General features: G+C 45.5%; 3 protein-coding genes across 6 annotated transcripts; 2 read left to right on the forward strand and 1 right to left on the reverse strand.

Annotated features, from left to right (window-relative positions):
• Window positions 1–15,559: 15,559 nt before the first annotated feature.
• On the forward strand, window positions 15,560–47,449 carry RHOQ (ras homolog family member Q). Its single transcript, XM_080914335.1, has 5 exons — window positions 15,560–16,131; window positions 16,685–16,743; window positions 44,941–45,105; window positions 45,372–45,467; window positions 47,285–47,449. The coding sequence occupies exons 1-5, from the start codon at window positions 15,990–15,992 to the stop codon at window positions 47,438–47,440; spliced, it is 618 nt and encodes a 205-aa protein (XP_080770461.1). The 5' UTR covers window positions 15,560–15,989; the 3' UTR covers window positions 47,441–47,449.
• On the reverse strand, window positions 34,506–71,990 carry PIGF (phosphatidylinositol glycan anchor biosynthesis class F). Of its 4 annotated transcripts, XR_013974968.1 has the most exons (7): window positions 71,490–71,622; window positions 70,190–70,438; window positions 68,278–68,369; window positions 66,605–66,721; window positions 55,993–56,101; window positions 53,235–53,339; window positions 47,817–47,947 (listed from the first exon to the last, which is right to left on the reverse strand). XR_013974968.1 is itself a non-coding variant. In XM_080914333.1 (6 exons), exons 1-6 carry the CDS (start codon window positions 71,541–71,543, stop codon window positions 34,551–34,553), a joined length of 675 nt encoding a protein of 224 aa, XP_080770459.1. In that variant the 5' UTR covers window positions 71,544–71,622; the 3' UTR covers window positions 34,506–34,550. The 4 variants fall into 4 exon arrangements, 3 of the variants coding, with proteins under 3 accessions (XP_080770459.1, XP_080770460.1, XP_080770458.1); XM_080914333.1 differs by lacking the exons at window positions 47,817–47,947; window positions 53,235–53,339 and adding an exon at window positions 34,506–34,604; XM_080914334.1 differs by lacking the exons at window positions 53,235–53,339; window positions 71,490–71,622 and adding an exon at window positions 71,870–71,990 and having other exon boundaries at window positions 47,791–47,947.
• A 122-nt stretch (window positions 71,991–72,112) lies between these two features.
• CRIPT (CXXC repeat containing interactor of PDZ3 domain) lies at window positions 72,113–78,944 on the forward strand. Its single transcript, XM_080914330.1, has 5 exons — window positions 72,113–72,224; window positions 74,495–74,560; window positions 75,310–75,364; window positions 77,438–77,541; window positions 78,146–78,944. Exons 1-5 carry the CDS (start codon window positions 72,209–72,211, stop codon window positions 78,208–78,210), a joined length of 306 nt encoding a protein of 101 aa, XP_080770456.1. The 5' UTR covers window positions 72,113–72,208; the 3' UTR covers window positions 78,211–78,944.
• The last annotated feature ends 29,733 nt before the right edge of the window (window positions 78,945–108,677 follow it).

The following is a 108,677-nucleotide window of genomic DNA, read 5'->3' on the forward strand; positions in this document are numbered from 1 at the left end:
TGCAAAGGGTCTAGATCAGACCGGACTCTCCTTGTTAAACTTACTAGCCCTGTCTGGAGTTCACGAACTCTTCTAACACATCTCATCCCCGGTCCAGATACAGCCAGACCCTCAGACATCGTGGGTAAAGTTCTGAATTCTAGGACCCTGGTCTGGGGGTGACGGTGGGTCATCTCATAGCTCATTGCAACCCCCCTGCTAGATGCTGCAGCCCACAGGCCTTGTGGCTCTCTCCCTGTGCACCAGTTGGTACTGAACTTGGAAGCAGCTGCGGGGTGGGCTGGGCTGAAATTCAGGGCTGGAGGGGCTGGGCTGGAATTTGAGGCTGGAGCAACTGTGTCTGCAGGAACTCGGCATCCATGTCATGTGTCTGGCAGATGTAACTTTCTGCCTGTCTGGGATAGAGATTATGAGCTCACACGGGCCTGTGGTTTAGGCAAAACAGCAAACCAAACTGAGAAAACCTTGTGATCGCTTTTGTACGGGGCTTGAAAGTGGCATTTGCCCACATTTAGGGCTGGGACAGTAAGTCAGGCCTCTAAGGCAAACATACCCCCAGCATCTACCTCCCCACACAGTGTCAGGGTGTCCTTAATGCTTCAGACCCAAACACACAGTTCTATATCGCAATGTTTGTTCCCACTGTTCCCTCAAGTAAAATGTCCACTTGGCTAAATCCCTCTTTTACCCTGAGACCCAGTTTGAGTCATAGTGCTTTTTGGGCCTCTGGGCTCCTTCTCAACATGACACCCACAAATACAAGATCACCAGTTCTGAGATGTGCCCTCCTTACAGTAGAAACGACTGCAGGGCCGTCAACATTCCTTGTCTTAAAAATCAATAAACTTATTTTGTGTGGAAGTGTTTGTGTTTCGGGGTTGGGACAGTGACAATTCAGAGCTGGGCCTAGCGCCCCAGTGCCGATGGACGCTACCTCTCTGTGATTGATGGGACTTGGAGTGAGGAAAAAATGTTTTTTTTTTCTCTCTCTCTTGTCTTCTTACATTGCAAAATACAACATACATTCAGAAAAGGTTCAGAGAAAGCAAATGTGCAGTTTAATGAATTATCAGGCACGTACCTGGTAACTATGGCCCAGGTGAGGAAAGAAAAAGCCTCAACGATATCTCAGCAGGTGTTTGCTACCAAACCTGACCGGAGTTCAGACCCTAAGATCCACATGATGAAAGCAGAGGACAGACTCCCACAGTTGTCCCCTGACCTTCAGACATGTGCATGGCATGTTCACACCAATAAACAAAACACTACTTTTTAAAAAAGATTTATTTATTTATTTTATGTATATGAGTACACCGTCGCTGTCTTCAGACACACCAGAAGAGGGCATCAGATCCCATTACAGATGGTTGTGAGTCACCATGTGGTTGCTGGGAATTGAACTCAGGACTCTGGAAGAGGAGTCCATGCTCTTAACCGCTGAGCCATCTCTCCAGCCCCAAAAGTAATTTTTTAGCAAGGAATGCTGACAGCCCTCCTGTGACTGTGGAGGGGGCATTACAGAACCCATGATTTTGTATTTGTGGGTATGGGAAAGGTCCTAGGAGGAAGTCTGAGCTTGGAAGTCTCTGCTTCTTCAGACCCTCACCCATGTGAAGCCGTGTCCATTCTAGAAAATGTGAGGATCTCTGCAGAAACCTCGCCCAGGTCCTGAAGCAACACTAATTCCAGCCATGTCTGTAAGCATGCCTGAGGTCAGATGTATGGTCTCTTTACCCCTTCAAAAGGGAAGCAGGGCCAGACTCCAGCCTTTAGACACTTAGGAATTGCTGAGTAACAAGAGGAAGGGGGTTTCCCAGGGACAACACGTAGGGCCCAGGAAGTAGGTGAAGAAATTTGGGAAATCCTTGGGGGGGGGGGGTTCAGAATTAAATACATGGGAGGCAGCACCCTCTTCTCTGTCTCTGAGCAGATACTGCTGAGCAGTGTGTGAGGCACTGTGCAGGCAGAGGCAAAGAGCGAACAACAAGGCAGATGCTGGCTACGGCTCCAAGAGCCTGGAGACTCGGTCTGTGAGCTGGAAATCGCAGAGCAGAGGGTTGGGCATCAGTGATGTCAATAGAGCTACAGGACTGAAGGGACCCAGCCCCAGTCCCTCCCGAGTCCGTCACAGGGGGCTCAGCGTCCTGCCCAGCAGACAGCTCAGGCTTGCAAGGGCGTGGTTTCAAATGTCTGGGTGTTGGCAGTAAGATACAAATGGGGGAGCAAGAGGATGAAAGTAAATGGAAGGACACACAGACATTTAGAGACACTCGGACACCCATGGGTAGAATTCACAATTGAGAATGTATCCGATTGGTAGGAATAGTCAAGACTTCATAGAGACACCATATTCTCATTCTCTCTCTCTCTCTCTCTCTCTCTCTCTCTCTCTTAACTTTTTATTGATTCTTTGTGATTTTACATCATGCACCCCAATGCTACTCACCTTTCTGTCCCTTCATGTCTGCTCTCTGCCTTTGCAACCTCCCCTGCCCCTCAAAGAAATGTAAATAAAAATAATAATAGAAACAAAAAAATCTCTCCTGGAATCTCTCATGGTGTGCCCCATTATACAGCCTTTTGCTCCTCTTGGATATTCTGTTGTTTCCCTGTGTCATGAAGGTCCTGCAGCTTTGGATCTGCAGAACCAGCCTCTTCACAAGCTCCAGCAGTTCAAAGATGGAGTAGAGGTTGAGGTGGGTGGTAGCTAAGTTCGTCAGCCCATAATTCTCCTGTACCGTGGCACCAGGGCCAGATCTTCTGCACTGCCAGACGAGGGGCAGGGCCAGCTCTGTGTAGCCCTGGGACATCAACATGGCCCAGACAGTAGTCCAGACCAGGGATGTCCACATGGCCTTTGGTGGGTGGGCCAAGGGCCATGAATCCAGACACAACTCTAGGAAGCATCATGGGCTGGGACGTCACAGCCGCAGGTGACAGTGTAGGCTACTCACATCAGGCTACTCTTCACCATCCTCTTGGGAGACTCAGTTCTTAGGAGTCACTAGGGTAAGGCCTCCAGCTAAGATGTGTGGAAAGGTGCCTACCACTCAAGGTGAGAAAGGGAAAAAGGAAAGGCGAGGCCCAGATAACTTAATTATGGCTTTCAAACAGGGTTGTAATTTGCCCTAACGTTGGTCTAGGAAGATTCACCAGGTAGTGGCAGAAGGCGACAAAGCAGTTAAGCCATGTGCTCAGGTGAGGCCTGGGATGAGAAACAAGCTATCAGTAATGAACAGGGAAGACAGAAAACTATCAGATTTGACACCTGGGCTAGGGCTGAGGCTGTGGAATAGCAGGAACCAAATGCCACCATGTTCTCTCTCAAGAGCAAGCTGAAAGGAAGGAAAGTAAGAGAGAACATTCATTATATTCGGAAGTGAAAGTCCGGCTCCCAGAGAGAAAAGTGGCTGAAAAGCAAAGATTTCCTCAGCGCTGACAGTGAGGACATTAGTCTTGAAGACTCCATCCCCGGCTTCAGAGTGGGAAATGCCTGCAGGAGTCAGGCAGAAAAAGGAAGAATGGGCCAACCAAAGACAGAAAACATCTCTTCTAAAATAATTTACATTAAGAACCCACAACTTAGCTTCCTCTAAGAAACATCTGGAGATCGGGCATTTCAAAGCAGCACTCCAGAGGACCAGGGTTTTCCCCAACAGCAGTTTGCTTCGGATTAGCACAGCTTGGTTTCCAGGGACAGTGTCCTCCACAAGAAAAGCCCTTCAATTCCATCTGAGCTCTGGATGACACAGCACAAACCACCTTGACAGAATGAGGCATCTCCAAGATAGTGAGTTCCTAGTTGAGCTCCAGCTACACTAGGACTGTGCCTTCAACCACACTAGGACTGTGCCTTCAGCTACACCAGGACTGTGCCTTCAACGGTGGTCCCACTTAGCTTCTTCAGGGACTCCAACTCTGCCACGTGGTGCCAAGCCTAGGCTTCTCTTTCTAACTCTTCAATACTGGGGTTCCCACTGCAGCTGAAGCTGCCCCTTCACCAGCGATCTCTCCTGATAGCTCACAATACCATGCCTCAGCCTCACCCTTATGACCTCTTCAGTCTTGCAACTTCCATAGCAACAATACCGATACTACATGAGATACTTTTATTTAAGTTTCCAAGCTCATTTGCCAGTTCAGAGCTCGGGCCTTGGAGCCTCTGGGTCATAACCCTGTGTCCTGACCCCGAGGAAATGCTTTCTGGGTTTCACCTCAGTGATTCTGGTCTCTTAATCACTCATGGCTTCTCGGCACTAACCAACCAGCGTGGATTGTGCCCGAAAATCCGAGAATTCACTTTCTTCGTGTTGGTCTCTTCTTAATCACAGCTGATTCTTCCATGAGATTGACCAAGGCCCACAGATTATCAGTTCAAAATATCAACAGCCCTAATAGTCTTTGCTTCCCTCTGAGGTTTCACAAGCCAGGCTTCCATCATCTGCTCAGCATTGTCTTCTATCCCCCCACAGGCAAATTCAAAGCACTTGAGTGCACTTCCAGACAAAACCTACCAATACGTCAAGAATCCTCCCCTAAACAGCGTGGCCTGGTCTGTCACCATAACAACCCATTCTCTACCAGCTCCTGTCCTAACTTACTTCCTGTTGATAAAACACTGACCTAAAACCCCTTGGGAAGGTTTACTTCCTCCTGCAGCTCACAGGCCATCATGAGGGAAGTCAAGGCAGGAACCTGGAGGCCGGGGCTGAAGCAAAGACACAGAGAAATGCTGTTCCATGGCTTGCTCAGCCTGCTTCCTTAAGCAACCCTGGACCACCTGCCTTGGGATGGCATCACCCATAGTGGGCTGGGCCCGCCCACATCAATTATTAAACAAGAAAATGCTCAACAAAGCCAGGCGGTGGTGGTGCATACCTTTAATCCTAACAGTTGGGAGACAGAGGCAGGCAGATCTCTGTGAGTTTAAGGTCAGCCTGGTTGGCAGAGTGAGTTCCAGGACAGCCAGGGCTACGCAGATACACCCTGTCCTGAAAACAACCAACCAACAAAAGAAAGACATACACACACACACACACACACACACACACACACACACACACACGGGGGGGGGGGCAGATAGAGAAGGAAAGAAATTTCAACAGATGTGCCCTTAGGCCATCTGTGGATCCATAATTGAGACCACCTCTTTCTAGGTGACTCTAGTCTGTGTCATGGTGACAGCACAGGGTCAGGTGGCTTTGACACAGAGAAGCTCCATCTGTAAAAGAGATGTTGATGAGTGGCCTGCCACCCTCACAATGGAACTGAAAAGGACAAGAAAGCAAAGGTTGAACAAGCTTTGGAGAGTGCCGTGTGGGTTTAATATTACAAAGCGTAGCTTCCCTGGCCTCAGCTCCAAGGTCCCTCCCCTCTGACCTCCTTAGAACCAGACTCCTCTAACCACCTGTGGGGAAGTGGACCTAGGTCACGAGGAAGTCTCCAGGGCATGTCGGAGATCTAGCCTGCAAGCTGAGAAAGGCCCCAGAAAGGAAAACAAATGTTCAGCCTCAGAGATGCATGGCAGCCATGTCTGTTATTGGCCCACAGCTTTATGTGACATGTCCAGAGCAAGCACTACTGTCACCAAATTCACTCTGCTCATGTGGCTCTGCAGAGACACAGCTCAACCTGTGGCACAGGGAAAGTTCCAGTTTGCAAGGAAGAGAATATAAATGTCTATTCCACATTGTCCCAAGCATGTCCAGGGTCTCTTCAGGAAGTTCTCTGGGAAGAGAACTATTTTCCCTTTTCCTTCCTTTCCTTTTTTGAATTTATTTATTTATTTGTTTGTTTATTTATTTATTTATTTGACATATATGTGAGTATACTAGACACATCAGAAGAGGTCATCAGATTCCATTACAGATGGTTGTGAGCCACCATGTGGTTGCTGGGAATTGAACTCGGGACCTCTGGAAGAGCAGTCTCAACCGCTGAGCCATCTCTCCAGCCCCTTCCCCTTTTCTTTATTCACCTCTTTGCTTCCCATGGAGGCCAGCATGATGCAGCCATCCCATCATGGCAATTCACAGAGCCCACACATGACTCACTGGCTGGTGAAGACATAGTGCCCCCTATAAATTGCCAACAGCCTTGGGGGGGGTGGTTTCGGCCCTTAGAATGAGAGAGGACCAACGCAAGGGGGCAGTGACGCGAGGGGCAGTGGCCTGCTCATGTGGGGCTCCTCTTACACAGCCCAGATTGCCGGAGCACAGAGCTCCAAGAGGATTTGTAGAGTGTGGAGAAGTTATATGGATTTGTCTGGAGGCCTCTGAGACTCTTCTGCTCAAAGTGGTGACTATAAGGCTGTCATGATTCTAACCTATACGCAAGGATAAGGCCAACCAGAGTGTTCCTGCTGAAACTGTCTCAAAGCCCCCAGCATAAGCCCTCCAGATACTAAATCAGGAGGTCAGAGGGAGCCAAGGTCAGGCTTGGGATAACTTCCCTAAGGAAGCTCAAGGTGCAGAGTTTTTTCCAAGCAAGGCAAAGTGATTTTAGTACTTTCACAACCTGTTTAGCCATGGCAAAGAATGTGTGGCTGCAGCAGGTGCTCTTGCAAGAAGGTCTGTGGTTTTGTATACACCCCACCTTTTCCCATTCTCTTTTTCCCTCTGTTCCCCTGGAGTAAATGCAGTAACACCATCTTGGTAGCAGAGACTGGCCCTTTTTAGATGTAGTAAAGTCTGCCACATTTTGATCCTGAGCTTCCCAAGATGTCCATTATTTATAAACCAGCCAATCTAGCACCTTTCCTTTTAAAATCAGGGATAGATGGAGGGACACAACACTCAAACCACACTGTACCGTCTTGGTTACTTTTCTATGATGTGATAAGACACCATGACCTAGGCAGCTTGTAGACAAGAGTGTATTTGGGGATTATGGTTCCAGAGGGTTAGGATTCATGACGGCAGAGTGGAGGAACAGAAGCTCAGAGATGAGCTGGATAGGAGACAGAGCAAACTGCGGGTGAAGTCACTGCGGGTGAAGTCACTGCGGGTGAAGTCACTGCAGGTGAAGTCACTGCAGATGAAGTCACTGCGGATGAAGTCACTGAGGGTGAAGTCACTTCAGGTGAAGTCACTGAGGGTGAAGTCACTGCGGGTGAAGTCACTGAGGGTGAAGTCACTGAGGGTGAAGTCACTGAGGATGAAGTCACTGCGGGTGAAGTCACTGCGGGTGAAGTCACTGCAGGTGAAGTCACTGCAGATGAAGTCACTGCAGATGAAGTCACTGCGGGTGAAGTCACTGAGGGTGAAGTCACTGAGGGTGAAGTCACTGAGGATGAAGTCACTGCGGGTGAAGTCACTGCGGGTGAAGTCACTGCAGGTGAAGTCACTGCAGATGAAGTCACTGCAGATGAAGTCACTGCGGGTGAAGTCACTGAGGGTGAAGTCACTGAGGGTGAAGTCACTGAGGATGAAGTCACTGCAGGTGAAGTCACTTCAGGTGAAGTCACTGAGGATGAAGTCACTGAGGGTGAAGTCACTGAGGATGAAGTCACTGCAGGTGAAGTCACTAAGGGTGAAGTCACTGCAGGTGAAGTCACTGCAGATTAAGTCACTGTGAGTGAAACAGAGGCTCTTGTGGCCTCAAAGCCCACCCAGGTTACAGACCACCTTCAACAAGGCCTCACCTCCTAATCCTTCTCAAACAGCTCTACGAACTGGGAACCAACTATTTAAACATGTGTGCCAGTGGGGGCCATTCTCAACAAACCACCATAATATTACTTAATGTGCGATATAGGATATTTTACAAAAATGTACTTCTGTTTCTGTTGGTGTAGTTTTTTTTAATTATAGTTTTATTTTTGTAGATGTTATAAATGCAAAATTTTAAAATTTTTCTCCAGATCTTCTATTATCTTCTAAAATTGCTTTAATGACAAAGAAAAATGTCACATATTTGTCTACACATTTTAACACCTTTGGGCTCTTAATTTTATTGTGGCGGTCTGACTTTTCCTCTGGTCTCAATACCTGGAGAACTTTCTTAACATTTCTTGGAGTAAAGATCTTATGGTTAAAAAAGTCTTTTAAGAGCTCAGAGAGATGGCTCAGGAGTTTAGAAATTGGCTACTCTTCCAGAGGATCCAAGTTCAATACCCAGGGGATCTGATGTCTGCTTCTGGCCTCCTTGGCAGCAGACATGTAAGTGGTACACAGACACACGCATAGGCAGAACACCCACACACATAAAAAGAAATAACGGAGAAACATTTCATTAGAAACATTTAAGCCTTTTGATATCTGAAAAAAAAAAAAAAAAACCAGTTACTTTTGCCTTCCATTTTGGAAGATAGCTTTTGCTGACTATAGAATCTAATTTATGATGCTTTCTTTTTCTTTTTTTCCACACTATATAAAGATTCTCTTACATTGAACTCCGACTCGGATTACCACAGATGAGAACTTGGTTCTTCTACCTTTGTTCCTTGGTACATAATCTCTTTTTGCTTTTACAATTTTTTCTTTTTATTACTGATTTTTAGTGATTCTATCATGAAGTGCTTTTATGATGTGGTTTACTTTGTGGTTTCCCTTGCTTTGCATATGTTGAAATTCTTGATTAATAATTTTCATAAAACTGGTATGACTTGAAAGCATTATTAACCCCCTCAGTCCATTTTGAGTCCAAATTTATGTACACATAAAATCATTCGATGTTGCTGTTTGTGAGGTGTGTGTGCATTCGTGTGTGTATGCATGTGTGCACATGCACCTGTGTGCACATGTATGCCTGTGCATGCACTCATGTGTGTTTCTCTATACATGTGTTCTTTAGTTCGGATGGCCTCTGTGGCTAAATCTCCAGTGTCAACTGTTGTTTCCTTTTTATTTACTTAATTAAGTATTTATTTATTTATTATTTATAAGCACACTGTAGCTGTCTTCAGACACACCAGAAGAGGGCATCAGATCCCATTACAGATGGTTGTGAGCCACCATGTGGCTGCTGGGAATTGAACTCAGGACCTCTGGAAGAGCAGCCAGTGCTCTAACCACTGAGCCATCTCTCCAGCCCCGATGTTTCCTCATCAAAGTTCAGTGAATTACTCCCTTCAGGTAGTGAACATTTCAACTCTAAAACTTCCATGTAGTTCTAAAAACAACCTTTCTATTTCCCTCCTCATTACGTTCATGCTTTCCTTTAAATCTTCGTGCACATTGTAAACTTCTTGGTAGGTACCTGTGTGCTAGTTGCCTGTTGTCATTTCTGGTTGTTTTTGTTGACTGCATTTCCTGTGATTGCTGCGGTGTCCCGCCTACCTGTATGTGCCCTGCTTTAACTCTCTGAAAGTGGTTGCTTTGTTTTTGTTTGTTTGTTTGTTTTGCTGTACACCTGTATTTTGTTATTTAAAAAATGCAGATTCCTTTTACTCATCAGTGTTTATAGTAAACTTGCTACTTCTGAGGCTTGTTTCTAAACCTTCTTGAGGAAATGTCTGAAGCCAGCTTGTCGCTAGAGCTATATATAACCCTTCTACTGGAGCTGCCGTTGTCCCTGGACTACTGAATTCACTAAGGTCCCTTCACGCTGGCTAGTTGACACCCCAACATATTCTGGAGCATTGAAAGCCTTTGCCCTCTGCTGAGCCTCTAGAAGTTTACCCTACAGGTGTGCAACTTGACAGTCAACAACAGACCAGGGGCCCAGGGGTCGTTTGCATCCATACCTTCTCCTCTCTCATACCTGGCTTTGGAAAGTCTCCCCATTGCCCCCCCAAGTCTTTTGCTTAGTGCTTCCATTAATAAAATGCTCCTCTAGAAGCTGGGGAGTCTGCAAGGTTTGCACCACTCAGAATCTGGCCCTGGACTGCACGAAGCATGGGTGCTGTTTCTTGCTATGGCAGACGGGTTGCATTGCTTACACGAAGTGCATTCACTGTGGTTACCTGCTTATCCGCCCCTTCTCAGGGGGCTGGTTGCCAGCCACAGAAATCATGGCTGATGAAACAGAAAGGCACAGAGACTCCTGAGAGAGTCACAGAAAGCACACGGGGTTGCAGAAGGGCTGGAGGAACTGCTGAAGATCAGTGTGATGTCCAGCCCACACCTCAGAGCTTTGCTGGCAAGAAAACCGCTTCCAGCACCATCACTGTCTGCCAGCTGCCCACAGTCCGTGTGTGTATCTGCCAGTTCTGAGCCAGGAATCTAATCACTCACCATCTACAACCACTGCCTGCTCTGAGGTGCCCCTTCCCGTGTGAGGAACTGACTGACTTACATCCCCACCACTGAAGCTGAGCCTCCAGAGAGGGTGTGGCTTAAGCTCATGAACTTGCCAAGGATAGAAAGTCTGTAATGTCTAGCTTTACTTTAAGGTTAATTCTTCTCTTCCCACTGAGACTGAGATTTGCAAACTAGACTGGTGGTTCCCAACCTTCCTAATGGCGCAACCCTCTTCTACAGTGCCTCCCATTGTGGTGACTCCCAACGATAAAATGTCTTTGCTTAAAAAAAATTATTTATTTATATGAGTATACCATAGCTGTTTTCAGACACACCAGAAGAGGGCATCAGACCCCACTACAGATGGCTGTGAGCCACCATATGGTTGCTGGGAATTGTACTCAGGACCTCTAAAAGAGCAGTCAGTGCTCTTAACCACGGAGCCATCTTTCCAGCCCATAACATTTCTTTCATTGCTACTTTATACCTGAAATTTCTACTACTGTTATGAATCATAATATAAATATCTGATATGCAGGGCATCTGAAATTCAACCCCCAAAAGTGTTGCAGCCCACAGGTTGAGATTCACTAAAGTAGAAGATATTTAACATTCAAAATGTGCATTTGATGTTCACTGACCAAAACATCCACCGTGACAGAATAGGGACAAATGAATTTGGCTGGCAGATGTCATTGTCACCACCTAGATTGAAATACCTCAAGTATCTGTCACTTCTGAGCCAGAAGCTCAATTATAGCTCTTAGTACTGAAGCATGGGATAAAATACTTATTCCATTTCTCAGGAAAGTCTGTGACCCGTCTTTCTTTGAAGTTTATGGAAAGGGACAATTTCCAAATTATATTTCCAGCAGTTTCCAAGGAAGTGCCCTCTCCTACCGTTGAGCAGTGGGTGGTTGATAACATGGGTCCCAGTAGACAGCGTTTCTAAACGTAGGGCCTAGTGGAAGGCAGAAGACTGAAAAACGTCACTAAGGATACTTGAGCTTGCATCCTCAGTGTATGGGGGTATGGCCTGAACTTCTAGGAGGCCCTGAACTGGAAAGGAGGAGGTGTTTGGTTATGTTCATTTGTCAATGAAAGCCAAGTATGGTAATTTTATTAGACTTGCTCATTAAGGTCCAATGACTTTTAAGACCTTGCCATTAGCACCTCAGCTCAAAATACGGTGCAATGTGTGTTACCAAAAAGGGGATGCAAACAGGAAGGGAGGGGTGTGTGGGAAAGGGAAGCATAGGTCTGTTCATGGCCAGATGCCATGAAGTCAGTGGAGTGGGGGTGGGAGGAGGGTGATTGGCAGTCAGGGGTCTCCATCTAAAGACAGGGACGACGTTATTGATAATGCCTGAGAATGAGTTTCAGAGAGGGAGACACAGTGAGACTTGGAGTGAGCGTGGGCTCCTGTATTGTCAGAGCCACAGACTGGAATCAGCAACCAACCATGGATTCTCGATGGATCCATCTTCCCCTCCTCCACACTGCGCCTGACGCACACCTCACGTCTCCCATTGAAAACGTCATGTCCACTGTAGCGTTGGGAACTCTGCTGAGCAGCAAGATACGATGGATGTCACCGGCTGCCTTTCCAGCAGATATTGTCCATCCTAATTGCTGCCTAGCACATCAGAAGCACAGAATCTTGTCAGAATGAAGCCCATGCCCCGGTAGTAAAGCCTCAATAGATCGAATGGTCCCAACCCCTTCTCATGATGATGGTTTTATAAACAGTGTTAGGCAAAAGCCGCCCAGCATTTCACTGCCTGCCCTGACTGGCTAAGGATGAAGTGAATGCAGCTAGTTAGAGGAAGTCTAAGGGTTTGGTTTAATTAGGGAATCAAGGAAGACCTGCTGGTCAGAGCGGCAAACGGAAGATACCAACCCTCCCCAGACTGTTACCAAACCCCACAGATCTGACCCTCACTCTCCATGTATGCCATCCATCTTACACAAGCTCCTCCCTCCCCCATCTGACCTTATCTCTTGTCTCCAAACCCATGTTCTAGCCCCAGAGCGGTCTCAAAAGACAGGCCTAGATTTGTCATTTTCCTTATCTGCAATCTCTGATGCTTTGTCATGGAACATACGTCGGGTAGGATGACCTTGAGGGACCACATTTCAAACCCTAGCCCCGCTACTTGGCTGTGTGACTGAGCAAGGTTCTTGGTGTCTTTGTATATTTCTTTCCTTGGCTATCAAGGGAACACTATAGCGAGTCAGAATTCCTTTGGTTATCAGAGGCTAAAAACGAACTTCAACTCATTAGTCAAAGAGGAGAGCTGAGTTAGCTCAATTTGTCAGTCTGAAGGAGTCAGCAGGACCTCAGGAACAGTAGAGGCATAAACTTAAAATTGTTTACATGCTCGTGGCATGCATGTGCACGTGTGGGAATGTGTGCACATGAACCTTGAGGGCAGCCTCTCTGCTTCCCTCTGCTCTCTGGTTTCAGACTCTTGTACTCAGACCCACACAAACCAGCTGTGCAGCAAAGGAGCGGAAAATCCTACTGTGAACCCCAAATTCAAAAATTCCAGGACAGCGAGCATTTCGCTTGTCTTTCTTGCCCTGGATTCAGTACCTGGGGCAGGGGTTTCGGGGTCGGGGCTCAGGCAGGAAGTGTAAAGTGAAGTCAAACCTCCCGATGCCATACACGGAGCAATTGGTGCACAGACCCAGACAGACTGACTAACAGCTGCTGTCTACAAGTCTCACGCTGCAGTCATTTGAGAGATAAAATAAGGTTATCTACGTCACTGACCACCAAGCACTCAGGGCCACGTAGGTAACACACACAGCAGCATGCTGCCAATCTTTCCCTTCTTCACCATGCCCTGGCTGTTACACCCCTGCTCACCTAAATGGTGCCCTTCTCTCTGGCTATGGAGATAAAGACATACCTCTCTGAATGTCTGCACCCCAGTAAGGATAAGGTTTGACAAACAACCTGTCCACCTCAGATGCTCACCATTCCCAATAAGCTCTGTGCCGCGCTCCTTTGGCCAGTGCTCTGTCTGCTTTTCCTAGGCCTTTCCCTGTTAGCCTCAGAGCCCCGGGGCCAATAATACCACTTTGCAGATCCCCCCACAGCACCCACAGCTATGCACCGCTGCCTCCTCGTCTCTTCCAGAGCCTGTTCTTTATTCCCTCCCACAGTACTGATTGCATTATATAGCAACTGTCTGCCCATCAGCTCCTTTCCGCTCCCTCTCCAGCGAGTGTGGCGTGCCAGCTCGAAGTCCCCTGCCCAGGAAGAAAGCCTCTAGTCGACCTCAATTCATGCTTGTTAAATGGGATACTGAATGAGAAGGAAGGAAGGAATAGAGGAAAAAGAGAAGGCTGCCTAGACAAGTTCACTGTTCTCACACAGACCTGTGTCTGTCCCAGTGTTCCCAGTTCAAACAAAAGGAAAAGAGCAGAGGCCTCTGGGATGCTTAGAAACAAAGTTGTTTCCTGGTCCTTGACATTTGAGAACTGTTTTTGGTTTTGTTCTGTTTTACTTGGGCATTCTCTCCTTTGCCCATGGGAAAGCGAGGGTCTTGCAGAGGTCTAATTATTCCAATTGAAGGGTGCATGGAGCGTTTTGGCAGTGTTCTGGGTGGCCGTTTCCCCCACCCCCATCCACCAGGTGTGACTGTCCCCAGAGCTCTAATATTCTTGGCAGTCTGTCTGGCATTACTGTGGGCCAAGGGAATGAGGTCACTGTCGCCAATGAAGTCACCACCGCATGATTCATCCCACATCAGTCCCCAACTTGGAGTGTGCTCTGAGATCCTCAGGGCTTCCCACATGCCATCCAGAGCCCGGGGTCCCTGTGCGATGAGCTCACATTTTTCAAAGCCCGAGGCCTAAAGAAGGCAGCCAGCCACAGTGCTAACTTGTGGTACTTGGACCAAATTCAGCTTTCCGGAGGGGCCGGCATGCACCGCTCTCTAACCTTTTCTTCAGTTCCTCCTTTCAGAATACTAGTCTTTGCAAACACAGCCAGAGCTGATGGTCATGCGAGTGGCAAGCCTTCCTCTCTTCCCTCCACAGGAAAGTGCCAAGACCTGACTTCAAGACAGTGTCCTGCCTCTCTTAACCTTTCGGAATTTAACGAAGTAACTTCCAGATTTACTAACGCAGTCGATGCAAACACCTCCGTCCAAATGCAATGGGCGAGGGATGGAGAGATGTTTCCCTACTCTCACTCACAAGGAACTTTAAATAATACTTCACATCTTCCTGGTAGAATTGAAATCAGGATTGTGATTTGAAAATTGAAAGTGAAAGGAGGGCATCAGAGTAAGCATCTCCCCCGGTGGTCCCTAAGTCATTGACCCCCTGGAGTAACGGGGGAGCCTTTTGGTTCCGTCCCAGGTCCCAGTTTCCTACCTAAATTCCGGGGGCGAGGGTTTGAATGAGCCATGTACGCAGCATTTTCTACCACTCTGAACTGGTGAGAGGTAGCGATTTCCATAGCAGTAAGCTGGGGGTAGGGTGCTGTGTGGGGTCAGCACACAGTGGGACTTCGCCCCGGGCCTTACGTTTTAATCAGCACTCAGCCACACAAGTGGCCCTGGCCAGACAAGTGTTTCCGGACTTGCCAGACAGGCGCAGGGCTGGTCCTGGATCACTGGCCAAATCTCAGAGCACAAGGATACATCATATCTCAAGGATCACAACTGAATACTTTTGGAGAGACACTTGGAACCTAAAGGAAGCCTCAGACAATGTCGCCTCCAGGGGGAGCACAAATAACATTTGCGGTCTCCCGACAAGGGCTCGCCCCTTTGTGGTTGGTTGGGGGTGCAATATGCTGCATCTCTTAGTCACCAATTTCATAGAAAATGACTCAAGCTCGTGCTGCGAAAGGCGTGGGGTGGTGGTGCTGAAGAGCAAGCAATAAGCCAGGAGTCCCAGCTTTCCTGCTTAGGGACCCACCATCCTCCCAGCCTCCGCGCCTTTCTAATTATTGTTATTAATTATTTTTATAACCCTCTTGGCCGCTGTTCCTGATTTCTAGTTGCGTGGAGCCTTCCAGGCAGAATTTAAATATACACATCTGTAGAATTTTGCACAATTGCGTCACCGTTGAAGTCGTCGTGGTTCCCCGAAAGGCCTCCAAGTCTCCTCCCGGCACCGGGGCCTGAGGACGCTTCCGGGCTCTGGCCGCACTTTCGCGAGGAGCCCTGGACACCATCTGAGCGGCTGCCCGAGAGCCCCTCCCCCAGCCCTAGTCTCCCCCCACCCCCCACCCCCGCTCCCCGGCGCCTCCTCCTCGGCCTCCGCGCCCGCCTCGCGGGGAGTCAAGCTAGGGTGAGCGGCAGGAGCGCACGGCGGGCGCGGGCGCGGTGCGCGCGGCTTTCGGGAGCCGCCGGGACCGCCCTCCCCGGTGCAGGCGGGCGGGGGCCGGGGCGGCGCGGGGCGGGCTGAGCCGCCTGGCCCCTCCCCTCCGCCGCCCTCCCCAAAGTTGCCGACTCCCCTGGGGCCGGACGGTCTTATGATCCGGCGGATCCTCCTGGGGAGGCCGGGCCGGGGAGCGGGTTCGGGCGCCGAGCGGCGGGGCCAGCAGGCGGGCGCGGCGAGCGGGGCCGGGGCGGGGAGCCAGGCAGAGATCGAAGCTGCGGCGGCTGCGCCCCGGGCCCGCCGCACCTTCCCCTCCGGTCAGGGGAACCGCTGCATGGGGCCGGGGGGGCGGCCCTGCTGCGCCGAGCGGCGGCGACGGCGGACCCCCCAGGCGGGCTGGGGCTGAGCCCGGGGCCGGGGCGGGGGCTCCGGGGGGACCATGCCCCGAGGCCGGCCGGCCGCAGCATGGCTCACGGGCCCGGCGCGTTGATGCTCAAGTGCGTGGTGGTCGGCGACGGGGCGGTGGGCAAGACGTGCCTGCTCATGAGCTATGCCAACGACGCCTTCCCCGAGGAGTACGTGCCCACTGTCTTCGACCACTACGCAGGTAAGCTTCTGTCCTGCTGACTAAGGGGCTGATCCCGGGCTGGGAACTTTGGAGCAACTTTGGCTGAGCCCCCTGGCTTGCCTCCCCTGAGCGTGCTCCCCTCCCCCGCCGTGCCCTCTCCTGGCGGCTCCACCCCCCCCCCCAGCTGTGCCTCTGGTCACCCCTCGCAGTAACTCCCACCCCATTCCTACCTCCCTTCGCCCCTCTCCCACACTTCTTGGTCCCCTGAGCGCCCTTCTTGACCTTCCTGCGGTTTCTTCTCTTACTGCCCGAAACCCCTGTTAAGGGGAAACATCTGGGAACACTAGGGTAGACGTGGCTCTAGGGTTTGGGAGGGGGTGGGGTGAGGTGGATGACAGGGGGCCACATTACACCTATATCTCATGCCACTTGGCAATCAACTGTACTCAAAGAAAAAAAGGGGTTGTTCTTTCCTGGGAAGCACCCACATGCTTCCCAGTGATTTGGGAAAGGAGGGTACCGTGGGGAACGAAATTGCTAGACCTCAGGTCATTGTGAGCTTTTCTCCCCACCCCCACTTCTGTCCTTGTAGTCAGCGTCACCGTGGGAGGCAAGCAGTACCTCTTGGGACTCTATGACACAGCTGGACAGGTGAGTGTTTTGGCCTCTGGCCAGTTCTGTGTGGCTGTGCAGGGCCTTTGGAAACTGAGGTGTCTAGGTGGGAGGGTGTGTCTTCCAGGGGCTGCCTCGGGATCAGGTTTTTTTCTTAAGTAAGCAAATTAAGGAAACAAACCCAAAAGAAAACGCAGACCAGCGTGAACCCCGCGATGTGAAAGTTTTTGACTGTACGGGTCGTTACGTATGCCGCCTAGTGAGCGGGTCCCAACTCCTGTTGCAAAGTGGCAGCGGCCAGTGGTAAAGCGTTCTTATTTTTAGTTGCTGATGACTAGGTCTCCCCTCCACAGCCTCTGTCTGGTCCCTCATTGGTGAGTGGTCGGCCTGCCCGAGGAGCCTGATTGGTGGGAAATGGCATCATCTAAGATGATGGGAAGGCATTTGGTCCTGGTTATGTTTATTACAACATCTTTGCACTCTGGGACTCCAGTCTCTGAAAACGTAATTTGTGGTGTTACCAGAGGAGCACAGGGAAAAAGACAAGAAACAACAACCATCAGCCACTCCCTGGGGTTTGGGGCGATTAGGGTTAAGAGTTCAGCAGGAGTCTTTCCCCCTGGAGGGCCAGGTGACTGACTGTGTTTTCTTTGGAGAGATTATGTGCAGAAAGGAAAGGAACACTTCTCTCTGCAGCCTCTGGCTAGTGTTTGCAACCCAGAAGAGCCAGGCTGTCCTGTAGGGTTAAGGACATTTCTGATTTTCTGTCTCTCTAACCCAGCTCTACTGCCTTGCCAGACCCACTTTCTTTCTTCTGGGGCTAAGGTGATAAAGTTTTGCAGAATTCAGCTCTACAATTTGCTCTGAAGTCTCTGAACTTCAAAAGTTTCAGTGTATTATGCAGACTTGAGAACCCTGAGAATGTGTGAACCATTGAACGTTTAAGATTGAACCCCAATCTTTGAGCATCTTTATTTGTAAACAGGGGACTAAACAGGGGTGGGATAGGGTGGGAGGGTTGGGGAGGGGGGAAAAATACCATCACAGATATTGTATGTTAAATATGTGTTTGGTTAGATTTGCCTTTTAGCATTGTAGGCTCTCAGATTCTATACTGAAGTCTAGAAATATTTTGTGGGTTTTTTTGGGAGGGGGAGGGGCTTGATTTGTCGCTGATTTCTAAACTGTTAGAGTAGTGGTTCTCAGCCTGTGGGGAAAGAAAGGGCCACATATCACTTATCCTTCACATCAGATACTTACATTAAGATCCGTAACAGTAGCAAAGTTCCAGTTATGAAATAGCAACAAAATAACTCTGTGGTTGGGGGGTCTCTGATACAGGAGGGGTTGTGTTAAAGGAGAATGGGAAGGTTGAGGAGCACTTCCCCAGAGGAACAGCTGAGGATGGAGACCTGCTGGTAGTGCAAAGGGCCAGAGGACCCCACCCCCGCCTTCACTGCAGTTGCCAGGGCTGATCCTCAGCTTCTGGGCCTGTTTGGTTATTTTTTAACCCCACCAGTGCCCCTTTGGTCAGTTTTGGAGGGCAACAGGAGGAACACAGTCAAGTGCCTCCAACTTTCAAGTAGTCCTGTTGATAGAGAAGGAGTTGACAATAGTTGAAAATAGAATTGTTGGAGAAGCAAGTTCCCAGCTTTAATTTCTTATCCTACCCCATCTTACTGTTGCAGTCAATGGTTGTATTTTAAACATGCCCTTTATTCAGTGTGCCCAGTTGTCCAGAGCAACCATGTGCACGTGTGTGTACATCTAAGCTCACACAGCGTACAAAAGCTTGCTGATGAGATAAAGGACCCCAGACCACTCCAGTGGGGTCCTGGGAAGTACGGAGATACCCCCAGGTTGGTCAAATTGTTTGCATGCATATAGTATTTGAAGTCTTACAGCTGTTCTCTTGGTGGCAGTAGTCCTGGTGAGGGTGGAGTTGTTGTGATCAGAAGTCTCATGTCACCTGATTAGGTACCACAGACTAATACTTAAGGTTTTGGACTAAAGTGATTGATACTTAATTTCATTTGCAATAAGCACTTATATACTTATATTATATACTAATAAGCCATTATTAGACAAAGTGGTAGGGCTGTTGTGTCATGCTAAGTAAACATCTGGAGTGTGCGAGAGAAAAGCATTTAAGTGATGGGGTTACCACTGCCTGTAGGAGTGTATGTAGGAGTCCGGATCACATGATTGTTTATGTGTCTTATGGAGGTTTCTATGCTGATTGTTAAGACCCTATTTCTCTATAAATAGGTACCAGCTTCCTTTTATAATAAGTGGTAAATACTTAGGCACACATGCATATACTCAGATGCCAGGAATTTTTAGCCAGATAAGCAAAAGAGGAATATCTATTAGATATTAGAGGGACTAAAACATCTTGGGGTCACATCTTTACCTACACTAGGCATGTAATTCTAACTGAATGTATTTACTTTCTCTGTAATAGTAAAATGTGGATAATTAGAATCTACACTGCAGAGATGTAGGCTGCCTTAAATTCATTAACCTTTGCAAAAACAGTTGGCATGAACAGTTCTTTGTGTATGGTAGGCGTGAAAATGATATCACAAGAAATTACTGTGTTCTGCTATGGACGGGGTAATTTTGGGGGTTGGGGGTGATCCCAAGTGGAGGAGGACAATGTATCACGCCTGAAGTTGATAGAGTCTGCTAACGGTGCCAGATCCTAGAATCGTTGGCAGAGGTGTGGAGCCAGAGAAATCGTTTCAGGTTCCGTGTAGAAGTTGAGAAGCAAGGGGCATATGTAGGTTTCGGTTGGTTCTTTTTCCAGAGACAGTGGGATGAGAAGGAGGATTACGGTGGTGGAAAGCACTGGCCTTCTCTCCAAACTGTTTGCTCATGTGTGTGGGTGTTTGGCATAGCGACTTAAATAAATGCATCAGTGCCTCCCTCAGGTTGGCAACTCTAGTCCACGTTTTTACTCTTGGCCTTCTTGCTGACTCCAGTGAAGCCCATAGGCACAACATTTACCCAGTTGACCTACTAGAAATCTACCAGTCAAGGGAGGATGGTTGGGAGACGACCTTTGGTCTTCTTGAGCAGACTCATGCCTATCAGCAGAGAGACAGAGAAAGGGACTACAAGAGTGTGTTGCACAGCAATCCCCTGTCTAGACGGTATGTGCCTTATCTGGGGACATCTCTCAATGCTTCACTCACTCACAAGAATGGCCGCTGAAGGGAATCCCCCTCCCCTTCTTGGCTGAACTGGAGATTGGTCCAAGGACAGCATACCATTTTGGCTGCCAAGTGTTTTGGAGTGGAAGTCAACACAGGCACCTTTACTATGGGGCCTTGCAGGGAGGTCTGGCTTTCTGCCTAGGTCTCTGTGGAACTTCTTTTGTGCCCGCGTCTGGGTCTTCAGTGTAGGCTCTGCACTAGCCCATTGCCCACTCTGGGAGGGAATTAGGAAGGTAGGACTGTCCCCATGGCCTCTACTCTTGGGAATGAAAGGATGTAGGGCAAATTTTCCCTGTATCCAAACAAGCCTGCAGGGATCTGCTTGGCAGGCTGCTCTGTGCCTGCGGGCTCCGGGCCTGATCTCTTAATCCTTGGCAGGAAGGCAGAACCTGATGCTCTGAAGAGGGACGCAGCAAAGCCCAGTTGATCCCAGGTCTCAGAATACCGACACTCAGGAGGGTGTGTCGGGGACTGAGTTTGGGATCCCTAAACTTCTAGATTTAGCCACTGTATCCCCGTCCAAGTTCACATGTATGCTTGAGGCACGTTGTTGCTATATCTGGCAACTTAAGCATCCAAGTTCAGGGTTGCATACATGAGAGCTATAAATATCCTTGCTCCAGTATCCCCTGGGGGTAGCTTTTCAGTGACAAATGAGATTTACTTCACACTTGCCAGAACACAGCAGCTGTAGCTGCCCCCTTCCCCCCACAGCCCTCTGGGTACCCAGGAAGGCACTTCCTCCAACAAACAGAACCCCAACTGGAGGCAGCAGGCAGGAGGTCTCTCCCCTCTTCTACAATTCATGGAACAGCACCCAAGAACCTAGCATAGAGTGTGTGTGTGTGGGGGGCAGTGGTACCGCCACCTCATCAAATCCCTTTTATCTTTAGGTAAGGTTTGTTCATAATACCTTTCCAGGTTGAGTGTTCCCAGAGAAGAAAGTACAAGTGAATGAGCTAGTGCGAAAGAGCCATGTGAGTCAGGAGAAAGGCTGTCCACTTGAGTGTAGGTGTGCAGCACACAGACCTGGTCACTGGCCTCCCACCTGCTCAGGTTCCCTCAGTCTCTTTCGGACGTGAGCTGCAGCACGGAGCATCCGGTCTCCCCTGGTAACACCGTAGATTTCTTGTCTGCATTTTGCTAACCTCTGTAGAGGCTATTTATACCCCAGGCTGCTCTGTATCACACAGGCTTAGCTTCCTCTCTGGACTGAGAAGGTGGGTGGCCTGTCCATTCATAAGCTGTTGCTCCTCAAAATACACCCTCCTCCGGGTGGGGAGGCTTCTGGTGGTCTCTTCCAGGTCAGGCAGGAACCTTAGGGTGGGGGGAGTGTCCACTTGAGCCTTGTGCTGTCTCAACCTTTCTGAGCACTTTGATCAGCTTCCAACATGATTCTCCTGAGGTCTGACCTTTCTAGTCTTTAAACTAATGTTTCCTGACTGGTACACCAAGGGTGAAGACTGCAGACATAACAAGATGCAGGTCTGTCAGCCTTGGGGGCGGAGCACGATTGCTGTGTATGCCACGGTACAGCCACAGAGCTAACTTGTTTTTTTTTTTTAATTTATGTGTGAGTATGCTGTCACTGTCTTCAGACACACCAGAAGAGGGATCCCATTACAGATAATTGTGAGCCATCGTGTAGGAGCTGGGATTTGAACTCAGGACCTCTGGAAGAGCAGTCAGTGCTCTTAACCACCGAGCCATCTCTCCGACCACTCCCCCTTTTAAGTAATAGGGTTTGAACTTGTGGCCTCATGCCCAGGTCAGGGTCTTTTGGAGAACTGGATGGACTTTTGTGGTTTTGTGGTGGAGTTTGGGGTTTCAGCCTAGAATCTCTCCAGGAGAGTGTCAGTCTCTAGTGAGGACGTGTGTTAGCAGCAGCAGGTACCCCAGAGGCCTCAGACACAGCAGTTGTGCTTCAGAGAGGAAAAGGCAGCAGCAGAGAAACCAGGCAAAAACCCCCTACAAATGTAGCTAAAAAAAAAAAAAAAAAAAAAAAAAAAACTGAACTATTTAAGATGGGCTGGATTTCCTTTCACACCCCAAGGGGTTGATTTTGCCCTAATTTGGCCCGTTTGGGTCGGGGAGTGGCTTTCTTTGCCCTCAGCACTTCGGCCGGCTGTTCCTCTTTCAGTGCCTGTCAGAGCAGCCCCAGCCCTTCATGTGCCCCAGTGAGTGGTGTGGGACCACTGCCTGCCATTGTCTCTGGACGCTCTGTGCCTTCGATGAGCTCCACACATCCCAGACCCTAGCGCAGTGCCTCATGAGGCACAGACATCTTAAAATGAGATATTCTTCATTTGGCGCTCCACTTGCTCAGCTCAAAGCCAAGCAGTGGCTGAAAGCACCAGGTACAGCTTTTTCTCTGGCTTTTCCGCTGCCATCTGTAAGAGGAGTGTGAGGCAGGCACGTGGATGGTGCATCAAACCACCAAGTTTGCCTGTGACCTGGCTCGCTAGGCTTGACGGTTACCAGGCTCAGGCCCAAGGTCCCCTGACCACAGGTAGTTTGGCAGCAGGGTGATGTGCTTTGGATTTTGCTGGTGAACACCAGACTTTGCATCTTTTGTGTGGCTAGGCTCAGTGCACCAGCCAACTCCTCCCACAGCCTCTTTCCGTCCATATGTGATGGGAGACAGTTTCTACCTTGCAGGTTGGCTGCAAGGGTTAGGAATTACATATTACTTACTTCACTCTAAGGAGTGCCAAACCTAGATTCTGGTGACGTCGATTTAGTGCCTGCTCTGTGTTCCCGCCTTCTATGGGGGAAAGGAAGGAGATGAGACCCTAGGAAGGGTATTGTACAACTGGGGGGCTAAAGGTCAGCGATGCGTCAGGATCCCCCCCCAGACCTCCCCCCCCGAAGGTGGGGATTGCTACTTTTGAGGATATAGGGAAAGGCAGGAGGCGGGGAGGGGGGGAACACTGCCGGCCAGGGAAGCCGTCTCACTGCGGAGTACTGGCCAGGCCTGTTGCTTCCCACCAAGAAGCCCCACCTCTCCCAAACTGATGCCCACATTCCTATAATGGGGTTATGATTGTACTTTCTCATAGGTTTGGGGGCCAAGTCAGAGCTTCCTGTCTCCCAACAGAGGACTTTCCTCCTGTCTCAGGGTGGCCAGGAGGGGCTTGGGACATGCTGGTGTTCAGCTTTCCCTTCCAGTCGCTCACCCGTGCTCCATGTCCCCACCTAGCTTGTGCTGGGCACAGCAGGTCCTTTCTGTCTGTGCCACCAAGTGCAAGTCTGAGGAGCACAGCACTCTAAGAGGTCATGCGACAGAGAGCGTGTGACAAAGCTCACTCCCTGGCAGGGGTGCTGGGAGGTGATGTGGAGAGAGCGGGCACAGGAGGGTCCCACGTGGTCTTTGTGGGCCTGGGGTACCTGCTCTCCGCCAGCTTGATAGCTAAGCTACAGACTTGACCCTCCAAGTACCTGGAAGCCTGGAGAGGGGGGTATGTGGAGCCTCAGGGTAGACTTGGGGAACCCCAGGCTCAAATGGTGATTTCCCCCAGTGCTACACTCGACACCTCTTTGCTTTCTCACCCTGTGAAGTCACAGAGGCTGTGACATTTGCTCCATTTTGCGGAGTCAGGGAGGTTAAGTGCTTTGCTCCAGGACGTGGAGTTGGTGAAAGTTTAAAGACATGTTTCTAGGATAGGCCTTGGAATTCCAAGTCCTGGATCTTTGTGTCAGCTGACGCTAATCAGCCTGCCCATAAGCAAATGCCTCGTCCCCTGACACACTCCAGTGTTGACTGTTTCGTGCAAAAACTGCCATCACTTTTCTAGACAGAACAGTTGGTGGAGGGGTGTCTGGAGGTAGGATGGCAGGGGCTGGGGCTGGAACTCTTCCAGCAAAAGTTGTTCCTGTGAACTTGAGACTGTTTTGTCTTGCTGCCCATATACCACTGTACTTCCTTAAAAGGGGCACGCCTGGGGGGTGCTTCTGCCACACTGCTGATGGGTAAGCGGACAAAGTGGACGAGCCATTTGCCTTGTGTTGAACTGGACATCCCTCAAGTCTAAGAGATAATATCCCTCCCTTCACACCCCTTTCTGCTCCCATGCCATTGTGCCCACCTGACCGGCTGTCAGTCTCCCACTAGGGAACTGCCCTGCTGTGACCACTTAGATGCCTCTTTTATCCTTCTCAGGGTTTTCTTATTTAGGGGAAGTTGCCTCTTCACAAATGTATATGTCTGAGACTTGGGCTATACACAGTAAGAAAGAGCTTGCTTGTTATGTACTCAGAGGAGAAATAGTCTCTTTCATCCCAGAGTCTAGCTTCTAGCTTTCTGTGGTAGCTGTCCATCTAGATGAGAACATCCCTCTAGCCAGCCAGTAAGCGGTTCCAGAGAACCAAGTCTGGGCTCTGAGAACCATGTCTGGGCCCAGAGAACCAAGTCTGGGCCCTGAGAACCAAGTCTGGGCCCTGAGAACCAAGTCTGGGCCCTGAGAACCAAGTCTGGGGCCTGCCATGGAAGCACAGTGGGGTCCATTTCTGGGCTGCTCTTCTGTAGTGAGTTCCTATGGATAGCTAAGTCAGAGCATGGCTTTCCAGGGGACAGTGCCAGACTGTATCGCCACATGCACTGGCTTCTTAGAACGTGTTCCTTGATGCCACATCCTGCCTGGGAACTTGTTAGGCATCTCAAATCTTAGGATCTACCCCATCTCCTAAATCACAAACTTGGGGGATCACTTGTTGGTCCAGACTGGATGAGCTATATTCTGTCAGAGGTCAAAAAGTCAGAGCTGCACAGATGCTGTTTGTGAGACCTGGTGCCTCTCAGCAAGCTGCCTTCGTCACCCACCTTATATACTGTCCCAGCAGTCTAGGGAACATGACTGAACTTCATGTTTAATCTTCTCTCTCAAACATTCTCGTCACTTCCTTCCTCATTCTGAACATGTGTTTGGACTCTCCACATTTGCTTAATCAATGGACTCCTCCCAGCCCGCCTGTGGACAGACACAGGAGAAAAAAGGAGGTGAGATACCACGTGCAAACCTTGGTTCCACGATTGTGATGTCTGCCCTAAAGGGGCACAAATAGTAAACTCCACGACTATTCCTTGATAGGGTTTGCAGGCCATTGCCATGCCCTCCCCTGCCCTTGACAGACAGGCTCTCCTTAGCCGAGGTTTGTTGGTGCTATCAAACCCAGTGTCCAGCCACAATGGTGGCTTGGCTCCGCGTTGTTGCCTTAGCTACAGCGTAGTGGATGGGCGGTGGCACCCTTCTGGTATTTAACCCCAGGCAGGTCACTCACAGTGACTGGAGGTAGAGGAAATGCTGTGTTGGCAGTAATCACTCTTTCCATGGCTGACCTCAGTGCTTGGTGGAGTGACCTCTGCTCTTCCCTTTCAGATGTTATCATTTTGTTTCCCTAATTTTTTTTTTTTTTTTTTTTTTTTTTTTTTGGTTTGGTTGGTTCCAGTCCAGAGGCAGCATCCTTTGGATGGTATAAAGATCAGTAGTGTGAGTGACTTGGCCTGCAGAGGCCCCTTGTTCGAGCTGCCACCAAGAGCGCTTAGTTCTGACTTACCAGTTTAATTAAAGCTCCGTTTGTTTGCTCAGCTTAATTGCAAAAGGCTGTCCTCCCTGGTCAGCTGGGTCAGGGTTCACTCAACTCTTATTACCTGAAGGTGTTTCTAGAAGCTTCATTGGCCATGAGAACCTGGGGATGGTGCTACATGTCAGGAGAAGACAAAGGAGAGGCAGAAGAGGGATGGAGATTTCTGTTTCCACATTAGCAACTCGGTCCAACAGGCGGAGCCGTCACCCAAGCCTCACCCCGAAATCAAGAAAGTCATTCTGAGGTGGCGCGCTCAGCAGCCCCCTCCCATTTGAGGTTGACGTATTTTGAATTTTAACCAAGTAACTGACTGAGCCAGCTTGACACTTGGCTTTGTTCCTGGGTGGATCTTTACTACCATGAAGATTGCTGAAGCCCCTAAGGGGCACTGTATGTGACATAGCATTTTACACAAGGTTTGGCAGTCGCCATAGGAACCAGGTGAGTATTGGATTTCGGAGAGTCTGTTAGTCAGATTATTATGGAAAAACCTGACTTTCATAAATGGCTCTGTTATTTGGAAGAGCATTCTGACCTGTCTAGACATTATCGAAGGCTTTCGAAGAGCTTGTAAGTGGTGGTTTTAATGCATTGCCCTCGGAGGTACAATGACACTCACTGCAGAGCCCGGAGCAGACGGACTGCCAGTGAGCCTAGACCTACAAAACTCTGTTACGTCAGGTGTGCCTCCAGACAGGCCTGTGCAGACCAGGGGAAGGGAGTGGGAAGGATGTGTTGTTCAGGTGGGCCCAGTCAGGCAGGGACACCTGTGTGTTTCATGTGGCCACTTGGGTAACAGAGGAATCGGTAACCAGGAGAGTGGGCATCCACGGTGGATCCAGCCGGTGATGTACATATTTACTCTTACTTTGGTATTTAAAGGTGAGATATTATAAATTGCAGAACATTTTTATCACCCCCACCCCAAAAAATTTCACAGCCATTATTGATCACCCTCCATACCCCCTTCCTCCCTAGCAACTCCCTAGCAACCATTGGTCCACTTCTGTTCTGTAGAATTGCCTATTCTTGATGTTTTGTGTTGAGATTTGCTCTTGTATCGTTAGCGCTTTCATTTGATATATGTTTTCAAGGTTTGCCTGTATTGCCAATATCACATTTCTTTTTGGCTGGATTTTTCCCTCTTTCTGTCTTTCTTTCCCTGGGGATCATACTTAGTATAAATGCAGAATGCAACATTCTGCTGGCCTTTGACTCTTAAAGGAATGGGGCCACTCTCCCCCTTCTTCAGGCAGAGTCTTTGGAGTGGCTTTATTGGAAACAGTCGTGGATGGTCAGATCCATGGGTTTGATCGTGTTGTTCTGTAAGAGTTGAGTCCCGATGGGGTTGCTAACAGGCATGTAGGAAAAAGACAAAGCTACAAGAAGAAAAGCAAGTAGCCAATCAAAACTCACTGTGCAAAGATATGCAATAAAAAGATTTGTAATCTATTGGACTAGACAAAATAGGAAAAGGTGATATCCAAGAGACAGGAGAGTCTACCAGACGTAACTACCCTATGGCCTGAGGGCTACCTGTACCTCAAGATAGCTATAAATGTGGACCCGGAAAAAAATATAAAACATATTTAAAACATTCTGAGATCTTTGTTTGCATGAGAGATTTTTGTTAACTCAATTACAAGTTCTTGAGTATGGACTTCGTAGATGATAATGTAGTGCAGACACAGGGGAGGGACAGTTTTCGGGATGTAAAGTAAATGAATGAATGAATGAATAAATAAATAAATAAAAAGGTCGGACACACCATGTTGGGAGTAAAAACTGTCTCGCCTAGTTTGAAGATACTTGACAAAGCCCCTGAATCAGCAGCGATCTTTTTCTCCAAATTTATAACCAGAAAACAATCAGAGTACACAGAGGTTTACACTCAAATGGTATTCCTCACAGCGTAACGTGTGGCACTGACCACTTATGAACACACTGAGGACCAGTAAAAAAGACAATCATTAAGCATGGACATGTGTTAGGATAATAACAGCCAGTAGAAACCACTTTCACAAACTTTTAAAGAAAAGTAGAAAGCGAATGATGTGCAAGTCGTGAACAGCAGGAATTAAAACTATAAACAGTGATGACCACGGTGGTGGATGTGTGTACAATAAACAGGGAGGATGGAACAGCAGAGTCAAAGTGATCACCTCTAAGCAGAAACACTGAATGATTTTAGACATTTCTTCTGTTCTCCCCCAGGATTTTTAAAGTCATTTTATTTGTGTCAAAGTGTTGACGTAGATGCTTTAAGAGCTGGCCATCCTGAGAGGGCCGGTGAGGAGACCCAGCAGCTCCTCTGCAGCAGTTAGGAGCAAACATTCTGTCTATTTTATAGTTTCAGGCGGACAGGTGGTGTGCGTTTCCGCTAGTGACTAGGTGGCCACAGGTGAACCAGGTAGGGTGCCACACCCACTTCCCCAGACTCCTCAGGTGTTTATGCAAAGTTAGGGATTGTCTTCTTTTGTTTAGCATTCACAGCAGGCCTCACTACCCCCCCCACCTGAGCCCACCCTCCACACAGTCACCTACATCCAACATCCTGTCAGCCTCTCCTTGGGAGCATCCCTCCCAAGCCTTTCAGCTGGACTTTTGTGAGTTTCCTGATCACAACCCCCATGTTCAGGACTTCATGGCTTCTCCTTCAGTTCTTCATTCTGATGGAGGACGTGTTTTCATCGGTTTCCTGAGTGAAGGTTTATCATGGGCAAGGTTTTTTTTTGTTTGTTTGTTTGTTTTTATGCCCCCCCAACCCTTCCTCCCCAAGACAGGGTTTCTCTGTGTAGCCTGGCTGCCCTGGAACTCACCATGTAAGACCAGGCTGACCCCAAATCAAGTGTTCGCCATCATCGCTAGAACTAATAGCTTGTTTGTTTGTTTCAGACTTGGTTGACTTTTTCTTTCTTCTTCAGAATTTCAAAGGCATAGCTTTACTCTCTAATAGTTTCTGTTCTTTGAATCTCAAGCCAACTGGGTCTTGATCTGTCTTCAGGAACCTGGCTCTGGAAATAGTCAGGACTTTGATTTCACCCCCTGAAAGGCGGCAGGCCTTCGCTGCTGGTTAGGGTCTGACTGGCTACTGCGTCTAGAAATTTGTAATGTGCTGCTGGGAAATGCTTTGGTTCATTTCCCTAATTTCCTCTCTTCTGCATCTTTTACCTAGATGTAAAGGCCAGGCTTCCTGGGACGGCTTCTTAATTTCCTTACGTTTTATTTTCCTTGTTCATTTTCTCTATTTTAGGGTTATTTCCTCAAGTTTATTATTTTCGTATATCCCTATTTTGTTTTCTGGATGCGCCCTTTCCCTGCCTCTGTTGCTCAGCTAGGGGTTCTTGTTATTTGAAACAGAGTCTCAGGCTGGCCCTGGCTAGCCTGAACTCACTATGTAGATCAGGCTGGCTTAGACTCAGAGATCTACATGTCTCTGTCTCCTAAATGCTGGGATTAAAAGTGTGCACCACCACACTGGGTGTGTGGTGCATGCCCAGTTTTCATAACACACCTAGTGGTTTGTTTTTTTGATGAAATATTTTTTGCAGTTTCTCTAAGGATGTTAATGGTAGTTCCTTTGAAGTCTGATTAACTGCAGTATAGTGATCTAGCTTATTACTTGTTCTTGATGTTTTTATTACATCTAACTTATAAATTGAATTTATCATAGGTGTGTGTACATAGGAAAAATACAGTAATATTAGGTTTGGAGACCATCCACAATTCTCTGTGTCTGAGAGTCTTAGACTGTATGTCCTGCAGACCCAGGAGGATTATGCTATGGAGTGACTGAGTTTAGTGACTATGGTATGTATGCCTTTGGGAGTGACTGAGTCTAGTAAAGGGAACTTTTTTCTTCCATCAAGTTCAATGTCTGGGTTTCTTTGGGGTGCCTGCTGTAGATACAGCTTAGTCCTTCAAATGGACCGTGCTCTCTTGTGCCTTTGTTCTTTAGAAGTTCTTGTATAGCCTCTCCTCTCAACCTCTAACGCTCAAGAAGGCTAACTTGGAATTTCCAAAGGTTCTATTGGTACTTAACACATGGGAGAAGGGTATGTGAGGGGGTTGTTTAACTCGGGTCTCCTTGTAGGTCAGGATTTCTCAACAAATACTGTTAGTATAGGCTGGACTATTGTTCTGTATTGGGAGGAGGCTGTCTTGTACACTATAGTAGAACAATACTGATGTCTTCCCCATATATGCTGATAGTTCCTTCTCCAGTGTGACAATCATAATGTCTCCAGACATGTTCTCTTGGGGCCACAGTGCTTGTGCTCACTTCTGGTTGAAAACCATGATTATGCCATGACCTGTCTAAACCTTTGAATTTTGGAATTCTATAAAGTTAACTGGTTTTGTCTTTGCTCTAGAGCTAGGGCCATTGTCTTCGGTTTCCATTGCCATGAAAAGACACCATGTTATAAGGCAACATTATAAAGAGAAACATTGAATTAGGGCTGGCTTACAGTTTCAGAGGTTCAGTCCATTATCAACATAACAGGAAGCATGGCAGGCTGCAGGCAGATGTGGTGCTGGGGAAGGAGCTGAGAGTTCTGCATCTTGATTCAAAGGCAAGCAGAGACTGGCATCCTCAGGAAGTTAGGAGGAAATTCTACAATGGGTGAAGCCTGAGCATAGGAGGAGACCTCCATAGCCCACCCCACAGTGACACACTTCCTCCAACAAGGCCACACCTCCTAACAGTACCACTCCCTATGGGCCAAGCACATTCAAACCACCACACCCATGTTTCCAGAAAAGAATTATCTGATGACTGTATGAGTTGGACTCTTACAGAGTTGCCAGTATCCTGGAAGGCAGGTGGCAAAAGCAGCTTGGAGAGCTTGATTTTAAGCATATACTCTCCACCTTTGCAAGGTGAAAGAGTTTATCATGGTAGAGAAGGGGACTGGAAATTAAACCGTCTTCACCTTTGTCCTATAATCCAAAAGAACACACTGTTCTGGGCTCACATCTCCAGGCCCAGGAACATGGTGATGCTGCAGAAAGCGCCCCAGGGTCCCACTATGCCAACCACCTCAGGCGTTGCAGCTCTGGGTCTGCTAAGATGCTTCAGTTTGTTCTTCTTGCCTCTAGATTCTAAATTTTGTAACTGTTACCTCCTTTCTGATTGGGTTTTTCTATGTGGATTTATTCCTTAAAACAACAACAACAAACAAACAAAACAAAGACAAAAACCCCTAAACCTTGGTGCATTAGAAGAAAGATAAGAGATAAATGTGTTATGTTCAGTAGCTGGGATCTAGCTGAAGTTGTCCCCTTTATAGTTAGAAACATAAATATGTCCCAGCAGCGGCTCCCTTTTAGAGCCTGCCTCAAGGCACTGGGGAATGAATTTGTAAGAAGCTCGCTTGGCATTCAGGCTTTGGAGCAAAAGTTATTGAATGTCTCCGAGATTTTTTTCCTTTGAGTCCTGGAACTGCAGCAAGGCCTATTCCTTCCACATGGGAACCTGGCTTTCTAGTGACCAGGGTCTGTATCCACCAAGTCCAGCTTTTGGCAACTGGGATGCTAATGTGTTCCAGCTGTGACTAGACTCTTTAGGGTCTATATAGACCAGGACTTTCTAGAGGACACATTTTCCATGCAATCCCAAATACTGTCTGTAGGTTGCAACTGTCTTTGGTTGCTATGGAGTCACCTTGATAAGATTTGGTTGTTTTCACTCACACACACACACACACACACACATCTCCTTACTACTGGTGACTAGTAAACATTCAAATATCAAAATGCAGCCCAATTATCAGTGATGAAATGACCTGCTGTAACCCCTTTACATTAACTCTGCCATGTGGTTGATACTGGAAGGCTGGAAGGAACACTTCTTGCTTTGGGTCAAGTCTTAGTTAGAGTTACTATTGCTATGATAAAGCACCATGACCAAAAGCAAGTTGGGGAGAAAGGGATTTATTTGGCTAACATCTTCCACATCACTGTTCATCATTGAAGGAAGTCCGGACAGGAACCTCAAATGGCAGGAACCTGAAGGCAGAAGCTGATGCAGAGGCCATGGAGGGGTGCTTCTTACCGGCTTGCTCCTAGTGGCTTGCTCAGCCTGCTTTCTTATAGAACCCTAGACCAGCAGCCCAGGGGCAGTCCCACCCACAATGGGCTGTCCCTTTTGTTTGTTTGTGTTTTGTAATGGTGGATGATGAGGTCTGGTGAGATGGCTCAGTCAGTAAGATGCTCACTGTGACAGCATAAGGACCTGAGTTTGGACCGCTGGCACCCGTCCATAAAGCACTGAGTGGGGTGGGGCACATCTGTGAACCTGGTGCTGGGGAGGCAGAAAGGAGGTGTCCTGGGGCTAGGTAACTAAACCAGTTTAGCCAAGTTGGTGAGCCCCAGGTTCAGAGATTTCAATTTCTGGCCCACCATGTCTCAAAAACTAAGGTAAAGAGGAATGGGAAGATGCCAGATGTTGACCTGTGACCTCTGCACACACACGCACATGAGCACACACACATGTACATGCACACACACACTCTCACACAAATGATGAGGAGAGGGGCTAAAGAACACTGAATAAACAGTTACATGCGTGGTTTCTGAGACGCAGCACTTGCTCTCAGCCCGGACCCTCCACTGCAGATATGTAGCCCATGGCTTAGAATCTTCATGCCAGCACGTCACACCAGCTTCACTAATCCGTTTTCCAAGCAGCATGTGGAACTTCCACTATAGACTGTGGGCTCTGAAGGGACTCACTGTGTGGGTTTCACAAGGCTGGGTACAGAGCCAGAACCCAAAGGCTCCTATATAATTCGGCCAGGTCACAGGGTGTGGCTAGAATTTGGAGTCTACCCTGGGAACCCTTTGCTTCTGGGACAGGGTCATCGCTGAGTCACCTAAACTTGGGCTGCTGTCGTCACCACCCACACAGACCCTGCCTCTGAGGTCGTATAAGGATCTGTAGAACACTCGCCTGGTGCACGGGAAGGTCTGGGTGTTGCAAAGCTGATCCCAGCGCTCTGGGAGGTGGAGGCATGCGGGTCAACAGCTCAGAGTCAGCCTCCACCACACAGCACAGCTGAGGAGTGTGAGGACGGTCCGGCCACACAAGACTGTCTCCAAAGACTGCACAAAGAACAGATGTGAAGCCACCGCACAGACAGACGCCATTTATCCGGCGCCTTCCTAATAGCTGGTCACTTAGCCACTTGTGTTCTGTCAGTGGGAAATCCAGTTCGGACTGGCTGAATGGAGGCTGCGTGGCTGAACGATCACATTTGTGTCCAAGTGTATGGAGATACAGAGGTCTGCCTTCCTGTCACCCCTGTGGTAACATGTCTCTCACTGGCCTGGAGTTTATCAAGTACGCTAGTTTGGCTGTCCAGTGAGAGAACGGCGGGCGAGTCTCTGTCTCTCCAGTGCTGGCAACACCAGCACCACCACCACGCCCGGCTTTTTATAGTGGACAGAATGCAGGGTCCCATACTTGTAAGTGAAGACTCCACTGAGCTGCCTCCTAGCGCATTGCCGACTATGTTGGTTTGAGAGTTATGTTTTTCTCAAAGTCAGTTTCACCCACAATTCACACACACACACACACACACACACACACACACACACACACACACACACACACAACCTATTCACAGCTCCTCCTCAAATCTGGAACTGAATGGAGAAGAAACCCTGCTGGGGGTGTTACTGACAAGTAGCCACCATGTGCTAAGTGCCTTTCACACCTCCGCTCTTTACACCACCCCCCCCCCCATGAGGATCTTTAGTCTAGAGAAAGGAAACAGGAAAGGTAATCTAACAGAGACTGCACAGCCAGCATGGCCAGCCCAGGTTCAGGTCAGCCTCACCTATGATGCATTGCTGGCAAAACTTGCCATTTAGAGAACGTCGTCTGGCCTAGAGTTCTGACCAGCTGTAACACTGGCCCGTTTCCTCATCATAAAGGTGGAAGCATCCCTGTCCCTGGGGTGACGGTGAAGCCCAGTGAGATGACCGGGAGGTTATGTGAGAGCAAGATCTGGGTAGCCTTCCTGAGACCAGAGCAGGAGGGCTCCATGGAAATCCTCACAGTACAGCAAGGTCAGAGCTGAAGGAAGTTATCCAGCACAGGGGAGGAAGGGAATGTCTTACACATGCCAGGAGGGTAAGCCATGCTCCAGAGTGTGGAAGTGCGTATAGCAGTGATGCCCCTGCCTCGGTCTCCCCAGGGCTGAGTCCTGTGAATAGCTTATGTGACATTGGTGATCTGCCCCAGGGCTTCTTGGATGCTAAGCAAGCACTCTCCCAACTGAGCTGCACCCCCAGTGCCTAGCACAGTGGGGTGTTATGCTATCATGATATTAAGGGAAAATAACAAGAAAAAGTCCTGCAGGCAGGCACAGCTTCTGTGACTGAGTTGTCACATATCCAGAATTGGACTTTCCCTAAAGACTTCCCATGCCCCTTTAGAACTGGAGCTGAAGAGAGAGAGCGCATTGCTGAGCACTCCCTGGCCTGACTCCCCGTGCACTGCAGAGATGGGGAGAATGACAGGGATGTCAAGGAGCAGCAGCAGAGGCAAGAGCATTCCGGAGTGTGCAAGCATTTATTGCTTCTTCGTGATTGGATAGTGTAGGTCATGTGCCCATGCAAGAACTTAGTTCATCCCCTTCTCCAGCCCAGCATGGGGTCAGGCTCCCCGGGGCCAAGTGTTTCACTGGAAGAGAAGGACTTTGAACTGAATCAGGGGCTGAACAGTGTCCTCCTCACCTTGGTGACATCAATGTCAGGTTGATGTCAAGGCTGTGTGAGGTGCAGCAGCAAGGACTAATGTGCTGGGAGTCTCTCAGTGTGTGGCTCCTGGGCCTTGAGGTCACTGCTGAGTAATAGCCCTGCTCTCCGGGGCCAATTTGATCCCCCCTTAAAAGTGACAATAGCTATTGAACAAACCCATAACCTGGCTGCAGGCAGCTTCCTGGTGGCACCTCCCACCAGCAGAGATCTGCTCTTGGGGATACAGATAAGAAGAGACGCTGTTGTTAAAGGGCCAGAAACAGAAGCAGCCCCTGGTACCTACCGTGAAGTGCAGAGCGTGGGTGATGGGTCTGAATCAGCATCCAGCGAGATCTGTCAGAAGAAATGATTTATAGACCAAAGTGAGTGCTGCCCAGCCGGGCAAGAAGTGCGGAGAGGGAAGGGGTATGAGCCTCCCCCGAGCTGCCCGCCAGTTGGGGACCTGAGCTTGGATTCCTGTGTGCATCTGAGTTGCTACTGAGGATTTCTGGATTTCTAACTTGGGCAGCTCAAGTGTGTAGCAGTTTTACTGAGGTGGCAGATTCCTGAGCTGCAGACTTGTGAAATGAATTTAGTTCAGAGTTGTCAACTCGTGAGGTTATGATTAGTCCAGAAGGGGCTTTCGAGTACAGAAGTCTGCCTGGAGCTACCTAGTAGATGTCTCAAGTTCAGCCTGGCCAATACTGACCTCCAGTTTCCTCCTTAGCGGTTTGCTCACTCAAAAGTTCCTCTGCTCTGTAAAATCAACCACCCACCTTTCTAGAAGTGCTACTAAGAACCCCATGTCTAACCTGTCTCCCAGCCTGAGGTGCCACTTGGCTGGAATAAGAAGCTAACCGTTCTCGGGGGGGGGGGGGGCGGAAGGGGGCAGACAGCTGATTCCACTTGGTCCAGGCCACCATCTTTATCCCCCTGCATCCATTAACAGACTGTCTTGGGTCCCTGTTCACCTCCAGTTTTTAGTAAAGTCCAATTCTGTGATTTCCCCTGCCTCCAGTGATTCAAGCTGACTCCCTGCCCAGCTCTCTGTGCCTATGGCCTTTCTGGGGGCGTCCGTGACTATCAGGCCTTGGGGCTGGCCTCTAACCTGCTTTCAGACCTCAGCCTCTCCCTGTTAGCACCCCTCTTTCCACTGAAACCCTTTCCTAGTTCCTGGGCTTTTCCCTTCCCGGCCCTGAGCCCAGTGTGAGCTGGCCGTCACCCTTGGAACACCTTCTCTCAACCACGAGCTGCATCAGACTCGGCTCCTCGCCCCGTTTATAACAAATGCTCAAGTGACGTCTATAGGTGACAAAGCCCTCTAGGGCCATAATTTGAAGTCAACATTTAACCCTCTGTGAGTATGAAGGACAGCTATGGAAAAGCAACCCACTGCAAAGGGTTTCACTACTAAATTCCTAGGTTCCCAGGGTGGGAATATTACTGAAATCTTAATTTCATAACCAGGTACGTGTAATTACCATAAATGCAACAACAGTCACCGAAGTGACTGAAATAATCATGTTTTTATTGGCCATTTGGATGCCAAGAGCAAGATTGCAAGCAGCCTGTGACCTTGGGCAGTGGCAGATCACAGTGTGATGTGTCCATGCTTTGAAAAGAATTCAGTTTGCACTGAGATTACCTTCCTAGAAATTTTATTTAAATTGTGCTTTTAAAAAATGAATCATTTATACATAATCTATTCAGTCATGTCAGGTCCTAGAGTTTTGTGATTACTAAGTTGTTTTTCTATTCCTGAGTCTCAAGTATGGGACCCAGGATAGCGACTTCAGAATGCCTGTTGAGACCCCATTTTCACTTTGATAATCAAAAGCAACTCCCAGAGCATTCTCCAGACAGAGTCGCACTGCCTAGATGGCAGCCCCTCGCTAAGCCCCTCATTCTCTGCAGACGAGCGAGAAGGCACGATCCGCACCTGCCTCTCATGTACACAGCACCCAGCCCCTTGCTGCCCGGCCTATGTTGGAGTGCATGATCCCAGCAACATGAAATTCCTGCCAGCAAGTCAGGCAAGACAGGAGAGCCATTTAACTCAGTTCCCAGTGCTGGAGGCCAGCTGACCTCTGTTTTAGCAAAAGTGTCTAGTAATTATAGCTCCTGACAGTGTAGAATTTCAGCTCCAAGACCTCCCCAACCAGGGGAGTCGCCTCACCCTGCACAAGAGAGAGCACTGGCCGAGAGGCTGGGGCTTATCTTTTTTTGGAAAGTAAGGCTGCTCTGCAGGAAGAGTGTGCAGCACTTATCCAGCTCCCTTCTCTCAACACGTGTATGCTATATTTACTGTCCTTCCTCCGATGGGGAAACGAGGAGTTGCTGGGCGGAGAACCATATTCGGCTGAGTCCTGATCCTCTCTCTGCCTTGTGGGGTCAGTTTAGATAAAACAGAAGGCTGAAACTTGAGCTTTATCTAATATGTCTTTTCCTAGGGCTATTCACAGCGAAAGGCAGAGATACAGGGACTGATGGCTTGTTCAGTCCCCTCCTTTTAGAGAGGAAGTACTGTTCCATGAGGGTCCTGCTGGCTGTCATTCTGCCCCACCTAAAGTACCTTTCTTATCTTTTTGGGCTTAACTGAAGCAGAGGCAGCACTGATGGAAAAGCCCACATGGGTCTATAGGTCCAAACTAATTGTTAAATTAATGGGAGAGAGGGACTTGTTCACACACACATACACACACACACACACACACACAATGTAACACTTTAGAAGTCAGAATGAAGCTTTCAAGTTCAGTAACTCTTTGCCTTGAGCTAATCAGACCCATGACTTACAAATACTAGTCCATAACTGAAATAAAGATAGAAAAGAGTAGGAAGAGAAAGGGCCAAATATGCAAAATTATTTTGAAATAATAATATGAGACAATCATTTCTTAGGGATTTATAGCACCCTACATATTATTTCTCCTCCCAAATTTCCCTTAGTCTACAGCAGGAGGCAGTAGACTGTAGATGAGCTCAGGACACTCCTCAGTGATGAGCTTTGAGCCATATTGATCAATTAAGAGGCTAGGAGGACTCAACCCAGGCTCTCTGAGAAAACAGATGTTGTTTACAGCGCTGGGGATTGCACCTGAGGCTACACACACTCCACCACTGAGCTACACACCCAGCCCCAGTACCCCCTTATTAAAGATGAAGTCTTGTTTTTAGTGATGTGTGTGCAGTAGGGAGTGGGGTAATATGTACATATGAGTTCGTGTGTCCGTGGAGGGCAGAGGCATCACAGCCCCCTGGAGCCACTGTAAGCTGCCTGACACCCGTTCTGGGAGCCGAACTCTGGGAGCCGAAAGAGCAGTGTGTAGCTGTAGTGCTGAGCCATCTCTCCAGCAGCCCCCTAGAATTAGTGAGTTCATTTGTTTTTTTATGGTGATGGAGAATCTAACCCAGTACCAAATGTGCATGCCAAGCAAGTGTTCTACCACTAATTAAGGTGAAAAAAAAAATGCTATTTTTGTTTGACAATGTTCAATAGGAAACAAACTCAGAAGTGATCAATTTCGTACACAGTGGAAACACAGTTTCAGATGCTGTTGTTACCTCAGATCCTGAGCCAGCTTGGCCTCCACATGGCACCCTTTGAGGGCTGGGGTGTTTCCACAGGGCAGGGTGCCTATTTCGGGCTTCTCATCTGCAACAGATGTTTCAGAGAGGGATGGCTACAGAGCCCACGGAAGTGGCAGCTGCTTTCTGTGTCTAGCAGAGCCACAGTTGTCAGGGCATTCCTGGTTGTTCGATAGCTTTTCTAGCTCCAAGAATAATCAGCAGCTGTTTTGGACTTAGAAGGCTGGGGCTCAGCTGAAAGAATTTGTCCTCTGGCCCCACTGTCTCCCAGTCCAGTGTCACAGAGAGAAGCTTGTAGACCTGGTAATGGGCTCTGTTCCAGACACTGGAGAGTGTAGTTTATCACAACTGCATTTTCTGGCCTTTGAAGCATTTGTCACTGACAACTTCCCATTTCACAAACTAAGGGTTCCAGAAGTAAGAGGCTTGACCAAGGCCACATCCCCTGTGTGTCTGCTCCAGCTGTTGGGTCTGGTTCACATGCTCTGAGGAGCCTCTTCTAGGTATCTCCTCGTCACCATTTTACCATATACAGCATTCTGGCTTGTAATGACCTGTTCAGACACAGACCTTGCCCTCTCTAGGAGCTATGGCTGTTTGACATTTGAGTGTCCCCTCCCACCCATGCATTCTACCTTGGGGCTTGCTTCACATGTGTCTGTGCAGCAGCCTGTAGTTTCATACCTTTGGGGCTGTGGCTTTCTGGCTTAAAGCCCTAGTGAGTTGCAAGGTATGTATCATGGATACTTGCTCATTTAACATCATTGCCTGAGTTTTAAACATGCATCTTTCATGAGAGAACTTGGGAAAGTTTTGGACATGTTTCGTAAACTGGGTTTTGAGTCATGCCCTTTCTTCTTGTCCCTGTTTATAGGGTCACCCAAGCACTATGGGGCTGTTGAATGGTGTTGCTTGGAGTGACCATTTATCTATTTACCTGATCGAGCCTCTACTTTATCTGTCCTGTTGTATATGAGTTTCCTTTTCTATATGTGTCTTGACTGTCCAACTAAATTATAAACCCCAGAAGGTACAGTTAAGTCTTCTATCTGTGTGTTTTGTGTGTCTGTCTCTTAGGGCATCTTCATGCAGCACATAATCTCAAGTGTTTGCTGATGGCTTTGGAGTAGCCAGGGTGATGGGATGTTCACTGTGTACAGCAGAGGCAGGTTGTCTGGGATCAGTGCTTGGTGAGGAATTTGTACTTTGAATGTATATTTTAAACAGATATTCAAAGACCAGCCATGTGGGAGGTCAGGACTGCATGCAGGGAACAAGGATAATGCTGAGGACTGAAGGCCCTGGGATGCTGGCCGGGCCCTGTGTGCAGGACTAAAGGCCAGGGCCCTGCTGGCTGGGCCCTGTGTGCAGGACTGAAGGCCGGGGCCCTGCTGGCCGGGCCCTGTGTGCAGGACTGAAGGCCCTGGGATGCTGACCGGGCCCTGTGTGCAGGACTGAAGGTCCTGGGATGCTGGCCGGGCCCTGTGTGCAGGACTGAAGGCCCTGGGATGCTGGCCCGGCCCTGTGTGCAGGAGTGAAGGCCGGGGCCCTGTGTGCAGGACTGAAGGCCCTGGGATGCTGGCCGGGCCCTGTGTGCAGGAGTGAAGGCCGGGGCCCTGCTGGCCGGGCCCTGTGTGCAGGACTGAAGGCCCTGGGATGCTGGCCGGGCCCTGTGTGCAGGACTGAAGGCCCTGGGATGCTGGCCGGGCCCTGTGTGCAGGAGTGAAGGCCCTGGGATGCTGGCTGGGCCCTGTGTGCAGGAGTGACGTCTCTGATATATAGGCAGCTGGCAGGAAGCTAAAGAATCCCTTTGGCAGCCAAAAACTCCTGTTGACAAAATTCACTGTTTTGATGGTTGAAAGTTATCCCTTAATACAGATAACTGTGCTCCTGAGAATGTTCCAGTTAAATGTCTAAACACCTGTTTTAAAAATTAGAACTAAAATATATAATTGGTTTGCTAATTAGGAGGACACAGGAGACTTGGTTGAGAAAAGTTCTGACTTGGATATTGGTTGTTTAAAAGTAAGGGCTCTTTCACACAACTCTCAGTACTTCTGTTTACCATATCCAGCCTGAGTTAGGTTCTGCGCTCTGTGTCCTTACCCACAGACCCACCGGCTCACATTACATCCTGGTAACCTCGGTGAAATGGGGAGAAGCAGCTTTATGTGATGCTGGCTACAGTATGCACGGGGGATGGTTTATTTTTTAATTCGCTCTCTATTATTAGCCTTTTAATTACTCAGATCAGATGAAAGCAGGAGCGATCTCATTCTCAAAATAACCGCCCATCATTTAGACCATGATGGCGGGCAAAAGCAGTTCATTTTAGGTGGGCCAGGCTGAAGGAGGATCATTTACTCCAAGAAGTTCTGAACAAGCATTTAGTTTCGATCTGTTTTTATAGCCCTAGCTCCCCACATGTAAGTTTTCTAACAAAAGATTCCAGTTCTGTAGGTCCCTGGAATTGTCCTCCCATATGTCCACGTGTCTGACACTGGGGAAAATCAGACCTGATTAACCGTGGTTACGAAAGCAGTCAGTATCTGGATTAATGTGACAAAGCATTTTAGGGAATTTTGAATTCAACTACTTTTTCTCTTCACAGCCCCCCAAAGAAAGAGCACACAGTTCTGTCCCCCGTAAAGTAAACTTGGCTAAAACTAAGGATGTAGCTCGGCAGTCTTAAAAAACTACAGCTATTTCTTTGATGTTCTCAGTTGTCTTAAGCTGGTTGTGTTCCAAAGTGGTCCCAAACCCTTCTCCTGTCAATCAGAAAAGCATGTGCCCCAAGACTCTGGTTTGGGGGTTCTGATGAGAGTGTAGGAAATTTTATTTCTCAAAGAAACTTCTCTGTAGCTGCTGGGACACAAAGCTTTCGGGAGCTTTGGAGGGTTGCTGGGGAATCAGGGAGTTCTGTTAGAGCTCGGTGAGAATCCTGTGGTGCTCTAAGTGGGTGCTGGGCCCTTCAGCGGCACCCCTTTATTTTTACCTTGTCATTCTGGGGGATAATGCCCATAGTTTCTGTGTCTGTGAGAACTGGAAATCTAAGTGGGCGAGGAGGGATTTTTAATGAGAATACCTCACCCTCCAGACCATGCTAAGTGCAGCTTTGCCCAGAAGCTTCGAGTTGCGTTGGGGTGGTGGAAGTGTGGCTTTCTTTCTGTTGTCCTCTGTGCTGGCCACTTGAACGAGGTTGAGTGTGGACTCCATACTCAGTGCACACCGCTTAACCCTCCAGCAGGTCTTCCAGAGCAGGCTTTTGGAATATGTCTTAGAGTTATTTTACGTGTATGAATGTTTTGCCTGCATGCATGTGTGTATACCACATGTGTGCCTAGTGCCCTTAGAGGTCAGAAGAGGGTGACCAATGCCCTGGGACTGAAGTTGCTGATGGCTAGTGTGGGTGTTGGGAATCAACTCTGGGTCCTCTGCAAGAGTGACAAGTGCTTTTAACCCCTGAGCCAACTCTCTAGTCCATGCCTTATACTTTAAGTTGTGACATTTATAGTTATTTATATTTGGTTGTTTCTCTCCTCCCAACTATAATCTTTTATCCTCCTTTCTGCGTGGTCTCTTACCCCTCCCTAACAGTCCATTACTACTTTCCACAAATGAAAGGAAACACGTCTTTCTCTGGCTGGCTTATTTTGCTTAACATGGTAACTTCCATCTCTATCTGGTGTCCTGCAAACGACACGATTTTGTTGACTGAGGCACATGTATATGTATACACACATGCATACAAGCACACACACACACACACACACACAGATATCTTCTGCAGGGCATCTGGACTGCTTCTGTAACTTGGCTACCTTGGGGTGACAGTCCACAGTGACCATGAGTGGGCCCGTTTCTATTGCATGCTCACTTTGATTCTTTAGAGTGTGACTGAGGCTCAGTATAGCTGGCACATGTGGTAGTTCTATTCTTAGAGGGTTTGTTTGGGTGATTTAGAACTTACTGTTTTTCTTAGTGGCTGTACTAATTTACATTCCCATCAACCAAGCATAAAGGTTGTCCCCTATGTATCCTTGGCAGTGTGGCTCCTTTTTGTTTCCTTGGTGATGGTCATTTTCATGGGGGTGAGGTAGGTTCTCAGTGTGATTTCGACTTCCTTTCCTTGGCTGCAGAAGACGTTGAACATTGCCAGGTACTTACTGGCCGTATGTTTGCCTTCTTTTCAGATTTGTTCATGTTATAGTTGTGAATGTTTTTTTCCAGTTGGCCCAGGTATAGTGTGCTTCATACTCTTCCTGTCTTCTCACCACCAACTATTTCTCTTCTTTACCCGTTATGGCTGGACTAGGATAGGTAGTGAATGGAACCACACTGGGCAGTAACCACACTACCACTGCCTATGCCTGATTCTAAATCCATGGCACAAAGCTAGTTAAATGAAAGGAGCACCTTCCACAGTGAAAGTAAAGGCTTGGCCTGGAGAGATGGCCCAGTGGGTAAGAGCAGTGGCTGTTCTTGTAGAGCACCCACATGCTGGCACAAAACCATGTGTAACTCCAGTCCCAGAGCATCCGACACCTCTTCTGGCTTTGTGGGCACCAGGTATTTACAGGCAAACACCCATGCACATGGAAAAAGAAAAGGAAGGAAGGAAGGAAGGAAAGAAGGAAGGAAGGAAAGAAGGAAGAAAAAAGAAACTAACAAAGAAAGAAAGAAAGAATAGAATAGAAAAAGAAAGAAAGGAAGGTGGAGAAACCAAAGATTATAGAGGTAGGGGATGGCATTTTCCTATTGTCCTGTTTCATCAAAAATTTCCACTGCCTATGGCTATAGTTATATGTCCATTGATGAGCCAGCAACATGAATAAAGCTGCTTGGAGTATTTTGTCTGGAAAGACTCACAAAGACAACACACACTCTACACAATCAGCCCTTTGTGTCTACAGATTTCATAGCCAACTATGAAATTTTAACCAACTACAGATTGAAAATATTTAGGGAAAAAACATACAGAACACGTGCAGGTCTTTATCCCTGCTGTTGGTTCCTAAGTGTCCTACTTCGAGTTTCTAGTACTGCAATTAAACACTGACCAAAAGGCATGCTGGGAGGAAAGGGTTTGTTTGACTTATATTTCCTCATTCCTGCTCATCATCGAAGCAAGCCAGGCCAGGAACTCAAGCAGGGCAGGAACCTGGAGGCAAGAGCTGATGCTGCGGCCCTGAGGAGTGCTGCTTGCTGGCTTGGTCCTCATGGCTTGCTCACCAGCCCAGGGATGGTCCCATCAATCACTAATTAAGAAAATGCCCTATAGCATGAGCTTGTGGAAAGATTTTCTCGACTGACGCTCCCTCCCCTCCAATGACTCTAGTTTGGTGAAGCTGACATAAAAATAGCCAGGACACTAAAAAATATAGCAAGATGACTCTTTGAGTTTCATTAGGCACTATAAGCAATGTATCAGCGATTTAAGATGTACACAAGGGTGTATAGGTTACATATGAACAACAGCACCATTATATCGAAGGGGCGTGGAGCATCTGCAGACTTTGGTACCATGGGGATTTTGGAACTAGTCACTCACAAGTCAGGGGAGAGTTACTAGAATGGAAAGTTATAGTGAGAGAAGTGTCAGATGACACAAAAGGAAAGCACTTAGGTAGGAAAATAATTAGGCGGAAAGTAAATGGGGATCTTTTAAAATCCTCTCTTGGCTCCACATTTATACTGTTGTAGTGAAGTGGATCACTTAAGAAGGTCGTCTGCACTGAAACCAGATGAGTCCGGCCGAGGCAGACATGGAGACCTGACTCCATTCTCTTGCTAGAACATAAGTAGAATTTTGTGTCATGTAAAATAGTCCATGCACAATGAGTTAGTCACTGTATTTGTGGGATACACTAAAGCTCCTATCAGGAGGAGGGTCAGGAAGCGGCAGTTTAACACATACAATAGTCCAGAGCACAGTGTGGAGAAACTGCCGAGACAGACCAGGCACTCAGAGCAGGGTGCGTCGTTTGACCATGTGTAGCTGTATGAATGCCTGCAGTTCTGGGAGTATATACTAAACCAAGCGAGACCAAACCAAACCACACCAAAACCAAAATCAAACGCAAAACCAAACCAAACCACACCACACCACACCACACCACACCACACCACACCAAACCCAAGCCAACCCAACCAAACCACACCACACCAAACCACACCAAAACCACCACCACCAAAAAAACCCAAACAAGCAAACAAACAAACAAACAAAAAACCCCAAAAAAAACAAAAACCAAACTGGCAAATACAGAAGAAAACATTTGGAAAAGAAATGGGAAGTAGTGTGAAATATACATAGTCTTTAAATATCCATAGTTTATATACACAAAAGGGGTGTGTGTGTGTGTGTGGGGGAGAGAGAGAGAGAGAGAGAGAGAGAGAGAGAGAGAGAGAGAGAGAGAGAGAAGAGAGAGAGAGAGAGGAGAGAGAGAGAGAGAGGATCAGTCACAAATACAGATTCGCAGTGAAGGCTCATTAAGTACTAGTGCACTGCCCCCCACTCCAGCCCCCCCAGTTTGAAGCCCAGCATCTTTACTATGACTGTCTGTCCTTACAGCATCTTTGTCTTCTGTGCCTCTGTATGTAAATCATGCAGCTTTAAGGCTGAAGTCCGTGAGACCATGTTGGTCAAGACCTGTACTAGTGTATACTTGTGGTACATGTCAGTGTGTTATGGTGTTAGAATACTTAGGCATTGAGCTCACCTTGTTCTTTGTGCAGACTTTGCAGTGAGGGTACAGGAATCACAATGCATTGCCCCCACCCCTGTGTGTGTTTCTTTGTATGTTCTGTGTAGCCTGGGCTGACTAGAATTCCCCATCTCCCTCAGCCTCTGGAACGCTGGAGTTAACAGCAGTGTGCACCCCCCTGTTTTCTTTGCTTTTATTTGATTTGTTAATTGTACTAATTGTTTTTTAACTAAAAAAAAAAAAAAAAAAAAAAAAAGAAAAAAGAAAACCAAACCCAAGTGGAATCATCTTCACGGAGAAATACATTCTTGTTCTTTTTTACCTTGTGATCTAACGTAGTTATCACTATTAATCTGTAGACATGTGTCAATAATGACTTTCCCTTTTTTCCATAGGAAGACTATGATCGTCTGAGGCCTTTATCTTACCCCATGACTGACGTCTTCCTCATATGCTTCTCTGTGGTAAACCCAGCCTCATTTCAAAACGTAAAGGAGGAATGGGTTCCAGAACTGAAGGAATATGCACCAAATGTCCCCTTCTTATTAATAGGAACTCAGGTGTGTCTGCATTGATTTTAGTCATTTAAGAAGAAGCTCTATGATTAGCCTTGGGGGACTACACTCAAACAAGGCCCTGTGACTAGCAAATTATGTGTTAAGTTTCAAATCAGCAATTCCCCTCATATTATTATATTAAAATAGTATTTGCATCTTTAAAATCTTATTTTATGTATATTTTTAACATGTGGAGGTTAAACGGGACTATATGCATCAGTTTCTTTTAAAATACATATTATAGGACATTATTGATCTTTCTTAATTAGATTGATCTCCGAGATGACCCCAAAACTTTAGCAAGACTGAATGACATGAAAGAAAAGCCTGTCTGTGTGGAACAAGGACAGAAACTAGCAAAAGAGGTAATGAATCCCTGCTGGGCTTAACGCAGATATGAAGACGATGGCCAGGCTAGACCGCAGTGCTGGGTGTTTCTCTCCCATTATCCCTGTCATCTCTGCATTGACACTGAGGAAGGTCTGTTTCCCTGGCTGTAGACAGGAAAGAATGGGGCCCTTTAACAGGAGCCTGAGATTCTTTCAGTAAAAACCAGCAGAGCTGGGCTTCCGGCTCAAATGCTTGTCCACCTGTGCTAGGTCGACAGCTGTGACTTTAAAGGCACCTGTGGGAGACAGCAGATGCAGCGGCTGAGACTTCACACCCTTCTTAATTATTTAAACATTTGTACTGTGCCAAATTAGGCTCTGCTTTCAGCTTACACTCCTGCAGGTGCAGTTGAAGTGACATTAGGTGACAATTTAAATCTGTGGTTAAAGAGAAAATTATGGGTAGTTTTCTACAAAATATTTACAGATACATAAAATACCTTTTGGTTTAATTTACATTATTCCTTACCCCAAAGCTAGATTCCCCCTCCATATAACTACAAGATTATTAAATCTTCTCTCTGCTTTGGCTTTAGTGGGATTTTTGTGTAAGTACACTCTAATAAGGTATTTTTAAATGTACTATTAGGAGAGAGGAAGAATCAAGAGAACTTTCTGGAGGACAGCTTTTCCCAAAGGAAAGAGAAATGATTTCACCAGCAAATCGCTTCAGAAATTCCTTGTATTCATTTCATAATCTTAGGAAGAAAGGAACTTTCTAAATGCATAAAAGCAAGTTATAAATGCAGGTGATCTGAGTACATAGATATGTGCTATCACACTGGATGCCAGAAATAAATCAGGTTACTGTGTAGGGCATTAGCATCTTTAGGATTCAGGAAGCCCTTGCAGAAAGTGATTTAATCAGAAGAGGGCATAGACCCCAGCTAAGAACATCCATCCAAAGTCACCAAGTTTGAGGAAGTCATCATGAGTTTCCACTCCAAGGAGAATGAACAGAAATTGTGCACTCTAGCTGGGCATAATTTTTAATTTCAGCACTTAGGGGGTAGAGGAGGCAGTTCTCTGAGTTCAAGGCCAGTTGGTCCACAGAGTAAGTTTGAGGACAGCCAGGGCTGCACAGGAAAACTCTATCTCAAAAAGTCAAAACAAGAAAACAAACAATAAAAGAAATTGTGCATTCTTACTTGGCAGGTCTGACAACACAGTAGAGTACGTTAAGTCCCTACCCTATACCCTGCCCTTAGCAGACTTTTCCTTTCTTTCTTTTTGGAGGAAGAGAAGCATAAAGGGGTGAGCCTAGAGCTAGAATGTGTAGTCTGAAGACAGGGAGATAAAGTAAGGGACAGAGCAGCAGGGCAACCCTGAGAAAGTCAAGAGAAAGAGCAGGGTCTACAGAGAAATCAGTGTTCTCTCCCACCTGGCTTCTTCACTGTCTTAAATAGGGCAAGCATCGCCCACGTCAGTCTTGGGATCCCTCGCTGTTCAACTCTAACCACTGAGAAGGCACTCCTGATATCAGCATCCTCCCATTTCCCTCTGCTCTTTGTCCCAGCAGTCACCAATGTCTGCTCTGCACTCCCCTTCTTGCCACACAGCAGGACACCTTGGCCACTGACATGTCCCCAGCACCTAAGCAGTTGCTTAATGTATAGTGATTATCAAATATTTGATGAATGAGTTTTCCATAGAGAAATCCAGAAGGTCGTACACTAGTATTTTAACATCTGCCTCCATCTGGGCATTGTGAATATGCAATAATGAATATGCTGCTTCTTATATAGCTATATTTTATAAAGCTTGTATGTGATTGGCTTCTCTCTCCTTCCCAGATAGGCGCATGCTGCTACGTGGAGTGCTCAGCTTTAACCCAGAAAGGGCTGAAGACTGTGTTTGACGAGGCCATCATAGCCATCTTGACTCCAAAGAGACACACAGTGAAAAAGAGGATAGGATCAAGATGTGTAAACTGTTGTTTGATTACGTGAGAAGCGTCTCTAGTGGCCAAGGAAAACTGTCCATGTCTCCCAGAAAGCATCTGAAATGCTACATCGATGTCCTGACCTCTTACAACGAAGCAGTTTAACTTGGGGGAGGGAACCTGTCCTCAGCATTCTACAGAGTCCATTGAGAATGTTTCATAAAGGTCTAAGCGGCAGCAAACAGCATCTGAAGCCACAATCTACTATAAATACTTTATTTCAACTAGAAGGTACAATCTCTCAGGGGTTTCATAGTTAAAAAGCTACAATCACATTATGTTGAAGTGACATTTAGAAAAACAACAGTGCTGTAAACGGACTGCTCGGCTTTGACCAGATTCACCTCTGCACAGCCCTTATGGAATCTGCACAAAGAAATTACTTCTCTCCTTTCTCCTCTTAATTGTTCTTGTATGTAAGTTGCTTTCTATTCCAGTATATCCAGAGTGGCGAGATAACCAGGCCAGCCACATAGCCAAAGGTCGCTCCGAGTGTACAGGAGATGGGCCACACCTGAGGAAAGAATTGAGATCTAAACCAACCGATGCTTTATTATACTTGAGCACAAATGAAGTGTACCGCAAACATTTCTATAGTGAGCTTAAAGTGCTTTTTTAAAGAATGCCAAGTTAATAGATCATAACTGCATTGATCATGAACACTAAAAGTGTACACATTTTAGTTAATGTGCATTAAACAGTAACAGGGCCTCTGGCAATTGTAGATCTAGTTTGCTGTTATCCAAACTGCATGAAATACATGCGAAAGTAACATTTAAAAACTGGGTCATGGTTTGCCATAATCCTGAACTCAGCTCAGGTTAGCTCTCTGAATTAGTTGGCCATTTTTCTAATTCCCACATTGGCTGTGTACATCAAATGAAGTAAGTGTATGGGCTGACCAAACCTTAGAAACTTTCAGTCATGTCAGAGGGAAGACCTGGAATCTAAGCATGTTATGTGGAGTTTGTGGGTATCTGCTTCCATAGTAAAACTGATGTCCACTTGGAGCTGTGGATAGTGTATCCACAGCAGAAGGTACAAACCACAGCCATGCTACATTTCACTAAACCGGAAATAATAGTAATTTTTTTAATGCCATAGACAGGGTATGTGTGAAAAATCTTGGAAACACACTTTCATGTTCCTTTGTAAAGCTTACTTGGTGTACTGCAGCCATTTCTAACCCTTCTCTGGGGAATAGGCCATCAAAGTGTACTGGAGGCAAACTATCTTAATAACTGGCTGGTACCTCATTTGGCTTTCTTCTTCCGTCTGCTATGGATCTGCCTTATTCTAAATGCCATGCAACAGACAGTAGTGTAGGCAAAGCTTCCATGTGAACCACCTCATGCAGTTTAGGGAAGCATAATCTAATCCACATGTTGTTACCAGCCTTCCTTAGGTTCAAATTTGCTGTTGCTTAAACTACGACTTCTCTGTCTTTAGCAAGCTTCTGTTATCTTCCATGGTTTGTGCTTAAGCTTTGTCTATTGCACAGATTGGGTAATGGAACACTAAACATTTATACTTGAAAATGACAGCCTTAAATGTTCATACCAGTCACAAATCTAGATGTACTGTCCTGCATGTGAGCTTTGTAGGAGTTTTTAAAAATATAAGCACCACACTCCCCACTTGGCAGTGGACAGTCTCCTGAACAAGAGCTCTCTTGGAAGTGGACGTAGTATGTCTTCAGGCAGTGGTGGTTCACATTAAGTATATCATGGCCTTATGTATGCTCAAATGGGACTTCTGTAATTTTCCCATTTAGTTTTGGTTTGTTTTTAGATAGAATTGAAAGAAATTGTATAGTCGGTTAACATATTAGCTAAATTGTTAAACCTATGATATGAAGGAATCAAGACAGTAAAGTATTATTCATTTCCAAGTTGCCTTTGGAGATCTGATGGTTTGTTTTTTTCTTCAAATCTACATCTGTGAAACCCTTGACACTTGGTGTGTTGGCAATGAGTTAAAAATCAAAGCCTTTCCTGCTCCAAGAGAGATGGATTAAGAATCTGAACATGCACTAGTGTCACCTCATGTGTGACCATGGTGACACTTCATGTCCTAGGCACAGTTGGACTTCACCCTCTCCAGATGGTAAGAATCATGTACATAGACTATTTGAACTCTGAGCAGAAGATTGTATCATCTGAACCTGAGGTGCCTTAGGTACTCTACCTTGATGGGGTTTGGAGTTTCCCATTGCTTGTTAAGAGCTCTTTATGTTTGTTACTTAGTATTTCTTTTTGCAAAATCTTCTCTGCCACTTTAACCAGAAAACCAAAGATTTGTTTTCTATTCATGAGCAGATTATAGAGAAACTGCCTTATTTTTAGACACATATCTTCATTAATGGCTTAGGTTGCAGCAGAAATTCAGACTAATCTCTGGAATAACTCTTTCAAACTAGTGAAATATCTGGGAAAGAAAATACTTTTCAAAAATATTTTATTAACATGAACTGTGTTAGTGAGCACACTGCTCCAAATAAGGTCATGTGTGAAAGAACATACAAGAAATTATAATTGGTTAGTGTTTGCTTAGAAAATTTGTTCTAAAGCCCTTTCAATTGTTTAGGGGAATCTTGGAATCTAAGAGCATTTACTTTGCTAATGTATGCCCTTACTCTGTCCTTGCCCATGATGAATTATCATATTTCCAACACGTAGAGCTTGAGTTCATGCTGTTTGTTATGAATTATCTTAGTTACTTTAGACACTGCTTCCGTTTGATTTTTAATTACTGGTTTTAAATACCAAATTAAATGCTGGTTTGTTGGTTGTTGTTTTTAAATGGTTGTTACTTCAACAGCATCCTCTCCTGATGTATGGGGTCATAATAAAATGAGATGTGTAGTTTACTGTTTTATGGAAAGCACTGAACGTCTTACCTCAGGAGTTTTTATTTAATCCCTTTCCTCGGCGGTGTGATTGCTCACCCCTGGCAACAGGTGAGCTCTTGTACCTCTTAAAAAGCTGTCAGTCAGGGTGTGGGGAAAATAACAGTTCTTATGGGTCCTAGCCACATTCTGATTTGGGGTACCAAGTCTGTCTTAATCACTCTGACTTCAGTGTGGCTCACTGTTCTCTCACACACACACACATCCTGCAGACACTTGCCATGCTTCACCTCCAAAGAATGAAGAAGAGAGCAATGTTGTTTTCAATGCTTCCTCCTACCAGGAGGTAAGGCTTGGGCCACTTAGCAATTCACTGTTATATAAACTCAGAAATCCCTGTTATCAGCAAAGTAACATTTTACAACTTTTCAAATGATTCACTAGTGATGTCCCAGGCTTGGTGTGTACAAGGGTGCCGCTGGGTCTCCTGCAGTACAAACACAAGTCCTTAACTGCTGACAGTCCTTCCTTTCAACTGGCTTTCTTAGGGTTGCTGTAATATGTTTAAACCACACCACAGCCCAGAATTCATCCTGGCTTATCCAGTCGGCCTAGTGTGGTTATATTTTAATAATTACATCTTAAGTTTCCACTCAAAAATTCCCTTGTCTTACAGGCACTATTTTTAATTTTCTTTATGTCACAATATTAAGAAAAAAATTTGTGTACCTATTAGCTAGTTTAGCTGCAGAGATATAACTATTTCTCTCAATTATGATAATCTGAATAGCTACATATTATTGTTTTATGTAAGAAAACAGAAAACTGAAAAAAAGACATTCATATTAAGAAACAAAGAAATTAATATTCACAGGGTATGACATCAAAGTGACAATCATTTTATCTAGTTTCTTTAGCTTCAAATGTTTCTTAAAAAAATGACTCAATGAAAGAAGTATCTCGTGTTACATGGCAATACAATAATGCAATTCGAGTAGATAAAATTAGTAAGGGCACCAAAGGGAAAACCCATTTTAAAAGGCAAGTGGCCATATCAAGTGAAAAGCCAGCATCCCTGTTATGCATAATGCATGCACCTCTCATGCCTGAAATCCAGGCTGAGGAAGAGAAGGATGGGCAATCTGAAGCCAGTCATGTTTTAGGGTTACTGTGCTGTAATGAATCCAAAAGCAACTTGAGGAAGAAAGAAATGGTTTTTTGACTTACACTTGCACATCACCGTCATCTAAGACAGTCAGGACAGGAACTCAAACAGGGCAGGAACCTGGAAGCAGGAGCTGATGCAGAGGCCATGAAGGGGTGCTGCTTACTAGCTTGCTTCCCATGGCTGGCTCAGCCTGCTTGCTTATAGAATTAGGGACCACCAGCTCAAAGGGCTGGGCCCTCCCACGTTGATTATTCATTGAGAAAATGTCCTCCAGGCCTGTCTATAGGGTGGTCTAATGAAAGCATTTTCTCAGTTGAGGTGCTCTCCTCACAGATCAAATCAGCACAGCTGCAAAGCAAGACCCACCCTGCCGCATTCCTGTGACCCTGTACTTCAGAGGCAGGCAGGATAACCAGCAAGGAGGATCACCATGAGTCTAAGGTCAGCCTGGGCTACCGGGCAAGATATTATTTCAAAAACCAAGACACTAAAAACCTATAGTAAGATTTCCTTTTTTAGAGGAATAGAGTATCTTCAAACCAAAAAGAACTTTTAGACGTATAAACTATGAATGTATGTTTTCTCCCTGTCAAATAAAAATTATTTGAAAGGTAAAATATGGTCTAGAACAGACGGATCACAGTTAAGAGCACTGGCTGTGCTTCCAGAGAACATGAGTAAGATTCCCAGGGCACATGGTAGCTGACAACTGTCTGTAATTTCAGTCCTGATCCTGCACCCCTTTTTGTCCTCTGTGGACATGCTACATGCATGTTATATATACATAGACATACATGCAAACAAAACATGTAAAATAAGGACTTTAACCAAAAGAGAATTTTTTAAATGCAACAATATAAAAGTGTATGCCCACTTGGCTTTAGGAGAATCTCTTTTGTGTCAGGAAAGGAAGCATTCAGCACACTTATACAGGGTTTCACAGTTCTCCACTGCGCTTTAACTAATGTAGAACAGTGAGGAAGAATGCTCATCTTGGTATCAGACAGACCGGAGCTGAGTCTTGGCTTTGTGTCTTTGGCAAGCCTCTAGCCACTCTGAGCTTAGTTTGTTACAAACCCTGTTACCTACAGCCATTCACACACATGTAATAATAGATAGAAATGTAAAAAAAAAAAAAAAAAAATCTATGATTCCTTTTCTCCCACTTTACCAGAACAGAAAAATCAATATTTATGGAACATTCATTTTTAAAAGTCACAGATGCCACAAATTCTTACATAATTTGAAACTAAAAGTGATAGGATTATAACTGAATTTGTTACTGCAGATGCCAGAGTAGAGGGTAAAACAGATCACAGGTCTGACTCATTCTGAATGAAGACTTGTGATTTTAGGTTAACGGATATTTCCCTTACCAAAGGGATTATAGTGAATTAAACTAAAATGTTAATGTACCATTTATAATGTTCCAAGACTAGAAAAAACTAATATTTAACAGAAGATGTTTTGGATTAAAGATGTGCTAATTCTGCTGACAGGACTGTGGCAGCACTTTCCTGGCCAGGCTAACTTAGGTGTGTGCATGCATGTGTTCAGAAGTACTTTTGACAGGGGTCCTGACCAGGAATTCACCGCTCCACAAGTAATAGGTTCCTAACTGTGTTCTTTGGAGGAGAGAGGTCAGAGTAAATTACAATTAGCAAACTAGAGCTAGAAGAACAGATGTTTGTCACTTGTGTGTATTCCCACCCAGACTGCAGCATTCACACTAGGAGTACCTAGCAAAGCACCCAAGACCAACCAAAAGGAAATGTAAGTGATCACCTGAAGGCAGCAACTTTGTCAGATGGGTTCTTTATGCAGCTGAAACTTTGCTCAGCACAATGAACAAACCACTGAGAAGTAGCCTGGACTCACCTTCCTCTGTATCTGAAAAGAGAGTATCTCTTCTGCAGATCACCCGTTTCTCTTATTTACTCTGATGCCACCCACATCTGGAGGCTCACACACACAGCTGCAACTCCAGCTAAGCAACTCAATTCCACTTTTGTACTCCATGGGCACAGATACCCACAAACAAACAAACAAACAAGGACGTCTTAGTAACAAGTAGAATAAGTCAGGAAATGACAGAACATGACACCTGTCATCTTCCTCTGGCCACATGATACATACATGTGTGTACACATAGAGAAGAAAAGGCATGTGTTTTTCAGACAAAGATGCTATAAGTTAGCTTTAACTGTGTTCTTACAAATATATGAAGATTTTGCTCTAAAAATACAGACATCACCAGAGTGATCATGGCATTTAGAAGAAACAATGTGGGAAAGGAAAGCAATTTAATACTTAAACTATTCTAAGGAGAACAAAAGCTCCGCTTTAGATAAACAAACACAGTGTTTCAGTCTCCTGCTGAGGAGAGAATCAGTGTAGGCAGGGCTCTTGTTTGAATCCCAAATCTTCCTCTTGCCCATTAAATGACAGGGAGCAAGTTGTGTCTCCTCCCACACCGAGCGGTGGTGGGTAGTAACAGGAAGATCTAGCTTGCTCTACAGTCGTCCTGATTACATTACTTCTGCCGTGGTACCAGACGCACAATGATACTGTTTCTGTTATTATCTGAAATGTCAGACAGAACTGAACATGATATGAAATTCACATAACTAATAAAATAGGAAAGGAGCAGCGGAAGGAACTCACAGGTGCTCGCAGACAGATGAGAACTCAGTGTGAACAATGATGCTGAATGTGCACGTGTTCAAAGTAGTGTCAGTGGACTGCTTCTTCACAGATCACAGCAGCATAGTAGGTGGCCTCCTACCCTGCTTTCTGTGACCAACCTCTGCTGCCTTCTGTACAGAGAGATCTTCCTTCAGGTACACAGACCTCTCACCATCTATCACCAGCTACTAAAGTCACTGAGCACTCAGATAAGTTGAAAATAAGTTTTCACTGACATTAGCTCTCAGTGAGTCTTCTCTGTCACTGATGTGAAGAATCCATCTGAAAACTATACACAGACTTGAGATTTGTCATTATGGAATGCAGTTGAGACCTGGCCACAGGAACATCACACAAGATCAAATCTGAGTTCAGTAGAGAAAATGGCGTTAAAATACGAGACAGGTTTTGGTCCTATGTGTTCATGCATGTGTATTTAAAAAAAGAAACAGATATCCTGGTTTCTCTAAAATATAACAGACATCACCTAGAGGCTTGCTTAAGCATGATTTAAAAATCTCAGATGTGCATCGGGCTGCAGGGAACAAATAACTAAAAGCTCTTTTCCACAGTGTCCTGCGTAGACTGAAGAGTTTACAGTACTGTCTTCTCTCCACACTCAGGAAGTGCCCATCCCCTTAGCTGGTTTGCTACCTTTCTGGCAGACTTTGTCAATATTATTAACCACAGTGAGGTCTTGTTCCTTTTGTTTGAAACACTGGAAAATAATAGTAGCTCTACAAACCCTTGTTTGCTGAAAGTGAAGTGAAGCCATCTCACTTATTAGAAAACAACCAAAAAGTGATTGGTAAGAAACTGAAAAAAAATCTGAGAAATGTCAATTTTATTTTCCCCCATCAGTACATATTAGACTTTAAAAGGATCATAGTGAATAAGCCAGCCATTGACTTAATATAACCCCCCCAACCCAGTAAAATTAAACAGCCAATGTATTCCATCTAAATAAAATCTTTTAAATATTTTAGCCACCTGTAATAATTTCAAATTAGCATACTAGAAAATCTTTTTTAAAAGTCTACAATTCAGGAGCGTATGGCTCAGCGGGTAAAACTCTTATCACAGAAGTGTGCTAAAATGAGGTCTGATCCCCAGAACTCACATAAAGCTACACACTCCAGCATGCACACACCCACAGACAGGCACACACACAAAATAAATTTAAATGTGGCAAGGCTTTCTTAAAAAATTACTTTGCTATATGCTTTTTAATATATTCCAAGGTAGTATTTAATGTGGCCATCAATCTACTTAAAAATATATGGCCTAAAATCAGAAGTGTAATAACTAAAAAACAAAGGTGAAGGAAAAAGTACCCTATGGATTGGCAAAGTGAACTCTTATGAGGTTAGGAGTGGGAACTAGGATGTGACTGCTCTGCAGGATGAGGTCCTGGCTTTGGATCACCAGCACCCACGTGAAGAGCCATGGTGACAGCACATGTGTAATCTCAGTGCAAGAAGGTGAAGACAGGAGGACCCCAGACAGCCCAGCTACTCCATGATCTCCAGGCTCAGTGAGAGACTGTCTCAAAAAAATGAAGTAAGTCACAGAAGACACTGGATGTCAACCTCTGACCTACACACAATAAATGCATAAGCACACACATCTGCACACAGTTTTAAGAAGAAACATTCACCTATGCATACAGACAAAACAGCTGGATGGTAGATCTCAGCCAACATGGATGCCTATGGCACTGGGCCAGGCCCAGTGGGCAGCCGCCTAGACTGCTCTGCCTTCCCTCCATTTGTAAACAATGATGTTGTTTTGAAACAACATCACACACTAGCTTTCCAACTGCTGGGCCAACACACACTTGTTAGTCTTTGAAACCAACCTGCCACGGTCTTTCCCAATCCAGTGGAATAGGAAATGCTCCAAGCCATGCTCCTATGAAACTAGCAACTGTTGTGATCTGAAGACTGTTCTCCCAAACAGATGTAACTCTGCAAGACACAAATCACACGTCATTGGCAGATTAGGTCGTTAACAGCTAAAGTCAGACAAGCACTTGAACAAATTGATGCTACAAATATATTTTTCATCCATTTAACGTAATCAACTCAAAATGACATAGAACTGTGAAGATACAGATGTCTTTCCATTGGAAAGGTACCTCTTGTGCACTATGAGAGGCAAACAACACAAAGGAGCGGGGCAGCAGCAAACATGTCCTCTCATCAAGCTCCTGAGTCCTTTCCCCGTAGGTAACTGCCATTTCATGGTATATACTCTCCAGAAAGAGTCTACGCACGCTCAGATATGCACACAATTTTATCTTACACAGAACTGCATAAATGAAATGTATGTACGTATTTTCCCAATTAAGACTTAAATACATCATGCTGTAAGCCTGATGTAGCTTTGTTTTCTGTCTTCTTCCTGCTAAGTTTCATTCACCCAACCTGACTTCATCTGTTTGACAAATTAGGGCCAGAGAACAAGAACCTCACACGCTCTCCTGGTAGTGGACATGGTAGCACACACCTATAAACCCAGCACCCAGAGAAGGATGGTGCTAAAGCAGTGACTTCTAAGTCAGCAGGGACTATTGTAGCTGGTCTTTGCTACTTTGTGGGTCCTTCTTTTCCCCACACTTTATCCTCCCCAACCCTGCTTCACCCCCTAACACTAGGTAGGAGAGAAACAAGGGGAGGGGAGAGGAATTAGGAGAATCCCTGAATCTAATTTCTTTCCTTTTATTTCTTCTCTAACCATGACTACTAACAAACTGCAACCAAATACCCTGAATGACCATCAACCACTCATCCCACCTCTTGGGGTTCTAGCATTTATGTACCCCCTGAAAAGTTCCCAGCAAAAGGACAATTATTAGATGCCTTTTCATTAGAAATTCTCCAATTACAGCACCCGAAATACACAGTGAATTACTGACATCCAAGTGAAAGTCAGGCCCCACCAGTACTGTCCACTGACATCCCACATCCGAGAGATTCTTATTTCTTTTAAAACTCTGGGCTTGGAGGAAGTGGTGGACAGTCACTACCTATCCATGTTTGTATTGTTTTTTTGGACCTTACTGCTCTGCATTTAAGGCAATATCTGCAAACGCTAGCCAGTTTCAACCAGCACCCAGCAGGAATAGGAAGAGCTGTTCCTGGACTGAAGAGGAAATAAACTGACTTACAGACAGATACTGGCACTGCCCAGAGAATGTAGATTTTCAAAGGTAAGTTTTGACTAGGCTTGTGGGGACAAATGACATTAACACACAGCTCATCCAGGATGCAGCACAGCAATAATGTGCCCAGAGATGGAAGTGTGGACGAGGCGCAGCATTGGGAAGACATGTCTGAATACAGACGAGGAAGGTCATCACTGAAGGAACGGAGGTGTAAGACCGTAAGCTGGGAAACACACCACAGGTGAGAGGCCATGTCCAAGGTGGGAAGAGGCTGAAAAGAAAGGTTGTAAACTAACTCAGGCTGCCTGTGATTCCAGCACTCAGTGAGTCAGGAGCAATACTGCAAGTTCAAGCCTAGCTTGGACCACATAGCAAGCTCTAGTCCAATCTGGGATACGGGGGGGGGGGGGGGGGGGGAGTAAAATAACAGCTTTACGGAGTATAGAAAACAACAACAACAACAACAAAAAAAATTCCCAGGAAATCCTGTTTGAGCCATGTAACTTACTTATCTGAAGGTTAAAATACAGTGTTGTTAGGACAGTCAGCGTTACCAGATCATCACCAGCCATTGGAATGTTTTAATCACTATAAAAAGAAAGTACTCACCTATCAGCTATAAGTCTCCATTTCTCTTTCCCATAGTTATTTTATGTCTATGGATTTGCCTGCTCTAAGTATTTCCTGTAAGTGGGCTCATGATGTGACATGAATTCCCTTACTGATTTCTTTCCCTTAGAATACTCTTTCCAAGTTTCATTTATGGTGTGGCATGTGCCAACACTTCAGACACATCAGTGGGTCCCAAGGCCTTGTATAGATAGATACTGCAGATTTATTCCTCCATGCAAAGGTTGATGAGTATCTGAGCTGTTACTGCCCTTCAGTGTTAGATACAATGCTACTAGGAACATTAGTGTATAAATGTCTGTTGGGACATTTGTTCTCCTCTCTAGAGAGAAATAGCTGGATCATCTGATTAATCTGCTGTTTAATCATTTGCGGAACTGACAGTTTTCTAAAGCAGCCAAAACATTTGATTTTCCCACAAGTCGTGTGTGAAGGTTTCATTTTTCTGCATCTTCTGGAGTCTCTGTGGATTAGTCATTCTAGCCAGTGTAAAATGAAGTCTAGACTTATGGTTATGACTGTGTTAAAGTCACGCTGTAGAAAGCACTGAAGGATTTAAATCAAGCTAACAATGTGGTCAGAGCCACTGGTGGCAAAAAACAACCCCTTCACTTTCCTCATTATTCTTGCACATGTGTAACTGACTTCCGCTTATCAAAACAGAGTGCAAATATCCCAGAGGATGATTTCAGTTTTGATTGTTTGGCATATTCATGAGTGTTTGTGATCCTACATACAATAAACGTCAAAAAAAAAAAAAAAAGAAAGAAAGAAAAACAAGACCTATAAAACTATAAAAATTCTGTAGCCTGTATTTTAAGTAAATATATTTATCAAAAATAACTTATATAGTCTCCTCCTCTGATTTCTACACCCTATAGAGATGCTTCCAATATATATGTATGTATTCCAACATGCATGTGTGTATACATTTCATGTATTATATTTCAGATTTCACTTCTTTCTGCATTTTATAATGGTTGGAGAAGACAGCTCCTTTGGGAAGCTTGTGGATAATAGGAGCCCCTGAAGAAGCTCAACCACTCCAGCATTAGGGTTGGTTAAAACAGCTGAGGCTATTAGGGGTGTAATTCTATTTTCTCCTTTCCTCTTCTTCCACGGTTCAATTTGAGTTACGTTTACAGCATCTTCTCCACATCATTAATTCATTCTAGTATTTTCTTGACATAATGAGCCACTTTCATACAAAACCTGAGTAACTCTTCCAGTCAGGAGATCTATCTTTAAGTTTTCCTTGTTACAGGATCACGTTGAGTCTCCTTGTCTCTTCTCTGTAACTATCATGTTTCTAAGCACTTTATGCGTCCCAACTCCTTTTGTATCCCTTATTCACTCTGATTAGTTCAAACCTTTCCTTCATGCTAAAATTTGACTTTCTGACTTTATACTTCTTGATATTTCTTTTGTTGTTTTGTTTTTGAGGCAGGGTCTTTCTACCTAGCCCCGTCTGTTCTGGAACTATGTAGACAAGGCTGGCCTTGAACTCAGATATCTGCCTGCCTCTGTCTCCCGAGTACTGGGATTAAATGTGTACAACACTCAGCTACTTCTAATGTATGTTTTATATATATGGCTTAGGTTCTGAATTTATGGCATCGATTCTGCAATCTGGTCTTCTTCATTTTTGGCTGATTTTCTCATCTTTGCTCTTTTTATTAAATAAGTGTGGATGATAATATGTTTTATGGTAAACTGTGAGATTTGCTTGGTTTGGTCTAGGGATGTTTTCTCCAGATCACGTTACTACTCATCTGCCTGTACATGTGTCTCTCCCTCCTCTGCATCCCATCTTCTCCACTTCTGCTTTTCTTGCTAATCCTTGCCACGGGGGCAAGCCGTCTTGGCTACTGTTTGCTCAGATGTAACGAATGAACTCACTTTGGTGCTGTCTTCCATCTTGACATCTCTATTTTCCTGTTATGAATCTGTATTTTCAACCATGGATGTTATTTTATGCCTTTAAAATTATTTTATCATAAGTCAGAAGGAAAGAATGGAGAACAAGGCAGACTCTCTATGTGACTCAAGAGTAAAACTGAAATGTAGTAAATGGTGGATCTGTGAGTCAAACTTTAAAAAAATCCTGGCCAGGGTTTATGCATCCTTTCAGAAGCCAGATGAAGCTATTATGGTGCCGTCTGTGCCCTTGGCAGAGGCCCAGTATAAAGCAGCCATGTAGATTCATAAAAAGCAAGGAGACCTGACAATGAGTCAGGGAACAGCTGTTGTGTTGGTAAGAAAAATCTAGTAGCTGCATACACATTCTTTGTATCAGAATCTTAGTTTGACAGTGTCAATCAGCTGCCTTTGATCCCTGAGTTCTATTCCAGGAATTTATTTCACAGAAACTCTTACCTACGTTTTGCTGAAACAAAGATGTACCTCACATTACTTACAATTGTTACAAACAAACAAAAGCCCCTTGATCAAGTTTGCTGAAAGATGACATCACCTTACAACTGGGAAACTGTGATAATATCAACAGTAAATTAATCACAGAATATTAATGATACAATGATTAGACTAACTTGATCACAGTGACCTAGTCTCCTTCTCTGTGCTCTGGGCATAAGGAAAGAAAGCTACTGTCTTCTCTCATCTCTAACAAGGACAAGGACTAGAAGGTACACCCTTCGAGGAACACTCATGTCCTATCTGTATCCAGAAGCACCCACTGCCTAGACCACAGCATAACCATGTTCCTTCAAGGTCAGGACAACACAGCCTGAGCTTTCCTTGCCCTTGAAGATAGGATAATTGTGTTGTGCAAATGTGCTACACAAAAGTGGTGCCTCATACACATGTGCACATACAACAATGCTCACTCATCACTGGAATAAATAAACTATAAGGCAGTGGCAATAACAACTGCTTTTGTTTCAATTGCACATTATATGAAGAAACAGAGTTACGGTACATACACTGTGATTACTGCCCCTTATAGTATTAACGGGCTATCTCACCTTTTAGGTTTAATTCTTTGAGGTTTTAACATGAACTATACTTAAATTTATATACTTCTACAAAATCTATACATTTTACTTAGAGTAGAAAGTGCACACACATACGCATTCTTCCGTAACAAAGAGCTGGGGAAAACCTGAAATGAGGAAATTCCTGCTAACTCACTCTGGTTGTTCTCGTTTCCTAGGTGTCCATAACGAACTGCCTGAAGTGTGATTAGTGCCAACACTGTCCTAGTTATAGAAGATTTGCACATAAACCACAGGGCTGAGGACAGACTGGATGGCCTATCATTCTATGAATAAACCTTCCAGGTAACTAAAGAATGTCATAGACAGGACAAAGGCCTACGTATCCATCCATACTATTTGACTTCACTGAAATGCCTTATGTCAAATGTCAACTGTAACGTGCTCCTCTGAGTGCCTTCTGTATGTCAGCCACTTGAACAGTAAGCACGTGTGGTTTAGAGGGGTTCTCATCAGAACATGTTTAAAGATTTGGAAGGAAGTAGGGGTGCAACTCCTCCTGGCAGCTAAGAACATTTTACACAGTTAAATCTAGGCTTTCCCCAATGAATGAATATTAAATTCATTGCCTTTTTGCTACTAATTTTTGACCATATTCAGACTAAACGTGTAGTAGAATTTATTTTATGTGCCTGGTCCTTTAAATGACCCTATGCCCCTCCATTTGTAGCCTCTCGGAATTCTGGGAACAGGAGAGGCTATAAAAAGCCAGCAGGGAGTGAGACTGGAAGCAGGAATCAGGGGTAGAAGAAAGGTGGTTCCAAGAGACAGAAGAGTAGGGTCAGAGCAGAGTGAGAAGACAGTTGGTGACAGTTGAGACAGGAGAAGCTGAGCTGAGCCAGAGAAGACATTGCTAGGAGATAGAGATGATTCCACAAATCAAGTATTGAATATAAAGAAAAAAAATAAAAGCTACATAGGTACCTATTTTTATATAGGTAAATTTTCAGCCATTTACTCCCCTTTCATTCTTAATATCTGTGGTGGTTTTCTCAATATAAAATCTGTATCAATATAACGAAGACAAAACCAGACCTGGCTGTTTCACCTATAGAATAGGCATTATTACTAAGACTTTTCACCTTGACAAGGCCGCTGACCATCCTATCCAGGAACGTTTTTAGCTCAAGTGACCAAACTCAGACACTTAAAAAACAGCATAAAGGGACTAACAAACCAAAGAGCAGACTTCAATACAAAACGTATGTCTATGATAGATGACTGCTACACACTCCTTTCTAAGAAAGTCCACAGGCAGGAGAGATGGCTCAGCGGTTAAGAGCGCTGGCTGCTCTTCCAGAGGTCCTGAGTTCAATTCCCAGCAACCACATGGTGGCTCACGAACATCTATATAAAGGGATCTGATGCCCTCTTCTGGCATGCAGGTGTACATGCAGACAGAGCAGCACACACACACACACACACACACACACACACACACACACACACACACTCCACAGATGAAAGAAGCACACTTTGTGGTAATTAACAAGGCAACAAACAGGATGAAGCTCACAAATGGAGCTCACCAATATCACACACACCAAGAAGAAGAGAACGAACTACTTTGGTTCCTTTACAGAACATTCTCTCGGAGTTGGTTTCATCTGCTTTTCTGGAATAACTTTAAGGATAAGTGTTAAGCTAATGAATTAAGTGTCTATATCTCAAAAGCAACAGAATTGATCCTTTTCTCTCAGGATACAATTCTCCATCTTCAAGCTCAAAAGTTTAGTCTTCGGTCTGCACATAATTACCATCTGCTCAGCACTGAATGCACATGAATGCAAATAGAAGCACTAAACCCGGGGGGCAGGAGAAGGCTTGGTGGCTAAGAACACCTGATGTTCTTCCAGAGGACACAGGTTTGACCCCCAGCACCTACATGCCAACTCACAGCTGTCTGCAACTCCAGTCCCAGGGGACCCGACTACCTCTTCTGGCCTCTAGGCACCAGGACATATATGAAAGCAAAACACTCATATACATAAATTTGAATAAATAAGAGTAAATCAAACCATAGTCACTTCAGTTAAAATGGTACAGACTGTTCACACTGATTGAGGCTGGTAGGCCTGCTCACCCTCAACAACTCAGGTTCATCTCCCTGCTTGTCACTACACTAACAAGTGTGCAGCCACTTGTGACCTGGTCCATGTGCACATCACACTGAACTAACTGGCAAAACCTTAACTCTTCTCTGAGTTATCTATGTACTGCACTTGCTGGTCTGTTCCAAACCACACACAAGACACTGCTAAGACAGACATCCCAGCTTGGAATATGATACACAGATGCTGCCGAGATTAGTTAACCCACTTGACAGGGACTTGCTATTTGATATTCTTGTCTTCCTCACTCTGGCAAAACCCCTGAAGAGCGCATATGCAACATATTCATTTTAGTTTGATCAGACTGCATATGAGAATTCATGGAGCCAAGCAGCTCGTCTGGGATAACCACTATGTAATGAAGGGCACAATTCTACTTTCTGACCTTGGACTATTGGCATCTTATTGCTGAACCCCAGTTCCAGCTCCACTGCTTACTGACTATGGCACTAGAGCAAAGGACTCATCCTGCAAGACGTTCAGCATCTTCATAAAGAATGTGGTAAAATGCCTCTGAAGGATAACAAAGTTCATGAGATGCTTTAAAAGTTGTTAAAACCTGTCTCTTACTTGGTTTTACTTCATTATGATTCCATGTCATCCCATAGGCTGGTAAACGGCATGGTTTGAATTACAAACTGACTTTTTTAGCCAGTCCTCTAGCAGCTTACCAATTACCTTCAACTAATTGCATGTTGGAAACTGTGGAAGGGTAGCTCTTACAGTCCAGTGATTTTTGATGGCATCTAAGAAACCTAGCAGCCTCTATTATGGCTCTAACTTTCAATAACCAAGAACCAATTCAATATCTATAACTCAATATCAATAACTTATAGTTCTCATTATGTGTATGGCTCACATTTCACAAGCTAAGAAGTTCAGTGAAATGTGTCTAGCATGTCTACTAGCTACTCAGAGATAACCAGAAGTTTATAAACTTCTGCCTTCTTCAGAGATCAACGTGACTATTTCTTCCACCTTCCAACTTTAAACACAAATGTTGCATCCTATACACAAGCTTTAACCTTAGTGAGTTTTTTGTTTAACCTAAGTAATGCTAAGAATATAGCTCAATTGGCAGGATACTTCCCTAACACTCATAGGAAGAAATCAATACATGCTACAAGTCCAATGAACCTTGGAAACACTATGCTAACGAAAAGAAATCAGTCACAAAGGATCACAAACTGCAGGACTCATTAATCTGAAACGCCAGTACTGACAGGTCTACGGAGGCAGGAACAAGATCCATGGTCACTTAGGGACAGAGACAGGACAGCAACGAGGACGTAAGAATGCACGCTATTTGAAGGACTGGAAATGTCCTAAACTGGACTCAGGTGATGGGTGTGTATATCTGTGACTGTACTAAAAGCCAGTATGTCCTACTTTTTTCAGTAGGTGACATTTATGGTATGTGAATCATATTTCAATATTGTTTTTAAAAAATGGTGTCTCCCATAAACTGGGAACATTGCTCAGCAGGTGTGCTGGTTAGTTTTTTTGTCAACTTGACCCAACCTTACATCATGTGAAGAAGGAACCTGCACTAAGAAAATGCCTCCATCAGACTGGCCTGTAAACAAGCCTCTGGAGCATTTTCTTGATCAATGATTGGTTTGGGAGGGCCTAGCCACTGTGAGTAGGGCCATCCCCGGGCAAGGGGGTAAATAAGAAAGCAAACTGAGCAAGCCAAGAGGAAGAAGCCAGTGAGCAGCATTCTTTCACGGTCCTGCTTGAGTTCCTGCCCTGACTTTCCTCAATGATAAATTGACTGGAAGATGTGAGCCAAATAAACTCTTTCCTCCCCAAGCTGCTTTTGGTCACAAGTGTTTTACTGCAGCAGAGACCCTGACTATCATAGCACGTAAGGACATTTGCTGCCAACCCTGCCACTCAAGAGCTTCTTCTCTGAGCCCAACTTCCACTGTTCTCTGACCCCCACACATAATGTGTGGCACAACAGCACCCACACATAATGGACACTTGTGCATTAACACACAGATAAATTAATGATCAATCAATCAATCTCTGTGTCCCAACTATGTTTACTTCCTGCATCATGGGCCCTACTCATCCACATCTGGTGTTAGTTTTTAAGACTTCCAACAACCATCTCTCACTGCTTCACAATAACTGACAAGGAACACATTTCAAGTCTTTTCCTGGAAAAAAACTATTTAATGTGATATTTATATGTTTTTGAAGCATTTCAGTGTAAAACTGGGCTACCATTTTATTACGTTCCTAGTTTCTCTTTTTGTGTCATTAGTGAATTCTCTGAGCAGGTATCTCTAACTCCATTCTTCCCTATCCATCCCTGTGGTCTTTGCTGACTGATTTTTGCAAAGTATAGTAGATTTTAGAACATATAGGTCAAGGGACAAAAGGGCCATGTATAAACCCAGATGACAATGTGTCCAGCAAATATGTGACTGAGACACGGAATCAAAGCTGACTGAGTCACCTGTCAGAATAAATCAGTATAGTTCCAGCCAGTTACTTATTTAACATTTTCAAATTAAATAAATGAATTCCATTGGAGATACCATGGTAACGATGAGGGGGTCCAGTTGTTATGCTTTTGTTCCTAGAAACTTTGATTAGCCAGTACTTCAAGAAAATAAATCAAATAAACACAGCAAGACCAAAGCTACACACAGATATAAAGCAACTACTATTCATTTCCAAAGAAAAAGGTAATTTACGGAGACAGGCTATGCAGAGTCCTGCACACTCCTTGTGCAGCTGAATTTCAATTACACAATCCCAACCTTACTTCCGTTTTTATGCTCCCTCAACTCCCTGTACAAAGTTACCTTTCCCTCTTTAGGTTTTATCAGGTCTTAGGTTTCTGACCCAGCCCAGCCCGTGAAGTCAGTCCCCTTCCAGCCCCCTCTCTGCTGCTTCCTCCCTAGTCCTCCAGCACTAGGTGTGGAATTTACACTTTTAGTTGCTTACTGCCGGCTCATGGCACTCTTAGCCTTTCAAGACAAGGTCCTGGGGTAATCTGAGCATTCTGGAATCCACAGAGAGAGCTACATAAGGGGAACACAGAGTAAATGCTCACAAATAGGGCAAACCCCTAAGAACTCAGCTGGTTTTCTTAGTTAAAAATTAACCATTTTTAGCATCATTCCAAGGGCTTTAAGGAAGCTGAACGTTAGTCTTAGCTATGCTGAAAATATATATGGCAGCTACAGAACTGAACTCTGGGAACATTTGCTCTTTCATACCTTACCCTGAAACAGACCAAAGAAGAACTTGTTAGTGTAAACATTCAGTTTATGAGCTTCATTTCCACACTATGAAATGCTAGAAACAATTCTACCTGTAGTACTTTATCTTGCTAATGAGGAGGGAGGAGCTGTGGCTATTGCTGTCTGGGGTTCTCTCCAGTTCCAGCCTCTGTTCTCCAGCCGCACTGTCCATCCTGACATCCCTGAGAGCCAGGCACTGCCTAGAAGCACTCACAGGATGAGGATATCGACACGGATAGTTCCTTATAATTACCAAGGTCACTAAAGTTTTAGTAAGCGTTAAACTTACCCATTTCTACTGAAGACTCTCAGCCATGCTTTGAGGTTTGGTCCTAACAAACACAGACAAGGCACTGTAGTAAAAGTAGACAAAACAACTGCAAACAAAAACGTTTCCAGCACCAACCTGGGAGGAAAGAATACTGTTAATGTTCAAAAGTATTATATATACTCAGCATCTTTCTGAGTCACTCACTACTGCAGTATCTCCCTTATACTTTGCTTCAAAAAACAACCCGAGCCCCACCAAATAAGGACTCAAATACTCTGGTTTTAATCATAGATTTCAAAACATTAAAAATTTGAATCTTCATACTAAGGACTTCTTGAAAAAAAGAAAAAAAGAAATCTTAATTTCAGATAATTAGCTTTCTTACTTATCAGTTTCCAGAACTCTCAAAGTTGAACTGCTGTTTTTTCCCACATGAAGAGACTAAAGATCAGCAAGTTTCACCTCAAGAGTTTATACTGAAGTCTAAATTTGCATTTTGATAAAATCTTGAACACTGTCTATTCATCGATTCTTTTATGATGGATTAGACAGAAACCATCTTCCATGACAAGACTTTCCTGCTCTGCCTAAAACAGAACAATCTGTTAGTTTAATGTATCTATACAACTGTATGTGTGTGTTTCTGTGTGTACATGTGTCTGTTTCTGTGTATGTATATGTGTCTGTGTGTATATGTGTCCGTGTCTGTGTTTCTGTGTGTGTATATGTGTCTATGTGTGTATGTCTGTGTGTGTACATGTGTCTGTGTTTCTGTGTGTGCACATGTGTCTGTGTGTGTTTCTGTGTGTGTATGTGTCTGTATGTGTTTCTGTGTATATGTGTCTATGTGTGTATGTCTCTGTGTGTCTGTGTGTATATGTGTCTGTATATGTCTGTGTGTGTACATGTGTGTATACATGTGTCTTTGTGTTTCTTTGTGTGCATATGTGTCTGTGTGTGTATATGTGTCTGTGTGTGTACATGTGTCTGTGCGTCTGTGTGTCTGTGTGTATATGTGTGTGTGTGAAATCATGCTTTTCACCATCATCATTAATCACTGATAACCTGAAATGTCTCATAAGAAATATTTATGAATTTAGCTTCCACTAATTTGAAATTGGCTCAGCTTTAAAACTATAAAAATTTAATATAAACATTAGTCTTTGATAAAGGAATATATGTCCCTCAGCTACTCTAGAATCATATTTATGAATCACTGAAATGCTATTTATAACCAACTTACACATTATCGCAATAGTGAGTTGCCTGCAGAAATCAAGGTGTGTCCAGCCTGTAGCCCTTGGCCAGTGATAGCTATCAATGTATCCAAATCACAAAACAATCATAAATACAACTTTATAGCTGACCACATTGTGTTATAATGCCCAAAGACTGGACATCTAGAGGTTTTTAACAAGCATCCACTTATTACTATAGTATATTGTAATGGTCTTAACCTGCCTTACTTGTGGTGTACAGTTGGTTATCAGAGAGCTAAATAACTGAAGGACGTGAAGATTTAAGTTGCTTGGATGTTCTTAAAACAACAGTCCTAGAAACTGGACAATGATAATTGCTTCCTACCTTGATTCATTAATTAAATCCACTATGGTTCTATTCTAGTAGCTAAAAGTTAGCATATCACTTAGAAATTCATATAGTAAAACATAAAGTAAATATTCAAAACTCACTCGATTAGTGGTGCTCCATATAGGACCAAAATGATATGAAGGAAAAAGCAAGACATAAGAAAGTAGATACAGCATTTCAAAACTCGGGTTATCTAAAAGAGAAATAAAGACTCTGAAGACTTAAGAGGACACCTACAAAGCCATCCATTCTGCTCTCTTAGATACAAATGTAACGTTTCCATGATGTCTGAAACAGCTGAACATTCTTTGTTGGACAACCTCAAATTGGATCTCATATCTTATCACATACACAGCCCTCAAAATAAACTATGTAAAAATGTAAAAGATGGGGTCAGCAGGTAGGTTTGGCAGGCAAAGGCACTCACTGCCAAGCCTGACCACCTGAGTTCAATCACTGGGACCCACATGACAAAGACCTACCCTCTGACATCAATATGAGAGCTGTGTTGTATGAACACAGTTTAAAAGGTGCTTTTTCTGTTTTATAATTATGCCACCTAAAGTTTTACATCATGGTCCAGGCATGGGTCCTACTAGTGGATATGCAAGTGTTTTGTGGTTTTTGTTTTTTTAAATATTGTTTACACCGTAGGATGAATATGATTTGGGAAATTATTTAGTGTTTTGCTTTTTTAATGTAGTTTACCCAGTTTTATTTTAAAAATGAAAAAAAGTATACCATTCATCATTTTTAGTAGGTAATTCATATGTCTTTATGTAATAAGGTCACTGTGGATTTTGTATCTCAACACTTAGTTATCAATATTTATTAAGTATTAATAATATCACAATCATACCACATAAACAGAAATCAATTTTTGCTCTTATGCTGGTATGGTGGGTAGTGTATACTTGTGTAATATATTTGTCTTTTAAATGATTATATAATTTGTGTCTGTGTGTGCGTGCATGTGTGCACACACACACGTGTGTTTAAAATGTTCTAACAGGGAACTAAATATGGTCTTGAGTCTTTAGTGAGGATTTTAACATAACTGTCGCATGTCCTAACACAGTGAGTATTCCAGAAAAAATAAATTCTAATATTTGAAAACATTTAATTGTTTAGTCAAGGAAGGCCACATATGAAATAACAGTTGCTATGACTTAATTTGCAATTAATTCTAGAAAACTCACTTATTTAAGGATTCAAAAAGATGGGCTTGGCCTTGACCCCTGTCTGAGGGAGTTACTGACAGCTGATGGCCACTGAGGCAAAGGAAGTCAGTTTTCTGTGGGAGTGTGGTCCCCAGTAGCTGACCACGCTCCAGTAGACGGCCCTGCACCCATGCAGATATAGGGTTCTAGAACTTATATCAACAATAAAAGGTTATGAAGTTGGCCAGGGGGTAGGAACAGAGTAGGAGATGAATGCATGTGATCAAAACAGTGTGCACGTGTGAAATTATTAAACAACAAAAATATATTTTAAAAACAGACACGGCTCAGTCAGTAAACAACAAGGACCTGAACTGATTCCTGGAACCCACAGTAAAATGTGCACCTTAGTAATCTCAGCACTGGGGAGAGACAGAGGATCTCTGGGGCTCATTGGCGAGCCAGTCTAGCCCAATTGGTGAGTTCCAGGCCACTGAATGTCCTATACAGAGCAGGTGGACAGTGTTTCTAAAGGTAACACTTGAACCTGCCCCTCCACAGCTAAAAAAAATGAAAATAAACTGCAGTGTCTTGTAAGTTTTCTCCAGTAATGACATAAAACCATGCTTACACAGGTCATTTACATTGTGATGCACTGAAGGAGTCATAATTCCACAATTAAATGCACAACAAGGGTCTATCATACACTGTAGCAGAGCAACAGGCCACTGCTCTGGGAGGTAGAGTGGGACTTGGTTCCCTTTTCACTGTAAATAACTCAATAAGGATAGAGCAGAACTCCATTCTCTTATAACCTCCACCTAAAGGCCAGCTGTGCAGAAGTAGCCCTTACCTTATGTGATAATGAATTTCTTTTAGAGGACACATTCGGTTTCACTACTAAGTATAACAAGAGATTGGCAGCGGTCACGAAAGCAGAGCAAGTGCACAACCATGCCAAGTGAGTTTCCAGTATTGAGAAGTTGTCCAGGAAGAAGGATGGGATAAAAATGCTTAGGAAAACTGAAAATATGCACAAAAGATTGGTATATAGAAGTTTCTTGATGTCAGTATCTTTCATGGTGTCTTCTTGGGTAGCTATCTAGTAGAAAATAAATTAAGAAAAGAAAGGCATGTAATAATTTTTCCATCTCCCAAACACTTCACCACTCTAAATAGAAACCATGTGCTAATAATTTTCTATGGGCAATATATTTGTTTCAAAACATAGAGCATACATACGTAGATTTTAATTGTTACTTTAGATTTCTCTATTACGATATAAATCTCTTTCAGAGTCTCAAAAAGAAAAATCAAGTAAAAATTTAAGTATTTGGGACTGGTTTCTGCGGGGGGAGGGGGAGTGGGGGGCATATATCTGACACAAGCAACTAATTCTACTCTTTTGGCCAAAATCAGAAAGATGAAATTACTGCAGTTCCCAAATGACGACCATGTATACATTTGGAAATGCAAATGGTGGAGAACCTTAGTAAGATGATTATTATACTAAACTAAGGGTTCACAGATGCTAAATTCTAGTAAAAGCAGATTGTGAGGAGGAAACAGCAAAGGTTTACAGTCTCTAAATACATACATTTGACCTAAAGAACAGTTTTTTGTTGTTGTTGTTGTTGTTGTTATACTGACTAAAATTAAGGACTTAAAGTAACAAATATTACAATGTGATTTTAAAAAAAGAAAAGAAAAACCCACCCCAAAAAGGACCGTCCAGGGAGGAACTAGCAGGAAAGGTAAAAGTGAAAGTTTGGGCATAGTCCTATTAGCCCTCATTTAATTCACACTATCGTTTTCAAAGGCAAATATGATACTGATTAAGCAAACTGGATAAACAAGTTTAGCAGATACGGCCAAGGTTACACACACCAAAGCCATTTCAAGCATCGCCTCTTAAATGAAGATATCCTCCAGGGTCGGGACAAGAACGGATAGCAATGAAAAGACTTGGGGAAAGTATCTCAGACTCTCCCCTCCACTGCGGGGGTCAGGCAGCTAGGGGTATCAGAAATCCGTCCTGAGTAGAGCGCGCGTCTGTGGGCCGAGGCGAGCGAGCGAGCGGTACCCAAACGCAAAGGCTCGTGAATGGAGCCCTTCCTCGGACACTGGCGGGGAGTTTCCCCAGCACGCCACACCTGGGAAGCCGCCCTCCGGAGTCGCCGTCCCACGAGGGCCCGGTCGGACGGCATGGCTCCTCCCGGACCCTTCCAAGCAGCCTTTGCCCAGGTGCGGAGCGCGGCTCAACCCCACCCGCTGGCTCTGTCCCAAACCGGGACGGCGCGAGTGTGGGCAACTGAGGGGCGTCATCAGCGAGAGCCCGTGCGGCCGACCCAGTGACCTGAGACGCGGCGACAGAGGGTCGGTCCCGCGGACGGATGCCGCGATGTCAGAGGGTCCGTGGCGCAGGGCATCCTCTGGTCTGCTGGAAGCGTGACGCCCTGGAAGCCACCGCAGTGGTCCGCGGAGCGACCAGCACCCGCCCTAGGAGAGTGCGAGAAGCATCTCGCCGGCTTACCTAACTCTCCCGCCCGCCGAAGGGAAGGGGACGCCACCGCCTCCCACCCTCAGGTGCGACAGGCTGCAGGGGGCCCCGCGCGCAGGCGCAGCCCACTCCACAAGCGCATAGCCAATCGTTGAAGAGCAGAGGCGGACCAATAAAAGAAGCCCCGCCCATGAGCTCGCGTTTATCCCTCCCGCGACTTTCTAGGCGCTGGATAGGCCGGAGCGGAAGGGCTGAGACTACGGAAGCGAGCTGACGTAGCCGGAAGAGGAAGTCTTCTCGGCTGTGTTGTTGATGTATTTTGGCAGCTGCTCCTGCTTTGCGGGTTGAGGGGACAGGACACCCAGCGGAAGGATGGTGTGTGAAAAGTGTAAGTTAAGAGGCCGCTTCTGTGGGAGGTGGAGGCTGGAGGAACCTGACGAAATTCTCTCTGGATTTCGGCCTTTGTTTTTCCCCGCTGGTCTGTGGTATATTTAATCTTTCCCCTCCTTCCCTGCCCCACGGTCCTTCTTGCCTATCCCCGGACCGTATAGCCCCTCTGCTTTGTGTTCAGAATGGTCTCCGTTCTGCACCGCTATGTTTGTTTCTGTCGCCCTCCTCGCGCCCTTCTTGATCTCTTCAATTACAACTTCTTGCTTGGCTCCCAGAGGCTTAAAATGGATCGTCAAAATCTTTCCGGTAGCATCTTGAGTTGGCAGGTGTAACAAGTATAAATTCCAGGGTCTCCGTTACATTTTAAGATTATAAGCAATGATTAATTTCTAGTATTAATATGTTTCCTATAAAGTTTTAAATCTTGACTTTTTGCTGTTTCTTACTACAAAACATGCCACTTTTAATAGAGTTACTTCAAAAATTGTTTTAGTGGTCATCTGAAATTAAGTTTAATTGGATTGTACCATCCCATCAATTCCTTCATACTCACAGCATTGGGTCAGGTGAAGGAGAGAGTCCTATCATCACTAAAGAAATCCATGTAGGTCAGTCAACCCTGGCTTTTAGAAAGGTCTTTTAAACCCCTTTAGTTACCGCCCAATAATTCCAATGAAGCCCTTGAGATTTGTTGAAAATACTTGATTTTTTTTAACTACAAAAGTTGCTGATTTGTTTAAAACAACTACCTTCTCTTTATTTCTTTCTTGGGCTAGACAGCCTTCTCTGACAAGATTCCAACTTGCACCTCAATTACTGTTTAATATGCACGACCCATTTTATTCTTTGCCTCAGTACAGAGAACTCTGGACACAGACACCCCCCCCCCCAAGTGGCTGTGCCATCAGACTCAGAGCCATTCTCAAACAGTTTTTTATTCTTTTTGAAAATGGGGGAAATGTTTAATTAACTGTAGCTTAAATGTATTTAGAATGTGACCCTGTCCTTTGTGCTGCCCCATTAAAGGTCATTTCTTTTTATTATGGTTACTCCTTTGCTCTTCTGAAGAATCTAATGTTTCATTATTTTAACCTCCTAGTCTGCCTGCTCACTGCAGTCACCCTGTAAGTAAACGGAAATCTTGCTCATACAGAAGTTGTAATGTCAGGCAGCCACCTCAGTTCTGTCCTTACTTCTATCATAAATTGCTCAAAAAAAGTTATTTGTCTCCAAATCTTTAGAGTTCCTTCTTGGTCCAGTTGTCTTCCATTTACTGAGTTCAAGGGAGTTTGGTCTTGGTTTGCTTTCTTTCTCTTGCTCTGTTAGATCTTTGGGGAATGTCTGGCCCCAGATAGCACATCCATACCTCTGAGTATCTAGTTCACCTCTCCATCCTGCTCTTTTCCCTACGGAAACAGTAAGAAGGGAGTGTCCATTTGGAGCTCGATGGCCGAGACCGTCTACAGACAAAGACCTGGCCTATCCTGCCAGCCTCTTTTCACCCATCTCACACTCAGTTAATTAGAGTGCTCCACACACTGTGATGCCCTCAACTTCCCGTGCCTGTCCTCCGGATGTGTGCTCTATCTACTGTTGGACTTCTTCTTCCTCACTTACCTTGCCAGATGTTTAATGTCTGTCTCATTAGTCCACAACTATTATACCTTGTTTTCCTGCTTATATTTTTAATAAAGGCCTCTTCACTTTTTAAAAAGTCTCTAATCACTTTGAAGATCTGATGAACGCTGTAGAGTCTTAACAAGGAAAGGTTTATTAGCACATATACTAGGTTTCTGTACAGTTCACCTGGTTCATTTCCCTATGATCTGCCTAAAAGCTCTCAAGGAACTAGTGAACTTGGGTATAAGCCCCTGAATCTAGATTCATGGCTTTGTTTTCATCAGAACCTCAAATAGTGCTTTGTACAGAGTAGGTGAATAGAAAATGTGGGAGGAATGAATACGTTTGTCAGAACTGTTCAAAAGTGTAGTCAGTGAAAGTCTGTTGTTAGAGCATCTTGTTGTCCTGTAAGTTTTATTTAGAACCAGTATCTGTTGCCCACAGTTGGTATCTTGTCTTCATTCACTGGTTTCTACCCTGGCGTTGGTAGGTTCTCACATGTCATTATGTACTGCAGGCAGGATACAGTATATCTGTTAGTTAACATTATTATTGTAAAGCTAGCAAAGAAACAGGCTTTGGTATTGTATTTCCACACAGTATGTGTAATGATGAGAGCTGCACTCTCTTGCTGTCTTGCTACAACAGGTGAAAAGAAACTCGGCAGAGTGATCACTCCAGACACATGGAAGGACGGTGCCCGGAACACCACAGGTACTGTGTGCTGTTAGGAAATGGGAGCTGCAGAGGGCAGTGCTAGATGCTGATTGTCTCGTCCGTTAGATACAAGGAGGAACTGGGTTCTTCTGTGAATTCACATCCTTTTCATATCTGAGTTACAAGCATGAATTCCTAAGATAGCCAAAAAGTAGTAACATTATTATTTCAGTGTATGTCTGTTTGGTTCAGCTTAATAAAGTCTGTGCTTAAATTTTCTTTCCATATCTAAGTTTAACATTGTCGAACAAATTTAAACTGCTTTCACCTTTTCATTAAACCCATACATCAAGGCCTGGTGTAGTGATGCATGCCTTTAATCTCAGCACTGTAAGCAGATCTCTTGAGTTCAAAGCCAGCCTGGTCTACAAATTGAGTTCCAAGACAGCTAGGGGCTACACAGAGAAACCCTATTTACAAAACAACACCCACACACACACAAAGTATGTCTTCAGTGGTGGGGAAACCCAGTGTTTTTCTGTATTCAGTCCCTGATGCCAAAGTAGACGTTATCCATACAAAGAGAGCGTAGGCATTGTCAGAGCACCACCATAAGACTGAGGAACGATGCAGTCACATTTTATACAGTATTAATTAAAAACTGGGGTATTATATGAAGATTTTTAAACATTGGAATAAGGACCATTTATTGATAAAAAGTCAAAGAGTAAACTTGGGTATTACACATATGTTAAATGCATAAAAGAAAGTTGATATGTATGCACTTTTTTCTTTTTGATACATAGAAAGTGGGGGAAGGAAACTGAACGAAAATAAAGCTTTGACTTCCAAAAAAGCAAGGTAAGTGAGGATACCCCTGGGGCAATTGTGAAGTTCACTTTTTTTCTTTTTAAGATTTATTTATGTATGTGAGTACACTGTAGCTGTCTTCAGACACACCAGAAGAGGGCACCAGATCCCATTACAGATGGTTGTGAACCACCATGTGGTTTCTGGGAATTGAACTCAGGACCTCTGGAAGAACAGTCAGTGCTCTTGACCACTGAACAGTCTCTCCAGCCCTTGATGATGCTTTCTAAGACCGGTTTTTACTGGTTATTTATGAATTGTGCAACTTCATATACATTCAATTCCTTTGTGCTCTTGAATTTTTCTGGTATTTCTAAAGTGTAGCTATTGCTGAGTACTCTAGCTAGCTTGTTTTAGAAAGTATAGTACTATATTACATTAAATTTTAGTTCTGTTATTTATAATAGCAAGAAATTCTGGGAGGCTAGAGAAATGGCTCAGTGATTAAAAATACACGCTGCTTTTCCAAGGATCTGAGTTCAGTTTGGACAAGAGGCTCACAAACTGCCTGTAACTCCCAAGTTCAGGAGATCCAGCACTGTCTTCTGGCATTAGCAGCACAACACCCCCCCCCAACACACATTTAAACATAATTTAAAAAATAATAGAATCTTTAGAAAAAGAACAAAAACCCTGCCAGTTAATGGTAAGAGTTCATTTGGAGGTTAAAACATCATTTTAGAATAATAAAAATATGGTTGCAGGAAAGGACTCTAAACATCCAAATCTAAACAAATTTTACTTACTCTTGAGGGAGTAAAGTGATTTAGTTTAGAAAAGTTAACCTCTAAAAATTCACCTGTTTCCTACCGTACATGTGGGAAGCTGAGCAGGAAGGTAGTAAATGTCACGACAGTCTGGGTTATGGAGCCAAATTCTGTCTTAAAAAAAACCCAAATTAATGAACAAGTAAAAAGAATGGGTATTGTTTAGAAAACAGAAAATAATGGGGCTGGAAAGATGGCACAGGGGTTAAGAGCACTGGCTGTTCTTCCAGAGGAACTGGGTTCAATTTTAGCACACTATATGGTGGCTCACGACTGTCCCTAGCTCTGGTCCCAGGAGATCCAGTGCCCTTTTCTGACTCCCAGAGGCACAACCCACATGACACACAGACAACTGTATACATAAAATTAAAATACTTAAATAAAGGCAAAAAATTTTAAAAGGTAAGCATTTCCTAAGCTGAGGCCCAGGACTATGATGCTACCTGGAAAAAATATAAATAGCTATTTTGGAGGAAGGCAAACAGTCAGTTTTGGGAGAATTATTTCTTATAAAGTTATTTGCTCTGTGTTTCCTATAGAATACCATGTTCATATAGTAAAAACCCTTTATCCAAAGGAGTTAGTCTAGTCACTTGAAAATGTTTGTTAAAGTGACTAGTCATTAGGAGATGTACATGTTTTTAAAACAAAGTGTAGATTTATTCATCTATTGTTGGATATTGATATTAAGCCTTTACAGTCTGGGTCTACTGATGAGAGTTTTATATTATTTCCTCATATAAACCATCACCAAAATGTTTTATACCTTCAGAGTGGAGCAAACACTAAGTCAGGTGTGATGGCACGTGCCTGTGATCCCAGTGCTTGGGTGCTAGTGACAAAAGCATCAGGAGGCCAAGGTCATCCAGCCTGGGTTCACCAAGGTGGGGACAGGGAAGGGGAATGGTCCTGGAGAGATGACCCGAGTTTGTTTCTCAGCACCTACATTATGCAGCTCAAACTGCCTGTAACCCCATCTCTAAAGGACCCAAATAATCTGGTTTCCATAGCTACCAGCACATATGTGACATACATATATATACACAGAGAGAACATAGAACCCTTCTTGCTATTTTTAGTAATTGACTTACCCATATTTAATCCCGGCGCTCGGGAGACAGGTAGGTGAATCTCTGTGAGTTTGAAGCCAGCCTGGTCTGCAGAGTGAGCACCAGGACAGCCAGAGCCATACAGAGAAACCCTGTCACATACACACACACACACACACACACACACACACACACATGATTCTGTTGTGGTATGAATATTTGTCTTTTTTTTTTTTTTAACTCTCTAGGTTTGATCCATATGGAAAAAATAAGTTCTCCACTTGCAGGATTTGTAAAAGTTCTGTACACCAGCCAGGTTCTCATTACTGTCAAGGCTGTGCCTACAAAAAAGGTATGTTTCTTTCACCTAATTTTTCAACTTATATCAAATCTGTCTCATGTGCTATTGGTTTAAATAACAGGAGTATAAATTGTTAGTCAAATATCCTTTTTCACTAAGATAAAATAGAATTTAAATTAAATCTGTAGTTAAAAGAATATTCCCTTTTCTCTTTTATGTTTTGAGGTTCTTAAAGATTCTATATATCCTTCTATTTGTGTCTGAGTGATTTATGTGTGCATGTGTGTGCAGCTCGGCTAGGTTTTAGGCATGTGTGCTCAGAAGCCAAAAGAGGGTGTCATGTGTCTTCCTGTTACCACACCTTTTGAGGCAGGGTCTCTCCCTGAATGTAAGGCTCCCTTTTCTCAGTTGGGCTAGAAGCCAGCAAACCCTGAGGACCATCCTGCCTTCACCCCGCTTGGATCTGAAGTTATGGACATTTGTGAGCGTTTGTGAATGTTGAACTCTAAACTCTAGCTTACATGATCACAGAGCAGGTAGGTGCACTTACAAGCGAGCCATCTCCCCAGTGCCACTGAGTAAATGTTTCAGCTTTGGATTAACATAAGTAAACCTAGCAGTTGTGCTGCCTGCTCACTTTTCCCTTTTGTTTCAGGCATCTGTGCGATGTGTGGCAAGAAGGTTTTGGACACTAAAAACTACAAGCAGACGTCTGTCTAGATACGTTGATGAAGATTCTGACTCTATGATTGTACTTCGTGCTTCAACTTTTCAAGGCATAACATGGATGATCATTTTACAAAATAACCTGTTTAGAGATGAATGATTCAGTCTGAAGCAGGGAAGTTGATCAGTATTGATTTCTCTGCTCTCACAGAGTTCCGAATGAAGTTTCTGCGTTAGGTGGTTATTTTCCTTGTGAGCCTTTTATTGAACTATATAAGTGACAGAATTAATGAAAAAGGTGTTTCTGACTTCTGTACGCACTGTCTACTCAACATTATCGTTATAATTCTTACCTGATCTATGCATTTTATTTATAGATATTGCAGATGTGAAATTAGTGATCTTTGCTCTGAACTTGACATCCAGACTTAAGATTTCTCACTTACTCACAAACGTCACGGTTCTTAGAATGAGCAACACCTTAGTTAAGTGCATTTTCATGAGCTATAAATGTTTGAGACCGTTATTTCAGAGTGGTTCCTCAGTGACCAGTCCTGCCGTAAGTATAAAACAGTGCATAGTTTATTTAAATTTACCATTGACACTAAAGTGGAGTTCCTTTCACGTGTGACTGAGAGCCATGGGGCCTGTCAGTTCAGAGACATGCACCCCATCAGCATCATCTGTTCAAATGAGGATACATTTCTGTTTAGGAATGTTCTTTGAAGCAGGAAACAAACCCCCACCCCCGCTGCCACTCCCTCAGAAATAAAGCAAGCATCCTGGCCTCTCTGTGTCTTCAATAATGTTACTGTAGACTACAGGTTTCAAATGAAGTTTTTTCTTGTTGCCTTCTTAGCATTAAGCCATCCACCTTTAAAACCCTCAGCCTACCTGGAGACTAAAGTATATTCTCTGTTTCCATCTGCAGGATCTTAAATAGATATATGTCACTGTGAAATATGGGACTTACTATAAACGATGAAAAACTAGACAATGGTTATTGTTTTAAAATTACTTTGAAGAAAAAGTCTTAATTTCATTTTATCTACTAGACTTTTTTCAGTGTTTCTCCAGGGTGCTTTGTTAATTTGTGTCTATCAGAAAAATTACAGAAATAATATAGAATAAAATCAGCCAGACAAGTGGTGGCACCCACTTTTAATCCCAGCACCCAGGAGGCAGAGGCAGAAGGATCTCTGAGTTCAAGGCCAGCCTGATCTACAGAGTGAGTTCCAGGACAGCCAGGGCTGCACAGAGAAACCCTGTCTAGAAAAGCAAAATACAAAAACAAATAGTATCTCTCAGTATAAAAAATACCCTCCTGTGTTTAACTTGGGAGTTTGGGGGTGGGGTGGGTTTTTTGAGACAGGGTCTCTCTACAAAGCCTTGGCTGTCCTGTAGACCAGCTGACCTCTCGAAGTGTTGGGGTTTTTAAACCAAAATCAGCACAGAGAAGTCATAAGGATCCAGCTGCCTCAGATCTTTGCCGTGCTGTACTCTACAGCAGTTCCTTACAGCTCAGGAGGGTCTGCTCTGATCCTGGCTCAGTTACTTTCATCCTCCCACCCTTAGCCCTGCAGTGAGTTGTTTGTCCAGATGTCACTGGTTCAAGTTGTACAATTTCTGGGCAAACCCACAAAGTAGCTAACACGTGGGATTATCATTTTTCAGCCTATTCATACAAGGCAAAGCCTGCCAGTGTGTTTGCTTCTCGCCCAGACAGCTCAGTGAATGAAGCTCAGTGCTTTTAAAGTTCAATATTTATTGTATTTCCGCTTGATTATTCCAAAATGTTTGTACCTAAAGTAGGATCTGAGCCGGTTTCAAAGCAGAGGTTTTAGCCCAACAATAACTGAGCTAAGATAGTGGGAAGTAAATGGAAATACAGATACAGGTTTGAGCATCTGACTGAGCTGAGGCTGCTGTCAGGGTGAGCCTGTGCAATGTGGCAGTAGTGGGCCTTTCCACCAGAGGGCAACCATGTTCTTCCTGGTTCTAATTTGCAGCCAGGCTAAAATATTTGCAGTTACAGCAACCCAAGATCAAACTTGTAGACTTAAGTCCCAGATAGTATTAAGATAGCCAGAGAAGTTCATTGTGAAACATTTAAAAAGTGGGAATAAGGGTAGGGCAGGCCTGAGGGCATAAAGCCCTGGCTTTTCTCAGCACTTGGGAAATAGACACAGGAGGGTTAGCGGTGACCCTCGACTACATAGCAAGTTTAAGGCCACAAACTACATATAACTAGCTTAGAAACTAAGCTCTGGCATTTAACTCCTTAGCTACAGGGGACTATCTTTTTAAAAGTGGGGTGGGCAGCGGTGGTGAGGTTGGTGGTAAGAGTGCGTGTAGCTCTTACCCCAGGACCTGGTTTGCTAGCATCTCCATGGTGGTCACAGCCTTGCCTCTGGCTGCCATAGTCTCTTGCTCACCTGTGCAGGCTCGCAGACAAAGATAAACCGTTACATTGTTAAAAGCACAGTACAAAGATGTACTTCAGAACAAAGGTGGGAAATATTAGAAAAAGAAGCCAGCAACACAACACAATGATGTTTTGTGACCAATGGCTTATTCTAGGAATTCAACTTGGCTGACATTTTTAAAACCCATTAAAGGGACCCACATTAGCAAAGGAAAGCTGCATGACTGTCTCGGTGCAGGAAAAGATTATTTGATAAAGTTCAGTGGTCAGGGCTGGAGAGATGGCCCAGTGTTTGTACACACGTGAAATGAGGTCTCCCTGCCAATGCCCAGAGCCCCAGGACTGAGGGGCAAAGACGGAGGGTTGGTCACTGCTGCTTGTGCTCTTTGAACCTGGCAAAGACCTGAGCCCCACGTCCAGGGACAGACACTGCCTCAGAGGAACTGGAAAAATGATGGCAGGCACGCGGTCCCCTCTTACAGAGACAGGTGAGCACACCCCCCCCACACACACAAATGGATATGTAATAAATATTCGAAAGCCAGTTATAATGAAAGTCCTTATAACATTGGAATAGAAAGGAATTTATAATTATTCTGCATTGATGTAGTCATTCAGTGGCAGGCCTTGAGGACATCACAACCCGCGGGTAAGTTAGCTATTTTGAGAGATAAAGTTGTACTGGAACGTAGTCACGGACATTTTCTGGCTCCTTTCTTATAGGAGGACAGGATTACAAAGCCTAAAACATTTACCACGTGTTTCTTAAAATAAGTTTGCTGTTCCAACCTTTATCCTAGTTAGAAATGATCAATACATTTGAGAAACTGAGTTAATAGAAAATGTTAATTGGTTTAACATTTTCCCAGGAGATTCCTATTGTTTTTTAATTCCTTAATAACCTTATGAATTAACATTAGGACCATAAGTCTCCCAGACGTCTCTGAAGATTATCTTACCGGCATGAGTTAAAGCACATATTACCGTACACTGATGAACTAAGCCACCAGTAATTTGACCGTTTGCAGCTTAGCACAAATGTACTCAGACTTTTCTGGCTATTTACTCAAGGATCATGATCTCTTGCTACATTCACTCAGTAATAATAGTAATTATTTCCTGTGTGATCTAGACTTTATGGACTTTCTCCAAATTCAGCTTTTGATTCGCTTCCATGATGTGAAGTTGGTCTTTGGGTGACTGGGCGGGGCTCTCCGGGCAGGTTGTTACTTCTCCTTTCCCCGGCTGCAGGAACACAGTTCTTTCTACTAATTTGTGTGGGGGGTGGTGGTGGGAGTGGGACAGAGAATTCTAACTCAGTTTTTCTGTGGATTCTTTGCAACCAACCTGTTTTTAGGAGTGTTCTGTTAAGGCAGCCAGCCCGTTTGGACAAATTTACCCAAAGGTTTAATAATAAAAATACATTGCTGGAAAAAGGTCTGATGCAGCACTCTAACGCCTCACACATGCTTACAAACTCCTTTGCCTGAAATATCGACCCTGTAAGGCTTTGATTGCTTCCTCCTCTCCAAGGAACAAGGGAGGAGAGAGCCTGTGCCTTTTGCATTAGAAGAGCCATCCCTTGATTCCCTCGGCATAGGTTACCAGACCTGCAGCAGCTTTCTCTTTTGATGAAAGAAAAAGTGTGCTCATGACCCCCAACTCTGGAACACCACAGCTCTAAGAAGCTTGGGGTGAGTCAGAGCCGAACCAGCGTCTCTGTTCCTCTCCTACTACAGAAGCCGGCTACCCTCAGCTGGCCTGTTAGAACTCGCCCTGTGCCCAGTCTCTCGGCTCTCTCTTAGGTTTCCGCCTGTTCAGTCTGCTTTGCCTACTCAGAAAGCTTTGATACCCAACAGTCTTCGCATCCTATCTACCTGTGCCCTGCAGCCCGCATTTCCCCCTCATAACATCAAGAGTGCTCCATTTGCATCCACATAAGGTCTTCCATCCCTGAAACTAAACTGTAAGGCTCATACATCCAAATATAGCGCATTTGTTGTTCAACGGGCCCCTCAGATAAAGTCACCACGATGAAGACGGACCTACCTATTCCCACTTTATCGCTCACCACAGAAAGTCAGTGGTTTTTAATGAAGTTTCAAATGAATTAATGATTAAAGGCATTTTGGTTTTTGTTAGGGTAGAAATGACTTAAGTCAGAGGCAGCCGAGTTTCCAAGATTATGAGGGTTAGGTAATTTCCAGGGGGGAGGGGACTGTTTCAGGGGGGCAGCCGCGGCAGAGCAGCTGCTGTGTCTTCCCCCATTTCCTGCCCAACGGCTTCCATCATTTACCAGTTCTGAGAAAATATTCATATTTGACTGTTGTGTTCAAAACCCCAGACACTGAGTTCGGAATGCCCACTCCCCTTTATAAAAAAAAAAAAAAAAAAAAAAGTCAAGAATTTGAAGACAAAGTGTCTGATGCTGGGGGAAGGGGGTTGGTTCTATTTTAGTTATAGTCAGATTTTTCACTCTTTGATTAGTATCTAGTTTCATCTGAGGCTACTTGGCTGCGGCACCTGCCAACCCTGGATGCAGGTAACTCTGCTGCTCTGTATGTGTGGCGCTGTGACAGCCGTTCCTTTTACCATGTGCCTCCCGGGCTGTCACTCTCCCCCAGTGGCCTAGTCTGTGCTCTGAGCCTAGAGAAGATGATGTAACAGCAAGAAACAGAGAAACAAACAAACAAAAGTCTTCCTTGCTTTGGTTTTAGAAGCTCGCTGGGGATGGGAAAAAAACAAGGTATCGGCACAGACACAGAATTTGGAAGGACAGAGGAGCTGGGATGGGAAAGTCCTGGGGAAGACAGGATTAGATTTGTGCTAGGGAGGGAGCTCTGCCCTGTTACCCACGCTCACCTGGGAAGACGAGCAGCCTCAGCTGCGTTCGTAGGGTTTGGAAACTGAGAGTCTGTGTTCCTTGTGACCTTAGTAGAGTCTTCCCTGCAAAGTGGGAGAACCTAAAGAAAGAAATAATGTGCTCCTGTGTGTGTGTGTGTGTGTGTGTGTGTGTGTGTGTGTGTGTGTGTGTGTCTGTCTGTCTGTCTGTCTGTCTGTCTGTCTACAAGCAGGAGGGGACACAACATGCACATGAGCACATGGGAGCGCACTCGCTCGAACACACACACACACACACACACACACAAATTTTCCTCTCCATTACTGATATTTAACACTGACCGAAACTGACTTGCAGTTTTTTTTATCTCAGTTCATTGCTGAGATAAATCGTGGATGAAGATGTTACTTACTGGCTTACTCCCATGACTTGCTCTGCTTGCTTTATTAGAAAAACCACCTGCCTATGGATGGCCCCACCTTGAATACCTGTATCCTCCCACATCAAACATTAATCAAGAAAAATGCTCACAAACATGCCCACAGGTCAATCTTACAGAGGCAATTCCTAGAGCGTCCCTCTTTCCAGGTGACTCTAATTTGTGTGGAACAAAAACATAACCAGCACAATATCCCACAGAAATATCTGCAGAAATTGTTGGTTTGGGATTTCAGTCCATGGGCTTCAACAGAAGTACTGCCCTGCCACATGTCACACTGTCTATCCTTGTTAGGGTTTTACTGCTGTAAGTAGACACCATGACCAAAGCAACTCTTATAAGGGATAACATTTAATTGAGGCTGGCTTGCAGGCTCAGAGGTACAGTCCATTATCATCAAGGCAGGAGCATGGCAGCATCCAGGCAGGCATGGTACTGGAGAAGGAATTGAGAGTTCTACATCTTTATCCGAAGGAAGCCAGGAGCAGACTGACTTCCAGGCAGCTAGGAGAAAGGTCTCTCAAAGCTCACCCCCACAGTAACACACTTCCTTCTAATGGTCCCACTCCCTGGGCCAAGCATGTTCAAAGCACCACACCATTATTATTATTATTATTATTATTATTATTATTATTATTATTATTATTATTATCATTATCATCATCATCATCATCATCATCATCATCATCATCATCATCATTTGTCATCTGCAGCTGTGTAGTTTTTTATGCCCCACTGAAACTTCAGCATATCCTGGGACCCAAGAGAATGACAGAGAAGTGGAAGGCAGCCCTGAACCAAAGAAGGCTGCCGCGATACCCAGTGACATGGGAAGATGTACTTAAGGACCAGATTCCTCATGTCCTAGCCCCCCCCCAGCTCTCACCCACGGAACTCCTGGCATCTCATAACCCCTCCCTTTCTCTAAACAAGGCCCCAGGGAAACAGAAGGTTGAAAGGCATACTTTGCTGAAGTTCCACTTTAACAATGCAAAGCTAAGGAGGTCTGAAACTAAGTAGCTACCTGGGTTCTATAAGAAAGCAGGCTGAGCAAGCCAGGGGAAGCAAGCCAGTAACATCCCTCCATGGCCTCTGCATCAGCTCCTGCTTCCTGACCTGCTTGGGTTCCAGTCCTGACTTCCTCTGGTGATGAACAGCAATACGGAAGTGTGAGCTGAGTAAACCCTTTCCTCCCCAACTTGCTTCTTGGTCCTGATGCTTGTGCAGGAATAGAAACCCTGATGGAGACAGCCCCTATCATCTGCCCTCAGAGCCAAGATGTAATTTGAAAGAGTGAGGTTGCTTCAGCCATTAACTCCATAAGACGTAGTAACGTTGCAAATGAATGAACTTTATAGTTCATGCGTAGTGGATATTGCAATGTGCATGCACATTTGAAAACGAATTCATATAAATGAGCAAACTTTTCACTGTCTCTGAGAGAGAACACACAGGGGTCTGTAGACTCCTTGCTGTTAACTCCACAGCTCCCAAGGGCCCAGGATCCATGACGTGAGACCTGCTTGACCAGATGATTTTACTTAGGGCTTGTGTTTAAAGTCCAGTCTGCACAATCACGGTGTCTATCAGAAAACACTCCTCAAGCCTTCTGCTCAGCTCACTCACAGAAGTAAAACTCTTAGCACACCAGCCTTCCGTGTTTGCAAAGTCTTCATGCCGGCTGAGTCACAGCTTGCTTTTCACTCCTCGTAACACCTTGCAACATCACAAAATATTTGCTGGAGTTTGTGAAGGGCGGCCGCAGAGTTAGTAAATCAAAGTGGGGCTTCCGACACTCCCACCGTCTCAGCGCCTTCTGTTCCAGCAGCCCCGAAAGGCAGCTTGAGGACTGATCGCTTCTCCAGATTATAACAAGTCTTGGCACCATAGCCCAGGGCAAGAAGGGAAGTAGAGGAAATATCATGGAGCTTTGCAGGTGCTGGTACAGAATATTGTCACTTCACAGAATTGGATTTCTAAATGACTCCATGAAGGTGAGTTGCTATGGTAACCAGCACTCTCAACTTTTATATCTGGGAGTGAGGATAGCGTGGGCCATTTCTATTTGAGAATATATATTCTGGGTTTAATGAATAGCATTCCATGCTCCTACTCCTAGGTAACCAGGCACATGTAATATTAGACCAGGGAAGGGTCCTTAGCAACCATCTAAATCCACCTAGTTCGACACAGGGATCTGAATCTCAGAGATGTGATGCTGTGCAGGGACCTGTCAGCTCAGGGACCATGTTCCTCTATTCAGAACTTCTTAGTGCTTTTTAAATTTAGACCACACTGCCCGTCCCAATGGGCTCGCACAATGTTCAATGAGTAGGTGCACTGGCATGAGCCACAGGTAAGGACATAAGGACAGTGTCACCCTCACTAAGGGATTAAAACAGGTCCATTGGATGTGCTTGTTCCTTAAGAGATCCCTCTCCATCACAGTGCACTTGGACCCCATGTTTCAACTTTCACGAATTCAGAATGGTGAACAAGAGGATAGCACAGGAACTAGGGTGTGTGACATGCATAAAATATTGATCTCCAAAGAATTACAATATGCCACGATTGAAATGAATATGTTAAAGTCTCTTTAGTGATTAAAAAGTCTCTTTGGTTTTCAAGGTGAAAAGTTCCCCTTCTGGTAGCTGCCCTTCCTTCTCCCAGCCTGAGTCTCCCAGGCAAGTTCCCATTTCTTTGGTGTGTGTGTGGGGTTTCTTTGTTTCAGTAATTTGATAGATGGAGAGACACAGATGTCTCTTTAGATGATCTTCATTTCTGCCAGACCATTACCAACTTAGTTGTTGAATGAATGACCTTAGACGCTAGCTATTCGTGAATGGACTTAGCAGCCATCCATCAATGAACTCAGTAGCTCCTCATGATTGGTCAATACACAGAGGGCTGTTTTCTCCTCTCACCAACTATGCTTAGGTCACTCAGAGCTCAAGGTCTGGCCCAAGAGATACTGAGTCTCCTCTGACTTGATTCCCCTTCTCCTCTAAGCTGACTTTAGAAACCGACAGCCGTGCAGACTTCTTACTGGGTCTGTGGTAAAACACCGATCACTTTCAAGGACTGTTTTAATAGGATGAAGTATATTGTTGGCTTATGAGGCCACTGTAAAAGAAGCACTGAAATATAGATAGAAAGAGAGAAAGAAAGACTCAAATATGGAGAACAACAGATTCGGGTTTAGATTGTTATTTTCCTGCTGCAGGTTGTGTATCTTAAGAAAAGTTACTTCAAGTTGCTTGAAATTACTTTCCTCCCTTGTAAAGTGGGCTAACCACTCCTGCCGCGGCTGTTAGAGCTACAGCACACATTGTAAACTGCCTAGCATGGCGCCCAATAAAGATAGATATTATAAACTCAGCAGAATCCCCTTCCAAGCAGAATTGGAAATTGAACCTCTGCCACCCATCCCTCAGGTCTGAGAAAGCCTGCGGGATAGTTTGCACAAGAAGCATTGGCGCCATCTAGTGGCTGACTACAGCTGAGGTTTACACCGGCGTCTCCACGTAGATGACTGGTCATTTGATGCGTTTTTGTTCAACCAGCGTCTGTGAATGCCTGCAGGGTACCAGTCCCGGTTTAGTCACTGAAGCTACAAGAGTGAACAAGATAAACATGGCCTTGCCTTTAGAAAGTTTGTCATTGGGCTGGAGAGATGACTCAGTGGTTAAGAGCACTGACTGCTTTTTCAGAGGCCCCGAGTTCAAATCCCAGCAACAACATGGTGGCTCACAACCATCTGTAATGGGATCTGATGTCCTCCCTGGTGTGTCTGAAGACAGCTACAGTGTACTTATATAGAATAAATAAATTTTTAAAAAAGGAAGTTTGTCATCAAGTAGGAAAGACTGAATATTAACAATTGACAAAATAAATCCATCTTGTAAGATGAAACTTAAAGAGCACAGGGTGCCGTGAGTCTAAGATAAACCTCACCTGGAAAAGTCACATTGAAAAAAGAGCAGAATGTGGCCCCTTAGACACAGAGCAGCCTCCCAGAAGCACCTCCCTGGACAGACAGACAGACATAGCAACCCCACCTGAGCTATGGCAGTGATTGGGAGCCACCAGCCCGTCTTGAACTGGGTCTCTCATGTCCCTTTGTCATTTCATACTGACTCCACCCTCTCCGCGCAAGTCACATCCCAAGAAGCCTTGCTGATTGTTAGTGGTATTGTCATCTTGCAGACAAACTCGCCCCAGACATAAAATGACCCGTGAGAGACCAGACTCCACTCCAGATCTTTCTCCCTGCAAAGTCTCGCTCTTTCCTCTATGCTGTTCCCCCACCACCAACCAAGGCCACACCCAGCTCGCTTTACCCTGTAGGATGCTGCAGAAAGTAGGCCTTTAAAGGTGCCTGGGGGAGAACAAAGATGTGAAGGGGCAATTGGCATGGTGGGCCACATCAGAGCCAGGGGAACTGCTGACCAGATAGATGCTCAACGCTGCATGATTGTAGAGAATAAACCCCAGGCATCTGCCCCGCCGTCAGGACAGAGAGCATCCCACTGGACTGAGATGCACTGTAGCTGCATCCAAAAGTACAATGATACTGGGACCATTTGGAGAAAAGATGTGTTTTCTCTGGAAATCCATAGGAAAATGCAAAAATTACTGAGCAACAATCACCAAAGCATCTCTGTGAAGAATTTTTAAGGCATTTCCTGTTAACACAGGACTTTCAAATGATTGGTCCCAGATAACTAAGACAACAGGTCACCCTGGCAAGAGGTCAAACCAGGCATGTTTGACGTACCTATTGAAGTTAAGCCAAGGCAGATATGGAGATCTAGGGTTCATCAGAGGGTTTGCAGGTTCCTCTGTAAGAGTCTGTTTGCGCTCAGTGTCTGGGTTTGTATTTTTAAGTAGTCTTCTGCATTAGCATCCCAGGTTCCACTCTGGGCATTGTGGGCAGAACTGGCTAGTCCCAGACCCCAGAGTGCTCAGCGTCAACAGCACTGTCAGGCCACCCTGCACCTGATCGTCCTCGTCTGTGTAACAGATGGGGAGCACTCTTAAAGCAACATGCAACTCTATTAGTTAATGCAGGTAGCGTGACCCATAGGAAGTGTCACCACAGCTTTCACAAGAAGAGGAAAGAATGTGTGGCCCTGGCTGAACTGTGACGCAGTGAACTGGAGGTCGGTCTCCCCATCTGTAAGAACCCCTGTCAAAAGACATCAGAATTTCCTTCTGAGCAGAACAATCACCAGGGGAGAAGTGGAAACAAGACTTTAGTCTCAGGAACCAAGCCACCTGGCCATATTGCGTTCAGCCATGAGGATTCCCATTTGCTTATTCACTTAGCTCATTCCAGGAAGTGCTTAGGAGCCCATTCCCAGCGCTTCCACACAGTAGGCAGCTTCCTCCTCCTGCTGCTCTTAAGAAGCAGCTGCTGTTAGCCATTCCATCTTATAGACGAGAAGTTACAACGTTCCCACCTTCTTCAAGATCTTAAGAGAGTCTTGTTTCTGTTCCCCTCAACAGAAATAGGGACAATACATTATGGCATCTGCCCCATAAGGTTTCTGTGAACGTTAGCCAAACTAGTCTACACAATGTGCTTAAAACAAAGTGAACCTGTATCAAACCCAAAGGCACCTACTGCTCAACTGGAATAATCAGACACGTATTCAAAGACACAACCGACAATACAGAGCCAGGCCTAGCGGTGCTGACGTGTAACCTCAGCATTTGAGAGGACTATAAGTTCAAAGCCAGCCTTGGCTGTGGCTAAACCCTGTGTCAGAATAAGAGGGGTGTGTTTAGCAGGATGACTTAGTGGGCAAGAGCTCTTTCTGCACAGTCATGAAGACCTGTGCTCAGACCCCTACACCACATAAAAGAGCCAGGCCAAGGAAGCCGTGAATGCAGCTTCCCAGTCCAGAAAGCATGGGTTAGGTCCATGTTTACACTACGGCAACTCTCCCTCCACTGCCGGAGGAAACACCATTATCTATCTCCAGGATTCATTTATCCAGATATACCTTGGCCCAACAATCACAGCCTCTCCATATCTGATTGTACCCCCAGTCAAGACTCTGCATCCACCTTAAGTTGGATAATGTTGGAATATGGATGGACGCTGTGACTAGAGGATTTCTCCCTAAAGAGAGGCGTGGTTAAGCTATTCTCTGATAGTTTGGGGGTCCTGGTTAGGTCACCCCACATTCTTCATGGTGGGAGTAAGTGCTGGAAAAGTACAAGTTGGTCTTGGAGCTACTAAGAGGGAACGAGAGCCCCTCCCTCCCTTTCAGCACAGGAACTCTTCTCTGGATGGATGACAAGAGCGGTTCTATGGTTCTAGAGAACTGTCCATTCAACCTACAGTCACTTTCCTCTCTGGGGATGGAGCTGTGCTCTCGGGTTCAGGGAATTCACCTCATTGGCACTGTTTGCTGAGCACATTGGCCAGCCTCTTGGACAGTCTTTTTATTTCACGTGTACATCACCCCTAGCTGCTTTCTTTCTTAGATTCCTAGCATCCAGTATTCCACCCCCCCTCCCCCGCTGTTACTTCCGGCTTTGGCCTAAGCCTGGCGACTGTTGGTCTGTGTGGAGGAGGGCTGCAGCAGCCTGGGTATCTCACATTTCAGCCCTGAGGTGAGGGGATAGGCTGTATTATCCCCTATGATGGCTTGTACATGCTTGGCCCAGGAAGTGGCATTATTAGAGGGTGTGGCCCTGTTTGAATAGGTGTGGCCTAGTCGGAGTAAATGTGACACTGTGGGTGTGGACTTTCAGACCATCATCCTAGTTGCCTGGGAGTCAGTATTCTTCTAGCAGCCTTCAGATGAAGATGTAGAACTCTCAGCTCCTCCAACCCCATGTCTGCCTGGACGCTGCCATGTTCCTGCCTTGATGATAATGGACTGAACCTCTGAACCTGTAAGCCAGCCCAATTAAATGCTCTCCTTTATAAGACTTGCCTTGGTTGCGATGTCTGTTCACAGCAGTAAAATCCTGAGACAGCCTCCAAATGCAAACTGGATGGCCTCTCTAGAACAGTGTGGTCGCTGGGCCAGTGAGAGCCAGGGACCCTTACCATGTGACCTCTGAGTTCTACTAGAGGAGCCTGAAGACACTGAACTCTGCTACCGAGCCTACGTGTGCTCTGTTGGCACTGCAGTTGGGAGCTGTGTTTCTACTCCAGTTCGCCTCAGCCCAATCTCATGCACACTCCTTTCAACTAGACTTTGATTCTGTTCTATAGTAACTGTGGGCCAGTGACAGCCGTGAGACCTTCCTACTGCCCATCACTGCTACACAAGCGCCAGACTGAATGTCTGTGTGTGCTGTGTGTGGATGTGTGCATATATGTGTGGGGAGTGCACATGCCTCTAGTGTCGAGACTAGCGTCTGGTGTCCTGCTCTCACAGGGCCTCCTATTAAACCTGGAGCTTGTCACTTTTTGACTGGACTGGATGGCCACCAAGCCCTAACGAACCTGCTATTTCTGCCCACCAGAGCTGGGGCTACCGGTATTCAGTGTGACGCCTGGCTCTATACGGGTCCTGGGGGTCTGGGCGTAGGCTGCTATGTTTGTGCAGCAGACAGTCTTACACTGAGAGCCATCTCCCCGGTTCCCACACTAACATTTTTTATGAAATTGACTGTCTCTTGATATGCTCTGTATGGGAATGAACGCAATCGATGCAAGTCCAGAGGGCCTCTGTGCATTGCCAGCACCTTTGGGACAAGGGTTATAGTCAGAAGTCCCTCTCCCCACGGGGCTTCAGGAAGTCTGGAGCACTCCCTTACTTCATGTGACTGTGTCTCCTGAGACATGCCAGCAGCAAAGTTTTCTGTTATGACACGCTTGCTGTGCACACCTGCAGCCATGTGCCCCATTTGTCTCCCTTCCAGGGTCTTTGGGCTGCCAGGACGCCACCAGGCTCCAAGGTCTATGCTTGCTGAGACTCCCGGGAGCTACTGTCTGCAGTCGCTGTCATCCCTCTGTCTCCGCAGACCTCTCCTTCAGCACTGTTGAGAATCATTTCTCTAGCTTCGTCTCTTGCTTTCCTTTGGAGGCTTTTTCCCCCCTCAATTCACACCCCTCCCAGCCTCTCGCCAGCCCACACAGCGCCCTTGTGCCGTGCCCTGGGCTTCCCGCAGCTGATGAGGACATTCACATCTACTCTGCTTAGCACCGTGGGTCTGAAGTTAGCCTGTCGGTGGGACAGGAATTTCCTTGGTTTGTTATGGTCTTTAAAAGGCAGGAGGAAGACGTAAGGACCAAGTGGGTGTTTCTTTGCTTTGTTCTGTTTTTAGTTTGGGATGGGGAGGTGTGTGTGTCACACACTAATTCATAGTAACCCCAGAAAGTATTATCTACCCTATTTCACAGATTAGAAAACAGAGATCCACTCACTAGAGAAAAATCTCTAAATCTATGACAGAGAGGCAAGATGCTAATATCCACTTAGTGTAAAAATTAATGAGAAAAATGTAACCGTTCAGTTCTTAGGAAGAAAAGGGGGGGCTATAGGTAGCAGCCCTGCCGTGGGCAGGACAACTTGGGGGATGTCAGGAGCCTCTCTGGGCTATAATTTGAACATCTTCGAATCAGGAAAGTGTTCTTGAGAGTTCTATGGACTCAGTTCTGTTCTGTGCCCGGTTAGAGAGAGAAAGACTTCAAACAAAACAAAAAGACAAGCAAACCTACCTCCTGCTCAGTCCAAACATCTTCAGAACCCAAACGACACCACCAGGCAATAAATGGCGTGGTGGGGTGCTGACGAGAAGCCACCTAGAGTGGCCCTTCTTTTTCTGTTGGGCAGCAGCTCCCCTGACCAGGGCCAGCCGGCACTCCCTGCTAACGTGCACACTCCTCTGGGCTGCCAGTGTTCCAGTAAGAACCTGTGTTTACTACGAGTTGTCCCAGGTCCTGCTATACCAAGCAGGCTTGACTTGTGTGACCTCCCCCTACATGCTAGATGCTAGATCTGTGTGTGGAAAAGAAGATATTTATGGAAAATAAGACAATCTGTGCAACCGTGAGAAATTATAGGACCCACAAACTGTGAGGACAGTGCCTTACTTCCGTTCCTGTTCGATGTGTGCTTGCCTGGCATAGAAAGTCAAACATCTCTAAACACATGCATACATATGTGCATACCTATGTGCACCCCCTCACACACATGCATGCATGTAATTTCCTAGGGGTTTGTAAAGTTTTTCACTACCCCCAGAGAATTAATTTCAAGAGGACTACAGAATTGCAGGGCCAGGCTAAGATTTGTAAATAGCTGTGAACTAAATTCTGACCTCACAACACACACTGGTCGAAGGAGAGTCCGGGGAAGCTGGTTAATGGGGGGCTGCTAGAACCTGCTTGTCTTCACCATTAGAGGTCCCCTCTCTTACTAAGGGACCCCGTCCTGGACACCCAAAGCAGACAGGTGAGGTTGAAAGCTTTATGTCTGCAGCCACACCTTGTTCCTGACTGGTTACAGCTCCGGTCAAGTTTTCTTTGGGACCTTGCGTCCCATTGCTTACCCTCTGTCCCCATTCCAAGCCTCCTCTTCCAGCAGCCAAGCAGCTCCGTGCAGTTCAACAAAACTGATAGGGCACTGTGCCGCTTGTCATCGTGGTAACATGTCTGTCACAAGCTCTCTGACCTCGGGCTTCCAGAGGGATGTGTTCTTACTCCCTCTTACAGAAATAATGCAAGAAAGTGATGAGGGGCTGACTCACACGGCAGAGATGATGCTAGGACAAACAAGGACACGCATGTCTGTCCAGCTCAGGTTATTTATTTATTTAAGTTATTATTTAAGACAAGCATGTACTGTGCAGCCTAGGCTGGTCTTAAACTGTTGGTGTGCCTGCCTCAACTTTCTGAGTTCTGAGCTATAGGTATGCATCCATACAGCCTACAGGTTTGAAGGCAGGTATGCGTCATTTTACGATTTACTTTCTGAGAGGGGGAGGGGAGCCTTCAGCAGTGATCACAGTTCTGGGTGACTTTTTCGATCACAGTAGCTCTCATTGTGACTTTGGTTTCTACACTTGAGTTACCAACTGTCAGCTGTAATCTGAAAATTCTAAAAGATGAATTTCAGCAGTAAATATTTTAACTCGTATTGTAATATTGTTATCTTATTTCTATTTATTGCTATTAATAGTTTGTTGTATCTAACTGACAGATTAAGCTTTACCACAGACATGTATGTATATGTTGGAAAAAGCAGAGTTTACAGGTCTCAGAACTATCTCCTTTGGCATCCTCTGGGGATCCTCTACAAAGCGGGTGTACTGGCTGGATTTGTGTCAACTTGACACAAGCTGGAGTTATCACAGAGAAAGGAGCCTCAGTTGAAGAAATGTCTCCATGAGATCCAGCTGTCAGGCATTTTCTCAACTAGTGATCAAGGGGGAGGGTCCAGCCCATTGTGGGTGGAGCCATCCCTGGCCCAGCCCATTGTGGGTGGAGCCATCCCTGGGCTGGTAGACCTGAGTTCCATAAGAAAGCAGGCTGAGCAAGCCAGGGGGAACAAGCCAGTAAGTGACATCCCTCCATGGCCTCTGCATCAGCTCCTGCTTCCTGACCTGCTTGAGTTCCAGTCCTGACTTTCTTTAGTGATGAACAGCGATATGGAAGTGTAATCTGAATAAACCTGAATAATAAGTGTAAGCAGGAATAGAAACCCTGACTAAAACAGCAGGGTTAGTGTAGTTCCAATCGTATTTGATAATAGTAACTTAATTTCATTTTTATTAACATCTCCTTTGTAAGGTACTTTGAAGACATGGGTGCTGCATACTCTAGAGGCTCTTGGCCTGAGCCAGGCACTTGACTTGTGGAAGGAAACAGGTTCAGGTCTTTTTGTAGGACTCACTCAGTTAGAGTTAGTCAGGGACACCAAGGAGGTTGAACAGGGGAACTTGTAAAGGAATAAACCATAAGGCACAGAATTAAATGGGTAAGATGGGGAAGAGGAGAAAATATTTGCTAGGCCTTGGTTGGTAGAACACCTCACTACATGCTTTGTACACTTTATTTAATCATAACAACCTGGGTCACCAGACATTGCTACCTCAATGTTCAGATGAACAGCAGGTGTGAGAATGTAGCCTGTGCAGCAAAGCCTCCGCTAAGGTGAGGCAGCACACAAGGCTACGGCTCCTCCCAGCCCTCCTCCCATCCCTCCTCCCAGCCCCTCCTCCCAGTCTCTCCTCCACTCCCTCCTCCCAGACCATCCTCCCACCCCATCCTCCCATTCATCCTCCCAGACCATCCTCCCATCCCTCCTCCCAGCCCCTCCTCCATCCCCTCCTCCCAGACCATCCTCCCAGCCCCTCCTCCATCCCCTCCTCCCAGACCATCCTCCCAGCCCCTCCTCCCATTCATCCTCCCAGACCATCCTCCCATCCCTCCTCCCAGTCCCTCCTTCCATTCATCCTCCCAGACCATCCTTCCATCCCTCCTCCCATCCCTCCTCCCAGACCATCCTTCCAGACCATTCTCCCATCCCTTCTCCTATCCCTCTTCCCATCCCTCCTCCCAGACCATCCTCCTAGACCATCCTCCCAGACCATCCTCTCATCCCATCCTCCAGACTATCCTCCCAGGCCATCCTCCCATCCCTTCTCCCATCCCTCCTCCCAGACCATCCTCCCAGACCATCCTCTCATCCCATCCCCCAGACTATCCTCCCAGACCATCCTTCCAGACTATCCTCCCAGACCATCCTCTCATCCCATCCCCCAGACTATCCTCCCAGACCATCCTTCCAGACCATCCTCCCAGACCATCCTGCCCAGCTTTTGGTCTCCAGGCCAGTAAGTACTCTTTTCCTTTTACCTCAGCTTCCCAGTTACTTCCTTGACAATTAAAAAATGCTGTATGAAATGGATTATATCTGCACATGAGTACATACTTACCATGCATATTGAAGGAAATTAGCACCTTTGGACCCATGTTTCGTCCATCTGAAGGGACAGAACGTTTTCATGCTAACTGAAGCCCCATGGCTACCTTCTTGTCTCAACCCTCACCCTTCCTACCCTCAGAGGTAACTATAGTGTTGAAAAGTATGATGTCTCCTTTGCCCTTTAATATCTCTGGTCTTGAATAAGAATGACCCCCACAGGCTCATACATTTGAATGCTTAGTCACCAGGGACTGGAACTGTTTGAAAGGATTATAAGGATTAAGAGGTGTGGCCTTGTTGAAGGAACTGTCACTGAGGGTGGGCTTTGAGCCTATGCCAGGCCCAGTCTCTCTCTGCTTGCAGATCAGAATGTAGCTTTCAGTTCTAGCCCCGGCCCCAGTCCCACCCAAGCCCAGCCCAGCCCAGCCCAGCCCAGCCCAGCTCCTGTCCCAGCCCCAACCCCAGCTCCAGTGAGCCACCATGCTCTCTGACATGATGACAGTGGACTAAACCTCTGAAACTGTAAGGGAGCCCCAGTTAAGTGCTTTGTTTTATAAGAGCAGCTGGGGTCATGGTTTCCACAGCAACAGACAGTGACTAAGACACCTGGAAGGACTGGCCTCAGGCATGCTATACCCTCAGCCCTTCAACATTTTAATGTTTCTCAGACTTTCTCCTAATTATTTCACTGACATTTTAACCCCACAAGTAAATGTTTTTGTACCATACATATCTCTGGCCTTTATGTATGAGAACAATACTGTTTTGTCCCTTGAGGACTGTTTTGGGTTGGCTTGGGTTTTGGTTTGTGGGTACTACTGCTCTAATTATGAGTGGATATTATAGTCCAACTTATTTTATAGGACCCATCTAGTAAATGCTTCTCATGGGCAGGGGTGGCTCAGCAGGCAAGGGCTTGTCACCATGACAGAATGGGAACCCAATGACTTCCTCAGATTGTCCTGTCACTCTGCATACATGCCACACCATACACCACAAATGAACAAATACATAAAGAAATGTAGGCTTGACAATGTGTTATCACCTCTGTCTCTGTCTCTACGTTTACATATATGCCATGTGTGCTTTCTTATCCTTTCTTTTTTGTAGAGATCCATTTTATTTTTTCTATGTTTAAGAAAACGAGCTTTTCAGGACCACTCATTGAAAGCCTACTATCCATATAAGCCACTATCTCCTATAGCCACCACCCTCTTTGGTCACCACCCCCTATGGCTACCATCCCCTATAGCTACCCCCATAGCCATTATCCCCTATGGCCATCACCCCCTATAGATACCATCCCCTATGGTCACGACCTCCTATAAATACCATCCCCTATGGCCACCACTCCCTATAGATACCATCCCCTATAGCCACCACCCCATATGGCCACCACCCCTATAGATACTATCCCCTATGGCCACCACCCCCTATGGCCACCACCCCCTATAGATATCATCCCCTATGGCCACCACCCCCTATGACCACCACCCCCTATAGATATCATCCCCTATGGCCACCACCCCCTATGGCCACCACTCCCTATGGCCACCATCCCCTATGGTCACCACTCCCTATAGCCACCATCCCCTATGGCCACCACCCCCTATGGCCACCATCCCCTATAGCTATTCCCCATAGCCACCATCTACTGTAGCCACCACCCCCCTATAGCCATCTCTAGTATCTCTTCTGTATCTACACACATGACGGATATGTGTAGAGGGTGGTCTGCTCTGCATTCTCCCTTTGGTTCTGTTGCGTGCTACTTTATCCCTCACGAATATCAAAGTTACCATTCCTGTTGCTGAAAGCATTCTTTCCATGTTGTATTCTATCTACCAAAACACAAACAGAACAATCAATGCTGGGTTACAAAAGAGTATTTGCTTAGCACCTGCCTTTGAAGTCTTTGTCCACCAGCCCAACAAGAAGAAAAAAGAAAAGGCTACTAATACTGAGTCTTGCTAGTTAGCGAGCGAAGCCTCTCCAGAAGCACCGTGTCTATCCTTTGCTCTTGGCTGTTTCCTGTCAGTTTCTGTCATAGTCAGATTCCAAAAGAGAACATCTGTGTAAGCATCAAGGGCAGAGGTAGGCAGTGACATACGGAGAGGTGAGAGGGAGAGGACAGAGCACGTGTCAGGACCCTGGCATGGCTGGAGTCCAAGGAGAGAGTCTTGGAGAGCCAGAATATGGCAGCCTTTCCCTGAGGTGCTCAGCCAGCGTCGCAGCATGTGGCTGTCTCCGTGTGTTTAACTCAGTTCTAGATAAGAAAATTAGGGGGAGAAAAAGAAAAGACAAGAATTTGGGGTTCTGACTCATAGTGATCAATTATCCCTGCAAGGGGACAAATCTAGTTGGGTCAATAGCTTCCTAGGAGGCTTTAGTTTCAACCCATGGCACTGGTGACTATTTTCTTTATCTAACGGCTATGGAGCATTTACGATGACACTGCCTCTCTCCGAAGCCTGTGGAGCTGTGGATATCACCGACTTCCGAACCCCTCAAACTCCAAATGACTCCAGTGTGAGTCCAGTCAATGACTGAGCAGTCGGCATTTGCTCCGAGGAAGAGATGGCTGATCCCCTTATGTACAGAGCTCGGACAGTCAGTCCTCAAACCTAATGGATCTTAACCCAAAAGGAAAAGATGTGAACCAGGAGTTATCAGGTTGTAACATTGAAAATGAGGGCAGACAAGATGCCGACTGAAGACAGCGGGCAGGAAGGAGGGGCAGGAAGATGAATATCGACCCTCCACACCTAGGGTTCCCATTGTGTGCTCTGTCGAGGCCACACGAACAGAGGCTTGTCCCCCTGCTCTGGACCAGGAAGTCCTTGGTATCAGATCCCAAGTATTGGCACCAAGGATTTTCCAACAAGGAAGGCAGCCTCCTGAAATCCTTTGTGGAACAAGACAGGTTATAAATAGACCTATAAATTTTTGTAAGCAGAAGGCAACAGGCTTAGCGGAGCTACTCTTTTCCCTTTGGTTCTCCCTGCACGCCTTGCCTATCAAATCCCTGCTGCTAGGCAGAGCCATCTGCCTACTAGCCAATCGGCTGCTCTCCTGGAACAGCCAGGGTGGAAACTGGCTTCTATGACAACCTCAGGTTGTGACCTTGCTTGTGGGGAAGAGTAAATCTTCCTAACTTACCTCTGGCTAATTGGGCAGGGGTAAAGGAGACAGAATGCAGCGTATCCTCTCTAACTGGCTGGCGGCAGCATTAATCCATCCTGTGCAGAGGCAGCCTTGCTTAGCGATAGACTGGGGAGAAAGGCTGTGTGCTGAGACCTGCTCTGGGGACTTCTGTGTGTTCAGGAGCCGGGGTGGGGGCCTTTCATCTCTTCTAGCAGATGCAGAGGCATCTGGGCATGCAGATGTAGAATTGTTTAGGACATCGAATATCAGACTTCGCTGGGCTCAGAACCACCTGGAGACTCATTAAAGCACAGGTTTCCAGGGGTCACTCCCAGTGTTTTGGATCTGGTAGAACTAAGGTTAGTGCCTAAGAACTTACATTTCCCATAAGCCACCAGATGACACTGGTATTGCCAGTTTGAGGAAGATGCTTTAAAAATCTTTAGTTTGGAGCTGGAGAGATAGCTCAGCGGTTAAGAGCACGGACTGCATTTCCAGAGGTCCCGATTTCAATTCCCCAGCAACCACATGGTGGCTCACAACCATCTGTAATGGGATCAGATGCCCTCTTCTGGTGTGTCTCAAGATGGCTACAGTGTTCTCACATTAAATAAATAAAGTAATTAATCTTAAAAAACAATAGAAACCTTGAGTTTAGCTCAACTTCCTGATTTTTACAAACAAGGAAACAACCCCCCAACAGTTGATAAAAAGACAAGTCTAGGAGTTCTAAACTGGTGACTGGCTTCAGCCAGAGTAGTCCAGAGATTTCTGGACTCTACCACTTCAGGCTGGCAGAAGCCCAGAATTAAAATAGCAAGGGGCTATTTTAATCACGAATGTATTGCCCTTTATGACCGAGGATAACCAGTCTCATACACTGGCTCCTCTTCCTGCTTTCTCTACTCCAACGTAGGCTCTGCAGGCTCGGCACATAAATAGCCCACTCTGGTTCACCATCCGCTATCCAACAGGGCAGAGAGACAGTTGCCGTAGCTGGTGTCCACGTCTAAGAACCTTGCATGTATTTTACTGCCCCGATCTTGTTCGTCAGTGAGCCTGACTAATGAGTGTGCTGACCGGCCCTGAGCCAACTCTTTCTACAGCCTCCATGTAGCCTTGGTTCGATTTACTGCCCCACCTCTCCTAAAGCTAGAGTTCTCCTCTGAATGATCATCTATGTGTGGGGTATGGGGGTTTGGGTAGCGGGGGTCAGATGGGGTGTCGTGATAATGACGGTGGACTTTTCTCTTGGTCTCATTCCTGGGTTGGAACATTCACCTATATTCAAACCTGATAACCATTTCCTACTCTGGCAAGCAAACTTCTACAGGATATCCTATACCCAGAGGACTGTTTCTTCATTATTTATTCATTCATTGTATATGAGTACACTGTAACTGTCTTCAGACACACCAGAAGAGGGCGTCAGATCCCATTACAGATGGTTGTGAGACACCATGTGGCTGCTGGGAATTGAACTCAGGACCTCTGGAAGAACAGTCAGTGCTCTTAACCTCTGAGCCATCTCTCCAGCCCTCTAACTGCTTCTTAATTCTCCTAAGTTATACTTTGACAACCGAACTGGAAAGCTCAGACTCAACCCAGCATGAAATCTAAGATGACACTGGCCTTAAGCTGCCCACCTGTTTGTCCCTTCAAGGACTGACTTCTGCAGTGAAACAGTCCCCAGGTCCATCATATCCTTACCACACACACTCTTTCATTTATTTATGCCCAAGAGATCTGGCAAAAAGGATTCTTCCAGAGAGCAAGTCTTCAAGTGATCCTCCTCAGTGTAGAGAAGAAGTAGACAGGATCTATTGGCAGCCCTGCCTCACTTCCTGGATTTGGAAGACAAACCAGTGTGGTTCAGAAGAGAACGGAGATGGCTAACTCATTCTGGATTAATAGTTGGTTGGGCTGGCAAGATGACCCAGCAGATAAAAACACCCACCCTGAAGCCTGAGGATCTGAGTTCTATCCTATGGTGGAAGGGGAGAACCAACTTCAGAAAGTCTTCCCTGCATTCCACATATGCACTCTGGCACATATATATCGATATTCATTTACACACACACACACACACACACTGCACACACATCCCTCTCTCTCTCTCTCTCTCTCTCTCACATACACACACACACACTCACACACACACACACTGCACACACATCCCTCTCTCTCTCTCTCTCTCTCTCTCTCTCTCTCTCTCTCTCTCACATACACACACACACACACTGCACACACATATCTCTCTCTCTCTCTCTCTCTCTCTCTCTCTCACATACACACACACACACACACACACACACACACAGGAATAGTAGTCCGAGGGCACAGAGATGAGGAGGAAGCACAAAGAGGCCTTCTATAGAGTAGCAGAGGACTTCTCCTGCTCAGCTTTCTGTGGTGAGACAATTTCACCGCCCCTTACTCCAAACATCGGTATTCCTGTGCAGCTGTTGAGGTGGTGACACAGGGAGATGGGCAAGCAAGACAACACAGAGAAGTGTGACCTGCTCCTTTCACATCTGCTGTGTGTAGCTCAAGTTATTGTCACGTGCTGCTAGGTGGTGAACATGAGATGAGTGTGCAGTGCTGGGGGACACAGGAGGGGAGCACTGTGAGGGGACATGGGCCAGGATGAGAACATCCCTGTTTACAAAACATTCTAGAAGCTTCTAAACAACTCTGAGGAGATGGTGCTGGTGATTGTGCCATCCATTATCACCCCGGCTGTTTAAGAACTGGCCCAATCTGAGACATGGTAGATTCTCTGCAACTTGAATTAGGTTACCTTGGAATCTGTTCTGATGAGAGAGTTGAGAGACACTATCCATTCTCCTTATTGTTGAAGACATGAATACAGAGAACAAAGAAGGTTGTAGGGAGGAGGAGCAGTTCAGCTCCGTCTGTACACCATCAAAGTGGCTATTGTCCTAGAAGAAATATCTATTGTTTTCAGGGATTTGTGATTTTGAAGAAGAAAAAATAAACCTCAGTTCTTTTGATAGTTCCAATTAGGGACAATTCCAAATGCCTTCCCAGCCCCCCCCCCCCCCGCCAGATTTTATTTTATCATTTCTCCCAAGCAGGCCTTGCGTTGTGTGGAGAGGATGTAGAAAGACAGGTTGCCACTTCTGAGAGCCTCCCCAAAGTGTCACGCAGTGGGGTTATTTTCTCTATCCTTTCCAAATAAGTGTCAGTTTTCAGGGTTGGCTGGATGGTTGGCATATCATGGTGGGAATACAAAGGAACAGGAGAGGCCTCCTGCCAAAACCAGTCCCCTTCTTTATTTGTCTCTAGGCTAAGAGCTGCTGGAAAGTGTCTCTCAGAGCACACCTTGGCCATTTCCCTGAGAAAGTCCAACTTGGAAATGACTAGCAGGTCTAATTGTACCTCTGTTGGGATCCAGATTCTGAAAGGAGTCAGAGAACTGTCTGGAGAGTGCTGGATGGATTAGATCCAAGCCTCGCGTGGGCCCAAGAAGCTGTCAGGGTGCCTGGGCAATGCAGAACTGATCTGGACAATTCATTCCAGATGCTTTGCCTGCCTTCTTTGGGTTTGGGGCCAGTTGGAGCTCCCGGGCGGTCTCCCAAGGTAGCCTCCCAGAGGGCTCAGGGCAGCCGTCCAGATGGGAGGGACCAGACTGGGGGTCACTGTGGCCACAGACTAGAGGAAAGGCCTCCTCCCTTGTGCTGAGCATCTGGGCATCATTGCTCCAGTTTTTAAAAGCACTAACTCTTCTTTGCCACACGTAGCCAATTCTTTTTTCATTTCAAGCACTTTGGGGACAATTTCAGGCGAAGTGGTCGCAGTACATCACAATAATTTGGGACTGTATGATACGACGAAGCTCTGAGAACGGACTCACAGCTAATCATCCCCTCTCGCAACCTCTCAGCCTTATCCCCTAGCAACAAGGCTGCCAACTGCAGCGACTCCAGGGCACTGCCAGGACTTTGCAATGTATCTGTTTAGGCAGATGTGGAGGGTTTTCTTCCCTGTCAAAGGGTCGCTGACTAGGTTACAGCAAAGGAGCCTGTGACAGAACAGTGGCACAGGAAGAGGAGGTGACAGAGCACAGAGAAGGAGCAGCCCAGTGAGCCACTTGGAAAAACAGTGCCTCTGTTCTGCGTCCCCTCTGGCTGTGGTAGAATTCTGTACTGCGAAGTGCAAACCCATTTGCTGAGGTCCTGTTACAACCACTTGGCTGCATAGTGCTGAACTCAGTCAACAGCACCTTCTCTAAGCCTCCCTGTCTAGGGGAAGCAGGAAGATCATCTATCTGTCCTGTGTGTGATCACGGCGGAACAGGACAGAAACCTTTCCTGCTCCTAGTAACTAAATACTGCCTTATGGGTCCGATCTTTCCAGAAAACAGATAATCACAGAGCAACATGTACTAGGAAGTCTCAAAGGATTCCATAAGTACTGGAAACTTGTGGCAAACCAGGGACCAAAACAGGTGTCATCTGGGAAGAGAAAAGTTGTTAAAAGAAATATCTTTTCTGATCTAATAGCCAAACACAAGGTAAACCCAGGCATAGATGTGCTCAAACATCCTATTGTCTTCCCTCTGACCCGTGCCTTTGTGGAATGATATCTTGAAAAGATGCACAGTAGAGATTTAAATTTTTATCCATCTAATTACTCTCCCAAGGTTGACATGTTGGGGGATGGAGAAGTCTTAAACACTCAGTAGCAGCCCCTTTCAACATTTTACTTTCTAGGTTCTCAGTTACTCATAATCAGCTGAGCCTGAAAATATTAAATGGGAAATTCCAGAAATGCGATTTTACACTCTGGATTGTTTTGAACAGCGTATTATAATATATTGCCAACTTCACCCATTCCATATGAGCTACTTGCTCTACCTGGCATATCATACACTCCCTGGTCCCTAGTCACTTAGCAGCTGTCTCAGTCATGTGACTGACCACTGAAGTGCAAACTTAAGGGTTCTTTGGAACGTCAGTTGGATGGTGCTTTGCTGGTGCAAACATGTGAAGGAACGTTTTGTTAAAGTGCACACAGGTGTGAAAGGATAAGGCTGACTTGTGAAGAACGAGTCCAGATACAGGAGAAAGGAGGTTGTACTAAAGCAAGCACATGAAAGGACTCGTGATGAAAGATTCTTTGCTCACAACATGCATGTATTGGTCTGCCTTATGTTACGTAGTTGAGCTGCATTTGCTGGGATTTCATAGAAAGAAACACACCAAAAAAACTTCTATTGGTGTGCTGAAAATTTTTGCTGCTTCCGTGGACTTGGGCTGATTAGATGCGCGTGCTGAGACTAGGCACGTGGAGGACACGTGACGTCTGGAGGGTATAAAGAGGACTTGGAGAAGTGATGGAGACAGAGCTTGGCTTGCTGGTACAACTCGCTGTGCAACGCTGTGGGTCTCGCATCTTTGCTGATCTTTGATTCCCTGAGAGAGATACATCTGTGAACATCCCCTGGTGTTCCTCCTGGTTCTTCCTGATGACTCTGCCAAGGCTGAGGCCTGGCTGACTGCTGGGTAGCGCCACCACTGCTGATTCCTGTTGGCTATCCCAACTCCACTGACCTGGACGGCTGGTGTATCTGTGCGGTGTTTGCAAGTGAACTGAGCTGCTGCTGACCTGTGAACTAAAACTCTGGACTTCCAGACTAAACAGACAGGAGATGCTCCAAAGAACCTTCCTAAACAGGTCCACTTTCCCGTATCCTCTTTCTCACTATCTCTGGTAGGTGGTAGGCTATAAGGGAGTAAAAGCACTTAACAATCATCATTAAAAATAGAGTTTGAAAAAGAATTAGTTACAAACCACTGCCATATTGCAGTACTCACACGGGATTTGGTACTGCCCTTATCTTTAAGTATCCACTGGGGATCTCGGAGCACAAGCCTCAAAGATAAAAGCATACAGCTTTGTGTCTCAAAGCCTGATGAGCTGCACATGTTGAAAAAAAAGTGTGTTTCCTTGCTGAGCATCGTGGTATATACACTACTCTCAACAACAAGCTGAAAGTGGAGAATCATGAGTTTAGGCTAGCCTGGGCTACGTGGTGAGACCCTGTCTCAAGAACAAGACAACAACATGCTTCCTAAAATCATCTCTTAGTTGACACCAAGAGCAGATAATAATAGTTAGTGCATGTAAGCACGCAGTACATACGTCATTATACAAAAGTAGCCTGTAAATAAACAAACACACGTGTCTATCTACTGCAAACACGCAGCGACATCCTAGGCAGCATATTCACGCATCGCTAACTCCTTAGTTTATATGTGCAGAAATCACCAGAAAGCATGGGTACTCTTATTACTCAAGGGACCTGATTATTACCCCGGTCTTCCTGGATGCCTCAACATGTAAATCTACAACCTCAAGACTCAGACCCTCACCTGTTTTTCGGAGGCTTTCCTAGGTTTCCCAAGAACTCCTTCAATCACTGTTGTGGTCAACCCTGATCTCACCGCAGCAGCCGTGATGTGAAATAGCAGTCAAATTCAGAACACAGCAGTCTTAGTGACAGACTCTCACATACCACGGACCGTACTTTCCTGAAACTCACCCACTTGTGGTAGCGGAAACATCTTTGGTGCCCGCCACTCATTCTGCAATAATGCTGTGGCAAGCACGCAAAGACACAGCAGGTTTCCTTCCTCCACATTTAAAGGAAGGTGTCCTGGTATTGTTTGGCAGAGCAGTGGACCTTATATGGCAAATAATTTTCCTGGGATGATGACCCTTTTGTCACCCAGATGTTTTCAAGGGACTCAGACAAATGTTCTCTCTCTCCCATTCCTCACCCACTTTCTCCTCTGCAACTGGTCAGGGCTGGAGGGAGGAGTTCAAGATTCCCGGGTACCAGAGATCATCACCAAATCCCCTTCCCCAGGAGGAGAGGCTCTATCCATCACAGTCTAGAAAAGTACATCTCTGCCCGGCTCCAAATTCCATAGCCACATCTCCATTTCTTCGCGCCCTCCCGAGAGCTTGACCTCAGATGAAGAGTCAGTTGTTGGCTTAGAAAGGAGATGCCTAGGCACAAACTCAGGACAGGAAGTGGAGTCCTGAAGGTTCTGCACCCCAGGGCTTTGACCCAGATTTTCTGGGACAACTCACTGTGCTAAAACAGGCTCATTTTGTCACTGGGTTGATAGATATCACGACTCAGATGAGGAGTGTCAAGAAAAACTCCCCAGAAGGTTGGTACTAATCCCGTGGCTTTTGGGATAGCGTCACATTGATGTGTCTGCCCACCTAGTAGCCTGTTTCTACCCACAGAGGATAAATACTAAAAGAAGCCATAGCCTCTGGGTCCTGGACATGAGATGTCTCAGCAGGCATCTAGCCTGACTTGAGTAGGCAAGGGAGAGAGATTGCTAAACCAACTCTCATCACAGAAACACAGGACTGTTCTGGTAGAATCCTCTCTGGAATCTAAGAGCAGAGGCAATGGGTTGAAAAGAGCAAGACTCATTCATTCAGGAAGCTGTGGTGGGGGTGAGCCTTTCCCTCCCAGAGACTAACTGCCAAAGTCACTTGGCTCTAGGTAAGTTACTGGCACAGAAAGGAGCACCCTTCATGGGACAGAGAGATCTGCTGCCTGGACCCCTGCAGGCACACCACAAGGCTTTGAGGATCTGAGGATGTCCCTGGGGTCCAGAGCCCTTCCGGTCTCCTTCCTGAAGGCTTCTACCCATGGCTTCACGTAGGATGCCACAGTGAGCCTTCCGTTTGATACTAAACTGCTGTCCCCATACTCTCTGCTCATATGCCTCCATTTCAGGGACGGGCAGCTGCACGCTCAACCCAGGTGATCAGGATTTGCACCTCCCTCAAGCTTCCCTGCCCCGTTCTGAAGATTACCGAGCAATAAACAGGGGAGGAAGACGATGCCCCTGCCTGCTGTTAGCAAGGGTGTTCGGCTTAACTGTACCCCGTAGCTGCTCGCAGCTGGGGAAGAGCAGAGCCAGCTTTTCACTGCCTTTCCTTCTCGCTGCTCACTTTGTCCTTGTAACTCTGAGGACCACGTAGAGACACAGTAAGTTTCTTCCACGAGACAGTTGAAGACGACATAGCCTCCTAGTGATACCAACAAGAGACTCCAGAAAACTGACCAAGTTCCAAACTGATGACTAGGCTCCCAATTTCTGTCCCGGGGTTCTTTTGAAGTATTTTCCGTATTCTCTTTCCCCAATGTGGAAGCTAAAACTTCACGACAGGAATGAAGCAGGCCACTGGCCTTATCCCTCACAGCCCACCCACGCAAGCCATCTGTCTAAGCATACCAAAATAGCACCACAGTCTCCAGCCTGCACCTTCGCTCCTGACCGGCACTTGTTTGAACCGCCCTCCTCCGCTTCTCTGCTTAATGAAATTTAATCATCCTTTAATCCTGAGCTCAGCTGACTTCTATAGTGCCTTCCTGATTACTGCAGGAAGTCATTTGTCTTGCTCAGGATACAGTTTATATATATAAAAGAGTAGCTGTGACTTGGCTGTGCTCTCTGCCTTGCAGATTAGTGTTTTGCAGGTGATTTTTTATCTCCCCGGGTGAACTGAGCCTGAAGGGAGACAGAAGTGGTCCATCCATCTTAATTTTCCTTTCATCTTGCATATGCTGAAAACTTAAATGTTTTGAGTCAGTTATCGAGACATGTAGGGAATAAACAGCTTCTTCAAAATTACACGATGCTGAAACTTGAATTTACAACTCCAGGACTGATTTCCACTTTATTTCTTCCAAGCCACATCAAGAATAATGCCACATCTGTTAGCATCCCTGGAGACCCCAGCACAGCTGAACATAGGCTATTCTACATAGCAGAACTTAATGCAGTGTGGACCTCGATGGTGGATAGAGTAATTCGAATGTGTGGGCGGGCCTGGACAACTGAACTTCCTGTGCTGTTGACGTGAGTAGCTCCTCCCAAGGCTGCTTCCTCCTTTTATAAGCTTCAGTTAGCGGGAGGAGGGTGAGATTACACAGAACGCTGATAACGTGTCTTCAAGCGCAACCAGACTATAATGAGAAAGTGGACCAGCATTACTCTTTAAATCTTCTAATCATTTTATAAGCACTGCTCGGGAGTGACTTGGTCACTGCGAATAACCTAAGTAAAAAGGTCTCAAATTTGCAGACTAATTTTTCTCACTGTTTTTTGTGTTTTAGCTGAAGAGTTAAAGTGTGTGGGTGGGGGGTACTGTGCTATCCTTCTATAAAGATACTATCCCCTTATGCGCTGACTCAGTATCCTCTATAGTAAATTCATCTGTAAACTAAAGGTAATAAAATAGAGACAGGTAGACATTCCAGGTACCTCTCAGGTGGTTGCTTGGGGTGGCCACAGGAGGCTGAGGTGCCCAGGGAGTTTCTCAGGTAGGAATGGCATTGCAATCACCTGCTTTCCAAGTAGGCGATGAATGCTTAACTGCAGAGGCTCTGTTAGGCTGAGCAGAGACAGCCCCAGTTTGTTCAAACAACAGAGAAGACTCATGCTATCCTCAGTCCCCATACTTACCAAGCTAAATAAATAACAAATATATATGTCAAGAATTTGAGTTTGAAGCAATACCTTGTCAGCCTAAGAACGCAGATATCTTGGTCCAGTCTTCTGTTATCTGTTTATTTGTCTATTAAAAAAAAAAAAAAACACCCCCTGGACAGAAGCACAAACCACAGTAGAACCTAGAAGTCTCAACCCAGTGTTGTATCCCATACATTAATATCACATTGCTAAGAGCAATGCATCTTGTGTGTTTATTTATTAA

Source organism: Micromys minutus (genome assembly GCF_963924665.1).
Source record: "Micromys minutus genome assembly, chromosome: 3".
NCBI lineage: Eukaryota > Metazoa > Chordata > Mammalia > Rodentia > Muridae > Micromys > Micromys minutus.

Coding starts and splice junctions, on each gene's coding strand:
- PIGF (XM_080914332.1), bottom strand. CDS start 71,543: ATGCCGTCCGACCGGGCCCTCGTGGGACGGCGACTCCGGAGGGCGGCT. Junction 66,722..68,277: donor TATGGAGCACCACTAATCGA/GTGAGTTTTGAA, acceptor CTTTCCTCCCAG/GTTGGTGCTGGAAACGTTTT. Junction 47,948..55,992: donor ATTGGGAAAGACCGTGGCAG/GTTGGTTTCAAA, acceptor TTCTTTCCTCAG/GTGTGGCCCATCTCCTGTAC.
- RHOQ (XM_080914335.1), top strand. CDS start 15,990: ATGGCTCACGGGCCCGGCGCGTTGATGCTCAAGTGCGTGGTGGTCGGC. Junction 45,106..45,371: donor TCTTATTAATAGGAACTCAG/GTGTGTCTGCAT, acceptor TTTCTTAATTAG/ATTGATCTCCGAGATGACCC. Junction 45,468..47,284: donor GACAGAAACTAGCAAAAGAG/GTAATGAATCCC, acceptor TCTCCTTCCCAG/ATAGGCGCATGCTGCTACGT.
- CRIPT (XM_080914330.1), top strand. Junction 74,561..75,309: donor CGGTGCCCGGAACACCACAG/GTACTGTGTGCT, acceptor TTTGATACATAG/AAAGTGGGGGAAGGAAACTG. Junction 77,542..78,145: donor AGGCTGTGCCTACAAAAAAG/GTATGTTTCTTT, acceptor CTTTTGTTTCAG/GCATCTGTGCGATGTGTGGC.